The 132,033-nt window shown below is 46.9% G+C and overlaps 26 protein-coding genes across 45 annotated transcripts in view; 15 read left to right on the top strand and 11 right to left on the bottom strand.

The window, feature by feature from the left end:
- LOC108125155 (zinc finger protein 473) overlaps positions 1-1,935 on the bottom strand; it is a 2,728-nt gene extending 793 nt beyond the window's left edge. The window contains exons 1-5 of the mRNA XM_017241247.3: positions 1,538-1,935; positions 787-1,482; positions 429-732; positions 192-369; positions 1-131 (exon numbers count right to left, since the gene is read on the bottom strand). The exon at positions 1-131 is cut by the window's left edge and continues 793 nt beyond it. Coding sequence (XP_017096736.2) covers positions 1-131; positions 192-369; positions 429-732; positions 787-1,482; positions 1,538-1,741 — 1,513 coding nt within the window. The 5' untranslated portion in view covers positions 1,742-1,935. The remainder of the gene's footprint in view (positions 132-191; positions 370-428; positions 733-786; positions 1,483-1,537) is intronic.
- On the top strand, positions 1,932-2,697 carry Xrcc2 (X-ray repair cross complementing 2). Its single transcript, XM_017241249.3, has one exon. The coding sequence runs from the start codon at positions 1,982-1,984 to the stop codon at positions 2,684-2,686; it is 705 nt and encodes a 234-aa protein (XP_017096738.2). The 5' UTR covers positions 1,932-1,981; the 3' UTR covers positions 2,687-2,697.
- A 99-nt stretch (positions 2,698-2,796) lies between these two features.
- Positions 2,797-3,815, top strand: Fkbp12 (peptidyl-prolyl cis-trans isomerase Fkbp12). Its single transcript, XM_017241250.3, has 3 exons — positions 2,797-2,952; positions 3,268-3,338; positions 3,403-3,815. Exons 1-3 carry the CDS (start codon positions 2,916-2,918, stop codon positions 3,619-3,621), a joined length of 327 nt encoding a protein of 108 aa, XP_017096739.1. The 5' UTR covers positions 2,797-2,915; the 3' UTR covers positions 3,622-3,815.
- Positions 3,816-3,856: 41 nt separating this feature from the next.
- mip40 (Myb-interacting protein 40) lies at positions 3,857-4,793 on the bottom strand. Its single transcript, XM_017241248.3, has one exon. It carries the CDS (start codon positions 4,687-4,689, stop codon positions 3,901-3,903), a length of 789 nt encoding a protein of 262 aa, XP_017096737.2. The 5' UTR covers positions 4,690-4,793; the 3' UTR covers positions 3,857-3,900.
- Positions 4,794-5,096: 303 nt separating this feature from the next.
- Positions 5,097-9,052, top strand: RhoGAP54D (Rho GTPase activating protein at 54D). The gene is made up of 7 exons (XM_017241335.3): positions 5,097-5,560; positions 5,620-5,858; positions 5,917-6,717; positions 6,779-6,945; positions 7,021-8,010; positions 8,067-8,383; positions 8,436-9,052. The coding sequence occupies exons 1-7, from the start codon at positions 5,418-5,420 to the stop codon at positions 8,794-8,796; spliced, it is 3,018 nt and encodes a 1,005-aa protein (XP_017096824.2). The 5' UTR covers positions 5,097-5,417; the 3' UTR covers positions 8,797-9,052.
- A 64-nt stretch (positions 9,053-9,116) lies between these two features.
- On the top strand, positions 9,117-9,634 carry LOC108125219 (protein PET100 homolog, mitochondrial). The gene has a single exon (XM_017241336.3). The coding sequence runs from the start codon at positions 9,233-9,235 to the stop codon at positions 9,473-9,475; it is 243 nt and encodes an 80-aa protein (XP_017096825.1). The 5' UTR covers positions 9,117-9,232; the 3' UTR covers positions 9,476-9,634.
- Positions 9,635-11,107: 1,473 nt separating this feature from the next.
- LOC108125226 (facilitated trehalose transporter Tret1-2 homolog) lies at positions 11,108-14,170 on the top strand. Its single transcript, XM_017241345.3, has 2 exons — positions 11,108-11,884; positions 13,379-14,170. The coding sequence occupies exons 1-2, from the start codon at positions 11,183-11,185 to the stop codon at positions 14,078-14,080; spliced, it is 1,404 nt and encodes a 467-aa protein (XP_017096834.2). The 5' UTR covers positions 11,108-11,182; the 3' UTR covers positions 14,081-14,170.
- Positions 14,171-16,886: 2,716 nt separating this feature from the next.
- On the top strand, positions 16,887-17,709 carry LOC108124969 (cuticle protein 16.5). The gene is made up of 3 exons (XM_043210257.2): positions 16,887-16,927; positions 17,004-17,426; positions 17,488-17,709. The coding sequence occupies exons 1-3, from the start codon at positions 16,916-16,918 to the stop codon at positions 17,707-17,709; spliced, it is 657 nt and encodes a 218-aa protein (XP_043066192.2). The 5' UTR covers positions 16,887-16,915.
- A 132-nt stretch (positions 17,710-17,841) lies between these two features.
- On the bottom strand, positions 17,842-20,288 carry NtR (neuronal acetylcholine receptor subunit NtR). Its single transcript, XM_017241343.3, has 8 exons — positions 19,930-20,288; positions 19,729-19,860; positions 19,521-19,673; positions 19,281-19,468; positions 18,690-19,224; positions 18,344-18,484; positions 18,101-18,267; positions 17,842-18,040 (listed from the first exon to the last, which is right to left on the bottom strand). The coding sequence occupies exons 1-8, from the start codon at positions 20,246-20,248 to the stop codon at positions 17,921-17,923; spliced, it is 1,755 nt and encodes a 584-aa protein (XP_017096832.2). The 5' UTR covers positions 20,249-20,288; the 3' UTR covers positions 17,842-17,920.
- A 389-nt stretch (positions 20,289-20,677) lies between these two features.
- On the top strand, positions 20,678-23,613 carry LOC108125102 (Golgi matrix protein 130 kD). The gene is made up of 5 exons (XM_017241142.3): positions 20,678-20,696; positions 20,754-20,852; positions 20,965-21,981; positions 22,036-22,548; positions 22,607-23,613. The coding sequence occupies exons 2-5, from the start codon at positions 20,796-20,798 to the stop codon at positions 23,384-23,386; spliced, it is 2,367 nt and encodes a 788-aa protein (XP_017096631.3). The 5' UTR covers positions 20,678-20,696; positions 20,754-20,795; the 3' UTR covers positions 23,387-23,613.
- A 34-nt stretch (positions 23,614-23,647) lies between these two features.
- mei-S332 (meiotic from via Salaria 332) lies at positions 23,648-25,409 on the bottom strand. The gene is made up of 3 exons (XM_017241146.3): positions 24,898-25,409; positions 24,785-24,841; positions 23,648-24,727 (listed from the first exon to the last, which is right to left on the bottom strand). The coding sequence occupies exons 1-3, from the start codon at positions 25,294-25,296 to the stop codon at positions 23,990-23,992; spliced, it is 1,194 nt and encodes a 397-aa protein (XP_017096635.2). The 5' UTR covers positions 25,297-25,409; the 3' UTR covers positions 23,648-23,989.
- Positions 25,410-25,618: 209 nt separating this feature from the next.
- On the top strand, positions 25,619-39,668 carry Vrp1 (Verprolin 1). 7 transcript variants are annotated; one of them, XM_070278375.1, is made up of 11 exons: positions 25,619-25,803; positions 26,124-26,235; positions 32,778-33,168; positions 33,239-33,492; positions 34,972-35,168; positions 35,405-35,803; positions 35,976-36,133; positions 36,192-36,619; positions 37,150-37,302; positions 37,375-37,684; positions 38,945-39,668. In XM_070278375.1, exons 3-11 carry the CDS (start codon positions 32,778-32,780, stop codon positions 39,268-39,270), a joined length of 2,616 nt encoding a protein of 871 aa, XP_070134476.1. In that variant the 5' UTR covers positions 25,619-25,803; positions 26,124-26,235; the 3' UTR covers positions 39,271-39,668. The 7 variants fall into 7 exon arrangements, with proteins under 7 accessions (XP_070134476.1, XP_070134475.1, XP_070134479.1 ...); XM_070278374.1 differs by having other exon boundaries at positions 25,901-26,235; XM_070278378.1 differs by lacking the exon at positions 25,619-25,803 and having other exon boundaries at positions 25,823-26,235; positions 33,242-33,492.
- Positions 29,454-30,704, bottom strand: LOC108125105 (microfibril-associated glycoprotein 4). Its single transcript, XM_017241147.3, has 4 exons — positions 30,554-30,704; positions 30,422-30,501; positions 29,862-30,372; positions 29,454-29,802 (listed from the first exon to the last, which is right to left on the bottom strand). Exons 1-4 carry the CDS (start codon positions 30,658-30,660, stop codon positions 29,622-29,624), a joined length of 879 nt encoding a protein of 292 aa, XP_017096636.3. The 5' UTR covers positions 30,661-30,704; the 3' UTR covers positions 29,454-29,621.
- LOC108125106 (ficolin-1) lies at positions 30,791-31,942 on the bottom strand. The gene is made up of 4 exons (XM_070278382.1): positions 31,847-31,942; positions 31,732-31,793; positions 31,133-31,681; positions 30,791-31,077 (listed from the first exon to the last, which is right to left on the bottom strand). Exons 1-4 carry the CDS (start codon positions 31,895-31,897, stop codon positions 30,906-30,908), a joined length of 834 nt encoding a protein of 277 aa, XP_070134483.1. The 5' UTR covers positions 31,898-31,942; the 3' UTR covers positions 30,791-30,905.
- Positions 39,669-40,018: 350 nt separating the features above from the next.
- Positions 40,019-42,836, bottom strand: Plekhm1 (Pleckstrin homology and RUN domain containing M1). Its single transcript, XM_017241144.3, has 6 exons — positions 42,629-42,836; positions 42,064-42,563; positions 41,299-42,012; positions 41,083-41,246; positions 40,506-41,028; positions 40,019-40,450 (listed from the first exon to the last, which is right to left on the bottom strand). The coding sequence occupies exons 1-6, from the start codon at positions 42,756-42,758 to the stop codon at positions 40,307-40,309; spliced, it is 2,175 nt and encodes a 724-aa protein (XP_017096633.2). The 5' UTR covers positions 42,759-42,836; the 3' UTR covers positions 40,019-40,306.
- A 3,677-nt stretch (positions 42,837-46,513) lies between these two features.
- On the top strand, positions 46,514-54,405 carry flap (flapper). 4 transcript variants are annotated; one of them, XM_017241279.3, is made up of 5 exons: positions 46,517-47,069; positions 51,008-51,262; positions 51,689-52,919; positions 53,194-53,795; positions 53,853-54,405. In XM_017241279.3, exons 1-5 carry the CDS (start codon positions 46,982-46,984, stop codon positions 54,275-54,277), a joined length of 2,601 nt encoding a protein of 866 aa, XP_017096768.2. In that variant the 5' UTR covers positions 46,517-46,981; the 3' UTR covers positions 54,278-54,405. The 4 variants fall into 4 exon arrangements, with proteins under 4 accessions (XP_017096771.2, XP_017096770.2, XP_017096768.2 ...); XM_017241282.3 differs by lacking the exon at positions 51,689-52,919 and having other exon boundaries at positions 46,514-47,069; positions 53,622-53,795; XM_017241281.3 differs by lacking the exon at positions 51,689-52,919 and having other exon boundaries at positions 46,514-47,069; positions 53,247-53,795.
- Positions 54,406-54,649: 244 nt separating this feature from the next.
- Positions 54,650-62,583, top strand: LOC108125009 (outer dynein arm-docking complex subunit 4). 8 transcript variants are annotated; one of them, XM_070279002.1, is made up of 11 exons: positions 55,189-55,571; positions 55,625-55,706; positions 55,772-55,853; positions 56,356-56,477; positions 56,526-56,607; positions 56,673-56,781; positions 57,164-57,426; positions 57,476-57,557; positions 57,625-57,733; positions 58,754-60,246; positions 61,824-62,580. In XM_070279002.1, exons 10-11 carry the CDS (start codon positions 60,118-60,120, stop codon positions 62,502-62,504), a joined length of 810 nt encoding a protein of 269 aa, XP_070135103.1. In that variant the 5' UTR covers positions 55,189-55,571; positions 55,625-55,706; positions 55,772-55,853; positions 56,356-56,477; positions 56,526-56,607; positions 56,673-56,781; positions 57,164-57,426; positions 57,476-57,557; positions 57,625-57,733; positions 58,754-60,117; the 3' UTR covers positions 62,505-62,580. The 8 variants fall into 8 exon arrangements, 7 of the variants coding, with proteins under 7 accessions (XP_070135107.1, XP_070135105.1, XP_070135106.1 ...); XM_070279003.1 differs by having other exon boundaries at positions 56,302-56,477; XM_070279001.1 differs by having other exon boundaries at positions 56,278-56,477.
- A 551-nt stretch (positions 62,584-63,134) lies between these two features.
- Positions 63,135-67,909, bottom strand: Synj (synaptojanin). Of its 2 annotated transcripts, none has more exons than XM_017241292.2 (4): positions 67,837-67,909; positions 65,678-67,263; positions 63,400-65,612; positions 63,135-63,336 (listed from the first exon to the last, which is right to left on the bottom strand). In XM_017241292.2, exons 2-3 carry the CDS (start codon positions 67,139-67,141, stop codon positions 63,414-63,416), a joined length of 3,663 nt encoding a protein of 1,220 aa, XP_017096781.2. In that variant the 5' UTR covers positions 67,142-67,263; positions 67,837-67,909; the 3' UTR covers positions 63,135-63,336; positions 63,400-63,413. The 2 variants fall into 2 exon arrangements, with proteins under 2 accessions (XP_017096781.2, XP_070135101.1); XM_070279000.1 differs by lacking the exon at positions 67,837-67,909 and adding an exon at positions 67,588-67,772.
- A 1,396-nt stretch (positions 67,910-69,305) lies between these two features.
- Positions 69,306-71,651, bottom strand: GlcT (ceramide glucosyltransferase). The gene has a single exon (XM_017241362.3). It carries the CDS (start codon positions 71,319-71,321, stop codon positions 70,002-70,004), a length of 1,320 nt encoding a protein of 439 aa, XP_017096851.2. The 5' UTR covers positions 71,322-71,651; the 3' UTR covers positions 69,306-70,001.
- A 290-nt stretch (positions 71,652-71,941) lies between these two features.
- LOC108125159 (damage-control phosphatase ARMT1) lies at positions 71,942-73,820 on the top strand. The gene is made up of 4 exons (XM_017241251.3): positions 71,942-72,343; positions 72,395-72,511; positions 72,565-73,291; positions 73,350-73,820. Exons 1-4 carry the CDS (start codon positions 72,049-72,051, stop codon positions 73,657-73,659), a joined length of 1,449 nt encoding a protein of 482 aa, XP_017096740.2. The 5' UTR covers positions 71,942-72,048; the 3' UTR covers positions 73,660-73,820.
- Positions 73,821-73,914: 94 nt separating this feature from the next.
- LOC108125161 (damage-control phosphatase ARMT1) lies at positions 73,915-75,847 on the top strand. The gene is made up of 5 exons (XM_017241254.3): positions 73,915-74,055; positions 74,187-74,292; positions 74,355-74,451; positions 74,517-75,383; positions 75,440-75,847. The coding sequence occupies exons 1-5, from the start codon at positions 73,970-73,972 to the stop codon at positions 75,589-75,591; spliced, it is 1,308 nt and encodes a 435-aa protein (XP_017096743.3). The 5' UTR covers positions 73,915-73,969; the 3' UTR covers positions 75,592-75,847.
- Positions 75,848-75,882: 35 nt separating this feature from the next.
- Positions 75,883-77,531, top strand: LOC108125160 (damage-control phosphatase ARMT1). The gene is made up of 2 exons (XM_017241253.3): positions 75,883-77,355; positions 77,399-77,531. Exon 1 carries the CDS (start codon positions 75,883-75,885, stop codon positions 77,263-77,265), a length of 1,383 nt encoding a protein of 460 aa, XP_017096742.2. The 3' UTR covers positions 77,266-77,355; positions 77,399-77,531.
- Positions 77,532-77,588: 57 nt separating this feature from the next.
- Positions 77,589-84,670, bottom strand: Snp (Snipper). Of its 3 annotated transcripts, none has more exons than XM_017241258.3 (3): positions 83,989-84,670; positions 78,403-78,650; positions 77,589-78,344 (listed from the first exon to the last, which is right to left on the bottom strand). In XM_017241258.3, the coding sequence occupies exons 1-3, from the start codon at positions 84,009-84,011 to the stop codon at positions 77,767-77,769; spliced, it is 849 nt and encodes a 282-aa protein (XP_017096747.1). In that variant the 5' UTR covers positions 84,012-84,670; the 3' UTR covers positions 77,589-77,766. The 3 variants fall into 3 exon arrangements, with proteins under 3 accessions (XP_017096747.1, XP_017096746.2, XP_070135083.1); XM_017241257.3 differs by lacking the exon at positions 83,989-84,670 and adding an exon at positions 79,765-80,096; XM_070278982.1 differs by lacking the exons at positions 77,589-78,344; positions 83,989-84,670 and adding exons at positions 78,902-79,715; positions 79,765-79,902 and having other exon boundaries at positions 78,530-78,650.
- Positions 84,671-84,937: 267 nt separating this feature from the next.
- Positions 84,938-86,632, top strand: LOC108125162 (uncharacterized). The gene is made up of 4 exons (XM_017241255.3): positions 84,938-85,357; positions 85,409-85,491; positions 85,553-85,702; positions 85,753-86,632. Exons 1-4 carry the CDS (start codon positions 85,014-85,016, stop codon positions 86,412-86,414), a joined length of 1,239 nt encoding a protein of 412 aa, XP_017096744.2. The 5' UTR covers positions 84,938-85,013; the 3' UTR covers positions 86,415-86,632.
- A 14,862-nt stretch (positions 86,633-101,494) lies between these two features.
- Positions 101,495-102,872, top strand: PpD5 (Protein phosphatase D5). The gene has a single exon (XM_017241028.3). The coding sequence runs from the start codon at positions 101,591-101,593 to the stop codon at positions 102,653-102,655; it is 1,065 nt and encodes a 354-aa protein (XP_017096517.1). The 5' UTR covers positions 101,495-101,590; the 3' UTR covers positions 102,656-102,872.
- A 6,148-nt stretch (positions 102,873-109,020) lies between these two features.
- LOC108125208 (transmembrane emp24 domain-containing protein 2) lies at positions 109,021-110,188 on the bottom strand. The gene has a single exon (XM_017241322.3). It carries the CDS (start codon positions 110,124-110,126, stop codon positions 109,506-109,508), a length of 621 nt encoding a protein of 206 aa, XP_017096811.2. The 5' UTR covers positions 110,127-110,188; the 3' UTR covers positions 109,021-109,505.
- Between the last annotated feature and the right edge of the window lie 21,845 nt (positions 110,189-132,033).

Here is a 132,033-nt window from a genome sequence, read left to right as displayed (position 1 = left end):
GGTAGTTGATGCCCTTGCTGTGGAGCAGCAGGTGGCGGTCCAGTTGATGCTGGAACTCGAACTCGTCGCGACATTTATGGCAAATGAATAGGCCGCGGTTCTGTCGATGCATGTGGTAATCCAGGAAAACTCTGAAACCAGGAGTGGTATAGAAGGTTGTGGACATGCTAACATAAGACAACGGCACCCACTTGCTCGTGAAGACATCGCCACATTTGTTGCAGTAGAACCAGCTCATTTTCCAGTGCTGCATGTAGTCGTGTTTCATCAGGGCCACCAAGTTGTTGGTCTGATAACAGCAGGCTGGGGAAAAGCAGGAGAAGGCATTCAGACGGACCTGAGCCTTCAGTAGGTCCAGCTGGTAGAGATCTGAAAAGTACAACTTCAAGCTAGAAAAAACACCTAATTGAATGGCTCCAAGTACGCACCGTACTCCTTGTCCGTTGTTATGTGCGTTTCCCCCGGCTCGTAGTCGTCATAGAGGGCGGATACATTTAGAGCACTGTTGCTATTGCTCCTACTGTGGTTCACTATCCAGTCGCCCGTGAAGTTCATGCGCCGCGTGTACATGGCCTCCTCCTGATCGTCATCCTCGTCGCTGTCGTCTTCTTCCATCTTATCCACTGTTTCGTTTACCTCTCGGAAATTGGAACAGGCCCGGGAGCGGGAACGAGTGGACCGCACCTTTCGCTCCGTCGACGTGGGTTGAGAGGCTTCATCCCTTTGAAGGGCCTGCAAGTTTCGTTTTGAAACCAAATGATTATGAATCTATCCTGAGGTACTTACCTCCTTTTTGGCACTACAAATGGTGTGGTGCATTTCGTATTCGTACTTAGTGTCACATTTGGCATCGCACAAGTCACAGGAATACTTGGAACGGTGCTTTGAACGTTCGTGCTGTCGCAGGTTGCTTTTGCTGGAAAAATCCTCATCACAGGATCGGCAGTGATAAGTGCGGACGGGACTCTGCTCCTCGCCATCAATGCTAGCTTCATTGAGTACCCGGCACTTGGGCCATGATGTTCGAGTCTGGTCTCTGCTGCTCCTGCATCTTCGTATGTGCTGAGCAAAATAGTCCCGCCGGAAATAGGCTCGTCCGCAATGCTGGCACTCCAGCCGCGTGCGCCACCTCCATCCCGACTGGGTGCCGGCGTGCCTGCCACCGGACTCTGTTGCCGAGGGGGATTCGGGTGGTTGAGCGGAATAGGCCTCCAGACCATTGTGAGACGACATGGAGCTGCGACAGCTGTGCCTGTTTCGCCGTTCTCCTTCCTCCTGGCAATCGATCAACGTGGTCGAGACCTCGGCATCGGCGATAGGGGGACTAAGCTGAGTGGGAGTCACTGTAGTGGTGGTCACAGTGTTGGAGCGTTGCAACCGCTGCATCCGTTGCATGAGAGACCGCGTGACCTCCGAGTGCATGTTTAGCTTGCAGACACACTCCACGCATATGGCTTTCAGTGTTGAGCGAATAACATCGGCCTGGACACAAATATGGAGTTAGTGAATTGGATAAAGCTTCCACAGAGCCTCTTACCTGCATCTTCCATTCGCGGCTCAGCCGACGATGCATCGCCTGATTGGTTCGCAGGTCCAGCAGTGGCGATGCTTTCTTGGCTCCGCAAATAGTACAATTTAATTCATGGGCTTCCGCCTCACGTCCAGAAACGTCCATCTTTTCGGTTTTGACGCCACGGTAATCTCCCTCGCTGCCGGAATCCGGCAGAGGACCGTCCTGCATTTTGATTGCGCGCAGCCGGCTTTTCTCCCGCCTTGAGCTGTCCTATCTGGACATCCTTTATGGACGATTGGGTCACAAATTAAGAATAACTGCCCAAAAGCCCTCAAATACGTGAATTTCCTCCAAAACTTTTTTGTAAATGTTTACCCATGCTTAGTAGTGTGACCAGAAGTGAGGACCATAAGAAATACCGCGTCCGCTGGTTTGGAGCCCTCCGCCAGGATCAGTTAACTTTGCGCCATGGTTTCTGGACAACTGCACTCCACCGTTTTTGGGCCATGTGGCGTCGAGGAGCAATCCCTGACCGAGATTTCTGGGCCTCCAAACAGCGGGAAGAGCCAAGTCCTGCAACAACTAATGGCTCATTGCTTGGCACCCTATGAATATGGTGGCCGACAGATGTCCATCATTCTCATCAACCTTAGCCACAAGATCACCAAGGAGTCGCTTGGAAAAGCTGTCTTGGCCGAGCTCAGGTCCCACTCCAAGGCGGCAGAGGATGCTGAGGAACCATCTTCAGAATCGAAGTTGATAGAGATTTCGAAGAGGTGTGTGAGCCGGGTAAAGATCCTAGACTGCTTTTCCAACGATGACGTGAGGAGTAGTCTGCGGAAAGTAAAGTACATGGTGGCTTCCGACTCGACTGTGGAACTAATTGCCTTGGATACCCTCAGCGAGTTCTTTTGGCTGGACCACCCCAGCCGGAAGCAGTTTTTGTCCAAGTATGGATTTTACCAGCAATGGCTTGGGACCCTGAGGAATCTCTGTAGGAGGTGCTTGGTTAGTGCAATGTTCACCGTAGACTACAGATTCCTGATCAACCAGCATGGCGAGCGCTTCCCGCCGACTAAAGTCACCGAGGTTAAGATGGAAAACAGAAAAGGTGGTTTCACTTTGAATGGACTTCCCGTTTATTTCAAAAACGGGATTAAAGTGGAGCAATAAAAAATGAGAAAAAGCTACAATACGTTGTATTAAATTTAAATAAACCATATGTATAAGTTAAACGATGTTTATCGTATCAGGTGCTTACTGTAGCTATAGCAGAGGGCCACCACTAGCTGTCAGCGAAAAGTTATCGAAAGGCTTGAAATTCCGACTGGCCACACTTCGCTCTGAAATTCAACGTGCTTGCGACCGCTCGGCATTTTGCTCTAAAAAAAAACCAATCGAAATGGGCGTACAAGTTGTTCCAATTGCTCCCGGTGATGGTAAGTACAGAATAAAGTTAGATATACTTATCAAACAAAGAAACTAGCTGCGAATGCACCTACTTCAATTAAATAAAGTGCGTGACCTATAGCGTCGCTTGCGGTGCATGAGTCGGAAAATTACCCCTATCCCTATAGCCGTCCCGCTCAAATCCCATGTATTCACACACGCATGTATGTGGAGCCCGGCGTGTGTGTATGTGTGCTTGCGGTAGCTTTTTTTCCGTGCACCTAATAAAAAAGTTCATTTGCCTCACCATGCGCTCTCACACTTAAATACTCGATTTTAATGCAAAGTATTCTCTCCCCCCGCAGGCAGCACCTTCCCCAAAAATGGCCAGAAGGTCACTGTCCACTACACCGGCACCTTGGACGACGGAACCAAGGTAGGTTCCCATTTTTAAGTTTTGTATCCTTTACGTTGATAAATAATTTAACATCCTGTTGCAGTTCGATTCGTCGCGCGACCGCAACAAGCCCTTCAAGTTCACCATCGGCAAGGGCGAGGTCATCCGCGGCTGGGACGAGGGTGTTGCCCAGCTGTCGGTTGGCCAGCGTGCTAAGTTAATCTGCTCGCCGGACTACGCCTATGGCAGCCGTGGCCACCCGGGCGTCATCCCGCCCAACTCCACCCTCACCTTCGATGTGGAGCTGCTCAAGGTCGAGTAGGCTGCATCTGTGTTTGCTCATGTGTATACCAACACCAACACGGACAGGCGCAAACAACACCAAATCGGAACCAGAACAATCCAGCAGCATTTGAACCCAAACAACACTCAAAGCTCTAACTAGAAATAATTTATCCTCAATGGAAACGCATCTTCTACGCATACAAATAAAAATCTATTCAAGTCAATGACAAACACCCGTGTTCACCACTTATCCCACGACAGAAACATTTGGGTTATAGTATCTTAAGAAATTTATTTGAATGATTCTAATCAGGGCTCAGGATTGGCAGATTTCATCCATGATCTGGTCTATAACTTCGAAACGCTCCTTTTCGTACTTTTGGGTATGGGTTAGCCAGTGCCCACGCACCTTCTTCCAGCGCGCCACGTTGGAGGCCAACAGATCGGAGCGACTAGCTCCTTCCAGAGACTTTTCCAGTTTTTTCTCCTCCTTGCTAAACTCTAGGCGTGGCGGTATTACGGGCAGGTCCGTGGAGCGAGGCTGGGGCAGCGCTGTCAGCACTTTCAGGTCACCGCTGCGCAACTTGGCAAGAACCTCCTCACCGTTGTCCTCGCGCTTTACCGAAGAATCGGAGGCATCTGTCTGAAATGATGCCACTGATGGGTTCCTTGGCTGGTTAGCCATCCAGGCACGGCAGATGGGATACAAAGGTGTGCCATCCTGGTATTTTGATAGGTCCAAGCTACGCTCAAACAGTCGCATAACGTACGACTCGCCAGGAGCCTTTTGGGAGCCACTGCTACCGCTGCCGACTCCCTTCTTGTAGAGCGATCTGCGCGCCTTGATGCGCCCTCCTCCGGATGTTGGAGACACCGAACCACTAGCGCCGACCTCCACAGTTTTAGCATCTGGCTGTAACTTGACCTGGTACTGGCGCTGCTGCTGCTGTTGGAGCAGTAGCTTCTTTGACGGGCGTCCCCGGATGGGCAAATCAGACTCGGCGTCGTCGTCCAGCGCCGGCTGGCTGGGCTCCGGCTTAGGTTCCTCCCGACGTTGCTCCCGCAGGCGAAGCGACACGTCCTTCTTTTTTGGCGTTGTCTTCATCTTTTTTGAAAGCAGAAAACGAATTCGAAAATTAAAATTACAAATCAAAAGAAGTTTGAGCGTTATTCATCACTTAAACTGACAGTGTGTTTTTCAACACTGAAATTTCGTGATGGAAATAAATTCTGCGTTCCATTGCGCGGCAGTTTTAAATAATTAAATATAATTAAAGATTTTTAAGGATACACTTTTGAAAAATATTTATAATAATTCAATAAATGGTACTGGGATGTCCGTCAAAATCAAAAGGAAGAACTAATACTTCTGTTTCTTAACGATGTGGCACCTCTATTATATGAAAATGCAAAGATAAAATCGGAAAATGTTTTTCCAGCATGAGAACTAGTTTTTCATCATGTATTTTAAAAGAAAATTCGTCCCAATCGCAACAGAGAAATAATAAAACAGAAACTAGTTCGGGCTACCAGATCTTCGGCTAAACGATACTAAAATAGGTAATATCTGATCCTCGACCGCGGTCACACTGCTTTTGGTGGCGTCTCGTTTAATTTTCAACAGTTAAAATAAGTGTAATTAATTTAAAAGTCGCAGAAATGTTCCAGGGCGACTTAGTTCAACGATCGTAGGCTTTTAAATGAACAATTTCATGTTTTAATTATCGAAGCTGTCATTATCCTTGCTGCGTACTTTTTGTTTTTTCTATCGCCTCGATCGGTAGTTGTTTTTGTTGTTTGTGTGTGCCTGTATACAGGAAGTACTCGTTAAGTATGGACCGGGACCCCGATCACGTCAACATCAATGAGTTTCGCGATCGGGAATTGGCGGCACGCATGCGCCGTTGCAACTACGAGAAATACAAGTCACTGGTGCGGATGCACCTGTCCTTTGAACTGGAATTAAATACGGATGAGTAAGGACAAGCTTGTAGGAAGTGAGGGATCCCAATTACAGACCACTCTTCTGTTGCAGATTCGACTTGCCCTGTCATGAGATCGTTTACGAGGAAAAGGGAAAACTCAAGAAGTGGAATCGTCTGTCCAAAAAACACCGATTGGGTCATGGAGGAGCTGCGACGGGGTGCACCGCTGCCTCGGGATCGGGCAGCAAATCCGTAGGCAATAGCCCAACCGAAACACTACAGCAGCAGATTGATCCTGGGTTTCTGATGCACCTACAGGAGCTCAAGGAGTTTCTCATGCTGGAAAAGAGTAAGCATAGAATGATATCATTCAAAAGAACGCTTCTCTTACTCTTGCCCTATTTTAGATCTCACCCAGGAGGGTCTGTTTCGCAAAACTGGAGCTGTGTCCCGGCAGAACGAACTGCGGCTTCACATCCAGCACGACAAGCCCTTGGATCTGGAGCTGGCGGGCTTCTCCGCTCATGACTGCGCTACTGTCTTCAAAAGTTTCCTTTCGGAATTGCCAGAACCGTTACTCACAGATGCCCACTACCCAGCCCACCTGCAGATTGCCCCTCTCTGTCAGGCCCTGAGCGGGCAGGTGGCAGCTCCGGCGGAGCGGCAGCAGCATCTGCTGAGCTCAGTCCAGCTGCTGTTGCTTTTATTGCCCGAAGAGCATCGGGAGCTGTTGCAGCACATCATTGAAATGCTGCACGCCGTGGCGCAGCACGAGAAGAGTAACAAGATGAGCGCCGAGAACCTGGCCACCTTGTTTACGCCACATCTCATATGCCCTCGGCAGCTGCCGCCGGAGGTACTGCACTACCAAGCCAAGAAGATGGCTAGCATTGTTTGCTATATGATTGTGCGGGGTATGGATATCTTCGAGGTTCCGGGGAAACTGGCTACCGACATTCGGGCGTACTTTCTCGAACGCAAACGCAAGAAAACCATGTCGCCGGAACAAACGCTCGACGAGTCCATCTCGGACGTCTCGACGGTCAACACGGTGTACACTTTCGTAGACCGGGCCGCTACTGCAGCAGCCACAAACACCAATAACACGGACACAGAGTTGGCTCAGCTGTATGCTCACATACAGAGCATGCCGGAGTCATCCAAAAAACGACGGCTAATCAAGCAGTTTAATAAGCAAAATGGACAAGGTAAGCTCCAGAACTAAGATAGGGCAAGCATGGATTTGGTAAACATTCCCTTACTTTGCAGGTACGCCCTTGCAGTTGGTGGTGATGAACAGGCTCAAGAACAACGAGGCCACTCGTAGCGCCAAATCTCTAGGTGACTCCATCAAGAAGCACATTTTCCACAAGAGTCTTATGTCCCGTACTCCGAAAAGGGTGCCGCCCAGCTTCCATATGGCCGGAGGTGCTGAGGTTTGTATTGTTGGCTTTTTTTTGGGTTCTGTGTTTGTTGACTAACCGCATGTTTCTCATCACTCTCATCTCAAGACGCCCAACATGTCGCATGTGAAGCAGCCGAAGCTTCGGGTGCTCTTCCAGAGTCCCACTCCACCCACTCCCACCACCACCGTCTCGTCCACCATCACCAGCGTCACCCTCGCCACTAACCCGCTGCATCAGCTTCAGAAGTCCATATCATCCGCCTCGCTGAAAATCGAATCCTCCTTGTCCTCCTCCGACAGCAGCTCAAGCTGCGCTGCCACCGGCAGCATCTCAGCTCCGGTAAGCCGCCAGCAGTCGAAGGAGGTTGGGGGAGAACCTATCATAGCTGGCCAGGATGTGGACGAAATAGACGCTGATTGCTGCGTCACCCCGCTGAAGATTATGTCTGCGGCTGCCAGACTGATCGAGAAGAAGACCGTGGTCTGGGACGAGCACCGCCTATTGTCGGTGGAGGAGTACTCGAATCCGTCCACGCCCGTGCAGCAGTCCTCCCGCTACAAGTCGGAGCCTAATCTTTCGAGCCTACTGCCGCAGGTTCACGTCACGGAGGAGGACGACGACGACGGTGCCTTAACCCCCATTGTGGAAGGGGCCAGCTCCATTCCGGCAAGCAGCCACCACGTAGGAAGATCAATTACGCGCAAGCTGATGAAGGGTGTCAGCATGGGCAATTTACGGTTCCCGTTCAGCACACCAGAGACAACCAAGCGGCTGGTGCGCAGTGTTTCGGCCACCCTTCGAAGAAGGCCCAGCGGAGATGCTGAGACCAAGCACCAAGCTCCCCTACTAGAGGATGTTGATGACAGTGACGTAGAAGAGGAGCATGATAACGACGACGAAGACGACGACACCCTGTCGGAGAACAATGGCAGCTCCAATGAATTGCCACCCATGAGCATGGGCTACCAGCAGATCCTGCAGAGCAGTGTGTACCGCAACATGGATCTCATAACCAGCACACCGGCCCTGCACTTGGGTCGGCGATCCATGTCGCCGATTACCAAGTCAACGCAGCGCATGCCCAAGGCGATGCAGGTACGGAAAATACATCGTTATTACGGATGGAGTTATTCATACTTAGCATCTTTCAGGAATCAATCATGACTCCCCGTTCCCGCAAACCCGTAATGCTGCTCAATGCCTTGGCCGGCAATGGCGACAAGCAGCTCAACTTGAGCCTGTCCGAGCAGGAGGAGCCAGATTCCATCGGCGGCACTCCAACCAAGCAGCTGGAACCGCCGTCGCTGCACAGTGAGGATGCTACCTCCTTAGGTGGCTACGCGGAGATCTTGGGGCAACAGCACAGTTTTGGACTCCTGAACTCCAGATACAGAACGACGAGCCGGAGCAGTAACAGCAACAGCCACGAGGATTCCAAGCCCTCCAATGCCTTATCTAGTGATTTCAAGTGAGTTATAAAACAAGAAGCGTAGTACTCGTGCTAATTGGTTAGTTCCCAGGGAGTATTTGCTCACACGCAGTGTGCTAACAGCCAGTCCGGCGGACTTGTCCTTCGCCAGCCGTTCAGATGACTTTGGCGGGGCGAGCACCACGCAGGACATCGATGATCTTGATGAGTCCGATCTGAGTCCCAGTCTTCTGTACTGTCTGGATGGCAATGAGCCCTCCACCTCCATGGCCTCGCCTTTTGCCAGCTCCAATGGTCGGAAGAGATCTGCTTTCAAATCAGCCATGCCGGCAGACGCCGTAGGCGAAGACAACAAGGAGAACATGGAAAATGGCGTTCAGGAGGAGCACTCACGAACCAAAAAACTTCTAATTACTTCTCCCGAGGAGTATCCGGGAGAGACAGCCCTTTAGCTTTAAATATTGAGAAAACATTGATCTTAAGTGTACCATAATCTAACGTTAAAACCGTTGTACGGTTTTAAAAAATCCCCTTCTCATCAAAATGTTATAGAAAAAGATTGCTTCCGTGAAAAAGAAATATTTTCGGCAGACCCGTTCTCTCGTTTTTACAATGCCGCGTTCGAAGAAAACTAGGTTAAGGTCTAACATTATAAATGCATGTCTCAAATTTTACAAGAAAATAATATATAATTATATATAATGCAAAGTTTGGTTTTTATTTTTAAATAAGCGGTGCGTTGGCTAACACTTGTTCGGAGGCTGTGTTGTCATTTCCAACACTGCTGAACATATGATTATTGTTGATATTATTCGTAAACCCAAATAGTTGCCGGAAACTAACGTTTATTTACATTTTCGAGCGTGTCCAGCGACCTAATTAAAAGCAATGGGTACCTGGGTGCTGGAGGTGGCCAAAATGGGCATGTACATGGCGTTCCCGGTGGCGATGTTCCACATCTTTAACCAGCCGGAGTACTTTGAGGAGTGGGTGACCAAGAAGAAGCGGGAACTGTATCCGCCGGAGAGCAAGAGCCACCACGAGGAGCTGCAGCGCGCCATTAGGGAACATCATGCTCAGCACGACGCCAAGATGCTCCGCGCCATGGAGGAGGCGGAACGCAAGAAATAAAGAAAGCCACTAACATCTGCATCGATCCTTCATTATATAATCATGCAAGCAAAGTCCATAAGCTCTGGGCTATCGACGAGGGAAGGATGAGTAACCGTTTTGTTTAGAATTTGTATTACAACGTAATAAAGAACTGTATTTACCCAAAAAACAAAAAAAAACAACACTCCAACTGAGGATATGATAAGTGTTTACGCGGTGATGGTAAATCATGAGGAAATTACTCGGATCGATCGGCTCCAGTGGATACTCGAAGCGCATTCTGCCCTCTGGAGCCCAGTATTATCGCACCAAATTGCACTTGACTGCATTTTACCCAGAAGGCCCTCTTTCTGGGAGTGGGGTTACGATAAGGTTTTTACCCAATGTTATTCGATTATTTGGCCCACAAGGAGAACTCGGGACTACTTGAAAATGGGTTACTCAGCCAAATATTATCTCACAGCGGCGCTTATCTGGGCCGAGCCTGCTCTTCACTCTCCAAATCCCACTATCAAAAAGAGTCCTCCACCTAGCCGTGAAGAACATCAATGGGCTATTCCCTGATAGCCGATAGGCGCTTGACCGCCAGGTGACCGTCGATATTATGAACATACATAGGTGGTTTGGTAGTTCGCGGGTGTTTTTAATTTGTCACTGCGCTCGAATCCCGAGACGGGACACATCTACATGTGTTTTGGGCGTGATTCCTTCTATGATGCTGATTTTGGTTGTGAGAAAGATTAGATGCCGCGAATTCAAGCGAATTACGCTCATTCAATTATTTTCCGTAGGGTTGTACCATTATCTACCTTTCACACGGCAGCCCCGATCCAATTGTGCTGCCGTAAATAACAAAAATCCCGCAATTGATTATAAAAATTAGTCGAATATGAGTTACTCTTTTTGGTCTTACACATTAAATATTATAAGTATATCAAACTTATGGGAAAAATTGGATATTTCATTTATATCTAAAAGATACATAGATGCAAAGGTGGGGATAAAATCTTAAAAATTATAGGAACTTCCAATAGTTTTCAAAAAACTTAATTTGATTTTACATATTTGTTATGATTAGCGCTTCAAGCTCGTTAATTGCCGATTATTATTTTGGGATGTGTAATAAAAACTCTCAACAGACCCCATTAAATATGTAAAATATCTATAATTTCCTACAACTCAGTCACTCTCATTTGGAGCCTCATAGCTTTGTCAACAATGGCAGTTCTCCCAAACGTTAAATGAGTCTGCAGTATTGACGGATTCATCCCAAAGTGAAGGGGCCCATGGAAGAGCCACTTTCGAGGGGGGTTCCCAAACGGAAGGGCTGTCGGTTAGACCTTTGCTGCAGGGCACAATCGGGGGATCGTTATAGAAGCACTTGATTGCTCTGGTAACGAAATGTGTTGGGGGAAACGGGACAGCATATCGGCGGGCGTTTAATTAGCTGCTTCAGCTTTAAACTGATTTTGGACGCTTTTGTCCCCCGAGCCCCCAGCTCCCTCCAATCTCCTCGCTTATCGTCATCTCTACCTGGGGAGGAAACTATATACACCTGATTTACGACTACGACGTGTAGTGCTTGAGTCCGGCGTAGCCGTTGACGGCGACGGCGGCGTCGACGCATCAGTTATCACATGGAAAGCGATTTTTCCAGCGGAATAAAGGTTCCGGGGAGAATTCAGTTCGATTGCAACGATCTAGGAGAACACACCTTTTTTTAAAATGTCAAAGGGATCGGTACTGCCCCAATATATTGCGGGCCTATCGGCCAGCTTTGGAGCCCTCTGCATGGGCGCCTCCATCGGCTGGTCTTCACCCGTCGAGGATAAGCTGTACTCCGGCGAAGAATACGGCTTTAAGGTGACATCCGGCGAATTCGGATGGGTGTCTTCGCTCCTCACCTTGGGAGCCACCGTGATCTGTATTCCCATCGGTTTCTGCATTGATTGGATCGGCAGAAGGCCCACTATGCTGGTCCTCTTTCCCCCCTACATGGTGGGGTGGCTCCTAATGATTTTCGCCCAGAACGTCATCATGCTGTACTTTGGAAGATTCATTTTGGGCATGTGCGGCGGAGCCTTCTGTGTTACGGCCCCCATGTACTGTACGGAGATCTCAACAACAGCCCTGAGAGGGACCATTGGTTCCTTCTTCCAGCTGCTAATCGTGTCGGGTGTGCTGTTTGGGTACTTGGTGGGAGCTTTCCTTGATTTGACGCCCATCAACATCGTATGCGCCATACTCCCCATCATATTTGTCACCGTCCACTTCTTCATGCCCGAGTCCCCAGTCTACTTGGCACTGAAGGGTAGAAACGACGATGCCGCCAAGTCCCTGCAGTGGCTACGTGGCAAGGGTGCCAACATCGACGACGAGCTGAAGGAGATCATCGAGGAGTCTAAAAGGCAAAACGATCAGGAAAAGGTAAGCATTGCCTATAATGTTGTTTCCGATGTGCTGAATTTTGTTGCATAATAGTAGTATGATAATACCTTTAAAAAGATTTTTATCTTGATAGGGAAAATGTTTGATTACTAAGATTAAATCTAGGCTGAGGTATTAAATCACAGAAACCTATAAGCTATTTTTTCCCATAAATTTAAATACTTTTTTATGTAATCTTCCGACTTGAAGCACCTCTTGCTCGTGAAACGCTACAATTAGTTATTTAGTTTAGAAGTGTCTCCACGTCTTACAAAACTTTTCATAACCAAATACATATTGCTCTTATCAAGATTTTTTGAAAAATTTTCTGAAGGACCTCTTCAAAGTGTTAGATTATAAAGAGGAGTCCAATATGACCTACATCGATTTCTATATCTTTGCCAATAATCATCCGATTCTTAAGCGGAGTACCTCAAACGATTTGAAGATCGATTCTCCATCAATCTGCATCAAAATCTAGAAACAAATTATTTTTTAGATTTTTTGTCAAATTTTCTGAAGGGTCCCCTTCAAAATTTCGAAAAATGCATGCGAGCAGTATATGGCCCCCTGCGATGACTATATCTTTGTCAATAATCATCCGATTCTTGAGCTTAGTACCTCAAACGATTTGAAGATCGATTCTCCATCAATCTGCATCAAAATCTAGAAACAAATTATTTTTTAAATTTTTTGTCAAATTTTCTGAGGGGTCCCCTTCAAAATTTCGAAAAATGCATGGGAGCAGTATATGGCCCCCTGCGATGGCTATATCTTTGTCAATAATCATCCGATTCTTGAGAGGAATACCTCAAACGATTTGTAGATCGATTCTCCATCAATCTGCATCAAAATCTAGAAACAAATTATTTTTTAAATTTTTTGTCAAATTTTCTGAGGGGTCCCCTTCAAAATTTCGAAAAATGCATGGGAGCAGTATATGGCCCCCTGCGATGACTATATCTTTGTCAATAATCATCCGATTCTTGAGCTTAGTACCTCAAACGATTTGTAGATCGATTCTCCATCAATCTGCATCAAAATCTAGAAACAAATTATTTTTTAGATTTTTTGTCAAATTTTCTGAGGGGTCCCCTTCAAAATTTCGAAAAAAGCATGGGAGCAGTATATGGCCCCCTGCGATGTCCATATCTTTGTCAAAGATCATCCGATTCTTGAGCGGAATACCTGAAACGATTTGTAGATCGATTCTCCATCAATCTGCATCAAAATCTAGAAACAAATTATTTTTTTCATTTTTTGTTAAATTTTCTGAGGGGTCCCCTTCAAAATTTCGAAAAATGCATGGGAGCAGTATATGGCCCCCTGCTATGGCTATATTTTTGCCAATAATCATCCGATTCTTAAGCGGAATACCTCAAACGATTTGTGGATCGATTCTTCAATCTGCATCAAAATCTAGACACAAATTATTTTTAAAATTTTTTCCAAATTTTTTGGAGTACAATAATAACTTCATCTGTTTTTTTCCAGGTCAACATTCTGGCTGCTCTGCGTCGCCCTATTGTCCTGAAGGGACTTGGAATCTCCGTTCTGCTGCAGGTCTTCCAGCAGTGTACCGGAATCAACGCCATCCTCTTCTACTCCGCCTCCATTTTCGAGGATGTGGGTGCCAGTCTGCCCGGCAAGTATGCCTCGATCATCATTGGAGTGACTCAAGTGGTCAGCACATTTGTGGCAGTGGTTATTATCGACAAGGCCGGCCGTAGGATTTTGCTCATAATTTCCGGCCTCCTGATGGCCGTTACCACAGCCCTGCTTGGTGTTTACTTCTATATGAGCGGACACAGCCCTGGATCGATGGACAACTTTGGCTGGCTGCCCATTGCCAGCATCTGCATCTTCATCGTCTTCTTCTCTATCGGTTTCGGACCTGTGCCCTGGTTGGTGATGGCCGAGCTCTTCTCGGAGGATGTCAAGAGTGTGGCGGGATCTATTTCCGGCACCAGCAATTGGCTGTCGGCTTTCATAGTTACTCTGCTCTTCCCGATCCTTAAGGAATCTATCGGACCGGGTCCGACCTTCTGGATTTTCACCGCGGTGGCCGTTATAGCATTCTTCTACTCGATCTTCTGCGTACCGGAAACCAAGGGCAAGACGATACTGGAGATTCAACACATCTTGTCCGGCGGCAAAGTGAAGAATGTTGAGAACGACGGGGGAAAGAAGATCTAGAAGTTAAGACTTATATTTCATTAGCAAAATTTATGTATAAGAAGAACCTATATATGATCTTGATTAATAAACACTAATAATTTGAAAAAAGTGTTGAGTCAATTGGGTATGCCAGATTAATTTGACATTATCTATAATTACTTTGGCACTTTTATCTATCAGACACCTATTTTCAAATGTCCCGCCTTTGAAGACAGGGCTAACCAACTGCTTGTGGAAAATGTGACGCTAGGTGTCGCCACTGAGTCAAGCCAGGTTTGAAAACCAAAAGCATTTTCCGGCGTTTAAAGCTATTTAAGTTTAAAAAGAAAACCCGTTTTTGTGCGATGCAAAAAGGAACAAATATTAAAAAAGTTTTGAATGAAAATTGTTTACCCACTCAAAGATAAACGATTAATCAACGCCTCTGACTTATATAAGAGGCAATAATCATAATCTTAACGAGCCTTTAAGAACTGTATGGTATTTTGGACATTCCTACGAGCCACTCCGGCGGTTGGCCATTATCAAGGCAATAACCACTTTACAGCCGACCACTTGGATGTAGTCATCGCCAATAAACAAGCCCCTTGCAACGAAATCCTGTCAAGAGAAAAACAAACCACACGGCAGGCAGGTGAGAAAAACGCGAGCATTTCATGATTGACTGAGTGGGATTGCCAAATGCAAAGTGGCAGCCGGCTACTAGATCCCAGTCACGTCAGACTCTAGCTGCCACATCTGGCTTCCAAGTCCACATCCACGTCCAAGTCCATATCCATATCCATGTCCACTCGAACTGACTCGATTCATTCATTAATGCAGGCTAGCGTTATAAATGCCACGCGGTTTCGGCTGTTTGTCTCTGATTTAATTAAGCAGCGTTTTTCCATTTTGCAACGTTTTGGAGCTCGTGTGGCATTTGCAAGTCAAATGCAGCAAACAGCCGTTAATTAATTGAATCGGAAGGGGCAGCGAGGCAGGGGATATAACGCATACGCAGCGTGCAACATTGCACACTATGCGAGAAGAATTCTACACAAGGGGGCTCGCTGATTGGGCAATCAGCTCATTCTCTGACCACCGGCTAATTAGGCCCGTCATCCAAAATCCGCAGTATTTTGCGCCCATTTTGGAACGTGCTCCGCCCGGTCGCCAAAAGCGGCTAAAGACTTGGCTCGATCAAAACAACGTTTGGCATTCGTTTAAGCCAAAAAAGGGCTCAGGCTAACGAAGAAGGGTCCTTAGTATAGCAGTTCGACCATATTCTGGTTGGACTGATGGCCAGAAAATTGAGCTCCACCTGGTGCCCCACCAGAATGTGGGGCAGTGGCCGGGAAATCTTTTATTTATGAGTCGACACGCCGCTTTTTACTGATCTGCCCGCATCGGAACACTGGACGTGGAACACTTGTTTGGCAGTCGCCGTCCATTGGCAACAATTGCTGCTATTGACTTAATATTTGCTAATAGATTTCGCATAAATCACATTCCGATGGCATGATTTATGCTCGAACTATGGTCAAAATAGTCACTCTGTCTTTCGGGCTGTCTCTGCGGCTTTGTGTGCCGAGTGTTGTCGAGATGTTGCTGCCACAGCTCTGTGGCGTTGTCGAGAGGGAACTTCAGTGTTGAAGTGCTGCACGTTGTTGCGGCCATCTGAGACAATATGAATTTTCACAAATTTGTTTCGTTTAACACCTTTGAGGCACAGATCTGATGTTAAGTGGCTGAGATGACTCTTGCAATTTAGATGCCCAATATACAAATAAATTGTAGTTCTTTCAGTTCTTGTTAAATCAAATCCTATTCGTTTCCCTCACTTGTCATCATTTCAATACCAGCCCACCCCATGGGGTTAATCATGGCTGCCATAAAAATCCCACGGACCGCCAGATGCTCAATCGAATGGCGATTTTCCAGCCGGAAAAGGAGACGGAGAAGGGGCGGCAGTCGTTTATTGAGTCGAAACAGAAATCGAGAGCTGTTTCTGGGGCCTGATTCCCCGCCACCATGAAGTGTCCTCGAGACGAGACGGCGTGGCTGCGATTGCAAGTTGCAACTGCAACTGCGAGAGTGCGTCTGAAATCGCCCATCAAATATGGTCAAATGCGGCACGCAGCGGCATTTGTGGCACGATAAACATAAAAAAAATATGAAGCTCGTCTAGATCGGAGGAATGCCAGGGATTGCATCGCTTGGCGCTCGCCGATTTGGCAAGCGTTCATTATGCAATTTGGGGAGAATTTCCCAGCAACACCAAGAACTATTTAGCCAGAACAATTTGAACGGCATTCTCCGGTGGCTAATTAAGTGGTTTGTGTTGTGTTGGCGGGGCGTGGCATTGCCCGAAATTGGCCAGGTAATCAGCGAAATCAATTAGCGCGGGCTTTCCAATTTGGAGCACTGGGTGATGGTGGAAAATGGAAATACAGAGAAGGCCTTTCCTGCGGCTCCTTAGCCGGCAAGTGGTCTGCCTTCGGCTCTCAAGTCCCAGGTCTAGCTCCAGCCTTAGCTACAGCTTCACCTAGTTGCGTCATCCGATTTGGTGCTCTCCAAGCTCCATGCTCCAAACTTCGAGCTCCGAGTGGCGATTGCAATGAGAATTGCAGTTTCACTTCAACCGAGATACTTCACAAATTGGTGCTGGTTGGCCCGCTTTGTTGACTGTTTGTCCGACGCTCAGATCGAAATCTAGTCAAGCCATCTGTACTCTGTCCACTTGTCCGCCTGTCCGTGAGTCCGCTTGTCCATTGAGTGCGTGGCCTGCCGGTAAGCACTATAAAAGTAACGCAATGCACGCAATCCATTTACAGTTGCAATTCTCCCTCGAAGCCAACCAATTCGTTATTCAGCATGAAACTTCTGGTGAGTACAGAAAGGTGCAAGGATCGCGGGTCAGGATCAAGACTAGCGGCTATCTGATATCCCACTGCTATTGAAGGTCCTTACCACTCTGCTGGCCGTGGCGAACGCCGCTCCTGGTCTCCTCGATTACGGACTGGGCCACACCGCTCCGGCCATCAGCTACGGCCATGCTCCTGCCATCACCTACGCTGCAGCTGCTCCCGTGATCAAGTCCTATGCTGCTCCGGCCATCAGCTATGCTGCAGCTGCTCCAGTGATCAAGTCCTATGCTGCTCCGGCCATCAGCTATGCTGCAGCTGCTCCAGTGATCAAATCCTATGCTGCTCCGGCCATCAGCTATGCCCACGCAGCCCCCGCCATCAGCTATGCCCACGCAGCTCCTGCCATCAGCTACGCCGCTCCCACAGTGGTCAAGTCCTACGCCGCGCCTGTGGCAGTGGCTGCTCCAGTGGTCAAGGCGGTGGCAGCTCCGGCCACCAGTTACTCCCACTTTAGCTCGGTGAGATTACAGAACTCCCAGGATTCGAGTTTCAAATTTATAATCTGATTCTCCTGTGCAGGTCGTTAACCACGCCACGCCCATCATCAAGTCGTACGCCGCCCCAATTGCCACGCCCATCATCAAGTCATACGCTGCCCCGGCTATAAGCTATGCCGCTCCCACAGTGGTCAAGTCCTATGCCGCCCCAGCCATCAGCTACGCTGCTCCCACGCTGTTGAAGTCCTATGCCGCTCCAGCCCTGTCTCTTGGCGGTCACGACGACTACTATGGCTATCACTAAGCCCGAGGAACAGCACCGCTCCGACCTGTAGAAAAGCAGGGGAGTGGGGACAACGGCGAGGATTCGCGACAGCCGTGGCACGTTCTCCTTAGTATTCTTCCCCTCTTCCCAACTCCATCCCGGACTCCCATATTGTTCTCTGAAAACTTCTTATTTATTTAAGAAACCTTTAATACTCTGTCAAGTGCAAAATAAAGAAAAATCTCATTTTTCAAATACTAGTGGCATCCTGGATGGCAAAAGTGATGATAACCACGATCGAGCTCAGGTTGTTCAGGATCTTGGCGAGATGGGGCCAGGGCTTCTCCTGGACATCGCAATAGACGCTTGACTGAAGGGGTTTTGAATGAAAATAATTATAGTTTCTAATAATTCCAAAGAAAATACTCACATCAGCCAAACGCAGTCCCAGGACGAACCGAAGGACGTTTGAGTTCATAACGGTTAGGAGACAGTTGGGGGCCTTTGCCTGGGGAGGGTAGAGCTCCAGCCACATAATGGCAATGTGTAGGATATAGCAGTAGGTGGCGACCATCATGAGAACCTTGAAGTCAGACACTGTCGGAAATGGGAGAAGATTATTAGGAATTCTTAGATTTATTTGTTTAAATGACTTTGTTTTTTATCAACTTACTCAAGGCCGGCACATAGAACGGAGGGGCGTGGCGCGTTATGTACATCAGGGCCCAGGCGGTTATCAGGAGGGAAATGAGGATGAGGGCACTCCTGCGGGTAGATCTCAGCACAAAAGACAGGATCACAAATATCTGGCAGGCTGAAAAGGATCAAGATTGGGGGGAACAATCAAAGCCGCAGTCTGATAGCAACTTTTTCATTGAAAGCTAAAGAATGAATGATAATGGGTGCTGAACGGCAACCGGATAAGACATTTTCATTGAAAATATAATTTGAAGAATTACCAATTAATGAATAGTCTCCATTGGAAAAAGAACTATGAAGTTTAAAATAAAAATTGTTACCTGCCAGCGGAACAAAGAAAACACTCATGTAGAACTGGCTATTTCTCTGCATCGTGAACTCAATGACCACGTCGCCGGCCATCGCCTGGAGTATGTGTTTCGGGGAATACCGGCTCTGCGATCCGTTCACCACCTGCTGGACGCTGATGTCGTTGAAGGTCCAGCCCGACGGCGTGTTCACGTGCTCATTTGGCTCCACTGGACTGCGCTGATCATCGTAGATTAGCGGCAAGCTCTCCATTCCCACCTCGCCGATGACGCCCAGTTGGATGTCGCACGTCACTCGTTCGCGTGGCCAGTTTCGGGCAGTGTCCACGCACCGGTTGGTCAGCCACATTTTGTTTAGATACATAGTTACATTTCCATTTGAATAAACCCGCAACTCGCCTCGGTATTGTAGCAAATTTTGTAAAGAATAGTCGGCGCCGTTAAGGGTATACATCTGGGGAGTCCATATTTTCAGGTCTCTATGCTCAAACGATTCCAAATGGCCGTAATCCGAGGGTTTCCAGCTCAACCTATCATCCTGCCAGTGCTGGATGAATGAAATTTTAGAAATTGTAAATAAAATGAAATTAGATTATGGAGTACCAAAATAAAGTTAAGAGTTGAGTGTAGCCAGGAGTTCTCTGGCTCGTATGCGACCGATAGCGGTCGGAAGTGGAACTTCAAGGAGCTCAGATTTCCCGGCTGACTGGCCTTCTCCCCACGCAGATTGATGTAGTCCAATAGCTTCTGCTCCACCAAGGGCTCGGGCTTATCGGGGGACAACTCATTATCTAAAATGAAATATGAGTGGTTTTTTGTCTTTAAAATGGGTAAGAAACCAACCAAATCCATCAAAGCCGCAATCGTAGAACCAGCGAGCTGTGTTCGAGCCAAATGAGCTGAAGCTAATGTAGTTTATGTTGAGGGCGGAAGAGTCCACAAACTGCAGAAGCGGTTCCTTCTTGAAGCCGGGTATGTAGACAAATAGCTCGGCATCTAGGACAGAAACAAGAAGACATGATTCCCTTTTATACTACTGGGGGAGACTTACTCTGAGTCTGTACGATTTCAATGGGCGTTGGCTCGTAGACCGACAGCAAGTTCCGATCTTGGTTGGTGGCAACGCGCCTCAAGCCCATGGCTGTACGGATAGCGGAAAACGTATTTCCGCCAGCTCCTATCACTACGGGCAAGAAAGCGTATTGGTAATCGCTCCATAAAATGTTTAGATATCAAGCGCAGTATCCCTTACCTATCTCGTATACCCGATCTGTGGGACGAAGCCGATCTGTCACTGAAAGAAGTATGTGAGCGTCCATGGAGGTCAGCACGTAGAACTTTAGGTGGAGCCTCTCCCCACTTCGTGCCTTGTTGTTGTCCAGGGAGTGGACCATGAAGAAATCGCGGTAGGCATATCCACTTTGCCCGATGGAGTAGCTGTCGCATGTGTCCAACTGGGCAAAGGTGATGTTGTAGCGTGACTTTGGAGCATTTGGAGGCTCTGCGAAACTTGGCGATGGTACCAGGCAGAGCCAGCCTAACGCCAGACAAGTGATAAGCCAGGAAGGCATTTTCCGGCGAGCGAGGTCTGATATCTGGTGAGGTTTGGGTTGGACTGAATTCGAGGCGATTAAAGCAGGAAGATGAATCTGAAGAGTAGCTTTATTAATCGCAATATTTAAATCGAACTAGTTTGCTGGTTTCTTTTAATTTAAAATTTAAATTTTAAAGATAAAAGTGAAACTAAAATATGTAAATTGCTGTGGAACATCTTAGTTATTTTACATAAATTGAAATTATAAATCAAAGTTTTTAATTAAGCTATTTAATTTATTTTTTACAATTTTACAGATTATACAATTTCAACAGCTAGACTTATTTTCAAAATTTAAATAGTTTAAATAATTTAACGGTCTCTTTGGAGCGATACCGTCGATAAGAGCTGCCAACCAGATATCGATAAATATTTTTCAAGTTTTGGAAAACGAAGCTTGAAGTCGTTGCACCGGTGTTGGAAAAGTAAAAAAACAATAAAAACTGAAACCCAAATAAAAAACCATATTTCGTATTTCTTAGGACCCCGGAGACTAAGATATCCCTCCGCCTAATCCGAAGGCCATGCCCGATGACACACAGGATGCGAAGGCGCAGAAGTTGGCCGCTGCAAGGAAGAAGGTGCGAAAATGGACTGCCACAAGCACTCCTTCGTTTTGTTTTGCTCTTGTGACGTGGACAGAATTGGCCTAATATTGATTTTGTTTATTGTCTGTTCTATGTGGACACCCAGCTGAAGGAGTACCAGCTGCGCAACAACAACAACAGCCATCCGGCGTCCGAGGAGCCCCTGCCCTCGCACTCGTCCACGGTCAGCATAGCCAGCAACTTGTCGGAACGCTCCGACTGTGAGACTAGTACCAATGGAGCTGCTGGAGCCGGAGCCGGCAATTTGCCGCCACAGGAGCAAACAGCTGTGCCTACAGCCGCCTCGTTTTTCACAAACAACCAGGAACCAGACATACCACTGTCCACACAGAACAGCGGAAGTGCTGACGCGTCCAATTTGCAGGCCTTCCAGGTTATTATTGCCGAGAAGGCGCAGCTGAATACCGAACTGACCAGGGCACGCCTTACATGCCGTGAGCGCGAGCTGGAACTCGAGGAGCTGCGCACCCTAAAGGACCAGACCCAGCAACGGTTGGATCAACTGCAGCTGTATCATCAAGAGCAGCAGTCACAGACCGAGCAGCAACGTCAGCACAGTACCCTGCTCCAGAGCCAATTACAGCAGTCTCAAGCACAAATCGCGGACCAGAATACGCATCTTCATGAACTGGAGGCCCAGCTCAAGCAGGTCAACCTTCGGCAAGAGGACCTGCAGCAACAGCTGGCCAGCAAAACCAACGAGCTTGAGATGGCACAGCTCAAGTTGCGTCAACTCTCTGACGAGTCCAACATAACTTCCGACAATCGTGTAGAATCGTTGGTGCAGACCCAGTACATGTATGAGCAGCAGATACGCGATCTCCAGGCAATGGTGGGCCAACTGGCGCAGGACAAGGAACAGGCTGCCGGTCAGTACCAAAATTATGTGCAGCACCAGAGCGGTGAGATCGCCAAGCTCAACGAGCGAAACGCCGAGCTCTCCGAAGAGCTAAATGCCCTTCGGGAGAGGGAAAGGCAACTGGTGGAGCACGTGAGCAGTCTGGAGAAGGACATTCAAAAAAACCTGAGTATGCAGGCTCAGTTTAAAGAAGCCAACCAAGATGTGCCCAAAAAGGAGGAGAATGGAGTTGAACAGGAAAAGGTAGGCACTAGATATTTGATCTTAAGGCACTGATGACAACTTGATTCATTTTAGATTGCTTTGGAGGAGCAACTGGGCGCCTTGAAGGAACGTCTCAACGACTTGGACTTCGAACGTCACGAGTTTCAACTGAAGATCAAGTCGCAGGACGACCAGCTGAAGTTGAAAGATGCGGCGCTGGCCGAATTGGAGCAGGAACTGGAACGCTTACAGGCGGTACAACCGGACCAGACCAAGCTGCTGGCCACCATGGAGTCGGACAAGGTGGCTGCGTCTCGGGCCCTTACCCAGAACGTTGAGATGAAGCAGCAGCTGGATGAACTTCAACAGCGGTTTGTCCAGCTAACCAATGACAAGGCCGAGCTTGTCATAAAGTTGGATGCCGAAGAGTTTGCCAATCGCGAAATACGTCAGAACTTTACGAGTATGGAGCAAAAGCTGCACGCTAATGAGGAGCGCTTCAAGTTCAAGGATGAGGAGATGATCCGGCTCTCCCACGAAAATGTGGAGCTCCAACGACAGCAGCTGATGATGCAGCAGCAGTTGGACCGCCTGCAACACTACGAGGTGGGTGGATCTTTGCCAGTTTTGATAAAATTTTGGTTCTAAGAAGATCTCATTTCAGGCCAAGGCTTATCATAGCCATGAGGAGAAGCCAAAAGAAGACGGAGGAGGAGAGATTGATGGAAAAGATGCAGCAGAGTTGGAAAGCCACGATCATGACCATGGCGATCACGCTGACCATTCCCATTGTCATTCGCAAGATCATTCCCACAATCATTCACATGATCATGAAACCGAGGAAAACCATAATCATTCACATGACGATGGCCATGACCATAACCACGACCATGCCCACGACCATCCTCACAATTCTGTTCAAAAGCTTAGACCTTCAGGTACTCTGCCCACCGCCGAGGCCGTCGAGAGGTTGCAATCCCGCTTCACAACGTTGATCAGCCAGGTGGCCGACTTGACCGAGGAAAAGCACAGCTTGGAGCACCTGGTGTTGCAGCTGCAGAGCGAAACGGAGACCATAGGCGAGTACATCGCCCTCTACCAGACGCAACGCCGCATGCTCAAGCAGCGGGAGTACGAGAAGGCCGCCCAGATGCGGCTGCTGCAGGCGGAACGCGAGCAGCTGCGCGAGAAGATCGAGGCGCTTAACAAACTCGTTGTGAGCCGAGGTGTGGAGTTACCTCCAGATCCAGGGCAAGTAGAGCCTCAGGAAGCGGCCGTTAACAGCAAAGGACCGGACGCCACGGAAGGACAGGAAAACTCGCAACAAATCATCAACAAGATTCAGGATATCATAAGCGAGATCAAGGAAAATACTGAGCAGCCTGCGCATCATCATACTGGCGACCATTTGAACTGCTGCCTGGGAAAGTTCGAGGTGGTCTAAGTGGCGACCACCGCCGCATCCTTGTCCTCTGCTCGCCAAGTGCAATTACCGTCTGCTTACGTAAAAACCATTCAATTTGCTACTGTATTTAAATGTATATCGAACCGAACTCTGGTTCGACCAGGGTCTTTTGTAAATTTTTTCAAACGATGTATCCGAATATAAAAATATTTGCATCTAAGACGAGTCTAAATTTATCCCAAGTAAAATTTATTATCAAAAAAATATTAGTGTATGTTTTATTAAAAGAAATCGTAATTATTACAAACTTGTTCTTAAAGATACAACATTTGTCCAAATTGGCATCTAAAATGGGATGCATTTAAAATTTATATTTTATTTGATTTCTAATTCTAATTAAAATTTCCAAGAAAATTGTAAAACATTTTCACTTAAAATTAACTAAAAAATTGGTTACATTTTTAGTCAGTCGTTCCGCTGGGTTCGTTGGAAGGTCATTTCCCTCCAGAGGTCCAGAGTGGCGCTTCCTCTTGGCTTTACAGTCATGGTCTAACTATTTTAACAATATCGACTAACATAAAACATTTGACATTACGAATACGATTACAATTTGGATTAAGTCACTAATATTAGATCGATGAATTACTTCTTAGCCTTTTCTTTCTTTTTGGATGTGCTCGAATCGTTTCGCATCTTGTCCCTTAGACTGGGCTCCTTTAGTTCGGCGGGTCGGCATCTGCGACTTGGCCTCTGAACAGGGCTAGTACATGAACTTTCCAGCTTGGATTTACATTTGGATGATTCCTTTCTTGGCTTGGCAGCTACAGAGGTGTTGGGAGTGCTAGTTGTTTTTGCGGCATTAGCCTCGAACTGGCTGCGCCTTGGGCTTTGCATAAGACTAGAATCATCCAACGATATAACGCTCACGTCCGTCGATTCGCTGTCTGGAATGACTAAAGGAACCTTGCCATTTTTTCCTTGATTTTTGGCTCGTGACGTATTTTTCCGAGCTCCAGGTGGATCTGGATGTTGTAACGAGTCTGAACTAACCATTGCAGGCGAGTAGGAGTGCCTGCCGACTGCATGTCTTGCTGGTTGGATGCTCATGTCTAGCGATTCGTCCGCGGTAATGATTATAGAAGGTATTTTCTTGGTTTTGTTATGAGCGATGGGGGCTGTCGTGTTGGTATTAACTTCCTGCAGAACTCTACTCCGAATGGATGGAGCATTTCGGACCGTTACTGGGGTCTTCTCCAATGCCGTATCATCGTTGCAAACTGAGCTTGTATTGTTTACTGGAGTTAGTACCTCATTAATACAGGGCATGTGCCCTTGGAAACTATATTGTTTTTCCGGTGTCCTCTCGATTGCATCTGGCGGCTGTGGAGATGAAAACCATTGCTTATTAAGAATCCAATTGTACGAAATTAGCCTTACCGTTTCTTCATCCGGCTGCTCATCTGGAGGTTCGCTACTCACAGAATCCTCACAATCCTGCGGATAAAGGGAATTTAGCTCTATATTTAGGTACGTTGAGTATTTAACTTTACCATTTCCTCAGCCATTTGGTCTTGCGACGATTCGCGGATTCTAGCGGAGCCGCTCGTACGACGGCTACTTGGAGACACGAACTTGGAGGCCAGCAACTCGCAGGAGCGACGATTAATCCGGCTCATTTCCCTCGAGGTGCGGCGCGTCTCGGTCGGCGGAGAATCCAGTTCCATGCTTTCCGTAATGTCATCTACGTCTACGGAATGGTCACGCATCAAATGCTTTATCAAATTCAGGATCTTGCTGCGATTGACTTTGCGTTCCAGGGCCATTTCCTCCCGCACTTTAAAGTAGTCCTGTTGCAATTGAACTTGATACGACCTGTAGGCGGCCGCCTCCAAGCGCAGCTTCTGGACCTGGTCAGTCAATTCGGCGTTGAGAAGCTTGAGATATTCCATTTTAACAGACGCTATCAATCAGTCCTGTAGATGCTCCTATTTTTGATTTTTTCCAGTGTGACCATTCTGAGTTGAAGCATCAGGACGACGATTTCGATAACACAGGCTATCAGAGATGCTCAATTAGCCATTTTTTGTTTGATACAAAGCTAATGGCTATAAAAACTTGATTTAAGTTAAAAAAAAAAAGTTTGTATTTTGAATCTTTATTTAATTTAGTTAAAATTTATGCAAAATTAATGTACATGTATTAGATTTAAATTTATAACTGTCCCTTATCGATATCGATAGGCCAACGTTCACAATGAATTCTGTCCAGTGGCCCACCTCTAGCCATATAGCCAGCAGCACAATAAATTTTTTGTTTTCTCAAACGATTGCGAGAAAAAGCCTTATAACCGAAGCAGATAAACGATGCTGCGCGGCAAGGGCCCCTAATCGAAACAATTAGCTAATCCGATACGAAAAGCCATCCTACGGCAACGATATCACCGAATTCCATAGCCTGTGAGTGACGTACAGAAGTGAGAGTGCTACCTCAGTGTGCGTGTGTTTGTGTAAAAATGAAAATTAATCAAATTTCTTACTCGTTCTACGACTTTAGGCACATTTGCAATTTAGCCAGACCCTAACACACTTCCACAATCACTTGGTAGCTAGGGACACTTGCTCGTTTGCACAGTACACACCATTGAAACACTCGACACCTGCACCCGTGTGCGTACGCGACTGTCGAAGAATCGGGCGCGCGGATTGGAAATTGCATAAAAATATTCGGATGCCCTGCTATGTTGCATTACCTACATATCCGAATTTCTGTTTGCTAGAAAACATCGACACCTGAACACCAAGAGAACGCCAACCAAAGCACCTGCCACAGACTAATTGCCAGCGCGGAGAATTCAGAGCAGCACTTCAAGCCAGTAAACCCGCTTCAAGGTGAGCTTGTTTGAAAATCCGCATATACCCACAGAGTGCATCTGTTTTGTCTAAATGGGCTAAAGCTCTAGCTTCAGTGTCGGTTCTTTATTGGCGAAAGTTACGTCCAAAGAGACTTGGACTCGGTGGGGAGGGCTTCTTATCTTATCGCGCGGACTGGAGAATTTTTTGTTTAATAATTATGTGTATGTATAATTGCAGTTGCCAGATGGAATTCTTGTCCAGACCATGTTTTGGCTCAGTGCAGGATGGGGGCTAGCCGGCTAGAAAGGGTGCAACAAACTCGGCAGCTTTGATTTCTGTATGTCGGCTTCGTGTTTGTTTGTTTTGTCGCTTTTGTCTTAATCACATTAAGCAAAACGGTCGGCACGCGACGCATGACGAAGGCAGCAGCAATCCACACACAGATGCAGTGCCCACCCTCCCACCACCCACCAACTGACCTACAAAAAGTGCAATGCTCGCCGGCCAAACAGCAACTAAAATTTGCCAGCTAAGGGTTGGTTCAGCGGCGCAATTGCGATTTGTCAGTTGCCTTGCTTACTTAATGTCTGTGGAATGGAAATAATCATGGGCTTTAGTGGCGGAATGTGGAGAGCACTACATCCCACCTTGGTGGCCTTTTGTTTCCTGCAGGAGCTACCACAATGGCCATGCCATCCGTCGTTGGGTTCAATGTCATTGGCGTGGGGTAGGCCAGGTTCTGGGGTGCACCACCAGCCAGGAGTCTGTCTGCCTCTGAGTCTATTGTGCCGTCCCCCCAAGGGTACATACAGAAATATCGAGTGCTGCTGCCTGCAATGACACACGCATCGTGTGAGCAGCCAGCCTCACCAGAGCCAGAGGAGGAGGTGGGGGGGTAACTCGTCGGCCTTGTGTGCGGCCATTTGTCAGTGGAATTGGTTGTCATGCATTTTTCGAGCACTGCATCACACGGTGCTGTGATTGGCACGTAGTGGCCTGCTACTCTTATTGTTCAACCGCCCCCCCTGCCTCTCGGTTATGTTGCACTTCCTTGTGGAAACCTGGAACTGAATCATAAAACGTCAGTGGGTACTCTCGCGAGGGCTAACCGCTTCCTCGAAGCTTGTGAGTCATTCGCAGCCTCGTGTGTTTGACTTTGTTTACATCATGAGGCACTGCGAGAAACAGACCTGCCTCTGGAAGACCCAACACTGGAGGTCTGAAGTAGAAAGTGGCCTCACGCTTTTGTCAGTGGAGGTGTTGTATGCAAAACAGCGAACCCAACACCCAACACCGCTAATGCCATTGATGTGTTTGCGTTAGTTATTTAAGCATTGTGCGACGGCGCTGAAAACCGCATTTTAATAAACCCTCCCGGCAGTGTCGGCAAGTGCAGCAGTGCCTCATATCTGGTGCTGGTACTGGTGTGTAAGCGAATATCAGTCTTACGCCATCGCTATACACTCTGCAGCGAAAATAATAATGAATAAAAAGCTTCAATTACAATGAAGAAAAATGAGGCATGGCCTAGAACTAATGGTTGTGTACTAAATTTTCAATTAAATACTGCCGGCGAGCAGATTAATTTTAGAATCTTATGGTTTCTCCAGAGAGATGTGGCTTCTGAATCAACTTTTCACTTCATAAAGGCTGATCGTGGATCGTGTCTTTTGGATTTTATAACCGAAAGTGATTAGTACTGCGGTCACATATCATTGTCGTTGTGGAGAGCGTGCTTTTTGGAATGTCAATGATGCCTCCAGCCTGCAGTTGAAATTTTAATACTGCCTGGGCTTTGTGTAATTGGAACTTGGCCACTAAATGGCAGAAATAATTTCAAGAAATTGAAAGCGAAAGCTGGGGGCCTAGTTAGTAAGACTTCCCAGCCGAGTTTCCAAACGGGCAGCTGGAAAAACAGGTTATTGTTTTGATCGAGAACCTCTCTAGCCCTCTTTAATGAATCACAAAGGTTAATGACTAAGCCTAAGCCTTATTTTAAAATAGGTACTAGCAGGCCAACAAAACGGCACTTTAATCGAAAGCTAATCGAGGTCTGGAGGCCTGGCAAATTACCATCATTAGGGTACTGTCCTCACCAAGACACCTTACTTGCGCAACATCTTTTCGAAGTAATATCGGCTATAGTGCTTCTCCGGGGCGTGTTCAACACTCAATATTTGCCTTACATAATGGCCCATCCGTGCCCGGAATCGGAATAACTTCCGGGCTTTGATTCAATTTTGGACCACAGACCACAACATACACACACCCATGTTTGTGGGTGCATTTGGGGCAATTAACTTGATGACAGTTTATTGGGGCAATCCGAAGGGAGAGATGGGTGGTGGACACACCTCTGGAACGTTAATTGAAACTAAGGGCCAGAATAAACACAGTTTTTGGAGGAACGGCCGTGGGAATGACTCACTTTCATATCAGGAAGCAGATTGCTAAAAAGCGCCGATTTCACTTAATCGATTTGCTGTCAATGAACCTTTTATTTGGGTGCAGATTGGTGTACCTCTGAGGGAGGGTTTACTCCACATTGGAGGTTCTATCGTTTGTTGGCCAAAATTCCTTTGATTTTTGAGTGTCTGCCCGAAATACTGGCCATGCGATATGATAAGATATGGGGACCTTAAAAAATACCAGCGAAGGCTTATGCTTTAGACTTTCAGCGAACTCGTCAAATGAGTCACCTCTGGGAGCTAATATTTGACGGAGATTGGATAGTTGGACAGGGGGTACTCCTTCCAGAGATAGAAGGGATCTGAGATCGGCACACATCCGTCAGATAGCCGGATCCAGCAGCTGTTCAATTAAGCCGTAATTCGTTCGAATGATTCAAGCAGAGTAACCGACAGTGAGTCATCGGCAGTGGACAAGTAAGGAGCGTTTTCCATCAGACCAGTACCCACTGTGCCACTTTAATGATTCAAGACAGTCGGGGGGTATTTCGCACGTTTCTTCAGCAGATTCTTCTCATCGTCATCATCATCATCATCATTGCCCGGCTGATGACAAGTGCTTCTGCAATTGTGGCTGGTTTCTACACAGAGAGAAATACCGGAGGGGAGAGAGGCCATGACGTCACAGCCCCACAGAGCGACCCCTCCAATAGCTAATTTTATTTTTATCAAAGCGAGTTCCCCCCCCCCAGAGAGGCCTCGCATGCGCAGCCGTTGGAGCTCCTCAGTTGGCATTCAACTCGCGAACCGAGAGCACCTCGCGATTCCACCAAAAAACCAAATCAGTTGAGAACCAAAAGCCACTTTGTTTACGGTCGTGTGTGTGCAAAAAGCAAAGAAATTAAAAATAAAAAATAAAAACAAATCAACGGGAAACGGGCCATTATCAGAATGTAAATAAACCCCAAATTGTTGATAGTGTTTATCACGATTTCCCATCGAAGTGGAATTTGCTTACGGCGGCCCACTGCCTTGGACGGCCTGCCTCTGCAGGCTGTTGGAGCACTTGGGCCGGATCAGCAGCTGTACGGTCTTGTAGCCATAGTCGTAGCCCCGCCAAGTCATCCAAGTGATCCCGCGACCCGATAGCTTCGCCTCGAACCGTCCACCCTCCAAGTACTGGCCATTGAGGTTGCTAGTTGGGGGGTGAGAGGTAGATATCAGCTTGAATCCTCACCAGGACACACTACTCACCTCCTTTGGCACTGATCGTACCACCAGGCACCCACGTACATCCTGGCACAGCCGTGGCCCAAGACGTCGTGGTCAAAGGTCGAGAACGGCTTGCCCTTGTGGTACTTCAGCGAGTCCCCGGCGTCCCCCGAGTACCTGCCCAGTGTGGCCAGCGGGTAGGAGTCGTTGGCACTGCCGATGGCGAAGCTGTCGTAGTGGGCATCCCGGGTGTCCCCGTAGAAGTCTTCCAGGTGGACGAACAGCTCGTATGGCTCGGCGGCCGTTAGGAAGTGGATTTTCTCCAGGCCCAGGAAGAACTCGCCGCTAAGACTGCCGAATCCCCGGCTGTACTCCTCCCAGCTGCGGTAGAAGTTCTCACTGCCGTCCTGCCGCCGCTGGATGACGGTCCACCCGGAGCCGGCTAGCCGGGTGTCGCAGAAAACGGGAAAGGGCTCTAAGCCGGGCACCTCGATGGTGTGGATGCCATTAGTGTTGATGCCGGCGGCCAAGCAGGAGGAGGGATGTGATGATCCTGCCAAGGGGGAGAGTAGTATTTTGTGGGAAAGGCCAATCATACTTACTCTTCTGGTGATCCACTCCCTCCTTTGGTGGAACCAGCTCCCTGAAGCTATGCTTCAACTCCTCCAGACTCACCTTGAAGCTAAAAACACAAGTCAGAGACCATCTTGGATAGCTCTTATCAGGAAACCCACCTTGACAACATTCTTTCGGCCTTCTGGAAGAGCCTCTCCTGCCTATCGGCAAGGCCTCTGGGAGGAGAGCACCCCACCAGTAGAAACCAAACCACACAGAGCCTCATGATCTTGCTGCCCAGAGCGATCCCAACAATCTAGATGCTGGCTACTTCTAGAAATAGTAGTACCCTGGGCTTATCGGGAAACCTGAGGTCAGGTCCACCTTGGGAGATAGTCCGGTAGGAAGCGGAAAGGTTTCAATGCAAGAGTATACTATATTTCCCGACTGATCAAGTGATTGGATGATTCAATGACTACCCGCTTTGCATAACAATTGATCTCAGCGTTCTTGGGGTGCCGCCTTCAAGACTCACGTCTGAGTCACTGGTACTGGTACTGGTACGTTTCGGCACTTGGGCCGTATCATCATTTGGGTGATCTTGTAGCCGTAGTTGTGGCCGCGCCAGGAACGCCAGCACATGCCCCGGGCGAACAGCTTCTCCTCGTACTGCCCCCCCGGCACGTACTGCCCATTAAGGTTGCTGGAAGTCTTTAAAGATTAGGCACTGGACTTTTGTGGGATATCCGAGGGCTTACCTGTCCAGGCAGGCGTTGTACCACCACCCGCCCAGGTAGTAGAAGGCGCAGTTTTTGTTGAACTCCTTGTCGTTGTCCCTGTCGTAGGTGGAGAACTTCATTTTCCGATGGGAGCGCAGGGAGTCGCCCGCCGTTCCGGAATACTTTCCCAGGACGTTCATGGCGTAGTCGTCCTCCGCGCTTCCAATGGCGAACTCGTCGAACTTGGCATGCTTCTTGGTTCCTTGGAAGTCCTCCAGATGGACGTACAGTTCGTGAGGCTCCAGGGCAGTCAGGCCCCGAATCTTCTCCAGGCCCAGGAAGAACTCTCCCTCGAGGCTACCGAACCCTTCTTTGTACTCTTCCCAGTGGCGGAAGAAGCTCAGGCTGCCGTTAAGCCGGCGCTGGATCACCAGCCAGCCAGGACCAGCTAGCTGATTGTCGCAGAAGACGGGGAAGGGGCTTTGTCCTGGCACCTTGACGGTGACCTGGTCACCAGCTTCTCCGGAACTGAGACAAGAAGTGGGGTAGACCTGGGCGGGGGTCAAGGCTTGCGCTTCCTTCTTCAAGCTAGGGAGGGGAGGATCTTTAAAAGAGGACCTCGTAGGACTAGTAGTTACCTTGAAATGAGGAGCTCCGACATCTCGTAAATGCTCTCCAGTTCCTCCACCACATTGAGGGACTTTGAATGAGAATCCTTGAGGGTTTGGGACTTAAAGGACTTCACAGACTCACCTCTACCCCAATAATTAGAAGAAAATAAAATGCCAAGCCGCTGTGCTTCATTTCGTCAGAGAATCGACCGAGATTGAGTGAGATTTGGATTTGGATTAGGAACTTATGCCACCCAAAGGGGTGATGAGCTCCCCAGTCTCCAGCCTCTCATCAGTTATCAGCTTTCGTGATTATGATGGCCTGATAGTCTCCCCGGAGCTCCTCCACCTTAGAACTAATGACCGCACACTCACCTATTGTGAGAGATCTGTCATGTAGACGTGGGATTGCCTGGCTTTCGGAGCAAGTGGGTTGTGGTGTCTCAGTTCCAGTGCCCTCCAAACTGTACGACTTGACTTATTTTGGGTCTCAACTTTTCCATGGAGGTATCATAAATATGGCACACTTAGTGGAATCTTTTTTGAATAAATTACATACCCATCTGTTAGTCTGTATTTAGTTAATGGCTTCTACTATTTGTAGTAACTAATATAGGCTAGTAATCTCTCCAAAGATGCGTTCAACAAAATCAAAGCCGTAGAGAATTTCAGGCTTCGGTGCTTTCTGTTTCTTTGGTCTCTAATTTTTTATCGGGGCGTCAATCGCAACACGGGGCAGATACAAGACATAAATAATAATAATATAGAAATGGTATTAGCGAGACACCCAGCAGTGTGTGCGAGTGTGCGCCGGCAGGGTGTGTGGGTGGTGACAGCGGTCTTGGCTTGCCAAGCCGCGTCTTTATGAACACCGCGAGTGTTAGCCAGTCTCGCGCTGAAGCTTCGCAGAGGCGGACAGGGAATTATAGACAGAAGACTTGGAGACAAAAGACAGAAGAACCGAAGAACTGGGTTTCTAAAATGCGTCTCAAGAGAAGCTCCAAACAAAAAGTAGTCTCTCGTAGAGTCTCCTAGAGTCTATTCTCACACAGAACTCTCTTCTTCCGTTTCAGATGGCCATACCACCGCCACCGGGTCCACCCCCGCCGCCAGGACCACCCCCGCCGCCGGCCATGGGCGGCCTCAAGCTAGGCGGAGGCGGGGGAGGAGGAGCCGATGCCCGATCCGCCCTGCTCAGCTCCATCCAGAAGGGCACCAAGCTGCGCAAAACCAACACAGTGGACAAGAGTGGCCCATCGCTGGCCGGCAAAGTCTGCGGCTCCGATGGAGGAGGTGGAGGCGGAGCTGGACCCAAGCGCACCCTTAACAACAACATCTCCACCAGCAACAACAACAACAGCAGCAGCAACAGCAATGGCCTTGGCAATGGAGCTCCCAAATTGGGAGGCCTGTTTGAAGGCCTCTCGCAAATGCCGAAGCTGAAGCCCGTGAACGGCATTCGCGGTAGGTTAACTATAACTTTTAGCTTCATAAATGGTTGCTCAACGTTCACTTCCGGTTTCCGCCCACACAGCAGCGCCGTCCGTCGCGGCAGCAACGAAATCAACGGCTCCGCAGCGCAGCAACAGCCCCCCCACCGCCGCCGCTGCCTCTGCGGCCAGCAATGGCCCCATGGACTTCAACACGGAGCTCACCAAGCACCTGACACTGAAGCGCCAAAAACAGCAGCAGCAGCAACAACCACAGCCGACGGGCAACAACACACATATCAATGCCACGGAGGCCAATCTGAGGACGAACCGGGGACCTCCACCGCAGCCGCCAAAGGTGAGAGGGAGATGTCGGGTTGGTGATGCCCTCATGCCAAGATTGGGCAGAGGGAAAGGGTTATTTATAGAGTGGAATAGGGAGTATTGGTTATTTTTGTCAGAATAGAAATTATGGGCATGAATATTGTAGCTTTTCTTATTGGAGGAGATGGCAGGGTCTAAGTAAGCCCCATAGGATGTGCCAATTGGATATATTGCCAACTTCTCGAGGTCATAACTAGGGTAGTTCTAGTCCTATCATGGTATGGTATACCTTCCCGATCTTAGGTTGCTTAGAGCTTTAATATTTAATGAAAATCTAGCTATAAAAAATTTTACCTATTTTTCGAAAATTTTAAAAGGGGTACCATCATAAAAAAATTTAAAAAATTGGGAAAAAATTTATTTCAAAGTTTTTAAATATTTTTGATGCAGTTATATGCGGGATAGAGTTGAGATTATTTTGAGGTACGCGACTCCCAAATCCGATAAGAATTGTTCAAGTTATGGTTCCTCAAAAAGGTCGAAGTTGACCTAAATTTCATATATAGGGTTCTGAAAAATTCGTAATGAAAATTTAATCATTTTCTAAACTTGTCGGGGCCATAACTTGCCTAATTTTAGTCAGATCGGATCGGATATGTTATACCTTCCTGTTCTTAGAATTTGCAGAACTTTGATTTATAGTTTAAATCTGGCAATAAAAAATATGACCCATTTTTCGAAAATTTTCCAAGGGGTACCATCGTAAAAAATATCTTAAAAAATCGAAAAAAATGTATTTCAAAGTTAATATATATTTTTGATGCAGTTATACAGATAGTAGAGTTACGAGTATTTTAATATATGACATTCAAATCGAATAAGAATTATTCAAGTTATGGCTCAGCAAGGAGGTCAAAGTTGACATTAATTTCACATTAAGGTTTAAAATAAAAAATCATGTTTTTTTTTTAATTTCTAAAGACCATATCTGGCTTAATATTCGTCCAATCAGACTATGATATACATTCCCGATCTTAGATATCCTAGAGCTTTGATTTTCTATCAAAATCTGGCTATCAAAATTTTGAGCCATTTTTCGAACATTTTCCAAGGGGTAACATCATAAAAAATGGTAAAAAATTTGAAAATATTTTTATTTCTAAAGTTAAGTACAGATCGATAGAGAATTCGGCCATAAATCTTTCAAAGTATGCCTCTTCAAGATCGGATGAAAATAAAGAAAGATACACGCTTTTAAAATAGGATGAGACTAAATATGTAGCTATTCTCCAAGTCTATTGACTATAGTCTATAATTAAATAATGATTTAGTTATTGGAAGAAAAAGCTACTAGTTAACCTTTACTAAGAGTATGACTAACTACTCTCCAGACTCCAGACCCATAAAAGTTGAAGGCACTTGAAGGCGATAAGCATATTTGATGAGCTACTTAACGGACAATATTTACTATTTGAGCTTGGAGACATATATTAATCCATTGTTCCACTTACAGGCCAGCTCCGGGGACTCGATCTTGGACCGCATGAACATCCCCCGCACACCAGCACCGCCGAACTCCGCCTCCGCCTCCAGCTCCATTCACGCCTCCTCGAAGGCGGCGTCGCCCACGCTCTCGGACAGCGGGAGCAACAACAGCAGCGCCAGTGGTCATGGAGGCGGCAGCGTCAAGAGCAAAGCGGCCAATCTGAAGTGAGTATGGTGGCTGGAGCTATCACTAGCTGGGGTTCTGACCTCGGGGTGGGCCTACACCTGGTTCGGTTGGGTTCTCTTCGGTTCTCCATTTGTATATTTTTGTTTAAAAATATCTCTTGATTTTCTTCTTTATTTTTGGATTACTTTCCCCGGATTACATGGTTATCCTCACACACCACCACCACCACCTCAACCAACAACAACACACTTGTACCATACTTGCCCACCCACAGTATCTCGTTAGGCAGTAGTTTTGTAAATAGTTCCAAGACAACCTCAAGTGCCTCCACCACGTCGCTGAGCTCCAGTCGCACATCCTCGACGGGATCGCTGCGCAATCTGGCGCCGAACAAGTCGACTTTGTTCGGCGGTGCCAGCAGTGCCACAACCGGGTCGGTCTCTGGTGAGGGGTATGCGAGCGTTCAGAAACCATCGCCCCCCTCCACGGCCACACCCACACCCCCATCCACACTGCCCTCCGCGCCGCAGCAGCAGCAGCACACCACGAAGCCGGCGATCAGCTTCGGGAAACCGAACTTCGCCCCAAAGCCGCCGGGTCTGCAGCAACTGGCCATGGCCAACGGCCAGCAACGTCCGGCGGTGACCAGGCACCACAGCATGAAGTCCCCCAGGTATACCAGAATCAGTGGCCCAAGGCTGCAAGCTATCGCTAACCAAGCACGCAACTCCGCCGCTCTCATCTGCATTCAACACTCTTACCCCCTAACTTGTTCGCTTCCTAACCAAGCTTTGACTCTCCACCATGGCAGTTCCTCCTTCTAATCCGGTTCGTCTCCCCCACAGATCTCCTCCAGCAGCGGGAGGCGTCAACGGGCCTGTGTTCCCCACCCAGCAGCACTTTGGCACCATGAGGGCGCCCCTGCAGTTCCAGGGCAGCGAGTCCTCCAGCAGCCTCAACACCAGTGCCGGCAGTATGCGATGTACCCCCAATCCTCCCAAATGTAAGGATGTTTTTAAGTCAAATCTTAGCTCGGAAACTGACGTACCTTCTCTGTCCAGCCCGCCCCTCGGTGAAACCGCCGCCACCTCCGACGCCGGCACGCAGCTACTCGAACAGCAATCTGAACAACATAAGCGGCTCCTCGACGCCCTTCAGCGCCGTCAACACGGCCCTGATACAGAGCTCCAGCAGCACCACCCAAGCCCCGTCGCCGCCCATCACACAACCGCCCTCCTCCTCCAGCAGCAGTAGCAGTGTGGCCGCCCTGCGCGACCAGTTCCGCGTGGGAGCTGGCATGTCTAATGGCAGTGCACCCTCGCCGACGCCCACCTTCAGCTCGTCCTCCGCCACGGCCAGTCCCAAGGCCTCGATGATGCGCGAGAATGTCAAGCCGATTATTTTGAACGGAGGTCCTCTGAATCCTCCAGCCCCGCCTCCGCATCGCAGCTGTCCGCCACCGCCGCCGCCGCAGCGACAGTCTAGCAACGTAAGTAGCCCCCCAGGCATAACAATAACACAAGGACAACAGGTTGGCCAAAAGGACAAGGGTGACTTTTGGCAGGACAGCCTCGGGTTTATTTATGGTAGACAAGTGGGAGGAGAGTGGCAGTGGGCCAGAGAATCATTGTTGGGAATATAAGGGATAACCACAAAGGGATAAACTGATTCAATAGTAGAAACTATAAGGTAGGCTGGACCTATCCCAAACATAGTTAGCCCCTCACTTTGCGCATCGCCCACCCCCTTGGGCGCTGCTCTTATCCGAGCCTGGTACTCTCTCTCTGCGCCGGCGCCGCATGGCTTCACCTGCTCATCTGCCAGCAGCATAGCACTCCTGGCAGTGCGCACGGCTGTTACGTTGTCCGAGTTTCGTTCGCCAGTCACCTATTTTCGTGTTGAGTGGCGGGTGGGTGGATTGATTTTCCACAAACAAGACGTGACCAAAACACAGGCCTCCTGGCACACATCCTCCAGTTACCATCGCTCAGCGCGTAATCCTGTGATGAGCTCCTTCAGCAGCAGCAAGACCGATTAAGGCACTGGCTCTGCAAGAAGCTGCTGGCGATAAGGCAGATAATCGAAGCCCAACGAGGAGAAGTCAAGGTTACCAAGATGCTGATGGTGAACAGCAGCAGCAGCAGCAGTGGCAGTGGCAGTGGCAGGCGCAACGTAACTACAGCAGGATATTTTAAGCCCACAAGTCTTGGTCGCAGCTAACCTTCTTCTTTGAATATCTTTCAGGGCGGATCCGGATCGGGAGCAGCACCTGTACCACCGCAGCGACACTCTTCCATCAGGCCGAACGCCCCGTCGACGCCACCCACGCACATGGCCAACTCCTCGCACCAGTTTGGCAGCAGCTCGGGCCTGTCCGGGTCCGGATCATCGGGCTCGGGTCTGGGGGGAGCTGGCGCCAGCGTGGGCCGCCTGGTCATCGATCTGGAGACAAAGTTCGGGAAGCGATTCCACAACGTTACGGAGTTCCCAAAGCCGCCGCCCTTCCTAAACATACAAAAGGTGTATCCTAGTCGCACGTTTAAGGCCACCAACGGTATGTAGTCGTCGAGTGTGTGTTTTGTAAGTGTCTTGGAACTGAACCATGCACTCATCCACTCTCGTGGATGCATCTCGTAGGTGCATATGTAACACACATTGTACACACACACACACACACACACCCATGGAATGCTGTTATATAAGTATTTGTTTAAGAAGCACACGCTCTGGCATTTTAGTTTCAAACTGCGAACAATACAACGACTCTTATCTCCATACACAGTATACATATTATATATATGTATATGTATATGATTTTAAAGTGTATTACTATTATATATTCTTTGATTTGATTTGATTGTTTACGAGAACACAGCACAGTTTAGGAAACCTTTTGATTGTTGTTGTTTATTTTAATGTTAAGAGGCGCCAAGAGAAATAAATCCACGGCCGGGAGAATGTTATATTTTGTATATTTCATAATACTAAAGTTGAATAGCTTTATCCAAAACTCACACATATATTACATTATATACATTATGTTATAATTTGTTAACTTCCAAGAGGGGGCAGCGTCGTGTGGCTCCCTTTGCGATATTAGCACTAAGCACACTTTACACAATATTATTACGCATAGTTTATATTTTATACCCAATCTACAATATATACTCTTGATATATTTATCTGTATTGTATCTGTATTGTAAAGAAGGCCACCCATATCTCGAAGCCCATATAAACATTTCCGATATATTGAATGTAGCGCATGCTTATATTTTAATCACGACCCCCCCTGCTGGCTATCATTTCTGTATTCCTTTCGTATTATATCCGATGAATATTTTATTTTTAGTCCAAACCATTTAATTCAAAGTTATCATTTGATGGAAGAATAAACCAAAATTTGATTGGATAAAAACATACATAAGCATAACACTCATTTTGTTTCATTTTCTTGTGTTATTCATTTAAGATCCTTGTTTTGGGTGAGGAGCTACCTGTTGGTATCCACATTGATATCCATTTGTCTGTTTCCAGATCAGAATCTTAGGTTTCTTTAAAGATTTATTTCCCGATGGGGGGCTGTTGATTTTTATTAATTTTATTTTTTATTCAATACATTATTTTATCTTACTTTCAGCATCCAAAACATACTCCTCCACTTAGTCTCCACCCTTCCCACTTCCCACCTGATTTCAAACATTTGTTGCCGTCGCAGTTCGCTTGTACAACCGACTCATCTAGTTCTTGATCCTTGGATCCAAAATTGTACATATGTATATCTATCTACCCCGCCTTTCGCTTCTTACCCACAGCTGCACCTGCTCCGGCGCCCATCGCCAACAACAATAACAACAACAGCTCGGTGGCCAGCAACAACAACACGCCCACGAATCCGAATCCGGGTGGCGGAGGAACACCAGCTCCGGCTCTGAAGCCGGCCTATGCACCGATGAAGAAGCACCGAGCGCCAGCCCCGCCGCCCCAAGCGGGCGTGGCCGCTGCCACCGTATCTGTCATCCGGCAGTCGAGCTTCCTGTACGGCGGGGCCGCCGCAGCCGGAGGTGCTGGTGGTGCGGCAGGCATCCGGCCGCAGTCGCAGTCGGCGGGGAGCGGGCCCCGGAACTCCACCGTCTACTGAGGGGGGAGCAAGTCTCTGATCTGTACATAAGTGTGATGATTGTGTGCCGCCGGTGTGTCTGTGTATGCGAGTGTGTGTGATAGGTGCCTCTAGAGTGGTTCCAAAGCACCCAAGGAGAGTGCTTAGAATAAACGAACACAATAGCACACTGCAAGAAAATCCCCCTCAAGAAAAAGAGCTTCAAGAAGCACACAAAAATAATTCGTTGGCGTCTTCCCAGTTACAAAAGGAATAGCCTTTGCCACAAAACCTGTATATAGGATTATAGCACCAGGAGTTAGTGAAATTATCAAACAGCATTCTATTATATGTATATCTTTTTGTATGTACTCTGGGAGCAGGGCGCTTCTAAATATTAAATATCTTACTAGACTGAACATGTTAAAGAAACCCAAAAACAGCAACAATTAATTAATGTAATTATATATACAATACGGGATACTTAGTAGCGATACTGTACTGCAGCGATACTTTCCCCTAGTCCCCTAGTACACTCAGAGAAAATGTTAACAATGCAAGAAACAAAGCACAACTTGAAAGCATTTCCGACTCAGATCCAACGTCTCAGATCGAACCACGAGAAGAGTCTGTGTGATAATCTCAAAGTTTTCGAAAAAGACATCCCTCGATCTGTCATCTGGGTTTGTTGAACTCTCCTTATTGGGCAATAACTACATTCATAATTATTATTCTATTATTAATATTAAATTCAATCATTGTTGTTGGACTCGGTGTCATTAGAAAAGTATTAATCAGCAATTGCATATTTTTTATTCCGACTCAGATTCATTGCAGTTATCAATAAATACAAATTATTATGAAATCATTCCAAAACTTGAGCTCTGTGTTTTCCTGGGCCAAGGCCAAGCGGTGTCTTGTGTGTTTTCCATATATATATTTGAGTATATCGTAAATGCTGTCAAGCAATAACATTGTAGCCTTAACCCTAGAGTAAGTGTAAAGTAAAGCCTTTTCTCGGTTACACGTAAATAACAAATCGCACTTTTCAACTTAAAACTAAATATGGCGTCGTCTTCTAGGACGACTCGTGCTTCTCCTTGAGGCACTGGACGGCCTCCTGGAGGCCCTGGTCCTCTTGTTTGCGCCTCCTGTCGCATCTGGGGCACGGCTGCTTCTCGTTCAGGCATTCGGCATGGAACACGGCTCCACAAGTTAGGCACTGAAACGAGGTCATTTAGTAATTGGATCGTTCTTTAGAAAGAAATATAATTTACCCTGTAGGTCGTGCTAATGTGAAATGGATACAGAACTCTGGGGCTCTGGCAGATCTCGCAGATGAAGCCCTTGAGCTGGCACAGCCGGCACTTAAGGACGTGAGCCTCGCCCAGCTTGAAGGCCTTCTGCAGCTGCTGGCATAGCACTCCGCGCTGAATCAGACCCAGATCCGCAATGGAGTACTGGTGGATGTGCTCGTAGAGGTACTCCCTTCCCGAGAACTGATTCTGCAACACTTCTATGCTGCCTGGGGCACAGGTGTACAAGTATGCACGGATGAAGTTGAGTCGAATCCGCAGGGACTGCAGCTCAGCCATGGCGTCGGAGGCAAAGTAGATGCTAGGATTCAGGAGCTGCATATCCAAAAATGGCTGCGACCGGAACTCGGCCAGAAAAGTGGCTGCCCGTTTACTGACGCTGTACTTCCTAAAGTCCCAGTTGTAGATGATGCGTGCTGGGATCAGCTGTGTCTCCACATCCATACAGTTGTTGCAGTAGTAGCTGCCGCTGAAAGCGCACACTCTTGGGGGAAACATGGTTACCAAAATGTATGGAAACTGAGAACTAGAACCTTACTGAAAATTGGAGTATCCTATCCCCAGCGGATGCTGGCAGCTCTTGCAGAGGAATCCTTGGGCGTTCAGTCCTGGTTCACGGGGCAGCTGGCACAACTGGGCCACCATTTGTTGCAACTCCGCCAGATCAAAGTTCGAGGTGATCAGTTCGAACTCAGAGTTGGTCTAAAAATATGGAATGTTATGAAAATTATTAATTTGTTACCATTCTACCCACATCTAGAGACTGAAGGTCGCTCAAATCCTCTGAAACTGGGGGATCGCTATCGCGATGACCGGGCGCTATATTCAGGGTGGAGGCACTGGCACGAAACTTCTCCCAGATTTCTGTCCAACCGGGAGTGCTTTCACGGTTGCTCTCGTGCTTTCTCAGCACAGCATTGTAGCTGCATCTGTCCGTGGGGGAGCGCAAGCTGGTGGCGCTGCTCACGCTGACGGATCGCTGGAAAAACCGAGATCCGGAGACATCTTCCGTTGGTGAGTCGGCGCGCGAGGTGCCCAGATCCCCGGACCATGATGTCTGCATCAAGTTGGTCAGAGAATTGCTGCCCTGGGGCAACAGACTGGGTGGCTCATCGTCCAGCACCAGGTCGCCAATAGAGCTCTCCAAGTGGCGCTTTGATCTTTTACGATTTCTGGTCTTGCTGCTTGAAGGAACCTCATCGGTTTTCTCTGGTTCTCCAACCTCTGCAGCTTCCGCTGGCGGTGGGGACAGCTCTTCGCTTATCACAGCCATCTCGTCGAACTTCAGCATCAACAGGTCAAGATTATCTCGCTGACTTACGTCTGCCATCCCAAAGTGTCCGCCCCTACTGAACGGGCTATTAGAAATGGACTCCGAGAATAGCTGATTCGTTTGCAGGGGCTGTGGTGTGGGGATGACCACAACGTCGGAGCCAAGCGAGCTGGCCACATCCTCACCACTGCTGATCTGAAATTCGGAATGAATAAATGTAACCAATGGAAAGAATTCTGCACATACCGGACACGCTTTGAGGGCGGGAGTCCAAAGATCCGACTGCTGCAGCGATTGGTCAGGCCAGTAGTTCAGCAGGCTAGAGTTGACCGGCAGGTCAAACTGAACATGCGCCTCTAGGCTCTCCATGATCTTGGCCGCCGTCTCTAGGCCCTCTGAGTCTCGAAGAAGGGCGTGCCGCTTGTAGTAGTGCCCCAAAGCGGAGCCATTGCGCCGGATATTTGTGAAATAAGATGAGAACACCGACTCGTTCAGCGATAGGCGGATCCAGGCCCGGCACTGGCCCGTTTCCGAAGTAATCTGGCTGAGACTCTGGATTTGCTCGATCACCTGCTTGTGCATGAAAACTAGGCAGGGCGACCAGAAGCTGGGATCGGGCCTGCGCTCCACGTCGCCTGCCAACACATTGAAGGTTGCCGACAGAAAGGAATCCTTCAGACCGTGGAGGAACAAAGCCTCCAATGTGGTGCAAAGTGAGCTCGTCTGCTCACACAGGCCCAGGACCTCTGGAGGAGACAAGAACCTTACATATGGAAAGAGAAAAGGGGGAACACCCCAATCCAAAACATACCGAGAGACTTTTGCTTCACCTCGAACTCAATCTCCCGGGCATTTTCGTTCAGTGTGTTGATGAGGGCTCCTTTAACTACATTCTCGCGCTTCGACGAGAAGTGGTTCAGGCTGCGAAAGAGGGAGCTCATTTGCTTAAAGTTTACTAGTTATTCTTTGTTATTATTCATTGTTTTTATAAGAAGCTCCAGTGTTGCCAGATGCGTGTTTAGTTTTCCCCTAAATTCAATTGGCCAAAAAATACTGCTTTCCTCCTAAATTTTAAAAAGCATGGACACAAATTATAAAAAATATAACAAGTTCAAAAATTAAATTCCGGAATAAAAACTAAGAGGGAAAGCCCCGTAATCTAAAAAGAATGAGAAGATCAGAAAACAGTGTTGTAAAACAAAGTATAACTCATTTTACATGTACTTTACATGTATTCTTTTTTGTTGGTGTGGCAACCACCATTTTATCCATATCCCAATTTTAAATCTTTTGAATATTTATCATTCTGGGATATCAGAACATAAAAGCCGATTCCCCCAAGGTAACCCTTATCCTAACTCAAAAGCCAACTTCTTCCCAGCTTTCAGAAAAGGCAAAATTCGTAAATAAAAATATCTGGGAGCATTTGGTGCCCAATAAGCTGGAATAACGGTCTAAAAATAAAAACAAACTTAATTAAAGTCGCTTATCTGCCAGCTTATCAAATTAGAAAAATAAAACTGAACAGCCAAGGCTGGTAAAAAGGTCAAAACATATTCTGCGCACTTCTTGAACTTAATCTACTTAGAGCCGTTCTGGTTATTCTTGACTTTCTTCTGTCACCGCAGATCGGATCAGGGAGATTATGTGTGAACGCTCGATTATGGGAAAAACCCCCACGCAAATTGGTAGAGCAAAGACACCGTAGACCAGACAGAATATTAATTTATTTTCGCTGATTCTCGACTATCTTGTTTTTATCATTATTGTGTTGTTATTTTGCCTCCGGGTATTTTGGGGTTTTGTTTCAATGGACCGTCATATATTCTCCGCTCAAGAATGAGTCAGATCGCTGTGAATCTGACGAATGCCAGCGGATTTTATTAATGAAAGACCCATCCCGTATTGGAGAAAAAAAAAACCCGATGCACGTAGCCAGTTGATAAAACACTAAAATCAAAATTTGTGTTAAGGTCACGGTGACCAACAAAAGCGTATTTATGTTTTACATGCATCGGTGTGTGTGTGCCGATGTTGGTGCTTTTTTTTATAGTTGTTGTTGTTAACGCATTTTTCAATATTTTTGCAATAAAAATTGTGGTGTTTTTTTTTTACAGAAGATGCTCCTCCTATGGTGTTGTTGTCCGAACCAACTGGTTCAGCATTCAAAATGCAAACTGGTCGCCGAGTCGCTTCGTTTGAGTTTTTAACGCTTTTAGATGAGTGTTGATGTTTTTTCGAAAAAGACCTTTTCCATGTCGGCTGCATTCGACAAATTGCATTTTATTGAATTTTATTGATACGAAACTGGTTGCGAAATCGTTAACAACGTTAATAATTTGGCAAACAACAGTAATGGCTCATGCTTCGTTTGGACTTTTGTGGGAAAGGAATTCCTGAAAATAAACAAAAAAGTTGTTTGTTTAGGTCTTGAAATTATGTCTTAAAATTAATCAAAACATTCGCTGGGAAGGAAAGGCATGTGATTCACACTTTATTTTCATTTTGATAGACCGTAATACTCGAAAGACCTGGTCTGGTCTGGGATCACATTCAGCAAACTGTAAATCGGATTTCGCGGAGAGGAAACCGTTGGAGTGTTATGTGACATTAATGATTATAAACAATTACTATAATGCGGCGCTTAGGGCGAAGGGTCGCGGTGTTTTGGTGGTGTTGCGGCGCTGGGGTGTCGTTTCCCAACTGATTTTGGGCCCACTCTATTAAAGAAAATAGTAAATAATACTTGGATATACACTATTCAGCCCATAGTTGCCGACTCTGACTCTGCGTTTTTCGCGGCGACTGAGGTGCCAGCGTGTGGCCATTGTTGCCGCGTGAAAGAAACGAGACGAAATGTATAAAAACGTTTGTTTTCGTAATACAATTTTGATGGCTTCTTCGACGCCGGAGCCACCCATTGATGGGCTTTGTTTCAGCCGCAGCCCGATCTCTTTGTGCGCCTCCCTAAGCGATTTGATTTATGAACTGGAGCTGGAGCTGGAGGGAGGCCCCAGCCAAGAGCTACTGTTGGCCATTTGGCGGGATCGCCCATTTGGCAATGCCTTTGTTGTAATTGTAACAATAATAGCAGGCGAAGTGCTTAAGCTCCGGAGAGGGGGAAATCATTGGCATCAGCAGGGGCTTTCCTAAGCCCCCAAAACCCCCTCCTCATGACTACGAACTATGTACGTCCATTATAACGCTAGGAAACTGGCTCTTTGATAGTCAAAAGCCAAATGCCGGCAAAAATGCTCAAATGCGGAACCAATAAGCTGACATAATTTCTTGTGATGGGCGAGAAATAAAAGTTTTGCTCGAATCCAAATGGTAATTACATTCCAGAGACATCTCCGAGTTATGGTCACGGTTGGACGGTCTTTGGACGCGATCGTTAAGGGATTAAATCCAAGAGACTATGCCACGAGATGAGTGAAGAGATGATTTCTCAAGGACGTCGTACTCGATGACATCGAATATTAACCCGAATATTCCTCCGAGCAGTCTCTCAGATCGCTGACCGCTGACAGCGCCATGTGACAAGATGGCAAGTTGACAAGTTGGGGATGATCTAATCACCGGATCGCCGACCGAAATGCCAAAAGTTCATCGATCACTGACATCGGAGCAGCCTCACCGGAGCATCTTCATGGATCTCCCCCAGAAAGTCATAAAGTCTGATCGATCGGTTCTGACTCAGATCCGTCGAACTTTCAATTCAATACAAGGCGACAGGCTGTGTGTTTGTGTCAACACGGGGCGTTCAAAGTCTTCCGAAAATATATTCTTCAAAATATTAATGAGATCTCGAAGCTAGAGAACTTGCCGGATGGGAACAGGATCTGCGAATCTGTGACATATTAGCCGTATAACTTATGCATTGTTAGCATAATACTTGTCGAAAATCAAGCCAAACCTGTCAAAATAAACAAACCGAGCCGAGCACGTTCGTTTTCAATATTGTAGATTTGAATTTCGGTTTTCTGTGTGTTTAATTTATGCAAAAGCTGTGTCTATTCGGGGAGCCTCTTAGGCTGGGGCTATTGTCTTGTAAATTGAAGGGGAAAAGCAGGAATGTTAGCCGACTGTTACCTGAATGTTACGGATAACCCTCTGGGGGCTAAGGAGTCAGCTTTGAAGATTATCTCCTTCCTTAGAGAAGTTTCTAGGAAACTTGACCAACAAAAAGGGTAGGGGCTTTCTTCCACATCCACAGTCTCTATCTTGTCTCTTAATCTTTAATTGATTTGCTATGTTTTTAGCCAGAATCAGATAAGGCTTTTAGAGGGTTAAGAGCTGGATGCGATCAGGGGAAGTTGCTGACCTTGAACGGCATTGGCAATGCGTCAATGCTGTGGGGACAGACCAGTATGCAAAAAATTGTGAATTCCAGGGGCAATTATAGTAATTATTTTACTATTTTTCCGGCGAGGGTGTAGCTATAACTTTCCCAAAACAAAATTAGAACCGGAGAGAGCGTGAAAGTGTCTGAAAAATATTTTCTTACCTTCTAAGTTAAGCATTTCCTTTGGTTGTTTACCTGGGAGGCTGTCTCCGCTGCCGACTTGCTCCGTTGATGGTGTTGCTGCTGCTGCTGGTGTGCTGCCAGCGTGAGCAGCAGCGTCACCGCCAAGCCGCAGCCAAGTCGAGCTCCAAGCTGGGGAGCGTCGCCAAGTTTATTGAAAGCGCAGAACCCGTGAGCATCGGACGTGTTTCGCTCGAGCGCATCTTTCTCTCGGTCCGCCTCCGACTTCGATCTCTGAACCCGCGATCCATCCGCGTCTTCGCGCCCCCTCTCGGACCAGCACCCAGCCCCTCCCCCAGTGGAATATACAATATTTTGATGCCCCTGCCAGCAGTTCGAATCGTGATATCGTGCGGCTTTTCGATTGAGAAAAGGCGGTGAAAATATTACACATTTTAGTTGTATTTGGCAAGAGGCTGTAGCGCTGCTGTCGCGCTGCGATTTTGTCATCGACGCGATCATTGTTATTCTGCTCCTACGCGATAATTATTCCCAACTCGTCGCGGATCTTTGGGCAATGCCCAATTCTATATTTTTGATTGCGTGACAAATTCAAAACAAAAAATAAATAAATACAAAATAAAGGCGCAAAATAATAAGAAGCTGAAATAAACACAAAATATAAGCTCACCCACGAAAATGCAGATCGATTCGCAGCCACGCAGGCGCAGTGGCTTTACCATTATTACGCTGCTGCTAATCATCAAAGCCGTAGCTGGAAGGCCTGGTATAAAAAAAAAAACTAAACACTAAAAAAATTCCAAATCCAAAAAAAAAAAAAAAATTGCAATTACAATGGCGATTGCATTATCGGCATCGCATTCAATTTGCACCAGCATGCGAGTCCGATACTTGATCTGCGATCTGCGATCTGCGATCTCTTTCGCTTTCTTTGTCTTTATCTCTTTCTATTGCGGTCTACCGTCTTAAATGTTATGTGTTATGTGTGCTTATTACGTGTTCAGAGCCCAAAGGGAAGCCTAAAGTTGGTGGTTCGAGCCTTTCACTTAAGAGACTTGAAAAAATTTACAAGTTTTTACAAAAACTAAAAAACACAGTTCTTGAATCAGAACTTAAGGCTTCTTTTTGGTCTTAAATGTAACTAATTTTACGTTCTTCCCCTGCCCCAACTAAGTCCAAACCCAGTCCCCTCCTTACCTCCATCTCTGTCAAAATCTGTTAGAAAATCAGCACCATACTCACCCATTCACTTTGAAAAGCACTCAACGCACCTGATCCTCACTTGCATTTGCATTCTCACTCAGAAAACCCCTTGGCATCTGTGATCTTGACCCACATCCGCAGGGAGTCAAGTGGTATCCCCCCTCGTAATGACACAGTCAGAAAAAGGGGGGTATTGGTAGAATACTGGTATTATCAGTGGGTTTCTGAGGGCTTTCAGATTTTTTAGAGTGTAGTATTGAATTTTCCCAGGGGCTGCCCACAGGCCACTGGCCAGTCCGGAGGGTAAATTAGTGCAATTAGCCTTCGTTGGTCAAGTGGCTCATAACTGCCGCCTTAAGCTGTTGTTGTTTGACAAACAAAACCGAAGCTGGCGGGGATTGGGGCGCAGATCATTAAGTTTTGGGCTGAAAGCGAAATGAAATAGTCGCTGCAAAAACAAACACAAATGCGGTTCCCAAAGGCAAAGCCGTAAGAAAAACGAAACTCGAGAAGAGCCACAGCCGAAGAGGCCTCAAAGAAAAGCAAGAGCCCGTCGCAGTCTCCAGTCCCCAGTCCCCATAACACCAAGTGGGGGTTACGTAAGCGGTCTGGCGGATAACGTGACTGGCAAGGCTTCGACAAAGTCGTCTTCTCGTCTTCTGGGACAATGCGATCAATGGGTGGAGAGCCGGCGGTGGGGAGCGGGAAGCTAAACGACCTCCGGGACGAGCTCTCCTCCTCGCTGGTTCCTCCTCGACGGGGCTTCATGTAGTCTATAAATTAAGCGAGGTTTTTGTCAAGACGATCTGTTAACTAAGTTGTTTACACCAGCGAGAGGCATTGTTTTTGGGTCACGGGGCCACAAAACAAGAAGCTTCAAAAGAAAAAAAAACACACAAAAAATAATAAAGCTGAAGAAAACTGAAGGAAACCGAAGAATTTGTGAATGAAAAGCCCAGAAAACGGTGGGGCAATCTCGACACGGGGCAAAACCCATTGACCAACCACTAAGCTTAATTGGCCAATAACAATTATGGCTCAGGCCTCATTAAAGGCGACCACTTAAACCTATCTCCTTCATAGATACGGCTTGGACCTAATACAGATCCATTAGGCTGCCCTGGCTGCTCGATTTTCGGCAATCAATGAATCCAATCCGTCAAAATGAATGAACCCAACCACCGTACGTGATAATTAACAAATTCGCATGGATCTGAAAAGCAGGGATTGCTTGATTTATGATCCGACTTCGGATCGACGTTATTAAAACACAATGGGATATCAACACGCTGCGGTTATATATAGATGAAGATATGTTCAGCGCTAATTTGATTTCGAAACTGATTTCAAAACGCTGGCAAATTCCTCAAAACAAGCCGCCGCCGACAAAGGGAAGACATCCGTTCTAAATCATAAATATTTATGCATATCTTGGTTTATATAGAAGATTTGATTCTTTGGCATTTGTGAGACATTTATGATCGTATAATCATATTGATTTTGGCGATTTCAAGTGCAATAAACACGCTCCAAGTATAATTTACAAGTTCGATGGCGTTTTTGGCACATTTCGTTAGTCGCAGCGTGGCGTGGGCCGAGAGCCCAATAAGTCGATAACTCAAGGCCCAGAGATTAATAAAAATCCATTAAAATTTTTTGCTGATTCCCGCGAAGGTTGGCCAAGCACAGAAACATGTCGAAAAATTAAGGAGAAGATGGTAAACAAACTGTAAAGTTGGCAAGTGCAAAATGTTTTTCGTCAGAAAAGCCCCATTGTCTTTGTGGTGGGTGCAGATGATGTCGTGAAGCCGTCAATCAATTAAAAATTAAATTAAATAAACATAAACACCGATGGAGATGTACAAGTCGATGGCGATGGCGATGGCGTTGAAGATGGAGATGGCGTTAGAGACAAGCAAAATTAATTGGCCTGAACTTGAGCGGAGTCCAAGGCGGAAGTGGGGGGAATTTCAATTATTTTGGCATTATCCGAAATCACTGGAAGGGGCCCCCAGCCGTGACTGGGTATCTGGCCGGGCCATCTCACTATCCCCGCTGGGCATTCATATTTATGAGTTGCAGGCGAAAGTTCAGGGGCTTCCTGACCGGCCCAGCCCGTCGCGGAATGCAAATTAGGCGGCCGCTTATGGCCATAGAATATGGAGATATGCACATGTGCTCGCCAGCCGGAACTGAAACTCAACTCGACTTGGCTAATTCAAAGCAACGCCCATCGCCATCTCGGCTTAGTCACATTCTAGTTGGCCGGCGATTGGCAGAAGTCGCATTACCAGATAGTCGCCCCTGATTAAAATACCCATCCCGTATAGCCCAGTGAGCAAATTATTCAGTTATTCCGCTGTAAACAGGAATCAAGGCGCAAAAATCACAAATCTGGAATCAGAAGCTGGCTGAGAACCTTACCCGTACTCTGCCATTATTAATTATTCGCACTCGGCACGAGCTTGGCGCAAATAACAAAATCGTTGTCAGTGCGATCATTAGCCATTAATTTGATTGTTGCTATTGTGATTGGGATTGAGATTGCGGTGGCCTGTCACATGGATTCCCCGACTCTCACAGACTCCCAGCGACAGAACAATGAGTGTCGCTGGCTGTGATAAACCCCAGTCACTAATTGCAATATGCGTTTCACGACTGTAAGACAAGCTAAGGTTAGATGCCGGCTGACATTCGGGCTGACATTGATAGAGGTTCGTAGTCCCCAAAAATTCCAGACTCCCTTTGGGGTAAAGTTGTTTGTTTTCAGATGTTAATTGTTGCTTATTGATTGAAAGCCTGGTCAAAGTTAGTACTAGCCTGTAGCCCTTTTGCCCGAATCCGTTGGGCGCCAAAAACAAAAGACTTAGGCAACGAACTTGATGGCCGCACACCTGTCACACCCACACAATCACCACAAACACACGCTCATGCATTGACTAACCGCCCGGGTAGCTTTTTAAATTGAATTTTATCTGGTGGCAGACCTTTGTGTAACTAACAGTAACCCCACTACACACTGGCCGCACTCACAACACAACAATAATGGCAGCAGCAGCAGCAACAGCAGCTGCGGCAGCATCCAACATTCAACATTCAACGACTCCCAACATCCGAGCAATGTATGGCCCATCTCAGTCAATGTCAATCAATCAGCCACTGCTGCCGGGGCAGCCAAATTGCCCAAGAGCCGCCCACGGCTGCCTCATCTGTCACCCAGCTACCAGCATCTACTGCCACACTCCATACACTCGAGGAAAACAGTTGAAACACTTGTGTGGCCTGAGAAAATAGCAAACGAAGCTTAGACTTGATTTGCCGTTGAGCTGCACAGTATTTCGAATCTGATCCATCCGAGTGTCCATCCTGCGCCCCATCTAACTTCTTCTTCATCCTCCACTCTAATCTTCGACTGTCACTTCCGCTTCCACTTGCCTTGCTTTCCGAGTGAATCCAAGAAGCTATAGCCAGAACATTCTGCTACCCTTCTGCTCCAAACAGATGTGCGGGAGTCGCCCTTCGCCCGCAACCTGCAGCCGCCGCTGCTGCAGCAGGACGAGTCCTTCAACGGCGGAGGATCGTCGGGCAGGGCGGTGGACAGCTACGGCAACCCCATCGATGCCCTGCGGCCCATTGACACGCCCGATGGGCGCAAGGTGGTCAGTGCGCAGGGCGTGCAGTTCGAGATACCCACCTACGCCTCGGGCATCACGGAGATCCGGCGCCCGGCCGATGATCTGCTGCCGCCGCACATTGGTGAGTTAGCCAACGACGGCAAAGGTGCCCGCAACGGCACCAACGAGGGACCCCCAAAACAGAGACCAAGGACCGAAACAAGCACAGACACTCCACTGACACCGCACACGAGTAGTTCTCCTAGCCGTAACTCTAGTAGTAGAAACAGCACCCGCACCGCACTAGCAGCACCTCCACCCATTGCACCCACTAACAACAAGCTGGCCAAGCGCGACTCGCTTGGCGGCCAGTTCCCCATTGCTCCACCCAGTAACCACCACGTCTCGCCCCCCTTTTCCCTGATCAAGTTGAATCCCTTCGAGAATGGCGACTCGCCCATTACCCAAATCGGTTCCGGCCCCAAACCCGCGCCCTGTCCTGCTCCCTCTCCCAACGCGAATTGCCCGAAATACTCAACTCCGAATCCGAATACTCCTCTCCAACCAGATGCCATCGCTGTGGGCCTGGAACCCAGCTCCGATCCGAACCCGAATCCGAGTCGGAACTCATACTCTGGCACAACATCAGCATCTGCACAAGCACCAATTCCAGCCACATCACTAACACCGCCCCACCTTGAACCATTACCCGACACAACGACGCATGCGGATGCGGATGCTGTTGTGGAGGTGGAGCAAGCTCACCTGGTGCCACTCGCCCAGCAACAGCGAGAGGAAAGCGTCCAGGACCTGCAGCTGGTCAGTGGCTCGCTGCCGGACTACCTCAAAGAGCTTCAGCGCCAGGATCCCGACATTGATGGTCCCGTCCCGTGGAAGCCAGCCGAAGACGGAGCGCCTCTGAGCGTGATTGCCTGGGACCTGCTGCCGCCGTATCCGGAGAAGGAGCCGGCAATCATTACGCAGGCGGAGCAACAGCCCGCCAAGCATGTGCAGGGCGTCGTCGATCCGGTTAGCCAGAACATTCGGATCAGTCTGAGCAGCGGCAGTGGCTTAAGTGCGGCGGAGCCACAGCCCCAAGGTCATCCGCCAGTGGAGCACGGCACCAATGCCCATGTGGGCAGCACCACGCCCAGCAACCCAGGACGTTTTCCCAACCGCCAACGCGGCACAGCCCACTACAGCACCACCCGAAGCAGCAGCACCACCCTAAGGCCAAGGACCACGACAACTACAACAGAGAGACCCACCACGACGACCACCACACCGCGAACCACCACAACGACTACGACGACCACCACTCCCAGGCCCAGCACGAGGGCCACAACAACGCGGGCCCCAACAACGAAACCCACTAGAGCCACAACGACAACCACCGAGGATCCCTCCAGCTTTTACCGCCTGGAAAAGGCCGAGGAGTATGCCTACACATTGCCGCCCTGGCTGCAGGAGGTGACCGATCCTGATCTGGACGTGGCCGTTACCTTCACGGTGCCCACCGACAACGATCAGTACAACCACACGCTGGCCAACGACCTGGAGCCGCCGTTCGAGCCATTCGTGGATCTGGGCAACATCCAGCTGACGCCTCCGCCCACAGTCGGGCTTCCGACGAGCACGGCGGCGCCGACAACGACACCTTCTCCATCTCCATCGACCACCACGAGCACCACTACCACCACCACCACCACCACAACTACCACAACCACCAGAAAACCAACCACAACAACGACGCAACGTCCCACTACGCTGCGTACCACCACCACAAATGCACCCACAAGGTTCGTATCAAAACTATAAGGCAACAGGGGAGCTCTTGTTTAAACGCTTAAGAGTCGGCAACCTCAGAGGTTCATAGATTTTTTAAAAGTAAAGGTTAGTCATTCGAGACTTTTGTGGAATATTTTAGAGAGTATACCCAGCAGACTTGGCTTCACGATTTGAATAAATCTGAATCCTCTAGAAGGTATTGGCGATTCTGCAAACGTTGAAACAAGATTCCATTTAGATAGTGTGGCTTATAGTTTTGAAACGAACCTTACCTCCCTCGCACAGCACTCAACCATCGCCACCGCCAGCCAAACTGATCACAACCACCCAACATGCAGATTTGCCGCAGCCGGAGAACGCAGTCGGAGCGTCCTCCACTCCGGGCCCTGTGGAAGCGAACCCCTTCGATTCGGCAACGATTCCAGCCTGGCTGCGGGACTTTGACTATCCGGACGTGGGCCCCGGCGTTCCCTTTAACCCAGACAACTTTGGATCCGGATCAGGAGCAAGCAGTACGCGCTCTCCCCCTACTCCTCCTCCCACCACCATCTCCTCCTTCTCCCACTCCTCAGCTTTTCCATCCAAAGTCACGCTTCCGCTTCCAGCAAGCAGCGAGGAGCCGCCGCTAGTGCTGGTGCCGCCCGCCGATCGCCCGGAAGCCAACCCAGAGTCTGGCTCCCCACTTCTGACCAACTCTGTCACGCCTTTTGCAGCCCGTCTGGATCCCCAGGCCTCCATCGGTTCACCCAACACCAATCCCAGTCCGAACTCCATTGGCGGAGAACAGTTCCCGCCCTTCGGCACCGCCGGCGGCAAGGTGGAGTACACGAAGAGCGACGAGGGCAAGGTGATCAGTACTCCAGTGGTCGCCAATAACCAGCGCAAAAGTGAGTCCGACTATCCATTGATCCTGACTCCATACTGATTTATTTCTGCATTCGCAGCCGAGAGTGCCACGCCCCCCAGCAGCAGCAGTAATAGTGGAAAGTATACGGGAGGATTCGGAGCCCCTCCCGGCCTTCTGAGGCCGCAATCAGCTTCGAACGCCGTATCAGGCTCAGCCTCGGGCTCTCAAGCGGACATATACGTGGCCGGAAACCAGCACGAATTTAGCCAAGTGGCGAAGGCCAATAAGGCGCGACCTACTGTTAATCCGGGCCGCTACACGGGAGGATTCGGTGCGCCCTCCGGCGTACTCGCCCCCCAAGCGGAGCCCCGCCCTTTCCAGCACCATTCCGTGCAGCAGCCGCAGCACCAACTCCAGCAGGCGGCGTCTACGGAGCACAGGCAGCGGGAACAGAGTCGCTTCGGTGGCCCTCCGGGCATCCTGGTGCCCTTCGACAACGTCCAACGCACCGGGGGGCAGTAGTCGGAGTAGCAGGAAGGAAAGAGTCCTCCCGATGCAGTCGTAGTTGCCCGCAAGCACTTAAATTATTTGTAGCCCACGTACATGTACCTTTTGCCAAAATACTTATTCAATAAACCGCCTCAGAAGTATGGATATTTTTGCATTTCATATGGGATAGGGAAATAAGTGGGATTATAGGTGACTCTCAACGGAACCAAGGGTGGTCTATGTGGGTTTTTGATCGTAGTATGCCCCCAAAAGGACTTTATATTCGATCTTACCGTGTTTCGCTCAACAAAAACATGTGCAGTTCCTGTGATTGTACGCCCGAGAGGTGGACTAGGAGCTACTCCTCCATCTGCATCGGTGTGGGGCTTTTCTTCGTCTTAGTGGCGCTCCTTGATTGGATTTTCGGGGGGTTCCCGATGCAGTACATCTTTGTGCCTATGCTAGGCATCTCATATATGCTGGCTGGAATTTTTATGAAAATCGGCATGAATGCAGTGAGTCAGATATCTTTGATGGCTTTGATAATCCTTTATTAATCCTTATGAACAGTCTCGAAATACAGGAAAACAAACGGATTTTCGTGATAGGAAAAATGCTGAGCTACTTTCTGCCAATAGCTTTTATTTCCTTGATATTATTTCTAGGTAAGTACTATGATACTATTTTCTGTATCGTTTTTTTAGTACTATTTCTTTTTCCACCCAGTTATTCATATAATATTCATGAGCCACGTGTGTAACTATAAGAAAGAATTTTGATATTGGATAGTGAAAATTCTGTGAGCTAATAGTAATATATTTAAATCTTTGAAGTGTATACCCATAAGTAGATCGCATTTAATAAAATATAATTAAAATGGTTCGTGTTCTAGAATTATTTCAATTCCTCAGAATGGTGACGTTGGTGAGATATTTTAAAGATCGAAGTTCACTTTTCTGTCAGAACTTTACTTCAACATTCAGACTTCATTTAAATTCTGTCATATAATATCAGTCTAAATTATTTAAATTTTCTTAAAATGTGCAACAAAAATCCTCCACCAGAAAAATGGACACTTATTTATTCAGTAATCTGCATTGTCGTGGGTGTTATCCTTTCTTTAGTCTTTTTTTATTTCGGGCTTGAAGAACAAGCAAAGGTCGATAAACTGAAGCCATTCATGGATGTTGTCTACGCAGTCGGCGTTAATCCTTACGCGAAACAATACAAAAAGTCCCAGGCTATAGCCGCGGTCTGCTTCACAGGATGTGCCTGCTCCATCCTATATGTTTTCGCCGGGACATGTATGCTGGTCGGAATGGAGATTGTAAGTCTATTGAAAAAGCTCCAAAAACCTTTCATTTAGTCATTGGTTTACAGAAAAACAAAATAATTTTTATGATTGGAAAAGTGTTGAGCTACTTTCTCCCTTTATTTTCAAGTCCAGCTGTCGTTCTACTTGGTAGGTGGTTTTCTTATACTTGAATACCCACATATATCTAACTAATATTTTTATTTGAAAACCAGTTGTTCACATAATATGTATCCTTCAAATTTGCAAATATGTGAAAAATACGTTTTAATATAAGGGGGCGGATGGAAAATTCAGGTGAGTTAAGCTTTAATCTTTCAAATTTGAAAGGGGTCCTCAAAAAATGCAGAAATAAAAACTTAAAAAATAATTTTTTATAGATTTTGATGCAGTGAATATAAGAAAGAATTTTAGTATTAGATAATAAAAATTCGGTGAGATACTAATATTATTATAATTTGAAGTGGTATACCCATAACTCCATCGAATATAATAAAATATAATAATATAAAATATATAATGTTCGATCGAAGTACCCAGTAACTTTAATTTTCCGTCAGATATTTACTTTAACTTTTTGAATTTACATAAACTCAGTCATATAATTTTTTCAACAAATATTTAAATGCTCTAAAAATGTGCGTTGAAGATCCTCCACCAGAACATTTGACACTTGCATATTCAGTAATCTGCATTGTCGTGGGTTTTATCCTTGCTATAGTCTTTATTTATTATGGGCTTGAAGAACAAAAAAAGGACGATAACATGAAGTCATACTTGAATCCACTCTACAACTTAGGCTTTCATCCCCACGCGAAACAATACAAAAAGTCCACGGTGATAGCGGTCTACTTCGCAGGATGTGCCTGCTCCATCCTATATATTTTCGCTGGGATATTTATGCTGGCCGGAATGCACCTTGTAAGTCTATTAAAAGATTAAAAAACCTTTTAAGTCTTTTGATTTCAGAAAAACAAACTGATTTTTATGATTGGGAAAGTGTTGAGCTACTTTCTTCCTTTATTTTCCAGTCCATCTGTCGTTCTACTTGGTAGGTGCTTTTATTTTATTTGAATACCGACATATATTTGACTAATCTTTTCATTGGAAACCCAGTTTTTCACCTATTATTCATCTGTAAAATTTATAAATATGTCAAAAATACGTTTTAATATTCTGCTTTGGGTATTATTTCGATTATAAAGGCGGCGGATGGAAAATTCAGGTGAGTGAAGCTCTAATCTTTCAAATTTGAAAGGGTCTTTCCAAAAATGCAGAAATAAAAACTTAAAAAATAATTTTTTATAGATTTCGATGCAGTAAATATAAGATAGCATTTTAGAATTAGATAATAACTAATGTTAATATAATTTGAAGTGGTATACCCATCGGTATATGTATGTATAGTGGTATATTCCATCGAATATAATATATTATTAAAATTTTACGTCTTCTTGAATGATTAATGTTCGATCGAAGTACCCAGTAACTTTATTTTTCTGTCAGATATTTACTTTATCTTTTTGAATTTACATAAACTCAGTCATATAATTTTTGTCAAAAATATTTAAATGCTCTAAAAATGTGCAACGAAAATCCTCCACCAGAAAAATGGACACTTGCATATTCAGTAATCTGCATTGCCGTGGGTGTTATCCTTGCTTTAGTCTTTATTTATTTTGGGCTTGAAGAACAAAAAAAGGTCGATTACATGAAGCCATACATGAATCCTCTATACGACTTTGGCTTTAATCCTTACGCGGAACAATACAAAAAGTCCAAGGCGATAGCCGCGGTCTGCTTCGCAGGATGTGCCTGCTCCGTTTTGCATATTTTCGCTGGGACATTTATGCTGTCCGGAATGCAGCTTGTAAGTCTATTGAAAGATTAAAAAAGCCTTTTAAATCATTTGATTTCAGAAAAACGAACCTATTTTTATGATTGGAAAAGTGTTGAGCTACTTTCTCCCTTTATTTTCCAGTCCAGCTGTCGTTCTACTTGGTAGGTGCTTTTCTTGTATTTGAATACCTCCTCATATATCTAACTAATCTTTTCATTTGAAATCCAGTTGTTCACATATTATGCATCCTTCAAATTTGTAAATATGTGAAAAAAACGTTTTAATATTCTGCCATTCGTATAAATTCGATAATAAAGGCGGCGAATGGAAAATTCAGGTGAGGGAAAATTCAGGTCCGTCAAAAAATGCAGAAATAAAATCTAAACAATAATTGTTTATATATTTTAACGCAGATTGATAAAATATCGACAATTACAATTTTTTTAAGGTATTCCGCTCATGAATTTTTACAAAAATATAAACATCACTGAGGCCACATAATGCTCCCCATGAATTTTTTAATATTTCAAAATGGGTTCTTTAGAAAATTTGGCAAAATATCTGAAAAATAATTTGTTTCTAGGTTTTGATGCAGATTTATGGAGAATCGATCCACAAATCGTTTAAGGAATTCCGCTGAAGAATCGGATAAAAATTGGCAAATATACGGCCATCGCTGGGGACCATATACTGCTCCTCATGCATTTTTTTCAAAGGGGTCCTCCAGAAAATTTTGACAAAAAATTTGAAAAATAATTTGTTTCTAGATTTTGATGCAGATTGATGGAGAATTGATCCACAAATCGTTTAAGGTATTCCGCTTAAGAATCGGATTACAATTGACAAAGATATGGCCATCGCTGGGGGCCATATACTGCTCCCATGCATTTTTGGTAATTTTGAAGGGGACCCCTCAGAAAATTTGACAAAAAATCTGAAAAATAATTTGTTTCTAGATTTTGATGCAGATTGATGGAGAATCGATCCACAAATCGTTTAAGGTATTCCGCTTAAGAATCGGATGACAATTGGCAAAGATATGGTCATCGCTGGGGGCCATATACTGCTCCCATGCATTTTTGGTAATTTTGAAGGGGACCCCTCAGAAAATTTGACAAAAAATCTGAAAAATAATTTGTTTCTAGATTTTGATGCAGATTGATGGAGAATCGTTCCACAAATCTCTTAGAGAATTCAGCTCATGAATCTTATGATTATTGGCAAAGATACAGACCTCGCTTAGTGCCCATTTTTCCACCCGTGCTTTCCAAAGAGTTCTCTTATTAAACAAATATTTCCCCACTTGTCTAATCCAATATGCAAATAATTATATTACACATTCTTACGTATTTTTCAGATGTACGTGCAAGTGGCTTAATAAATTGATTAGTTTTGGAGCAATCGCATGCAGATTATGGGTACTCCTTGGGCCAACAGGTGGCTTAAGCTTGGAGCAGAGTCGATTAGGATCCAGAGGTCGTGTCTGGCAAATTGGAGTAGTCGTAAACGCGAAACGGCATTAGGGCCTGACATCCCTCCTCCTCCTCCGATGTTTTGGGGGGCAACTTGAGCAAATGCAAATATCATAATTCTCAACGGCTGTCGCTGGCAGACGGGGCGGAGGAGGGAAGCCGACGGGGAGGAATAGGCCACAAATGGCAGCCCCACCTCCAGCCATGGATGTGGAATATGAAAAGTCGGAGCTGGAGCCAGAGCCAGAGCCGGAGCCGGATCCACGGAGGCCACCGTTACGAGGGCAGGACAAATAAAATTGTTTCGTCACGCCACCGCGAAGGTTGCCAGTTGCTGCTCGAAATGATTCTGGTGCACGCAAGACCAAGAGGAACAAGAGCTCCCCTATAGCCTGCTCCACCTTTACGACCTGCTCAAACATCAAGCTTATTTATTTACTCTAAAAACAATACCGGAAAATTAATAGCAATTTGCTAGGTTCATAAATTTGTCGAAATAAATGTCCTTAACTGGGGAGACCCGCTTCACGAAATGGAAATGTTGCTGGATAGTGCATGGAGGGGTGGATGTTACATGTTAGACGTTAGATGGTGTGGTAGGCGGAGGGCGGTTCTTCGAAATGAGTTTCAGCTGGTGCATATCGATTGCCCGACTATAGACCCCTTGGCTTTGGCCTTTCCTTATCTTCCTGGGCCGGATGCGTGACTCCCGATTCCCACAGGAGTTTAATTTTGATGGCTCCAATTAAGTGCGTGTAAATGCGGTCTGCCCTCCCCTTTCCACGCCTCCTAAAGCAACTACACCTGGAGAAACTTTCTACAAAAGGCATGGAGCATGGAACCCGTCCTTTAAAACCTAGTAGATAGATGAATCATAGTTTCAAGGCATAGGCATTTTCTCCCCGTGTCCATAAGGGTTTGCCGAGTTATTAATGCAACTTTATTGAAGTTTATTGCTGCTTGTCAGCGCATATGCAGGCTGCGGTGGTACAAAGTAAAGAAAACTAAGTGGTGACTGCCTGGACGGGTGCCCCTAGCTTGGGGGGTGGTGCCGGATGGCTCAAAATCGAGTCCAAGTCGGAACAAATGCCAGACGAAGGCAGACAATTCAGTTGGCCAACGGCAAGCACCGCGAACAGACGTCGAACTTTTTATGGCGACCTGGTGGAGAGGCCCGAGCCCCGCCAAGGCACAAATCGGTAGTGATATTCGATAAGTGACAGAATCTATAAGCCGTACAGTATCCAAAATGCCGCGAAAGAAGCCAAAGGTGGACACTCTTGAGGAGATCGAGACCAGCATCAAGCTGCTCTGTGATCAGTCCAACAATCACATGAAAGTCCGGGCGTACGAGAAGGCTTTGTTCGGCTATAATCAGGTGGGTTCCAGAAACCAAAAGTGATTTCAAATCTATAGGTTTGACATAACTCTAAAGTGGATATAACTAAAAATAAACTATAAACTAAAAATAGAATGAAAAAATGTGAAAATATCTGATTATAATAATTAGCTCTGTCGGGGCCCCTTTCTTCTGAAACTTAGTTCTTTATTTTAAAAGATTTTCTATCATTAAATTAAGTCTTAGTTTTAATAATGGATGCAGGATTAAAAAGAATCTGTTGTTGCATAAATCTTTCAAACTACAATGATGCGCCACCTGGAGGGGTCTAGCAGTACTTGAGTTTTGTCCTGGCCATGGTTATCCTATCAAAAGCTCGCAAGCTCTAGCTTAAGCTTATCACAGTTTTGAAGTCGCCAACAGTTTTGAAGGACGACAACAGTTTGGAAGTCAACAGATCCTGTTTATACAGCAACGGTTGCAATAACAAAACTTCTCAGGGACGGTTCTAAAATGTTTGCAGGTTTAAGATGTTTTAAGTTTAAGATTATTATTTGAAATTAATATATATTTTTTATTCTATTAAGTTTTTAAAAGTTTTCTGTTTTCTGTCAGTTTTCTGTTATATTTTAGCACTTGTTTTTTTAACTTTCATTGAGTCCTTAATACTAAATAGCATAAAAGGGGCCTTAATAGTTTAGCATAGATCGTTAGGTTAGATATTTTTACTGATCTCTAAGATTCCAAGTCCAAGCCCAAGGTCATGACCCACATCGAGGCCAACACGCTTGGCGTTCGGCCAAAGCACCTGACACCTGATAGCTGATACCTCGCTCCTGGCACCTCGCACATGGTTGTTTGTATCGATTTCTAAGCCATTCACTTAGCCAGTTTCCTGGCAACAGAAAGGATTGCATTGCCAATTGCGCAAATCAATAGGTCTGAGCTCCGGTCAGTTGGAATTACGTACCAAGGATGTCGAACGTTCTGAACACGATCCTTGCCGTGGACAAGGAGCAGGAGCTGCTGCAGAGCTTCATTCGCACCGGCGCTGCGGCGGAGGAAGAGTCGCTCGAAGAGGGCAATCGCCGGTCCAAGGGTCGTTCCCACAAGACTCCAATCTGGGAGCGGCGAGACTCCACTGAGCGCGGTGGTCGGAACAAGGACGGCAAGAGCGGGGGCGGAGATGACGGAGCCGGAGGAGGTGCTGGAGGCGATGGTGGGGGCGGCAAGCGGGGCAACCGCATAGAGGCCGAGCTGCGGGCCGCCCGGAAGCGGATAGAGGAGCAGATAGCGAAAAAGAAGAAGCCCAAGGAGAACTTTGTGGACTTCTACACTGACAAGGATCGGGCGGCGGCCGTTAGTGCCGGAGCCTTCGACATCAAGCAAAGTCTGCAGATCAAGCAGAAGCAGGACCGGAACGAGGCGCTGCTTATTCCGGACGAGGCTGACATCAGTTCCGTCATCGCTCTGGGTCTCAAGGAGATCAAGAACGCCAATCCGGAGAACGCGATACATTTCTTCTGCAAGGTTCTAAGATCTTAAAGAGTTCCCATTCTATATAACCCCATCTCCTGGATAAAAAAACTAATCTTTGTTCCTTTCTTTTTTTCCAGGCCTTGGAACTGAATGCCACGGACATCAATGCTCTCATCTCACGGAGCAAGTGCTACCTGCTGCTGGGCGAAGCCTCCAAGGCTCTCCAGGATGCGGAAACAGCGCTAGGCGAGGAGAAGAACAACATCCGAGCCATCTACCAGAAGGCCGAGTCGCTCTACTATCTCGGGCAGTTCGAACAGAGTCTCATGTTCTTCCACCGGGGACTCCGTGCCCGTCCGGAGCTGGCCTCCTTCCGTCTGGGCGTCCAAAAGACCCAGGAGGCCATTGAGAACACCATTGGAACGAAGCCTGCCCCGGTGGCGGGGGCAGCCTCTGCTTCGGGCCAGAAGAGCGGCAAGACACGGCGGTCTGAGGAGGATACACCGAAGTCCCAGGCCGCTCCGGCCACCGGAAGCAGCGCCAGGACACGCCAGAAGCCAAGTCGAGCGGATTTGGAGCGTCGCAACGCCCGGAAGCTTCTGGGCGAGCTCTGCGTAGACAAGGAGTACCTAGAGAAGCTGCTGCTCCATCCGGACCTGGTGCGGGCGGACACCCACACCGAGAGCATATCCACCTATGCCCGCGAGGCCGTGGAGTTCCTCAACAAGAGGCAGGAGTTCTGGCGCCAGCAAAGACCCTGCACGGCGTTGCCCAACCACAAGAACCTGCCCCAGGATGCTCTGCCCAAGTGGTTCTAGAGGATTACCCTCTTCCACACACACCATACACACCTGTTGATGTTTTCCGTAAAGCTATTAAACTGTTGCCCCAATAACCAGATCCGACATCCGCTGCCGTTTTTATTTGAGTTGTACGCTAGTTGTTCTTTATTCGATTTGGGTTTGGATTTGGATTATTCCTTAGAGTAACTTTAACATTTTTAAACAGAGCAATTGCATTTTCTCAATTAGATTGATATATGTATGTATGTGGTTGGGAAACACAAGGGAAGGATGCTGAGGAGCCTCGACTCGACCGATTGCAACGACGATGTTCAACAGTGGGGAATAAATACATATAGTTTAATTTATAATTGTACATTAACAATGGATATATATTTATGCATATGCCTGCGGGCCGGGGGATCGGGGATCCGGGATCTGCTGTGTTGCCACTACAACGGTTACTGTGTGTTATTGCATAATTTGACTAGTACGACTATAATTCATTTAAACATTAGTTTATGCAAAGTAGAGATTTAATACTTTATCGCCTCCGTAGTTCCGTCCACGGCATATCCGGAGAAGTGAGTGGGGGTTGAGTACGTGTGGTGCCAGCATACAGGATACAGGCTACAGGATACAGGGTAAGCAGGACACAAAAACCAATTCAGTTTACTTTCCAATTTTGATTACAACTATAAACTCGCAAAACAAACGAAACAGGTAATACCCTATAGTAACATAGATTCCATCTAGAGTGCAGATATTGCCGCGGAGGGACCCTTCCTCCACGAGTGCCCAATATATTCGAGTATATTTAACATTAAATACAGCGATTCGGAATGCAATCGGCGTGCAAGTTAGCGAGCTGCAAAGGAAAGGATTCAGATGTTAGGATTGATGTTCAGGGATGACCTCTAACCTCACTCACCCTCATGTGCGTGCTCAGTTGTTGGCCGGTCTCGTTGGCAGCGGCGGAGCATTGCCGCTTCTATTTGGTATCGGTGGCGGGCCTCGCCGGTTTGGTAGCGGTGGCGGCGGACCCATGGGCGGCGCTCCCCCCATCACGGGCGGCGGTCCAGCTGGAGGCGGATGCCGGGGGGCAGGAACGTCCTCCTGGATCTCCTCGTAGATGTTGCTGGCCGTCTCGTAGGCGGTATCATTGACTGCCGGGGGCACCACCTGCCGTGTGGGCGTCGAAACAGGAGTAGCCTGTTGGCGTGGAGGAGTCGGTGGCCCGGATAGGACAGCTCCTGGCGGAGCCGCAGTAGTGGGCGAAGCCTTGCCCGAAGAAGAGGCGGACGAGCTGGCGGACACCGGCTCTGTGGGAGATTGCGACTTTGAGGAGGGAGTGGGCGTGGGTGCGGGAGTTTCCATTGCCGGCGGACGTGGCGGTGCCGCTTGCTGGGGCTGGAGAGGTGCCTGCATTTGAGGCTGCGGCGGCATCGGTGGCTTCGCCGGCTTGGGCACAATACTAATGACGCCGGCGTGGGGCAAGTGGCGTGGCGAGTTCTTTGGCGACATGGGCATGGGGGGACGAGCTGGTGGACGCGTCGGGGGCTGTTTGGGCCGCTGCGGCACCTCCGGCGTGAGGGCCTGCAATAGTTGAGCATGCTCCGAGGGATTGGCGCACAGCGGAATAGTGTTCGTGGTGCAGAGCTCGATCTCACTGTCCACCAGATGCTGCCAGTCGCTGGACTTGAGCTCCAGTATCAGCTCCAAGCCGCAGACCAGGATGCTTCGCTTGGCCGCCGCGTTGAGGGCTGATTCTCCGTCACGGAATGTTACCCACATGGTGTCCTCCACATAGCGCACCAGGGTGACCTCACCCATCTTGGACAGCTCGGCAATGAGGGCCGACATGACGTTCTCATCGTAGATCGTGGGCCCATCTTCTTCTCCGCCCGATGACTCCATCACGTGGACTACAATTGTAGAGTCCGGTGGTCCCAGATCGCGGATCACCTGCTCAAATACTGCCCGTCGCCGTTGCTGATCGATCTCCATGATCTCCGCATCGATGATTGCGATGACAGGCCTGTGATCGCTTTGCTTCAACTCCGATCGGCCGTAGTGAATCAGTTTCCCGGGATTCCATGCGCTGGCTGCAAAGTCTCCCTCGGCCAGGGCCTTCCGCCGGCGCCACAGCACACGGTCCGTCCAGGCCGGAGCACGCTGCTTCTCCGACGTGTCATAGTCGTCGCTGAACAGATCGTACTTGTATGTGGGATCGAATTCGATCTCGCCCTCGAGGAACTCGCCAAAGACGTTGCCCGCCTCCTGTTCCTTGCGCAGCTGGTCGGACTCCAGAACAGTGGTCAGATCTCCCGCGCGTATGGATTCCTTCAGCTCGTCTTTGTCCATGTCGATCCGGTAGTTGAAGTCTCCACACCAAAAGACCCAGTCGTGGGACTTCAAAGTCCGACCCATCGGGAACGCCAGCTTCCGGGTTATCTCAGCGTAGTCTGCATTCCGCTCCGCCACCTGTGACTGCCCGGCAGCGAAGTGGGCGCACACGAAGCACATGGAAGTTCCGTGCAGGACGAACCGTATGGCACAAGCACCCTTGTTTCCCGTGGCGCCACCGAGGCCAGTCTTCACACAGTCAATGGCCACGTCCCGGATATGGGGGGCATGCTCCGGACGAACATAGATGTAGAGGCAGACGCCCACCAGCTGCTGGTAGGTGAGCAGGACATAGTCATTGTCCCGCGAGATCGTCTTCTGCAGCTCCTCGGCCCACTGCTTTGCATTGTCCGTACTTGCGGCCATGATATTCGAGGCATTCAGGTCGACTATCTCCTCGAAGCCAATCGCATAGATGTCCACGGGGTGGTCGGCGTTCTCCGACGGATTGTTGACATCTACAAGGGCCTTGGAACGGGCCAAGGCATGGCAGTCCAGGAGCCAATCGGCCAGAGAGTCCTTGAACACGATGCTGCGGAAGTGCTTGCCTCCGTTCACGTTATAAGTACCTACGGCCACCCGGGCCATCCTGGGACGCACGTACTCCGTGTAGCGTCGGCACAGCTCTCGCAAGACGGTAGTGGGCGCGTGCAGCATGTTTGAGGGGAGCAGGATGCGTGCCCGGTCGGCCAGTTCGGAGCTGAGTGTGGAGCCCACCAGCAGAACGTCAATCGCTTCCTGTGGGTGATTAAAGCGATTTGAAAAAGGATATCTAGGTTGGATATCTAAACTGCACCACTTACCTGCTTGGAGTTGTCCAGCAGATTATTTTGAATGGTTCTCGCTGCGGATCTGGCTCCGTCCATCAGCTTTGAGCCGCCTTGAATAGCTCCTGTTCCGGCGTAGATCTTGCTCACCTCGTTGCCGTTGTTGATCCACATCTGGCGGAAGATCTCCTCGAAGCGCGAGATGTTCTGCTGTTTGCCGCCCATCTTCATGGCCTCCAGCTGCAGGCCCAGAGTGTCCAGCCCGAGGTAGGTCTGGACGCAATTGGTCCTGTCCAGACAGTCGAGGCAGTTGGTGCGCACCACTCCAAACTGCTCGCGCAATACCTGCCCGTTTGCCGAATGGAAGACACCGTAGTTGGCACCGCAAGCCACAATACGCTCCTTAAGCTTTGCCAGAGCCGAGAAGTTGCCGCCCCGGCACTCTTGGTGGTAGTCGAAGACCACATGCGGCACGTCCTTGTGGGCCGACATGCCGTGGTGGCGTTGGAACTCATTGCTCAGCATGGCCTCGCCCTCCTTGCTTCCAATCAGGGAGCTGCCCAGCAGGTTCACCACCGTCTGGTAACCATACCGCTGTCTCATCATGCTCATGTGGCGATCGAAAGCCGCGGCGGAGGTCTCGAATCCCCGCGACAGCTTCACCTTGTGCGAGCCCACCTGGACGCCTGGCTGTTCCCAAAAGAGCGGCACTGATCCGCGGGTCTGCACATAGCTGGTCACTTCGCCGTCCACATAAATCACCTGCTCCGTCTCCACGAAGTTGGCCACATAGCCCTCGTCGTTGGTACCGCGCACATTGAACCGCGTGCCGGCCCGTTCGCAGCTCAGCCGGGAAATGATGGCGGCCCGAGCCTGTTTGGCGCCGATGTAGACGGTACGCACCTCCACGGAGCCGCACATGGCCTGCAGCAGCCAGGACTGGCAGTCTATCCCGAAACGCATCAAGTGGATGTGCATCATTCGGTTCCAGAAGAAGCGATTGTCCGTCTCCGATGTCTGGTGGCGTCGCTGGGCACATAGCGTTATGTCAAACCGGGGGCTTGCAACGCCGGATGCCGCGCCCGATGCACTGGGGTTGGTGTGGGCGAAATAGAACGTCCCGGAGTTCAGGAGCTTGCGCACCTCGCTGATTTTGTCCTCGTTCGGGGCGGCGTTTTGCAGTGAGACGAACGTGGTCTGGGTGATGCGGAAGATCTCGACCTCGCCGATCTTGCCCATGGACACGCAGCCGGTAACCAGGACCAGGAAGAGCACTGTGCTCTCGCCGGCGTTCAGCTGCAGAGCTCCCAGGCAGCCGTAGGCGTCGCACACCTTGGTGTACTGCTTCCGAATGACGTCCGTCTCCTGCTGAGTGAGCAGCGCCACCGCGTGCGACTCGAACAAGATGCTGTCGCTCTTGTTCCGGTGCTCCAGGAGCACACTGTGCGGCGAGGGAGCTATGGATTTCTCCAGCACTCGGATCACCTTGGACATGGCCATCTTGGGGTCACTGGTTCTTGATTTCACTGGCTTGGAGTCTCTATTTCAGTAATTGGTAGCGGAGGTTCCTCTGATGGCTGCAACTCAAGTGGCTTTGGGGCTGCTCCGCAGGGCTAAGACATCTGTTGTAACAAAAAAAAGGGAGTCATCAATTGGGGGTGTATATTCCAAATGCTGATGGGACTTGGGTCTATCAGCTATCGTAAATTTTAAAACAAGCTTTATTTTATTTTAACAATGAAAGATTAGATTATACAACACTATCAGATAATCCTCCAATAACGATTATTTTGATAGCTATTGGCTTTGGAAAAAAAAACTTCAAAGAAGAGAAATATGAAACCTGGAAACTACACCGTTCTGGCGAAACACTTGTCCGAGAATTATCATTAAATTTTTGAGGGGGCTGCTAAAAATCAATAAACAACTATGAAACATAAACAAACCGACGGGCAAGAATTTTCCCAATATTTCCGCCTCCCACACTCAAGTTCACGTACACCAGTGCTCCCACTGATAAACACTATGCGCACTGTATGGATTTTTCACATGCAGCTGAGCGTGGGAAAACCACTTAAAATCCCGGCCAGAACAATCGGAGCCCAAGGCACAGACTTATTCCAGATATTCCCAAAGTTCTCATTGCCAGAAAGCGTTCCAAAAGTAGTTTTAGTGCACTTTTTATTGCCCAATACCTTTGTTTGAAATTTTATTGCGAATTTTTGCGGAGAGCTTTGCTAGTGGTGTGACCGCAAAAGCTTAGCCATGAAACGCCAGCGTCTATCGGCGCGCAGTGCGAGTTATCGATAGGTTTTTGGTGGTCTATATTTGAATGGCTATTCAAAAGAAATAAAAACCTATCAAGTGCCCTGTGCTGCTCTCAAAGATTAGGCCACTTGAAGATAATATAAGGCTAGTACAATGCCCGGCCATAGCTGAAATGTTTGTCATCTGGAAAAATGGGGGAGAGAAAGTATTATCTGAAAGACCGGAAAGAGATAGGGAGTCTTCGAGATTTCTTCGCGGGCTGCTCCAAGGCCGCTGGATGGGCGCTTCTCACGTGCACCCCATTTAAACTCCTCTATGATTGATTAGATAGCCGCAGGTTAATTGCCGACATTGGGGGAGTACGTTCCATATAATCTGAAAACAGAAAAACCTAAATGGTAAATCACTGACGATCCGCCGTGACTCACCCAGTGCCGTCTTATCAGGAACCCGAGACCCATTATACATTTGCATTACACACTGAGTACACATAAACGTTGATTATGTTTTCTTGTCGGTTTTATTATTCAAAGAATTGTACTTATTTTAGTCAAAAGAGTGTATCATAGTTTTAGAGAGCTCGTCAGAACAAAAACTTGAAGCTCATACGATTCTCAACCCAATTCGATTTAAGTTGGCAAACGAATTTATTTTTTATCTAATCAATTAACTTAAAAATTGAATGGAACGCAGTGATAAGGGTCTTTAGATTTGCATAATTCCCACCTGCCAGAGATAGGGCGATGGGTGTTTTCCAGGTTAGATTCCGGAAAAGTTTACCGCTCCCCACAAAGCACGTCATTTGTTTTAATTGCCACATCCACCCATTTAGGAGGTGCAATATTATCAGCAGTCGGTTTTATAGTGGCTCTCCACCACGTATCCACCCATGTTCGTTAATTCTTAATTACTTAATTCATAAGCCTAAGGCGTCGGCCAGTGGCCTTCATCCGACCGGAGCCCCCTACGGGCCAGTGATATGCCATGTCCTATCTATAGTGGCTTTTATTTATAAATGTTTGTTTTGCTGTCATTTGCAGGGGCTTCGATAAGCCCATCGCCTTGGCGAAAACTCGAGTATTTTCCACCAGACTAACATCTCTCATCTTCTGTCGAGTAATGTCTCCTCAAGTCAAGCTAATGGTCTAACCCTTTGACCCAAACTATTTGAAATAATAACGTCTCAGACCCAAGATCGTTAGAAGCGGCAGAAGCGGGGCGAAGTCTACTGGAATGTGCGATAATTATTACGCTAGTGAGTACGCGCGTGGCGTGACTCAGGCAAACACTTTCCAGTAACTTGGTCAAATCCCCGTTGACTCATCTGGACAATGTGATAACCGATAACCGATCTGTGATACTGTCCAAACAAAGAACCCAAACAAACGATCATCAATTGGAGTCTACAAGTACGTCATTCTTCGATTTGATCTGATTTATTCAATGGCATTCCCCTTCAGAGCTTATAGCTTATGTACAGAGGCTGTGGCAAAAATTAAACACAAATAATTCAACTAAAACTATGCATAAAGTATAATAGTAGGGCTTAGCAATAACAATACAACTACTGGGTGCTTGGCCAAAAATAAATAATTACAATTCAATAAAGCAACAACTGAAGCGAGGGTGAACTTACTCAAACATAGGGCTAACTAGCAGAGAATTCTCGTCGCAAAACGTCTGTACAAGCTGGCTAAAAAAAAATACATGCATATACAATATATGTGATATAATATATACACAAGCGTTGTTAACCAGTTTCCATGAAGCCACCAAACTGTGCCGCCTGGCTGGGTCGCTGCTCTACTCACACACAGCTATCCGTCTCGATCCCTCCCATCCATCGCGATCTCTAAACCGATCTAATCAGTGTCTATAATCTAATCTAGGTCTGTCTCCCTGCCACCACGCCTCTCTCGTCCAGTTGATTCAGTTCCAGGCGGAGTGGAGGATGTGCATCCGCTCTTTGTACAGCAGTCTATGTCTAGGCTTACGTAGTGACTAAGGTTCAGGCTAATAATACTACTCCAGACTCCTGCCGCTGAGTTGGTTTCGCTCACAAGTACAAAATAACAAACTTAACTAGTTGCTGCTACGAGACCAGCAGTCGCTGCTTGGCCCCCGAGCAGATCAGCGTCTCCCCCGTAGTGGCTTCAAGTGATCCCTCGCCCGATCCGCTTGATCCCTCTGATAACGTTGGCGCCGGTGGTGGCGCCTCGGAGGTGGCGGTGCTGCTCAGCTCGTAGGCGATGCCGCCCCAGTGAAGCTTGTAGGTGCGGGTGCGCCAGCGAATCGCCGGATTCCACAGGGCGTGCAGAAACAAATAGGGTCCGGTCAGCTCCCGGAACAGCCATCCCACGACGAATTCGAACTTGTGGAATGGCATCGAGCCATGCTGCACTATGGAGAGCAGGAGCCAGTCGGACAGGAACCAGCAGAGCACGTGAACAAGATAGAACACCACCGGATCCCAGCTGAAGAGCAGCGAGGCAGACCATGCGGCCAGAGCCCCAAGGATCATGCACTCTGAGAGTGGTTCCAGCAGGATGGTGGTGGGCACCATTGCCACGCGCAGCTTGGCCCATCGGATGAGTCGAGCCTGGAAGCTGCCGATGTCGCAGGTGCCACTGTTTTGCAGAGCTGGTTGGTTTGATATGCGCATCTTCCAGCCCAACCGGGTTACTTCGCGGGCAATGAAGAAATCCTCCGCCAGGTAGCAGCCGAAGGCTTTCAGTCCGCCCAGCTGATCGATCACCGATTTTCGCAGAAGACAGGACATGCCCGTGTGGCAGTTAATGCCCAGAACATCCGCCGACAGATAGATTCTGCTCTGCACCGTTCCGAAGAATACCTTCTCGAAGGTGGCCGCAAATCCATCACGGTCGCAGGTGAAGGGCATCTGGTGGACGAGTGCGTGCTTCTCAGACATGTTCTGAACCATGTCGAGCAGCGTGTCATCCTTCATCTTGATGCCGCTATCCGAGATCATCACAAAGTCGTACTTGGCAGCCATGTATCCGGGATGAATGTTGTTGATTTTGGGGTTCACACCCACATCTGACCCACCCACGAAGAGGGCGGCATCCACCAGAGGGTACTTGGCCAGAAGCCGTTCCACCAACTGAATGGCTGGGTCTTCCTTGTCCTCGACGCAGAAGAGCAGCTCGTAGACGGGATAGTCCATGGCGAAGAACGTCTCCAAATTGTGCTGCAGGTTAGGATCCACGCCCATTAGTGGCTTCAGTATCGAGACACCGGGAAGAGGCTGGGCCTCCGTGGGCAGTTTGCAGGACTTTTTGTGCAGCTTGTAGCGGCCATAGCAGATGGCTATCACATGGACCATCCAAGTGCCCAACCAGAAAATCATGAAGAACGCCGCGAAGCCGTACAGAGGCGCAGGTAGGTGAGACATCGTGAATACGCGGGTGTGGGTGCGGCTGCGGGTGGCTTTTGTGTCCAGGTGTCTGTGTGTTCGCGAGTGGGGTTCGGGCTCGAATCCCAGTCCAAATCCAATCCCTGTGCGTGTATGGGTGCGATTCACGCCCGCATTTGCATTTGCATTGGATGAGGTTTAAGCAGAGTATGCGGTTTGCCAGATCGCCTCTTCGAGTAGCACGTAGCACAGCGATCGGTCCGTACGTTCAGTCTGATCCGCGCGACTTACACATTTTGCAGACTTCGCGTCGCGTTTGATTCCTAAATAAAATTGCAATAAAGGCGGCAGTGTTGCATAGCGTTGCAGATACGGAAGTAAAAAGGTGCTAAAAATTACCACGGAACTGATAGTGGCGAAAAGCTTTTTTTTATTTTAGTATAATACTGATACAATTTAATACTGAATATGAAAATCATTAAACTTTAAAGCTGAAACATATTTTAATAGTCTATTATCTAAAGTTTCGATTTAAACGTGTACTTTAAAACATATTTATGCAGCTTATTTTTTTATATACATTTATGTTATATTATTAGTTTCCAATTGTGAAACTTTTTTTTCACTGTAGTTCGGAATGAAGTTAACCAACACTGAGTATCTGCTCCCTTGGAGCTTGGAATCATCCGTCAGAAAAGAATAAACTACAATAGAATGCGGCATTGAACGCACAAAAATAAAACAAAAAAGCAGAAGCGGTGTTAGGATGGAAACGTCGAATCCTTCAAAGGAGGCCCTCGTTGAGGAGGGGCCCAGCGAGGAAGAGGAGGGCCCAGTCAAGTCCGATCCAGGCCACAGCGAAACATTGTCGCGGGTACTGCGGACCCAGTTCGAATCCCGGTACAACATAGTAGACCTGCCGACTCCACTGAACGCCTATATGTCCGGCCGGTACAAGCAAAGTTTCGCGTACCACACACTCCGGAGTCGCCTCCCTGTAATTCTCACCAACGTGGTGGACACCCTTACCCGGGACAAGAGCGAACTGGTGGCCCAATTTGGTGAGAGTTCTTGTAGTTGGGTTGGCCAGCAGCCACTAATTTTATCTTCAGCTCCCCACGACTTTGAACAGGCTGCCCGCGAGGAGCTGAAGATCATCATTGGGCTAATCTCCAGGCTGAAGTACGAGATGCAGACCGACAAGCCGTTCCACAACTTCACGGGCGATGGTAAGTGGCTGATAGTCCTACCTTTTCCGTGGCTCTCAATTTGTACTCCTCAGAACCCGACCGTGAGGCTTGGAACACCTTCATAAGTCATCTGCCAAGTGCCGAGCGAAGCTTCTACCGGGGATCCAGCCTGCATTCTGAGTGCTACCTGCACCGAAAGCTATACTCGTTCGTGGAAAACAGCATATTTCTGAAGTCCTACGACTTCTTCGCCAAAGTTAAGGAGCAGACACTGATCGACTGCATGAACGACATTCTGGACCTGACAAAGCACACACGTCGTTCGGACAACAGTGTGGAGGTGTTCGCCGACCTCTTGAAGATCAACATGTGGAGCAACAGCGTGTCCAGCGATCCGCAAGAAGCAATGAAACAAAATTTCAAGGTTCTGCAGGATGTTGGCGCCACGGATGAAAATATAGTGGTTAATGATGCAGTGGAGATTTGGAATTGTTTCGATAACAAGAAGCAAAAGAAATTAAAGCAAGTCGACGTTATCCTGGATAACACTGGATACGAGCTCTTCAGCGACTTTGTGCTGGCAGAGTATATAATCGAGAAAGATCTCGCTAGCAAGGTTCGCTTCCATGTGAAGGCACATCCCTGGTTCGTGACCGATGTAACCGAGCGCGACTTCAGGTGGACCCTACAGTACTTAAGCCAGCATGCCGACTATATGATCAGCTTGATGGGCAAGAAGTTTCTGCAGTTTCTTGAGGAAGGAAAGTTTGAGCTAGCCCCAATCTCACGTTTCTGGACCTCGCCGCATGCTTTCTACAAGTAAGAACTAAACATTGCTCTTATGGTTTGATTTCTTACTCTACCTATTCTACTTTAGCATGCTCCAAACAGACCCGGATCTGTATGCCTTGCTCCAACAGTCAAAGCTGGTCATTTTCAAGGGCGATCTAAACTACCGAAAACTGCTCCAGGACGTTTGCTGGAACAGCAGCCAAGAGACTAGCACCTGTCTGCGTGGCTTCCTGCCTACCAACATCTGCATGCTGCGGCGGGTCAAAAGCGAGATCATTTGCGGCTTAAAAGAAGGCGTGGATCAGGCGCTGAGTAAAAAGGATCCACATTGGAAGGTTTCGGGCAACTATGGTGTCATTCAGTTCGTCGACGGAACCCGCGAATTCGGCTATTAGTGTTTAGTGTCTCAATGTACCAAAAAGGCTTCGCAGTTTAAATTATTCGATATTATATAGTCGTTGCATATCCTTCAGAACTCTCAGATCTGTAACATTAAATTAATACCTTTGTAATTGTGAAATTTATATCACCAAATATTAAACTTTTTTTCAAATAAGCTCTAGGTTCGGTACCCATCTCATTCGGTGGTATTTTTACGCGCTCCTGCTACGGTCACACAACCCGCCACATTATCAACTTATCAACTTTCCGCAACAGCACCAACGGTTCAATAAACATTTTATTTGAATTATTCTTTCGATTGAGATGGCCGATCCAGATTTTGACACAAAGAACGGGATTGTCGACGGTCCAACGCCCCCGCACACCGATCTCTCGGCCCTGTACAAGCAGTAAGTAGACTGAGGGTCGCTAAATATAGCGCCTAGTATAGATGTTGTGTCTATGGGGGCACCTCCGCATATGTAATAGAATATTTACCCACACACACGTGCCATTTATGATTTTATTCTATTCATAACAGGAGCTTCGCTTATTACACCTTCCGTGTGCGATTGCCTTCGACCTTGGCCACCATTGCCGCCTCCCTGGCCAAGGACAAGGACGAACTGCTGGCCACCTACGGAGTTGTGAGTTGTTTTTGGCCCAACTTGTGCCTCTGACCTTAACCCTTGAATCCTTTTATACGCAGGCAGCGAGTGCGGATATTGAACAAACTACGAAGGCCGTGACGCAGTTGAGGGAGGAAATCCTAGGCAATGCTTCTCTGCTGCCCTTCGAGGGCAAAGGTATATCCAGTATATAAAAGTTTTCCAGTTTCTGTTACTTATAGATCTAATATTATCTTTTTTAGAACCGGACACTGAGCTGTGGAATTCATTCCTTGAAAAACTTCCAGCCGAGAAAAGGACCTACTTTAGTTCATGTTGGCTTTACGCCGAGTGTTATATGTACCGTAAAATCTCGTCTATTTTCCGGGGCACCTCCCATCTGGCCGCCCACGATTACTTCAGTCCGCAAAAGCAAACGGCCACAAAGCTGAGCGTGGACGCTATGCTGGCGGTGGCCAAGGCGACGCGGCATAATGAGCGAAATGCGGACACTTTCCGGCAGCTTATAAAACTGAATTTGTGGGGCAATCGTTGCGATCTATCCATCACCTCCGGCAAACAGGTCAAGCCTACTGGTAACGCCTTCGACCAAGTCACCGACCTCGAAGAGAAGCTGCTGATAGATGGCACCCTGGACGTCTGGAAATCCCTTGACGGCGGTTCTAGTGCTGGCATCGTAGACATTATTTTCGACAATGCCGGCTATGAGCTGTACACGGATCTTATCCTGGCTGAGTACATAATTGACAAGGGTTTGGCGGCGAAGGTGCGTCTTAACCCAAAGGCCATTCCTTGGTTCATTTCGGACGTGATGGAGCACGACTACCATTGGACGCTGCGATTCCTGGCGGAGCACTCCGATCCTGTCTTAAGTGAGCTGGGGAAAAAGTGGCAGCGACTCACGGATGAGGGCAAGTTTGAGCTAGCTCCCCTGGAACACTTCTGGACGAGTCCGTATGAGTTCTATCGCATGCCGGAAGTTAACCCTGGACTCTATGACCGTCTCAAGGAGGCGCAGCTGGTGATCTTCAAGGGTGACCTTAACTACAGAAAACTTTTAGGAGATTTCTCTTGGGACAGCACGGAATCCTTTGAAACATGTCTAAGGGGTGAGTGGAACTACCTATGGAATGTGTATTTCGTTATAAAGTATTTTGTTACCTAGGCTTCCGTCCCTCGAATCTCTGTACTCTGCGGACTGTGAAAGCGGATCTAATCTGCGGCTTGGGCGATGGCGTAGCGGAGCAATTGTTCGCCAAGGACAAGGAGTGGATGCTGACAGGCGAATACGGCATCATACAGTTCGCTAGCAAGTAGAGAACTAAGGTCGGGGACGTTGTTAAATAGTTCAATTGTAACTTAGTCATTAGATTAAATTGTTAACCAAAGAGTGGATAGCTTTTTAGGAGAAAGCGGGGCTTTGGAACTCCTTGTAAATAATACAAACTTCCTTTTTGAAGCTCTGATTCCAGTGGTTCACTCTTTGTGAAGGCCTTTTGCAATGTTATCCAAGCACATTAACACTCACACGCATGTCAGTTGCCCAGAGGGCAAATAAATATTTCAAAAACTATATTTTCGGATTCAAAATTTTACAAAATCTATGTTATGGAATCTGTCAGCACGCTCACAGTCGCCACGGTAGGCGTCAAGGATGCTGTCAAGGAGGAGGCGCGGTTCATCGAGAAGAATCTGATTGTGGTCACCAAGCCGAGTGTGAAGGACGAACTGTCCGCCAGGTTCCTGCCCAGCTTTGCCTATGTGACCTTTAAGCGACGGTCGCCGCAACTAATCAGGGAACTCATCATATCCCTGATGGAGAGGGAGCCGGAAATAGTCAAGGAGTGCGGCGAGTATGCCCACTTTGATCTGAAGCGCACGATCTGGAGTCTGGAGCTACTTCGGGATGACATAATTCATAACAAGCAGTTTCAGCCCATACGCGTCCAGGGCCCGGACACGGAGCAGTGGAATAAGTTTATAAAATCCATGAATCCCGATAGCCGGAGTTGGTTCTCGGCCGTGTGGCTGCATGCCGAGTCCTACATGTACCGGCGTATCTGGTCGATATTCCAGCGCTCTGAGAGTCTTAAGAACTTTGACTACTTCGCGTACCAAAAAATGGAGGCCGCCCGAACCACAGCTGCCCAGATGAGCTCCACCCTGGTGTGGACAATGAGGTATAACCGCAGTCAGGAGAATTTTCAGCGAATGCTGAAACTCTGCGTTTGGGGCAATCGTTGCGATCTGTCCATCTCCAAGAAGGGACCCGACATGAATCTGCCGCAGAAACTGAAGCAGTATGATGGGGACTTGTTGGTCGATCAGTCGGCGGACGTGTGGAACGATCTGATCGAAGCCTACGACCCGGTCTACGTCGATATTGTTTGCGACAATGCCGGGTATGAGCTTTTTACGGATTTCCTTCTGGCGGATTACCTAATCCAATCTTGCCTGGCGGAAAGGGTGCGATTCCACGTGAAAGCTATACCATGGTTTATATCGGACGTCACGGCCAATGACTTCTACTGGATGCTGAAGTTTTTTTGCTCGAATGTGGAGTATCCGGAGCTGCAGGGCTTTGGCCAACGATTGCGGTGCTACCTTCGGAGCCGCAACTTCATACTGTGCGACACCTGCCACTTTTGGACTATCGGCTATGACTGCAGCCGCATGAAGGACCTCTTACCCTGCTTGTATGTCTACATGAGTACCGCCGCCTTGGTCATCTTCAAGGGCGACCTCAACTACCGGAAGCTCTTGGGCGACATCAACTACTGCTCCACCGATGCGTTCTCCGACTGCCTGCGCGGCTTCCTGCCCACCAGTGTCTGTGCTCTGCGCGCCATAAAGTCGGACATCTACTGCGGCCTGCCGGTCTGCACGGTGGAGTGGCTAACGGAGGAGGATCCCGACTGGATGATCACTGGCAACAAGGCAGTTATCCAAATCGCAGTCAAGCACCGGCTGTCGGGCGATCCAATTGCTTGAATTTGGAATGTCCTTTTTGGAGGAAAATTGGAAAAGATTACAGCCATTATGTGTAGCTATTGTCTGTTTATTAATTTTATGTCCTAATTGGTAAGTAGTCGCTTTAAAATAAGTATTGCATTCCGTATAATAGATTACAACTAAGCGTTATCAAGTAAGTATGAATGGTAGAAAAATATGTACGCTCTACGGCCGTATTTATAGCTATTTTAGTATATATATTTAAATGTATGTATGATAGCAGCGATGCTTCGAATTTTCAAGTCTTATCAATTGCCGTTTACAAGAAGAGTACTAAACAGAAACAATAAAAAACGGAGGAGTTTTTAAATTTCAATCATTATCTTTTTAGCTCTCAGGTTTACACACACAATTGTACCAATCATATCTGGCGGTTTTTTCTCTTATTTTTTCATTGATAATTAATTAATAATTAAATAAATCCAGTAACTAAGTGGATATTCTGCGTTGCGTTTTTGGAGGGATTGCTGCTGGACGAGCTCACAACACGCAGTTGGCGTTGAGCTGCTGATATGGCGTCAGATCTTTGGTGATCGAGAAGAGCACTCCGTCGCTCACCATCTTGCACATAAGAGCTCCCAGGTTCTTGGCATCGTCAATGCCCGAGTGGGCCCTGCCCTCGAATGCAAGCCCCACATGCGAGAGGGCATCGGTGAAGTTGCATGGACGGTACTTGTACCAGGAACGATAGATGGCTCTCACGTCGATCCACTGATTAAAGTAGGCGGCCTTGCGCATCCGCTTGCGAGTACACTCCTTGGCCAGGCATATCCCGAAATCCCAGTCGGTCCAGGTGACAAAAGCACAGTTCCCCAGCACGTTCGATTTGTTCATTTTGGGCAGCGTCAGGTTGCGGGCACGCAGCTCCTTGCGCAGCCACTCGTGGAACATCATCAGAGCCGTCTGCAGCGGCACTCCGCCGTCCACTGTCTTTTGCTGAATGCCAGTCAGTTCGGTGCAGTAGGTGCTCAACCGCGGCGACTCAATGGGCATGATGTACTTGTGGAACTCGGCCTCGATCTTTCCCGTCTTCAGATTGACGAGCACGGCTGGGAATTCTGTGGAGGGAATGATATTTAATAAATGATTCTAACAAAACATAATCATCTGATTTACCTATAATCTCCGCTTCACGCCACTGCGGAGGAGCCTGCTTCTCCCAGCATGTGGCCTCAAAGTCAACGGCAATCACATAGGTATACGGTTGCATGGCCAATTGTTTGCTTTTTCGCGATTTCTTTGTCTTCAGGGGTACTGTACTAGCGGCAGCTGTGATTTCTTCTTCGTTCAATGATTCTTCGGGATCGTTGGCTGGGTCTGGTCGGGCTCCGTCCACATAAATGGTGTCGATCAGTCCAAGTTGTCTGCAATGCAATGCAATGAGGAAAGTTTAAGTCGCGACGTGGATAACACAAATTTATGGATAGATTTATCTTCTATTTTTTTATTGTAGAGGAGGTCTTTTTATGTTAATTTTCGTATTGATTTTTTTTTTGTAGAAAATAAGTATATGAGATTCATAGGTTCTTTCCCGTCTGAAGTATTCGAACAAACCGGATTTTGAAGGAAACAAAAGTTGCTACTATTCTCTCTAGAAAATACTGATGATCCTAACCTAATCAGTGCTGTTTGCCGTAGCACACGATCATGGGCTTTTGCTTCCACACCAGGCCATTTGTTTCGCTCAGCGCCCTGGCTATGCCGTCGGCCCGGTAGCCCTCGAGGAAGGTCACAAATGCTTGGCCCTTCATGCGACCCTGCTGCATCACTTTGATCTCCAACTGCGAGGCGGGCGTGTACTTGGAGTACAGCTTCCGCAGCTGCTGTTCGTCCACACTCTTGTCTAGGTTTTTGATGTAGAGCTTATTGCTGGGTTCCCCGATTTGGTAGTTCTTGTAGACGGGCAGCTCTTGCAGTTCGCTGACAGAGAGACGCTTCTCTGTCTCTGTTTGGTTTTGTGGTGGTTTTGGATTAAGGGATTCCGGCAGTTTCAGTTGTATTCGTGGCGCGGAAAATGTGGGTGCCTGGGCTGGAGTCTTTTTCTCGCTGAAAGACGGGTTTGAGTGGCTGATGGCCTGCTGCAGCATTTGACGGGTTCTCTTGAAGGTTTTCAGTCTCAGTTCCTCACTGGTTTCTGGGAGCATCAGGCGCTGTCTTTTGCCCTGCCTGGCCTCCACCCCGTCGTCGCTATCCAGTTCGCTTTCCGGATCACTGGGCAAGTCCTCTGTCTGAGTGGCCACTTCCTTCTCATAACTTTGGGCTATTAAGCCCGGGGAACGCTTTTGGAAGGGGGGCTCTAGATTCATGCGATTCATGAGGTGCAGCACTTGGTTGTAGAATCGTTTGTTCTTGAAAAGATGTTGACTTATCGCCGAAACAATGTCAGCATTGATAGGAGGGTAGCTATAGCTGAGATATGGCGGCGGCGGCTGTGTAAAATCGCACTCATTATTACAGGCATACAACTTCCGAACGTACTTGTCGATTTCCTCCTGCTTCTGGGATTCACTTGCTCCCGGCTTGGTCTGTGTGGACTTGTTGGAAGCGGCACCGCCTCCACGTGGCCCAAAGAAGCTCACGCACAGGGGCTTGTCCAGTTGCGTGCTGAGTCCCAGCAGCTCCTTAAGCGCCTTTTCCGCTTCCTCCGGGTCGCCGTACTCGATGATGGCTCTTTTCCGCCCATAGGGGTTCAGCGTCCGCGGAACTATCAGCCGGCACTCCCTGATTAGCTGCCCCAAATCCTCAAGGGTGCAGGGCATTTGTTTCAGTAGCAGTTTGCAGCTGGGTGCACTCATTTTTATATGAGAACTTGAAATAGAAGTGGAAGTTCGAAATAACACATGCAGTTGCAAAAAAACAGCTGTTGGAATGGGGTTGCCACCTGGGTGAATGCATTTGGCGCAGGTGTTGCCACCCAGTTTGGCTTTACAGAGCATTTACAGAGGGACTTAACAGAAGAGACCGTTACGAGTTAACAGTAACTTTTAAGTTTGAAATGAAAATCAAGTTTTAAGAAAAAGAAATTGGAGACTGACGGGTATTTGAAGCTGCCACCTAGATGAGCAGCTTCAGTGGAAGTTTAATTTCTTAGTAATGGGGATAGATTCTCCAATTCCGATTGAAAGTGGTGTAATTTTCCGCCTCCGAGCTCCGGAGTCAATGCACTTTTGGCGCACGCTCTGGACACTTAATCAAATTGAATTACATATGAACAAGTGGCCGGGGCCCGACATGATCTGCTTTTTTGATAAATGGCACATATACTATATGGGCTATAAAAAGATCCACCCACACACCCACGCCGAAGGCTCAAAGCAGATTGCATAAAATTTGCAATGATTAAATGGACAACAACAAGGGGCCAGAGTGGATTTCACTTTCGCTTGTGGACAGTGCGGTCCACATGCGGAAGTCCCCTGCCACACACAGACAGCGGACAGAAATTGGATGAATGAACTCTGCGCCGGGCCGGCCTCTGGCAATAAAAAACGGAAAAACAACTTTTACTTGCAACGAAACGAGTCCGCCGCCCGCCGGCTTTGCATTCTAAGTGACTTTAATGGGTTAAGCTATTTTTAGAAAATTGCACTGAATTGTGCGGAGTGGGAGGAGTGCCACCAGAAAGGAGGTTACCTCCTGGTAGGAACAGAACTGGAATTTCAAGTCCCTAGATGAGATACTCTAGAATCTGAGTCATTAACTGGTTTTCCAAGTGGAGGCACTGGTCACCCGAAATACCTGCGATGACAAGCCCCTTTTTGCACATTTTTCCCATTAATTGGCCAAACAAAGGCCTAATCGCCGGCACGAAGCCAGTTTTAATTAGCAATCTATAGTGTCTGAGCTCGATTGTGGAGGGTGTAATGATGACTGTCCAGTCATCCACACAAGGAAGTCACAATGGGTTTATAAATAAATTTAAAAAAATTAAAACAATCAACTATTTTGTTGCATTTAAGACATTATTCAGCTGGGCAATTGATTTCCCCTTGGCTTTGCTAATTGCCACATGCAGATGATACTTTTTACGGATGATTATAGTCAAGGTCCTGGATCTGAGACGACCCTATTTCCAGCAATTGCTGGAAATTAGCCCAGTGGAGATTGGGGCCTATTGGGGCGAGAAGAGAACAATGGACTGAATTATATATATTTTTATTGCGCATACGACCCGCGTGCCGCGCTCGAAGCCATTTGAGATTGTATGACGACGACCTTCCCGACTCTATTCGGTAGTGGTACCTGCCCCTACCCCAACTAGCCCTGCTCCCAGCTCCAAATGCAATATTCAGTTGGCGGTACCCTTGGTTTGGTTTTTCGACCAGAACTGCAACTGTATTGCCGCCAGCCAGTATGCTGGTGTTGTGGCCGTGTATCTGTGAGTTTCGTGTGCGCCATGCTCTTGACTTTGGATAAGTTTGGTGAAAACTGCTTTCAGCCGGATTTCCCGCATGGTGCAGCCCAGCCATCAGAAAACCAGACGAGGCGCCGATTGCCTTCCAATGTCGGCGGGGGAATCGAATTGCGCACCACATTCGCATGACCACGATCGGAATCTCTCCGAGAAATACCCTCTAGGATGTACACTATTACTTCCCACCGGAAAGGGTGTGCCGTGTTCGATGTGGGTCTGGTGCCCCCTCCTAAAAGCCATTCTGTTTGATCTTTAATTTGTACTGATTCGACTGTAGTGAAGAATAATCCATAAACTGGCCAATAACAATAAAAATATTGCTGCTGCCTGGAAGTTCTCACAGCCCTTATTTACGTCTATTATTAACTGACTTGTGGGCGGGAACAAGTCTGAGTTATTACCGCCTTGAAATGATAGCGGATCGCTACTATATTTAGGAAATATTTTTACGACTGCACTAGCTGTTGTATCTTCCAGATACAATAATAGAATCTCGGATCGGCTGTTGATTTCCAAACTGGTTTTCAGAGGCAGCTTTGACATGTTCATGGGAATTGCGCAACTTGGCATTTGATGGTTTACTTACGAGTGGATGGCCAAGACCTCCCACTGATCGATTAGGTGCATTTTCGCAGAGTGGGGTTAGGGACTGATAAGGGAGCACCGATTCGATCCGATCCGATCCGAGCCTCAAGTGGACTCTCCTGGGGTGGAGTGACAAAGCAAACTGATTTGGATTTATGGGTTGACGAATCGATGGAGCAAGTCTTGATTGGAAACTTTTATTTCTGGCCGAGAATTGGAATAGCAGTAACAACGATCGCCTTCGCTTATAGAATACTACGCAATTCAATTAATAAAATAGTCATAATTAAATTAAAGAGTCCAACAGCACGAGTCGTATAACAATAAGCCCAGAGGAGCATGTATTCCATATATATGTATATATAGTATATGACAGTAACTCGAGACCATGTCGTCATATAGATTACAAGCTTTATCAATGCAGCAGCCTCCTACCGTTTATATGGCTTAAGTATTTGGCAAACAAAAGATTCCATTGCGCAGGCTATATATACTATATGGTATGGTGGTAGGCTATATGGTGTGCCGAGCAGGTCGGGGCGAGGACATATTGGGGCCAGATGCAATCTGGTGCACTTTTGCAGCTTCCCATGCTGAACTGTCATCTGTCATCCGCACATCTGGGGGTTTCAGGGAGGCTCAGTTTCAATTAGACTCAATTACGGAAGTAGGGTCGCCTCAGAGTAAGGGCTCCGATTGAGTCAGTGGCTATCGGAAATCCATTCCCCGAGGCAAATTCCATTGGAACCGCCCCAAACCAGCTCTAACCCAATTCTCGCACTCATGCTGTAATCTAAATTGCAAAAAAAATATGTATATATAGCATATATAGACAGACCCACGCGGGCAATCGCTCAAGCGGTCAATCAATCAAATGATCGGGAGTGCTAATTCGGCGTCAATCATGTGTGCTTGTTTGCATCTCGAGGGTAAACCACCTTCAAGCATAAATCTCTCTCCGATGAATGAAAAACTAATTACGCCATTTCTGGAAGACTACCACCTCCCGTTTGAAATTCAATTCTTCTCTAGAAGTAGACTATGTAGAAAGAACAACAAATGAAATCGAGAAGATTAACAAATATATACAGATTCTACAGCCCTTGGTGGTGGAGGCTTGTATTGAATCATTGCTAGATTGTTACTCGTATTAACCGATCACTGATTATGCATATATACTAAAAATAGGATAGATATATCTACTCTGAAGTGGAGTCTCAGGGGCGACAAGGTGCCAGAGTGCATTGACCAACAACACTGTCGGCTATCAGCTCATGGGAAGCAAATATTTGTCTACAAGTTATTACACGGCCTTAACTTGGCCAAGTCCAAAAGGCCAGGGACGGACTTCCAGCGAATGAGTAATGGGGTCAGTCCAGGTCAGGCCCAGGACGAAGGGGCTAGGAAAAATCAATTCCACCGAAATCCACCGAATTCCGCGAGAGTGATTTTCGGGAAACCCCCGATCTATGGGGCTGAGCTCCGCCCCTGGCAACTTAATTACAGCCGTTAAGTGTTAAAGCAAATGGAGGCGGAGGAGGTGAGTGGCGGCGACCCAAAGCCGACGCTTTTAACGGCCAATTTTGCGAAGCCGGTCTTTTTCGAATCAGAGTGCTTTGGTCTATACACAGAGAGAAATTATCCTGGGGAAGGGGGGCCTAGAAGGATATGGAGAATAGAAGTGATTCTCCCAGTGTACTCACCTTGCCAGTCTTATCAAGGCCATCGTTGCTGTTCTTCGTCTATATGTGTAATTGACTTCTTGGCAAACCCTATTTATATTATTTATTCTATCAAAAAATTCGTTTATTTCGTCTCTCAGAGTCTTGTAGTGTTTTTTTTTGTTGCTTTTTTTTTTGGCAGTGCAGCAAGTAACGGTAGCTAGGCAGGAGGTGGTCGAGGGGGAGGAAGAGCCAGCGCAATTTCTTTTGTTGTCTGCTCCAAACACACACACACACAAAAACACACACAGGGCAGCACACACACAGATGCACGAAGGAGCACCCGCAGACACAACAACACAATTACAGTTATTCGGTCGGCTGTGCTTTTTCGATATTTTCTGGTCGCCTTTCTATTGTTGTTATTTGCTTAAATCGTTTGTTTACATCTTTCCACACCCACACCACACACAGTAGGCCAGTCTCTTCTCTTGATTCCCTTGTAGAATTTTTTTGGACGCCGTGCGGCAAATTGCATTGATGGCGGTTCTTGCTATCAGGTCGGTCAATAAAACTGCACTTGGTGGCGCGCCCGCGGTTCGCATTTATTATTTAGCTCGCGCGCCGGTAAACGATGCATACAAAAGTCTAGGTGCGCTTTGCGACGGAGAGCGGCACGTCCGAACGCGTAGAGGCTTTAAATCGCTTTGATTACAGGGTATCAATGAAACTTGTTTTTAAAGGCCGTTCGTTTCCCGCCCCTTTCTCACCGCTAGCGATGGCACAAGTTCCCCTCCAAGCACTTAACAGCTGTGACATGCCATCACTAATATTATGCCATCGCTCTGTTTTAAATGTATCGATTTCTCTAGGGATGGAAGACTTTAAGCTTCGCAGACGCTGTAAAACTGTAACGAACTGTTAACAGAATCCTGACCGCGGGTCTTACAACAGTTTTTTAAATTTGAATTGAAGCAAAGCTGGCGTATGTCGACCAGGCTTAACAAATTTTACACTGGTGAAATCCCCCTATTGAATTATATTTTTCAGTTAAGTAAACAGACGATATGTGGGAGCAATTGGAAAAGTACCGCAATCACTTTTTGCAACACGAGATCAAGGATGTGCTAAAGCCCAGCTCCATTAACGACAAACAGAATGAAGAGTGGGCCAAGTTCATGGAAAAGAGGGACTTGTGCAAGTGCCCCCCGGTTAGTTGCATCCCCAGCTCCACCTACCTGGAGGATAGGGCTCAGTTGGCCTACGGTTGGTTCGCTCTTCCGAAGCTGATGAAGGAGCTGGACAGCGATGTGCGTCTCACTCACTGGAGGGCCATTGTGTCCCTGACGGAGTTTCTGCTCAATCCACTGAACGCCGAGAGGGCCATAACCGAAATGGACATTGTCCGAAAGTAAGAGTTTGGCCAGTTACTAACCTAATGACTAATTTTAATGATTTTCAGGCTTAAAAACGCCTTCATGCGCATGAGACTGAAGCACCACAAGGAGGAGTACAACGAATTGGAGATGTATCTTAAGATTTATAGTAAGTTTGAGGCTTTTCCTGGTTTTATTTTGTTAACTATGTCTCGTATATCGTTTTTAAGATATCCTCTCCCGGAACTTTAATGGGGCTGAGGACATAGCCAATCGAAAGTGCCTCAGAGTTGAGTTTTACAAAATTATTCATCACCAGGAGGCCAAAAAGGACGAATTGGCCTCGGAGATATTGAGAAATTTAACGGGACAACCAATGGGTAAGTATAAGCCTAGTTCAAATGATTAAAAACCCAATTTTCCCTCTCAGTTTTGAGTATTGTCTTGGAGGATCCCGAAAACTTTATGGCCTTGGCTGCGATTTTCAAGAAGGATCCCTGTCGGCCGCACTATCCGCACCATTTGTGGCACCATCTCTGCCACCTGCTGGAACTGGCACCGGAGCAGGGCATCGAGTTGGGCTTCTTCGAGCTCATGCACTCCCGCATCCTGAATCGCCTGGCCAACTTTTGGGGTATGTCCACCAAGGCCTTCGCTCTGCTCCTGCGATGTGCCGAGGGCCAACGGCGCTTCGATGCTGTGGATGGGATTAAGCTTCTCTTCGATGTCTTTTGCCAGCCGGACGAGCCTTCCTGGAAGCTGCTGCCCAGCCAGAAGGTGGAGAACTGGGAGTACACAGTCTTGGCTCTGGTCAACGGACTTCACAGCAAGCGGGCCCTTTGGCGGAGTCGGGAGTTCACTCCGCTACCCTGCTATGTGGGCCGCCTAATGATGACGGACAGCAATCCCCGCCAGCAGTTGTACTGCCTGAAAGCACTGCGAGAGTTGGGAGTGATGCCCTGCATCAAGAGGTACATCATCGGCAATTGGCTGGAGGACATCACCCAGTTGTTCTGCCTCGATGCGGAGGCGGAGTGCGCCAGGGACTCCCTCCTGGACTGGCTGCGACGAGACATAGCCGACTCTAGTTAATTCTACCTCCTAGTTAAAATGTTTTATTCAAGGCAGTTGCATTACCCCTCCACTTAACCGCTTAGATAAATCCTAACCGTTTCAAAACTACCCCTCGAGTCCTGTCCCAAAGAGAGGGCTTGGGACACGAAGGTCCTTCGGCGAGAGCAGCAGCTTTTCCGAGCTCCTGTCAGCTGTTTATTTTGTCAAGCTAAATAAAGGAAATTGTAGTAAACAAATCCAAGCCGGTTGAGATTTGGTTGCTTGAAAAATAAATAACACGATCCTGGCTTAATCCTGTCTTGACCCTGATTCCCTCCTTTTCGTCCTTCCCTTTATGCATTTCTGGAGCTGCAGAAGAGCAAGAACTTTTCCAATTTCCGATGCCTGGACATCGGCGACTGTAATCAGCAAGGATGCATCGTTTCCAGGACAACAAAAAAGGCATAACCACAACTGTCTGACCGCAGGAGCCGCAGCTTGTGGTTGCTGTCAGGCCTTGGGGCTTACTCTCTACATATTTTGATATCTACATAAAGGATAAAGGATGCCCATTTTTTCCATATTATTTTTCTGCGGCGACAAACTTGGCAGCCGGCTGCATTCTTATTTTTCCATTTATTTGGATTGTTGATGGTGGAGCGTGGTCCTGCTCCACATTTCCCGTTCAATCGGCAAGTTTTGTGCTCTGTCATCGGCTCCACCGGAGTTCTTCTGGGTAGCAATTTTCCAAAGTCTCTGGTGGCCGCCCGGACTCTTTGGTGAACTTTTTAATTACCGCCGCGAGTTTGCCCGGCTTTCTTTTCAGTCTTTTCTTTCCTATTGTTTTTTCGTCCTTTTGCTTTTTAGCTTTTTAGCATTTTTCAAGTTGTTTATGAAATATTTTATGGAAATTATGCGAAACTTGTTTACCAGACTTCTCATTCAGCAGCCGCCTCGGCAGCCTCGGCCGCCATTTGGCGCCTTCAAACAAAGTTCTTTACTTTTTGCCACTCAAATTAATTGCATAACAAATTGCGTTGATGAAGTGCTAGTATGCCAGAGTATGACTAAATAAAGAATATATGTAAGTTGGTTCTGGAGTACCCATACTCTATCGTCTTTAAAATGCCAAGTACGGCAAGGATTTGGACACCAGATACTGCTTTGTTTCCAAACTGCAGCCAAATATTTGCTCACATGATTAATGAGCTCTAAGCTCTTGTAAACTAAAGTTGCTCCTCTCCCAGACAAACGCCAGGACTCGTGCATCCTTGAGAGGATGCCCATTCCTCATTCGGTTTGATTAACTTTCCCGCGCAACTCGCGGGTGTTCTTTAAGACATTTATCATATATTTATTGCACTCGAAATATTATTTGTTCGATGTAACACGCACTTTACATCGCCTGGCTCGAAGGACATGGGATCCTCCTGCTGCTGGGTAATTTTACATAATTTATGCATTCGCCCTCCCGCTGCACAAAAATAGCAAGGAGGCAGGAGGTCCTCCCATACCCGAGGAGGTCTTCTCCGCTGATATATGTAATTGCATGGCTGGCCAAGCACTTGAGGTGCCGGGTCCTGAATACCCACACACACACACATGTCCTTCCTTCCTGCCGTTCCCTGGCTCTGTTTTCTGTTTTCGGTTTCCCTCCGCCGAGATACCAAAAGGAGCTGGGCCGGATCCATAAATCATTTTTAAAACATTACCTCAACGAATGCGAATAAGTGGAAATATTTTATGTATACAATTTTGCACCTTCTAAAGCAGGGCAAGATTTATAGGAAAGCGGGTGCCCGAGTGGTTAGGAGAGGACCTCCAACTAAGCCCCAGATTGTCGCAGAGGGGTTGATTAAATTCCAGGCGCTGACTTTTTGGGCCAAATCCAATTTATGGCCACTTTCCGCTCCTCCCCTCGAAATCTCTCTCTCAGTCTCCCACTGCCGCATAAACATTGAAAATCAATTAAACTTTTATGCACACAAAAGACAAATATAAAACAGGACTTTTGTCGGCGCAATAAAAATAAAGGAATTTTAGAGCAATTTTAATTGAATGTAGCAGGGTTCTAAAACAAAGCACTCTTGTATCGGCTCTTAAAGCGATCCAAACTTTGGCTGTGCTCGGTTCGGTTTAAAGTTTCGGCATTAACTTCTTATCTCCGGGAACAAAGGACAATGGGGTGCGACAAGTTTCCCCGACCTCACACTTGTTGTAGATGTTGTTGTTGTGATTCGGCAACTCGGCCGAAAAGCCAATAATTTGCCTGCGTCCGGCCAGAGTTGGCCCCGAAGATACAGGGTGGGGGTGGGCTTAAGCCAAAAAGCAGCCACAGGCGAACGGCTTTTGTATAAATCTCTTTAATTTATTAGATTTCATTAGACATTTTGGCGTTGAGTCTGGCCGCGGGTGGTGTCAGAATTCGGTGGCAGCCCCACCAGCCCAACCACCGCCATCGCGGTATCCCCAATTTTTGTATTAGGCAGCTCGAAACACGACTTTCCCTTGTGCCGTCATAAAAAGTAATAATGTGGCCGTAAAAGCGTTAGCCCCCGGCTCCGGCCAAGATGGAGGATGGAGGGCCTTGATAAAAGGGACACCATAATGAAGGTGGAAAAAAGCGTAGCATACTTTTTCGGGCTTCTGTTTCGTGTCCTTATTGATGTTTTAAAATATTTCAACTAATGTGTATAATTTGGGTTGTTTAATAAATGCCATACCACTCTTGAACAAAATTTAAGCATTTCTTTGGCACTTCTCCCACGCACACACACACACATGTATAATTTAGGATCACTCCAAATAAATTACACACTCAACGATGTCATGCCCACCCACACCCACACACTCCCTTTCTCTCTCACACACACACACACACACACACGTGGGAAAGAAAGGCAACAACATTGTAATCAACAAAATTACACTAAAATACAAAGCAAAAAAAAAAAAAAAAGGAGCAGGGAAATAAATTTGACACGAATGCGTCGACGAGGATGACACAAAAGCGGCACCTACCGAAACCCTTACCGCTCCCTGGTCTGCCACCCCCCTTACGCCCGCCACCCAGAAAGCCAAAGTAAAAATGGCACAACGCTCGAAGCCAAACAATGTAAAAGTTGCTGCCGTGACATGACGAGGCGAGCAAGTGGCAAGCTCCTGTGCACTGAGAGAAAAAAGCTTTCCCAAAATAGTGTTCTTATAAAAGATTAAATCATTAAAAGTAATAGTTGCATGTCCTTCACCCACCATCGGGAAACAGTTCTCTAAAAACTACATACCCTTTTCTCTCTCTGCATCCTCTGGCTTGAGTGTGTGTCTGTTTAGGTATTGGCGTGCGTCAGTGTGAGTGCGTGAGTGTGTGTCATGTGCGACACTTTGTAACATATTTTTTCTCATTTGTTTTCACGCGCATCTGTCCGCGTGTGAGTGTTGCCTCTTTTTCGGCGTCACTCGTCAGTGTCCCTCGTCCTGCTCCTCGTCCCTGCTCCCCTCACCACCCACATTCGAGTCTCTTTCTTGTTTGTGTTGGTGCTCTATATTGTTTTTGTCACGCAACCCATACACTCATACCCACTTGCCCCGCAGCCCGCGCGTATCAATCAGTTAAAAATATTTTACGCTGCCAAAGGTCCTCCCGAAAGGAGGAGGTCACCACCCCACAAGCCCTCCCCTTCCACACCCTTTCTGGCAGCGGTGGGGAGCCATTGTTGTTGTAATTTTTATGGCTACATTTATAACATTTATTTTGTATTTTTACGAGCTGAATTGTCTTTTGTTGCTTTATTATTATGTCTCACTTCGGCTTTTTATTCATGCCACTTCGGTTTCATGCCACAAAAAGAGACAAAAAGGAAACCTGGCCAAACTGTAGCCGAAAACCAAATTGCCAGGCCGGGTAATGACATTTTAAGTGTCCCCCGGAGGAGGCGAGGAGTGTACTTTGAATAGGGAAACCATGGGATGGGTTCCATAAAAGTTTTTAAAAACCTTATTTTTTCGAAGGTTCCCCCAGAAAATTTGACAAAAAATTTGAAAAATAATTTGTTTCCAGATTTGGATGCCGATTTATGGAGAATCGATCCACAAATCGTTTAAAGTATTCCGCTCAAGAATCGGATAACAATTGGTAGAGATATGGCCATCGCTGGGGACCATAGGTTGCCTCCCATGCATTTTTCAAAATTTCCAAGGGGGTCCCCCAGAAAATTTGACAAAAAATTTGAAAAATAATTTGTTTCCAGATTTGGATGCCGATTTATGGAGAATCGATCCACAAATCGTTTAAAGTATTCCGCTCAAGAATCGGATAACAATTGGTAGAGATATGGCCATCGCTGGGGACCATAGGTTGCCTCCCATGCATTTTTCAAAATTTCAAAGGGGGTCCTCTAGAAAATTTGACAAAAAATGTGAAAAATAATTTGTTTCTAGATTTTGATGCAGATTTGTGGAGAATCGATCCACAAATCGTTTAAGGTATTCCGCTTAAGAATCGGATAACAATTGGTAGAGACATGGCCAACGCTGGGGACCATAGGTTGCCTCCCATGCATTTTTCAAAATTTCAAAGGGGGTTCTCCAGAAAATTTGACAAAAAATTTGAAGAATAATTTGTTTCTAGATTTTGATGCAGATTTGTGGAGAATCGATCCACAAATCGTTTAGGGTATTCCGCTCAAGAATCGGATAACAATTGGTAGAGATATGGCCAACGCTGGGGACCATAGGTTGCCTCCCATGCATTTTTCAAAATTTAAAAGGGGGTCCTCTAGAAAATTTGACAAAAAATCTGAAAAAAAATTTGTTTCCAGATTTTGATGCAGATTTATGGAGAATCGATCCACAAATCGTTTAAAGTATTCCGCTCAAAAATCGGATAACAATTGGTAGAGATATGGCCATCGCTGGGGATCGTAAGTTGATCCCCATGCATTATTCAAAATATCAAAGGGGGTCGTTCAGAAAATTTGACAAAAAATTTGAAAAATAATTTGTTTCTAGATTTTGATGCAGATTTATGGAGAATCGATCCACAAATCGTTTAAAGTATTCCGCTTAAGAGTCGGATAACTATTGGCAAAGATATGGCCATCGCTGGGGACCATATTTTGCTCCACATGCATTTTTCAAAATTTCAAAGGGGGTCCTCCAGAAAATTTGACAAAAAATTTGAAAAATATTTTCTTTCTAGATTTTGATGAAGATTCGCGGAGAATCGATCCACAAATTGTTTAAGGTATTCCGCTCAAAAATCGGATAACAATTGGTAGAGATATGGCCATCGCTGGGGATCATAAGTTGATCCCCATGCATTTTTCAAAATTTCAAAGGGGGTCGTTCAGAAAATTTGACAAAAAATTTGAAGAATAATTTGTTTCTAGATTTTGATGCAGATTTGTGGAGAATCGATCCACAAATCGTTTAGGGTATTCCGCTCAAGAATCGGATAACAATTGGTAGAGATATGGCCAACGCTGGGGACCATAGGTTGCCTCCCATGCATTTTTCAAAATTTAAAAGGGGCTCCTCTAGAAAATTTGACAAAAAATCTGAAAAAAAATTTGTTTCCAGATTTTGATGCAGATTTATGGAGAATCGATCCACAAATCGTTTAAAGTATTCCGCTCAAAAATCGGATAACAATTGGTAGAGATATGGCCATCGCTGGGGATCATAAGTTGATCCCCATGCATTATTCAAAATATCAAAGGGGGTCGTTCAGAAAATTTGACAAAAAATTTGAAAAATAATTTGTTTCTAGATTTTGATGCAGATTTATGGAGAATCGATCCACAAATCGTTTAAAGTATTCCGCTTAAGAGTCGGATAACTATTGGCAAAGATATGGCCATCGCTGGGGACCATATTTTGCTTCACATGCATTTTTCAAAATTTCAAAGGGAGTCCTCCAGAAAATTTGACAAAAAATTTGAAAAATATTTTCTTTCTAGATTTTGATGAAGATTCGCGGAGAATCGATCCAGAAATCGTTTAAGGTATTCCGCTCAAGAATCGGATAAAAATTGACAAATATATGGCCATTGTTGGAACCATATTGTCCTCCACAAGGTTGAGGTATTCATATCGATAGGAAGTAAGACTGTACTTCGGGGCATTTAATTCAAAGATGGGACATGAAATGAAAAATATAGTTTTAGTCCCTTTTTACTGCATTATTCATGCCCGCTTAGACAATAGTGGTCCAGTTCTTTGAGTTCCTGTCCCAATGACGGGCTCTTCCATTTTCACACTCCGGGGGCACTTTAGAAAATGAACCAAGCCCAGTAAAAATGCCAAACAAAGCAAGTATTTTATAATAACTTTTTAACAATGGAATGCTTTGTTTTCGCTTTGATTAAAATACTTTTTTCCCCACTTAAGTATGGTATATACCATATATACGTATATTGTGCATAGATAAAATGGAAGGAGCGGAGGACGAGCGTAGTTATAAAACAAATTATGCATTATTAAAAACACAAGGGGGGATGGGACTGCCGGGGCTTCCCGGGAATGGGATGTAATGCCATGGCAGCAGCATAGGCATCCACAGTCGGAAGAAATAGAGAAGCTGACAATGAAGCCGCAAAAACTTGGCACAGCACAGCCAGCACAGAAAGCAAGGAAAAGAATATATTCTATATATAAGACAAAAAAGGAACACAAGGACGGAATGTTAAATTTTATAAATAGAGCACGGAGCGATGCTACGGGGGAAGGGCTGGAGGGAAAGATTGAAGTGCCAGCAAATTTATGGAATACGAACATTTCCTATTTTGCTCTTCCATTTTTTGCTTTTTGTTGATTTACTTTTGCTCTGCGCAAATTGAATCAAATGCAATGGGAAAGGAAGCCTGAAAGGAGCAGGCTGCAGGAACGAGGCTGTCAAGGATTTGGTTGCCGGAGTTGAAAGGCAAACGAAGTATTGTTCCAGCGACAATTTGTCGTCTAGTTGGCTGCTGCCAAGGCTAAAGATGGATCTGAACCTGACAGGCGCAAAATATTGTACTATATCTATATGCTATGGGTAAACACAAGGAGCTTTCTTGGGTTGAGTCCAAATCCAAATCCAGAAACTTCATCAAGCCAAGCTAACAAAAAGAGTCAGCTGAAAAAGGTGTGATAATAGCTGTATTTATTAGCTTTATCCACCAAAGTACTGAGAGCCTTAATTTAAATTATCCTTTATTTATAAGCTGCCTACTTTCCATTCAAAATTTCACCAGAATAAAGCCTGGCAATTCCCAAACAAACACGGGCTCTTCCTTTTGAATTTCCACACCGTGTTGTTGGCCAAAACAAAAACCTGTAACCGGTATGTGCGGTATTTAAATGTTAATTCTCGCTTAGTATTGCACACGGCGTATACGTAATATCGTGCCAACTGATTTTTAGTCGAGGTCCTGTCCTGTCCGTCCTGCACACACACACACACACCCTCGCATAAACACACTGCTGACTGACCACATTTTGAAGCGAGTTGATTTTACAGTTCATTCAGCGTGTTGACCGAAATTGGCGTGGTTTTAATGCCCCGCCCCCTCCAGTTTAAATAGCCCCCTGCCCCGGTTGATGTGAAATAAGTTGTAGTTTCTATTTTCCGTATTTTTTTTCCGTTCTTCTTCATTTGGCAATTTCCAACCGGGTCCGGGTCCAGAGCTCGAAACAATGTGCGGACTATTAGCCAAAATGTTAAATGACACGATTTGTGGGAGGGAGTTTAGTTTTGGGGCTTTGTTAGTGGATGATTGGGGTTTTAACTGGTTGTGTGGACCGCTTTCAGTGCTTAGCTGGTGAATAAAGCATGCAGTACAGTTGTGCTCGGAAAACGAGGCAATTAACTTTAAAGGATAACAGCATTGGCACACATTTCCCATTTCCCAGGCCACACGGCTGGCGTCCGACCCAATCAGATCAGAAATCCGGCAGGAATTCCTTTCCAATCCTTCGCCCAGAAATTAAATAGAATTTATCATTGAGCTGCCCCGTCGAAAAATAAGCAGCTGGTGTTGCAGTTGCAGCAGGACCTGCTGCCGGCTGCAGGATATCGCCAGCAGCCATGGCAAATGGATTATTAAATTTTCATGCTTCAGCTTGGCTGATAATCCGGCAAAACAAACGAATATTGAAGTGCAACTGCCAGGAGCAGTCTGAGTGAAATAGAAAATAGAAAGATTCCGGCTCCAGTGAAGGGTCCCCAGCCAATCTTGCACTTTCTGCACATGTCTCGAGGGACAACGGATTTTCTGTTCATAATGATCTCTATCTGTGTGTCACTTTGTGCCTGCACTGGGAGAAAGCTTAAGGTCCTGGCACTGTACAAGTATCTGAAAATGGGTACTTTTCGCACAGTGCTGTTGGGCTTTCGGGGCGACAATCCTTGCAGGATTGCAACTCATTTGAGCCCAGCTCACGGGGCATGTTGCCAAGGTTCTGGTGTAAATTTCAATTTGACTGCCATGGCGAGACTCGCCACATAAATCATACTTAGTGTCCTGGCTGGTGGCGGCGGTCTTGCTGCTGCTGTTGCTGTTGCTGCTACTGCTATTGCTATTTATCCTTTATCCTTGCTCATTTGTTGGCAACTGTTTTTGGGCTTTTGCATTGTGCATGTACAGTGTGCATTACTCGTTTAGTCACGCGCCAAAGTCAAAGTTTTCCCATTTCCCATTTTCCATTTCCCCCTCTTTGAATTATGCAACCAAGTCGAGGTGTTGCTCCGATCCTGGGCACGGTGTAGCGTTTTATCCTCATCTTTGCCGCTAAAGGATGATTGATGATGATGGCAATTGCTGTGTCCCGGCAAAGAGTACACAAAGATAGCTTAATTGCTTTCGAGCAGAACTCGAACCAAATCGCTGCAGGTTATGGACCTGCAATTGTCATATTCTCCGTATCACTGACCCCTGCCCTGACCTTTCCCCCCTTTCTTCCAGAGAGTGTCCTGTAAGCTGGGGTGTTGACCATGACCATTAAGCGCAGCCATATGATGTTGCCAGGGCAATTGGCCATTAGCCAGGAGCCATCCCATCTTTATTTGGTGGCAATTAAAGGAGCAGAGTGCCATAGCTAGGGATAGAAAGGTCATATCCAGCTTATGAGGCGTAAACAGGGCATTACTTGGTTACTTATATGTGGTTTTGCGTTTAATATAAGTCTTGTTTCTAAAGGGAGTTCTTAAAAATGTCTTCTTTAAAAACCACCTGTCTAAGGATTTCTATTCCAGGCATCTTTTCGGTCAAAATACCCAAGAAGAGCCTTAGAAGAGGACACGTGCTAGGACTTTAGTCGGGCGGGACACAGCTATTCCTGGCGCTTAGCTCTCTTATCTCTCACACTCTTTCCTACTCTTCGCCGGGAAATTAAGTGAGTGAGACAATAGAAAAGGAGCTTATATAATGTATGTGTTCGAGGAGTATTTTTCTTCCAGGACTCGGTTTTTTCGCGCCGCTAGCAGGACAGCTGGCTGCTGTTATTAGGGCTACTTAAGCGGTGCCATGTTTGTGGCCCTCCACTTCACACTTTCTCCTCCGGCGGAATAGTGAGTTATACTAGCGTTTTTAGCCAACGTTTAGACGCTTTTAATAGCCTCCGAGGGGCCCGAACACACTAGAGGACGCAGACCACGTGCTTGTTGTCAGAAGGACCTCCTCCTCCGAGAGCGTCTTAATTTCATTGTTTGTCTCTCTTTCTCTCTGGGGAGATTCTATTTTATTATTTCTTTCTTCTCGGTGCTCTGGTTTTTTGTTCTCCACGGCTCGGGCATTTCTTTAATTATCCAATTACGGAATGCAAAAACAACGAGCAGAGAGTCCAAGGAGCTCTCCTTTCGGACTATCCTCTCGGACTTTTATGAGCTTATTTAGTCCAGTTATTTGCGCCACTTGCACCTCAAGTGTTTTCAATTTCTTGGGTGGATATCCTCCGCCTGGCTCTGCCTGTCCTTCTCGCTCATTATCGGCTAACGGTACGCTAAGCTACTTTCGATAACTGTTAAGTCCGGGGCAGGAGCATCGTGGAAATCTTTCAGAGCCCTGGTTTTCAGGCTAATCAAAATCGAATTAGTTTTGTAAAATCATCATCGTGAGGGTCCTGGTGGTTGAGTTGGGGGACTGGTCGGACTGGAGGGCGGGATAACTGGTGTCCTGACAGCTCGTTAAATCCTTACGCCAGAGCCCAGCAGATCCGGCCAGACGAGAATTTAATGCCGTAAATTGACTGCGTGAAATGAGGTTAATGCTCAATAATGCATGCGAGTAAATGCAGAAAGCCGCCTCAACTCTCCTCGCACTGCTTCTGCTTCGTTTTCCGACTCTGACTCCGGTTGCAGGTCCCTCCTCCACCATCCTTCTGCCTGCCACTCCACCATCCTCGTCCTTCGAGTCATGCCGTATCGCAGTGGCCTCTCTGATCCTGTGCTGTTGTTGTTTTCGTTCTTGTTCTCGGGTTATCGATGCATTGACACAAATGTTTTCCCAGCCCATATACACACCAGGACGTACACGGATAAGCCCATACATACAAACACAAGGATGAAATGTAAAAAATCTCTGGCGCTGAGGATTTTTGCACCAATAACTTTTGCTTTATGACGACAAGCACAGTGGGTCAAAAGCAGAGGGTTCATTATAAAATTAGGGTTATACATGCTCTTCAGGTCTAGTTTATCCTTTGAGCTAGTGATCTAAAAAGGATATACTTATAAGGAAGTCCTTTTAGTGTTTTCCTCCCACTGTCACTGCAGCAATCGGAAAGCTGTAAGGTAAGCCAGAGAGAAAATCATTAATAAAGCTGCTTAAAATTGCATTAACACTGCAAATTTATCCTTGCGCGCAGGATGCGTGTGTGTGTCCTTGCCAGACCGTTATAGATTGAACTCGATTCGACCGAGAGAGAGATTTAAAAGTCGGTAAGTTAAACAATTTGTAGGGCCGGAGTGATCGGAGGACGAGAAGAACGCACATACTAGCCCCTGCCCGCAGGCATGCATTAGCCAAGGACATAATGTCCTGCAAATTGTAGACATTTTTCAATTTAATGAGGTGCTTTACTCTAAATTTTTCACATACAACCAAAGAAAGAGACGGGAAAAGGCAGAGAGAAAGAGACCAACACTCGAACAGGCTGAGTTCTAAGTGCATCATTGAAACGCCAGTGTCCTGTCCGCCAGTCCGTCTGCCAAGGCCATTAAAATGGTAAATTGTGGCCTGGAAATTGCATCATTCTTTTGGCCAAGACAGAGACAGAGTGAGAGAGAGAGAGAGTAAGAAAGAGAGAGGGAGATACTTGGCCCGCAGCCTGGTAAAGCAAACGAACTAACTAACGCTGTACATTACTCATACGCCGCGTGCCCAATGACTGCAAGTGGATTGCGGGCAGGACATCATTATCCGCCCGCTTATGGCCCTGCAGTCGAAAAAACATCCTTGTGCATGCTCATCCTGATTTCCAGCCTTAGCCAGAGGCGTCTTATCCACAGGCTCGTCACCGTGAAGTGACTGGCACTCGGTGTCTTTCGTTTCGTTTCTGGCAGCGAGAAGAGGATATCGCACGGCGGAGTCCTGTGCCTTTGCATGTGTCAGTCGACTGCTAAATGTCAGCCACACCGAGCGAGACAGCCCGAAAGTAGGCAATCCTTTTTGTGGGCCATCTGAAGTAGATCCTCGCTTGATTGGAAAAGCATAATGATGTTGATTCAAGCTCTATTCCATGTAAGGTATACCTTATGTAATTTACTATTCCATGTTTCCTATATGTAATTATTTTCTTTGTTTTCTTATTTAAGGAGCACTCACTGTACTCTCCGGCAGCAGGCGTGAAGTGAGCTGAAAAGTGATGCAGAAAACGGGAGGACCAGAGAATGTATGGGCCCGATAGCTACGTCTATGTCTTACTGAATCCCTGTGGAATTTATTTTTCCAGCTATTTTCAGTGATTTACTGTTCACACACGCCACACTACTGCCTCTCCTGCCTCGCTTCGGTCTCGCTTTCTGAGCTCATCTTTCAGCTCACATTCTCCACTCAAAAAACAAACTTGAAGCGTGTCCCACACCACTCGACAAAGTGTTAATGAGCACCCAACAGACACACACACACACCCCACATACACACTACTCACTCACTGCAGACACTTCAATATATTGCGCCCTGGTTGCTTTCATTATACGTGTTATTTTCGCAGCCGTGCCACAGTGCGTATGCGTAATTTTTGTCACTTATGTAGTTTGCAGTTTGGCAACGAAAACCCGCACTACCCCTGTCTCCCCTCCTGTTAAGTGTTTGCTGCAGATTTTAATTTCGGCCACTTGATGTCTGCACCCCGTCTCCAGGGAGCCTCCTGGAAAAAATAAAGCGAGGAATTAAATTAAAATTTTAATTAAAACAGGCTCCTGTCCCCGGAATAAAGCAGCCACGATCTTGTCGCTGCTTGAGAGCCAGCTCAACGCTTCGGGCCATTTAATGAGTGGCCAAGTGTGGCTTTTGGCCATCTCTGGGGCTGTCAGCGAGCCGTCGGTATGTGGCTCGAATGACAACTTGACGGGCTCTCGTTCGGACCTTCAATGAGAGAGGAGGATGGCAAAGGAAAAGTTTACCTTACTTTTAAACTTTCTATTAATGGAACGGTAACAGTACCTTTTTGGCCAGCTTATGGGCCATTTTTGAATAAAATTGTATTGCGGTTTTCGGGCCTCAGCTGGAGAGTCTTTCTGCCTCATTCTGAGCCATCATCTTCATGGCCAGCAGCTAATGACCCTGGAAAATGGCCAAAACAAACGATAACGATAACTGAAGCCAAGGCCCGACCCGAACGGCAGGGGTCCTGGGCTCTAGTTGGTAAGTAACGAGGATTATGACCGGCTTCCAGCCATTTTCAACGTCATAAATAATATTTCAATAAATTTATATTTGCCCCGACTGCCCCCGTTGAGCGCTTAATTGTGTTAAGATGACAACACGGCTGCCCAGCTTTGGCCTGCCCTGGCCTGGTCAGTTCCCAGTCTATATTGTGGCTGCAACTGGGAAATCATGTTGCACGTTTCATTAAGATTAAGTCCCTCTGACAGGGCAGCGTTCTGTTGCACCTTAACAATTCCGGACAGGCAACAGCTGGGGAGTTTATGTGGGGTGGGGGATCGAGGAAAAAGTAATAATTGAATTGATTTCTTTCATTCATTCTTCGCTTTGTTTCCATCTCCTCGGGCCACTCGATGCGCTTAGCAGGATTTCACCTTCGCCCTCGCTCCCGGCTCGTCCTGGCATCGTCCTTTGTTTTCGCTTGCCAATTTTTGCTGGCCAGCGAAATGAAAATGGAAAATTGAATATTTCCGGCGACACAATGGGATGACCGCAACAAAAGCAGAAAAGCAGCATAGTACCAAAGCAGAATAGCTGACCTAACCACACAACCTCTCCCCTTTTCCAAAATCAAGCGTGACCTCTGCTGCTTTTGGTGCGATTTTTGCTTTTTTCATACTTTTTGTGACTTGGAAACTGCACAGCTGAGGTAAAAAAAAGAGCCAAGAAGGTCGTCCGATGCTCCGAGAATATGGCAGCGGGCGGAAACGGAAATAAGACAAGCGCCTTCAGATGCCCGAAAGCTGTTCGGGGTTGCGTCCCCAAGGACTCAATAGAGTGCCGTGCCGAGTGCCTTTCAATGGGTATTGGAAATATGATTTCTCTAAAAAATAAACCCAGTATTAAAATCAGAGTATATAAAACTGTGAAATCCTTTTTTTCATTAAAACTGTAAAGGACATGCATGTAGTTGTCTGTGTAAAATGAATCAAGTATCTATTCCGCGTAGAAAAAAAGTAGAATGAAGAGGATTATCCCACTTTGGCCACAATTTAATTACATTTGCCGCACTAGGGACTCTCCGCAGCTCCTCCCCAAGCTCCAAGCCCCAAAGCCCTGTAATAGAACCGCCAGGGCATTGAATTAAACTGACATTAAAATAGATCCCAAATGGGAGCAGAGAAAAAAATGCAAACAAAGTGGAAAGCAGGCGGTTGACGGGTAGGTGGATGTGGGCAGGCGTACACAGGCTACAAGGGGGGCCACAGGGGGCTGGAGGCTACAGGATGCATTAAATCCACCACAGAAAACAATGCACAAATCCTATTTGAGCGCCGCTTGCAATTAAATACATTCAGGGGCAGATGGGTTTGGGGGCTCGAAAGTTGCCAGTGGTTTTGGTCGCCAGACCGAGTGCTAGAACACACATGAGTCCTGTCCTGTAGTCTCTCCGTAGAGCCACTAAAGCCGGAAGTACACAAATCGCATAAAACCCAAAACCGGGCAGGCGACACAAGACGGAGCCGGGCTTAAAAAAAAAACTAAAAAATAAAAAAAGGAGTGACATAAAAAGTAAACAGCGTCGACACTGATTCAAAAATGTATTCAAAATGAGCGCCGAAAAGTGGGACGGAAAGGATTTCTTTTTTTTCGCAACTGAGGGGAGGGTGGGAAGGATATAAAGCCCTGGATGTCCCTGAATGGGGTCCATAAAACGCTCCAACCTCTCTCTCCCCGTCGCTCTCTTTTAAGCCGCATTACAAGTGCAGGAAGCTCTCGGAATCGGGATTACGAGTGGCCAAAATGCAGCTGGGTCCACCATTTGTGACCAAAACCGAAAGGGGCGAGGGTGGGTGTGGGGTGGGTTGGTGTTGGGGCCGGGGTTCAAGGGTCAACAGCGAGTAAACAAGCGACTTTGCGGCGCTTTTTCCCTGTTATCGAGCGCGTCCATTTGAATGCTTTTTTGTTTTTCGCTGAAATTTATGCCAAGTGTCTGATGCTTGAAATGGTCAAGGGGTCAGGGGGTCAAAAAGGGCTAAGAGCGAGGCGAACTTTCACGGATTCTAGTAAAAGAAATGTGAGAAGCAAATGGAGGATGAAGACTTGAGCCATTCAATTGGGAACTGAAGTGAACTGTTTACTTTTAAGCGGAAAAAGATCAAAGTAGTTGGTTTTAGGACTTGAACCTGCTAGCAGTAGCGGTCCTCAATGAAAAATCAATGATATTATACTATCCACCCATGATTTCTATACCCAGATTCGTCCAGGAATATCCTGGCATATGACACTTCCAGCTTATTCAAATAGAAAAGTCTATTAAAACAGTCTATTAGAACAGTAGGCATACACTCGAAATTAATACACTTCTAAAAACAAAAGTGAAAAAAAATTAATTTTATATAAGGATATAGTATGTCCCGTCGCTCGACTTCCGTTTCGTATGGCAGGGAGTCCACCAGACTCCGGGATGAGAAGGAGGAGAAGCAGCGCATAGCCCACCTGGAGGGGATCATCAACCAGCTGAAGAGCTTGGCTTTGAGTGGTCGCCGGGTGGGGAGCCTCTCGGAGGCCACCCTCATCTTCATATGCAGTTCGGCGAGAGCTCTTTTTCTGGCGCAGCCGATGCTGTTAGAGCTGCGGGCGCCGGTTAAGATATGTGGCGACCTGCACGGCCAGTTCCGGGACCTGTTGAGGATCTTCCAGCAGTGCGGCTTTCCGCCCACGGCCAACTACCTGTTCCTGGGTGACTATGTGGACCGGGGCGAGAATTCGATAGAGACCCTGACTCTGTTGCTGGCTTACAAGCTGCGCTACCCAGAGACCTTCTTCCTGCTGCGCGGCAACCACGAGTCCGCGGACGTCAACCGGGTCTACGGGTTCTTCGATGAGTGCAAGCGCCGCTACACCGTCAGGCTGTGGAGGGCCTTTGTCGACTGTTACGACTGCATGCCGGTGGCGGCCATCGTGGCGGATCGCATCTTCTGCGTGCATGGCGGTCTGAGTCCGGACCTGAAGAACCTGGACGACATCAGGGGCATCCAGCGACCTACCGATGTGCCCAGCGACGGCCTGCTCTGCGACCTGCTCTGGTCGGATCCGGACGAGAACGTCGGGGCTTGGGCGGCGAATGATCGGGGCGTCAGCTTCACCTTCGGACCCATGATCGTGGAGGGCTTCCTGTTGCAGTACAACTTCAACCTGATCGTCCGCGCCCACCAGGTGGTGGAGGATGGCTACGAGTTCTTCGCGGACCGCCAGCTGGTGACCATTTTCTCGGCGCCCAACTACTGCAACATTTTTGACAATAGCGCGGCGGTCCTGGTGGTGGATCCGAACCTGGTCTGCCACTTTGTCATCATCCGGCCGCGTCCCGCGGTGCGCGGTGTCGCCTATGAGACGGACAGCGGTGCTGGGGCCACACCGCCGCCCACATCGTCCACGCCGCCCCCCACGGCCCGGGAGCGGAAGGTGTTCTGAGAGGAAGTGTGTTGTCCTTGATGTCTTGTGCGAGTGTGAAGTATAGAATGTATTTGAATAAAGCTGATAATCTCCTTAGAGACAAGCAGTGCTGTGATCATTGCCTTCAATTGTGGCCTAATCGAAGGACAATTGAAGGTCGCAGGAGTCAAGCAGCCCCTGGGGGAGGAGCTGGGGCTAAAATGTGTAATAAATCTTCATTTAAATTTAATTAAAATTCTCAATGGCTGGCAAGAGAGCGGGAAGCCCCAACGAGGGATAGAATAATGGCACCCAGACGAGTGGCAGGGGTCCAGGAGTGTTGGGGGAGGGACGACTGGGAGTGAGGCAACAAGCGGTGGCAACTTTTGTTTGACTTTGTAAAATGTCTACCTGGCCACACTTTATGCCGGCGAAAATAATTCCAAGCGCAAATATTTAAATGTGGCCCAGGGACGTGGGTGGCCTCGGCCGGGGGACGCCCCCAGGAGGCGGAGGCAGAGCCCGCAGGCCAACTCGCATTGTTTACAAAAACCAGGCATCGTAATTTATACATTCATGTGTGTAAACATAAACAAAGGCTGCCAAGGCAAAGAAACCGGCGGGAGTGGCCCAAAGAAAATAACTTTAATAATCTCTGCAAACACAGAGTTTCCCAGGACCTTGTTTGCCTGTGTTAGTGTGGGTGTGTGTGTGTGCAATTACAGTGCAAAAACAGGCAAAACTGTCTGCATAAATATTTATTATGTGTTCGATTGCAGTGGCCGGAGGCAACAGCCTACCCTGGACTATGATTCCGTGTCCTCCTCACCTGGTGCAGCATGGGGCACATAAATCACAACTGCGGGTGGCTTTGCGGCAGCCTGCGGCCGTCCTGTATTGTAATTAATTTGTAATAATTTTTGTAAATGTTTATCGACCAGTTTTGTGTCAATTCGAATCAATTGTGTAACGATTTTGTTAATATTTTACGAGCGCGTGTAAATTATAGAGCCTATCAGGGGGCGATGGCGTGCGGCGCGACTTTCATATCGAATCCCTTTGATGGAAATTAAATATTGATCAAAGCGAATCTGCCTTTTCACACTTGGGCGGGGAAATCCCGGCCGCCCAGCCGCCCGCAGCCGTATGCTCCTCATAAAATAAAAAACGAAAGCCGAGGCACTTGCCTTTATGGGGCAAATAAAAACTTTACGTTGGCATTTCGGGGCTGGAAAGGCGCAACAAAACAGACAGAGGCTAAAATTAAATAAAAATGTAAGAGCCGGCGAAAGGATATGGGCGAGGGCTCTTAAAGGTGAGGGATGCGCTGGGCTGGGTGTCCTTTTTCCGCAGGACAGATGATGTATAAAAATGTCAACGGCAACAAGAGGCAAACTTGTAAGTGTCAGTGGCACACAAGAGTGGAGCAGGACCGTTGAAAACTTTACCGAAACGGTGTCAAAACATAAAACGAGAATTAAGCAAAGGAAAAAAAGGACACTCCCGGACTTGTGTATTTTTTTAGTGGCCCAACCTCTGTTCCTGACACCTGCGCACATCCTTGAAGATGGCCAGGAAATGAGAAAATAAAGAGAGCAGCGGCGGGACAAGGTAGGACGCCAGAACCAGAACCCGCACCTGAAGCTGATGGCTATAAAAAAGGACCTCTTTTTTCTTTCGCGCCATCTTAAAATTCGACCATTACCGTAATACTTAAAGGTTACCGTGGGCGGTGTGATATGGACGGGTGGGTGGCGTTTTGGGTGGCTGGGCGCTGGACATTCGCAGTGGAGCGCATCGGTCCGTGTCCCAGTTGCCGAGTTTGTTGCGATCCCCAATCTAATTGGCATGCAAAGGTCGTCACCAGCTGTCCACGCAAAGAGGGCGCCCTTGGCGGTCACCACAGGCGAAGGAGGAGGGACTTCTTGGAGGGGAATGGGTAATTTTTATACCCTTGCAGAGGGTATTATAATTTTGTCCAAAAGTGTGCAACGCAGTGAAGGAGACATCTCCGACCCTATAAAGTATATATATTCTTGATCAGGATCACCTCCTGAGTTGATATGAGCATGTCCGTCTGTCCGTCTGTCCGTCTGTCCGTCTGTCTGTCTGTCTGTCCGTTTCTACGCGAACTAGTCTCTCAGTTTTAAAGCTATCGACTTGAAACTTTGCACACACCCTTCTTTCCTTTGCACGCAGTATATAAGTTGGAACGACCGGGATCGGTCGACTATATCCTATAGCTGCCATATAACTGATTGATCGGAAATGGTATAACTTTGGTGTTTTTAAAGTTAGAAAGTTCTAATTTAACATGAGAGCTATTTTTGGCAAAACAATACGACGTGCCAAATTTCATAAGGATCGGCCGACTATATCCTATAGCTGTCATATAACTGAACGATCGGAAATGACCCAACTTTCGTGTTTTTGAAGATAGAATGCTGGAATTCCATACAGATTTTATTTTTGGTCAGTTGATCCAACCTACCAAATTTCATAAGGATCGGCCGACTATATCTTATAGCTGCCATATAACTGAACGATCAGAAATGGTATTTGGTGTTTAAAAATAAAAAAAAAAAATATTTGGTAAAAATAACAACTTTGTTTTTTTTGACGATAGAAGCTTGGGACTTTTTTTTAGATTTTGTAATTTAATTAATTGGTTTTATTATAATGTAATCATAAGGATCGGCCAACTAAATCCGATGTTTGCGATATATATCCGGTTTTAACTGCAAGGGTATATCAACTTCGGCTCCGCCCGAAGTTAGCTTTCCTTTCTTGTTATGAATAAGTTTAAAGCTGATTTTTCTGGAAAATCTTTTGAAGATTTTTATAGGAAATTATAGCTAATTACAATTAAGGAAAAGTATTGTCTTATTTTCTCAGTGCATCTCCCCATTCAAAGTTTACGCAGTTTTTACCGTTACACCGATTCGCGCTTACATAACGGAAAATCAAAACAAGGACCTTTGTTTTTGTTGTTCTCGCCGCAGCAGCCACGTGGAGCAGCAGACCTGCGAACAGCTGACAAAGCGTAAACAAAAGTCAGATGGTCGGGGGGACTGAGAGAGTCTGATGGAGAGAGCGCCACAAATCAGAGCTTTCGCGCTCTCTCCCCAATCGGCCTAACCGATTCGCTCACTCGCTCCCACACCGGATGCGAAAGCAGCTTCACTTTCATTCACTTTCTTCGTGGATATCGTCGGGGGTGGTTCGGCTTCTTTGCCAGTTGGCCGAACTCTGCAATCGTTTCGTTTCGTCCTGGTGCTGGTTATGCTCCTGGTCCTTGTCCTGGTCCTCGATAAATCCGCGCTTAGTTCGCCAGCAGAAGTCACCAGCTACGGTTCGGAGCTAGCTGTGATTTTTTCGCCAAAAACTCGTGAAAAACAGTGATACTTTTGCGGTGCGTGATCCGCAGTTTTGTAATTGCCATTGATGTCCTTCGGTAGGATTAAATATTAAATTCCCTGTGCCGCGCGCTAGCTTGCGTGACTCCATGGCGGCTACGTGATTTTTATGCAGTGCCGCCGCAAATAAAAAAATAAGAGAATATCCAACAAATAAAAAGGGAAACGCGTGCCACATCCGTCAATGGCCGTCAGGCTCATCCATACCCACCATCCCATCCATTCCCATCCTTGAATTTATTTTTGTGTATGTTTTCCCTCGGTTGGCTTTTGTTTTTGTCCTGGCCCGCCCTGGCTGCTTGCTTTCGTTCTTTTTGCGCCATATGCCACAGCCGAATTTGGCCCGATTTTGATTTTTATTGCCGCACACTTTTCGAGCCTCCCAGACCCTCAGCCCTTCCGGGTTTTTGTTGCGAAACGTTTGCATAAATAATTGAATGCGCCTAGAGGTGCAATAAAAACTGTGCCCCCACCACCCCTCCAGCCATTGGAATGTGTCCCGAATCCTTCGGATGTGCGCCTGGCCGGGCCAAGCAGGCATCCATCATCGGAATAACGATTGGATTTATTAATGAAACATAAAACGCAATGGCCCGAGACAGATAAATGCATCTATCAAGCAATTAAGAAAAGTCATATAAAAGTTGAATTGCCATTTTTTTCCAATCCCCAACTCGGCATAAATCACTGAAATTGATGAGAGAGAATAAGTGGATGCATTAACAGAATAAAGTCTGCACAATAAAAGTGCAGATGTGCCATCAAGAGCCAGGACAAACAGGACATTTGATTTGTTAGTCAAACCTGTGAGGCATTTCTCTGAAATCTACCTAAAAAATGGTCCACACTTTAAAGCCAAACAGTTCTTGGCCGGCCAGGTGGCAGGACCAGGGCCCCGTGTCCTTTTTGGCTCGCTGGTTGGTTGACCTCCAGGCACCACTAATTGCTGCAATTTTTCAGGCTCCACAGGCCAAAAGCCAACAACCGACTGCCAGCAAAAAAATATTCCCGCCCTGCATTCCTTTCTGGCATTTTTTTCTGCTTTCCGGCTTTGCCAATTTCCATGGAAATGCAACTGTGAATTTTTGATATTTATCAAAAAGGACACAAGAACGAGCCAGAATAGAATGCGAGGCATGGCGGCGGAGACTCCGAAATTTCTGTGGTCGTCCTCGAAAAGTCCTTGACATGCTGGCCCCATCTAATGAAGAATGATTGCCAGCGTCCCGCCTCCTGGGACGCCACTTCCAGCTCCTCCCTGGCACTGGCCTCTCACATGACTAATGATCGGGGCTGGCCATAAATCGACGAAATATGCCACTAAATTATTGCGAAGAAAAAACAGCTCGTCCTGCGATTCAATTATTGGGCAAATCGCTTTTTAATTAATAACAAATACATGAGCGAATATAATAGCGATTATAATGAAAATATTTGCAGACTTTAAATGCGAACGTGATGTGGATGTATTTTTTTAATTATTCGTTCAGTTTTTTCCGCCGCTAATTCCGTATTATTTCCAGCAGAGAATCGCGAAATGAACAAATAGATAGTGAGGAGCCATATTGTGAGAGATATTGTGAGAAAAGTGCAGTGTGCTGTGAGAAAACAGAGATGTGCCAGGGCACAGGATACCAATATCAAAACCGTAACCGAGACCGAAACCAAAGTCAAGGATCCAGTGCAACTGCCGCCGGTCGTCCCGGGCTGACGATGTGCCGGAACAAAGGACATACCGCCGCCGGATCGGGGGCCACCCATGCTAGCCTGTTGATGGTGACGGTGGTGGGGCTCCTGCTCCTGCAGCTGGTGGCGGAGGGCCTGGCGACGCCGTCTCCGTCCTCCATGCAGGCGCCACAGAAGCGAGGTAAGTCACACAGACAAAAAAAGGACATATGGGAGGACCTGATGAGAGTTTTCCAATATCCTAGTAACAAAATCAGGGAGCAGGAATTTCTTTCTGTATCCGATCTGCGGTTTGCGGGGAAAAAAGGCTCATGTCGGCCGGGAGAGGGGGAGGGAGGGCGCAGGGAAATGGCAAATAAATGTCAAATAACACAACCCCAGCTCCCCGGTCCTCGAGTTCGCATGTGGCCTGTGTGTGTTTGCTGTGTTGTGGGTAAATACTCGTAGGCAGGACAAAGGCGCACCACGTTGCGTATACGTAGCGTTGCCTTGGCAGCTGCTAGGATGCCATTGTTGCCCCATAGTTGAGCTCTATTGCTCGGTTCGGCTCTGGGTCTGAGGCTGGTGGCAGTATTTTATTAACATTACATTGCTTTCAACTCGGCCTGACATAATAGAAAATTGAATTGCCACGATGGCAGTAGAGAGAGAGAGGGCGGAAGGACATTTGAACCCGGCCAAGCCGTCACAGCTCGAAAGGAACCCAAGGCTAACCACACTGCCTTCAGTCCTCGGCGAGTCCTGCAAGTGATGCAATTAAGTGAACAGCTCTGAAGGATGCAAAACATAATTGAAGCCAGTGAGTGCCGGAGAGTGGGGTCCTGGCATGCGATAATGATGAGAGATGATGGGGCGTCGGAATGTTGAGTAGCTGTTGTGGTATGGAAAGTGGAGGCACTGCCTCAGTTCAAAGGGCAGTAGGGCAAAATCAATATTCCATGCCACAAATACTCTTCCAAAGAAATTGTAGAATGCAAAATCGAAATAAAATTGATGGATACTCCATCGCCAGTACTTTATCCTTTGAACTTTATTTACTTGCTGCTCCATTGGCTGCTAGGTTACTCGGACCAGGACCTGCCCCGGCTACCAGGCTACCAGGCTGCCCGGAACTTTTGCTTTCATTCGACGCTGGGGAACAATATTGTTGCGAGTCGGGTGTCCTTTATTCATTCCTTCAGTTCTTGCGCTGCCAGATGCCGCGTCTCGAGAGCTGCCAGAACATGCTTCATTTTATTATGCAACAACCCGGGAGGAAGAACCAGCACCAGCACCAAGACCATCCCAGAGACAAAAAAAATATTAGCAAAACTTGCTACTTTATAAGGCAATACGGACGCCCGATGGCAGATGAAACAAAAACCGTGGCGGGAAAAAAACTTGACGCGACATTGTCGTAAATAAGAGGCAAAAACTTTGCCCTTGTTTTGCCAAGGACCAGGACTTCGGGGAAGGAGGAGGAGGGCTGGCCGTGGCAGAAACTTGTGAATGAATATGATAAGTTTCCGACCCGACGACTGGTACTCTGGAACGGCCATGTGTGAGCGGCATGGCAGGCAGGCATCATAAATTTCCAGTGCTAATCCAATGAGGGGCCGGGCCACACTTTGTGGGGAAGGTGAGGTGAACTTTACGGGCACTTGGGCCGGCTCCCCGGTCCATGAAAGTTTTATGGTTTGTGGAGCGTGAAATATGCAACAAATCGAGGAGAAGGAAAGCCACAGGCCGCAGTCTGGGGACTCTCGAGTGTCAATTGGTTCGATAGGATTAGAAGAGTCTCAGTGGGCTTAGACCACCCGCTTGACCTCGAAGAAGCGCTTCATGTAGATGATCTCCAGGACAGTCATTATCAACAGGAGGGTGGGCCCGAATATAGACCAGGCCAGGATCCGGAACTGGACGCTGTCGCTGATGTCCAGGTGGCCACGGTAGCGGAAGTGCATGTACTCCTGCTCCATCTTCACGGCGCCCAGCTTCGCCGACAGCTCGTTGATCATGGCCTGGGCCTTGGCCTGCTCGATGACGTCGTCCTTGCGCTTGCTGGGGTCCACGTAGTACTCGAGAGCCCGGGCCACATGGAACTTGAACATCACCACCTTGGGGGTCATCGTGGAGAACTGGTTGTCGAAGCAGAGCTCGTACTGGCCCTCCCGCATGGCCGAGAAGGTGAAGCTGCCGGAGGTCTCCTTCTCCGACTTGTGCAGGCTGTCGTAGTTGGGCCCTGTGATCGTGACGGCAATGTCCTTGAAGCCGCCCTCCATCACCTCGAAGGTGATGGTCACCTTGTCGTTGACGCTGGCCTTATCGTAGAAGCAGTCCGTATCATGGGCATCCACGGTAATGATGAAGCCCCCGCCGGGCTTCACCACCAGCAGGAGCAGTATTCCAGTAAGAAGAATAGCGAGCATTTGTTCGACTTGACGTATGGAACGAGCTTGTGTGTGACAGGTCCCTGTCGGATAGACATTATTCTCCCGGGCTGAATAATTGAATGGCTTGCTAATTTAACCAGCTTGGATTCATTATGGAGCTGGAGCACCCACTCTTCATAGTCCTCCCCCTCGCAGGACTTCTGCAAACACCCTTCAAATCAAATTAAGTTGATAAAAGCAAATTGCAAATTGTCAGACCGAGGCAGCCCCCAATGCATATTTGATGTTATCGATTCCTTGGCCCATCAATTGTCAAAATGTCATGCATTTTTAATGCCCTCCCCGGGCGCCCAGTCGGACTCCAGGACTTTCGGTTCGACCTCCTCCCCCAAAATCCCATTCAATTGCAATTTATAACTTTTTGCTGGAAAATGTTCAAATAAATCCTGATGCGAGTGCTGCAAATATTTCAATTGTTCTCTTCTCCAAAAAAAAACTGGAAAAAAAGAAACATGTTGAATTTTGTAATTGCAATTATTTTTGGCCATAATTCCAAACCAGAGTGCTGAAGTGGACAAATTTGTTTTGTAATTTCCCGGAATTACTGGCATCGCAAAAATCACAGCTTTTGATAATGTTATTCCGCTAATTACTAATATTATTAAGAGCTTTTTGCTGAAATAATTCCCTCTTTAAAGGGCATATTGTACTGTGTTCTGGTTTTTACGAGGGGCTTCCCCAGTAAACAAAGCGATTCGGCCACAAAAATTATCGCCTCGGCAAGTAGCCAGCGAATTGATTCCTTTGCGATAAAAATTTACTTTCCCCAACAATTTGTTTATCGCCAGGATCTGGGATTCAGTGTCCTGGCAGCGTCAGGACCTCCATCTCCGCCGGAGTTTATGTCGCACCTTAAACGATTTTACGAGCCGTCGCCTCGATGGAAACTCCTCCAACTCCCCCAACTCCTCCAGCTCCCCATGAACTCCCAACTATTTGCCAAGTGTGCCACCCACTCTCCGGCTATCTCTTTCCCTGGAAACCTTTACAACTATTTGCTTTCTCCCTCTGTTTGCCTTTCTCCGAGCCCGAGCCATTCCGCACTTTTGAATATCTTTTATGATATTCAATTTCAAATTCTAATGCTTTAAGCGATTAAGTACACGCTTTACGCCACTTAACTTCATGTCGCAGACTGTAGCCAGTGTCAGCTGCTCTATGCCGCCCTCTTCCCCTTCCTGAAAGTTATCAGGTTCCGACCCACTCCCACTCCCACTCCCTACGATTCGCGGTATTTGCCGACTTCAGTTACTTTAGGCGCCGCCGCCAACACTTGATGCCTGCTTTCGGCTCTGCCGCCGAGTACACTGAGAGAAAAAGTCAGATTCTAGTTGAAGTCTTCGGGAGCATGCCAGATAGGTCTTCCCGCAGTGTAATCCTTTCACCTTCCTCCTGGAGGCTCTCCATTCTTCGTGTCGACATGACATCGACGCTCTTAAGTGCCAGTTCGAGTTCACCCCTGCCTCGTCCTTTTTATTCTTTCGTCCTTTTTTTTGTTCCGTGCTCAAGGACTTTTTGCTGGATATTTCATGTGCGTGCAGCAGCTTAGCAGCAGATGTGCGTGTGTATGTGTGTGTGCCAGGGAGAGGAGCGAGTCCTGGCTGGAATAGATGAGAGGGACAGATTTCGCTACGGTTGCCATTCGCAATGCTCCGGGCCTGGGCTTAAAGCGGCTTAAATTACGTATACGCCCCGTCGGTCAGCCCAGGATCTGTGGGTAATAGACCTCCTGCTCCTGCTCCCCCGTGCTTTGCATCTCCTGGAAGTAATTTTGTACACCTTTCGGACTAGTTTCGGCATCTACTCAATTATTATTATGCCGCTTGCGGGAAAACTTTCGAAGGACTCACGTCCGCCGGCTTTGATCTATTTTTCTGGCTTTTCTTTTCGCTCTCCTCTCCTCACCTCGTTGTGCGTGTGTCTCGACTTCATCAAATTGCTTTTGTGGCCCGTCCGTTCGTGCGTGTCCTAATTTGTTTGCAACTGTGTGCGTGCGTTGATTGCCACTTTTGTTGCATGCCCCGATGTCCTTTAAAGGTGCAAATCATTTCGTTTCTGTTTCAATTTTTTCAGAGCCCTGCAAAGTATGCTACAATTATCATAAATTAGCAACTGCCACTGAAGGACGAATATAAACGGAGCTTCCTGCTTATTGTAAACATCTCAAATCGAGTTGGCATTCGGCAAACAACTGGAGGCAATCGAAGAAAAAGGATCCTGCCAATCGAATGACAAAAAGGGGGCCACATCCTTCTTATGAGTTGGCATAGCACAGGAATCGTGCTAATCTCCACTTGAAAAACACTCGTCCTGGTAGTAGGAGGGGGATGGAGAGGGCTGGAGAATCCAAGGAAGTGGAAGAGCCATAAGAAATGAGTCGCAGGACCTTCACCAGGGGTGGGGCCAGGCTGTGAATGAGCTGTAAAAAGGCTCAAGTATTGACAATGCCTTTGGTCGGACTCTTTAGGCATCAATGCGATATCTTCCGCTCCTCCGCATCCAGTAATGGGCTGAGGGGCGTGGCAGGAGTGGGCCATGGCAACAAATTGTCGAATCTCTGGCCTCTTTTTTCGCTCTCTGTGGGGTTGTGGGGATTTATTTCAATTGGAAGTGCCGCCATGAGCTGTCAGCATGAATGCCCCCCTGCTCCCTGCCAGAGTTTAGCAATAAGTCAGCTAACGAGCTTCAATGAGGCATGCCAAGTATTTCCGGTGCACACACACTCTCACACACTAGAGGGAGATAGAGAGAGGAGAGCCAAAACGAGATGGAGAGATCAAATAGCTTGGCATTCGAGTTAGTTGTGCACTTTCGTGTCCTGTCTCCGAATTTTTGTCATGTGTTGGCATGAAATTTACATTAGAATTTCCTTCTAAAGGATGCCTTCTCAAATTTGCATTCCCCTGCAACAAAAACAACAAAGTGATAGAGACAGCATGAGCTGTCAGAGACAGAGACAGATATAGAGTCAGAAAGGACATTTTGCATAATTTCCAAAATTAAATTGCTTGCCAAACGTATACGTTTATTGACAATTAAGTATGACATTTGCTTGCAAATTAACTTTGTTATTAAAATAAATTAAAAAAAAGAGAGTATCCTTGGTCCTTTAGAGTGTAGACTTAGTCGAGAGTATACAACTTTGTGCGCTAATTGGCAGTGGGGTTTTTCAGCAAGGCCCCCTCCAATTAGTCCAAGTTTTCGGGGGCGAAGAAGTTTCTGACGCTTGTGGCTTTTCCAGAGAAACCGAAACTCCCCGCCATTCAATCACACACATCCTTGTCCATCCAGCCGTCCGTCCTTGGGTGGCGTTTGACATTTGCAATTTTGCGTCACGCTTGGAGGCCCGGCAAAAAGGTTTCTGTGGCTTTTGTGGCTGTCACTTGGCGACCAAGTCGATGGCAGTTCGGACATTGGACTATCGACTCTTGGCTTTGATTGAACTCAAATGGAGCTTGATGCGGTTAATGGGGGTGTGGGTGGAGGGGAAAGTGCCGGCGGGCTCCTAAATTATGTAAAGTGCGTGGTTGCTCAAGTAATGGAATCAGCCCGAAATTAAATCGTCTCCAATTATAGTCTGCCATAAATATTAAATTTACCCCCAAGAGCTAGGCATTTCGGGCCTGGAAAGTCATCTCATAAATCAAAGGACGACTGCGAATGATAATCACTTGCTGGTGCGGCGCATTCAATTAACAAATGTCGCCTGGCAACAATAACAACAATACCAGGCCAGAATTTAATTAAATGTTCCTTAAACAGGAGGCGGGAGGCGGGGGCCGAATTAAGTTTTATTCCCACCACCCCCTTATGGGTGTCCTGTTTAGCAGACGTGCGTGTGTGTGTGTGTGTAATCCGCACACACTCCCAGTCAGACCGACACTTTTGCGGGAGCCACGAAAAATTTAATTTTCTCACATTACTTGTGCATACTTGGAACTGCCGGAGGCGAAAAACCGAAACCAAAAACCGAACAGAGAGCACCGACAAACCGAAACGAGCACCTACCGCCCGTCCGCCCGTCCGCCCGTCCGCCCGTCCGCCCGCCCGCAGGACCTCAGTGAACACTTTAACGTATGCGTGATATTGAAACAATGTGAAAATTGCGCATACGCACAGTTGTGCCACTTCGCACGCAATGTCCTCCCCACTCCCATTTCCAGTCAGACCCAAAAGCCCAACCCTTAACCCCAGCCTGCAGCAGGACCCGAAAAATACTTTATTTGATAAGCAAGTCATTTGCATATGGCAAGTTGACAACCCCACTCCGGGGAGGGTGGCAGACGGGATGCCAGGATGTCAGGAGGGCGTGAAATTAGAAAGTTTGCTCAAATCAGCGTCGAGTCAAACATGTTGCCAGAATTCAACTGACAGTCCTCTCTGGCAGGTGGAGTTTAGACCTTAAAGTTCTACTATTGGGAAACCATTTTTTAAAATAATTGCAAAAATGGAGAATAAAAACATTGCGCCATTTATCGAGCAGTTAACCCAGCTCAGGGTAGATATTCGTCTAAAAAATGGCTGCCACATATCAATGTTTTATCGATTTCGGTGGATTTTCCGCAAAACTATCCAAAAATCAATTAATCTCTTTTATTTTCTATTCCCGAAAATCCCCACCACCAGCATGGCAAACGCGTATTTTACGAGCACCGAGTAAACTGATTCTCATCATAAAACTGGATTTTAAAACAACAGAAAGGACATTGAAAGGATGTGTGGATAAACCTCCATACACACATTCATATTTTTCCAAACAATTTCTCGAAAGATTCGCTGTCAACACAGAGTCTAAGCCCGGCCAGGACGTACATCATCGGCCATTATATAGTTCCCAGTTATCCAGGCCAAGCAACCGGCTTAGCTGGGTATCCTTCTACTCTCAGCCCAGCACAGCCCCCTCCTGAGGTAGTGGCGACAATATTTTTGCACAATTTCCATTTTATTATTGCACATAACCCAAAATGCCATTTATTTTTACAAGTGCTTGTTGAAGTTTTCTCCATTTCTCTACACTTGCCGGCAGTTACAGCCAGTGGGAGTGGAACAGAGAAAGGGCAAAGGGCACAGGGTAGCAGCAACAACAATTGCGATGCCAAACACAGAAATTTATGGTCATTTGGGGAATTTTACGCTTTTTCAGCTTTGGAGCGCCGCATTAAATGCTTACATGTTGATTTAACATCCTGGAGCATGCACAGTTCCTGGCCCTGGCCCCGGCGCTCTGGATTTCTTCGTCCTGCCTCCTTTTCTCTGTTCTCCTTCTTCTTCTTTTTTACTCTCTTTTCCGGGTTTTTCCGCTTTTCCCCGACAACTTAAAATGCTACTTTGCATGCACTCGTTCCTGGCCCCGAATTCCGACCAGGTCCTGTCCCGCTTCCTTCTGTTTCGTTTCGGCGCGCTCAGTCTTCGTATTCGGCTGCAAATCTTTGTTTATTTGCAGCTAAAATGCAAGGATTTATCGTAATTTTATACACAGCCCGGCCAGGGCAGAGCCCGACTCAACAAATTGTTCAAAATTATGGCCCAGAAGCCATGCCGTAAGGCCGTAAGTCGCTTTCATAAACATATGCTCGCTACGACCAGATTTGTTTAAAGTTTCTCCATAAACTCGACGAACTTATTCGAGGAATGAATATCCTGCTTTAAAGGACTTGTTAATTAAAACTTGACTGGCCCCCTTAAAGCTTTCCACTGTGTGCTCCACAAATCAAAGTTCCCACCTAAATGGTTGCACTCTAGGAGTTACAGGACAAATAAAGGATATGGTGGGTCTGGGGGCTGGCAGATTGAATTGGAAAAGGGCAAAGCTCCTCTGCGGAGATTTGAAGAGGAAATTGCGCTTTACACTCGCACTTTTACTTGGCTGCGTATTTGAATGTTGATTTTTTGAAAGGAATTCCAGTTCTGTTCTGAAAAGAAAATGCCAGCGTGAGCACATGGCTTGGGTGGGTATGTGTGTTGGCCAAAAGCAAAGTGAGCGTGCATCGAGAACCGCATCCTCTTGACTGGATGCCAGAGTGTGTGTGCCAGTTTGTGTGGCAAAGTTTGTTGTGTGTTAGTTGCGCGTGGAGCTGCCATTTTTTGTGGCTAAAAAGCGAACACACCCCGGGAGCGAGACAAATGGGAAACAGTATTGGGTCGGAGGTGGAGATGGGGATAGGAGGGGCGCCCACAAAAGCAGTAGGGCCACCCATATGCATTTCGAGTGCCCCTCGGCGGTCAAAGCAAAGCATCGGGCTTCGCTTTAGCCTTTTGTGCTTTGTTTTAAATATCCACAGAATGCATATGCCTGTGTGTGTGAAATGTCAAAGTAAAAGTTTGCCTGCTCCTTCGGGCGCTAGACTGTAATCTCTGTCCGCTGTTTACCATTTTCCATTTTCGCCACCACAACCTCTACCCCACCGCCGTCATTCGTCCATCCTGCGCCGTCTTTTGCTCGAAGCCATATTGTTGGTCACGCCCAAAAGTCGCTTCCTGCCCCGCCCACACATCCTGCCCATACACACATGCACATGAATACATAAATACGTGCATATATTACTCGAATATTTGTCCCAAAAGTGCGCTGCTTTCGGTTAACAAAAAATTAAAAGCGGGAAAAGCAGGAACTGCGGGGCAATCTCGTATATTTTTGATGAGTCTCGGGGGGGCCAGTAAGTCCATGCGATATGCAAGAAGGTTTTGTTTTTTTTAAGCCACTATTTGTTTTGGCTTTGTTTTTAGTTGTTTGTGGATTTAAAACAAGCCAGCTTCCAAGGTAATGGTTTTTTAAACTCTTTGCTTAAAGTTCTCTACTGGTAATACACCTGCTCGAAACTAATCCACAACTACCAAGATAATTTGCCAAAACAATAAAAAAACTGAAGGCCAGAAACCCAGGCACGCATAAAGCCAACTTCTACCGAATTTTTGACAACACCTGGCAATGGGAAAACTTTACGCAAATTATGACGTTTATTAAAAAGCTTTAAAATGGCTGTCAGGCCAAAGGCACGTTTTGGCCCGACTCTTTTGGGGCTAGTGGAGATGCCAAACTTTAGTGGCACGCACACGTCGGTGAGGAAAGTTTCCCGAAAGAACAACTGTAAGTAATTTGCACAGTAATTGGGCATTAACCCACCGGCCAGATAGGAAATTGGAGCAGAGTCCAGGGTCGCCTTACAGCTACTCTTGGCTTAGAGGCTTAAGGCCAGCAATTATCCCTTTAAAGCACGTTGCTCATACGCCGGGTGTGACAGGCAGAGACACTGGCCCCGTCTGTTGCGGTCACTTTGATGGATCTCCTGCTCCCAGGAGAACTCAATTGCTGGCCGGATTCCATGGCCACCTTTCCCGCCTTTTTCCATTCGCATTCCCATTCCCAATGCCGATGCCTTTATTTGATATTAAATATTAACAAAATGGCCTCAATGTACAGGCTCTGTTTGCGGCAGGGTTGCGCCAAAGGGGGATTGCCGCCCAAAACAATGAATGGGGCATTTCCGCCAAAGAGCTCCTCTTCGTTTTCGCAACACCTACGCCCCTGCCGTCGAGCGTGTGTCTGTAAACTTTGCGCTTTATCCTTAAACACACAAAAAACATTACAAGCTGCATGTGTTTCGCTTATAAATTTATATAGACGTTGCCTGCTGTTTGCTCCGCAAATTTTGCTATCCATTTTTGCCCCTCCAGACCTGCAGACCCCCAGACCTCCAAAGCCCCGCTGTGTATGTTGTTTATTTGCTCAACTGACGCATTGCCGTTGTTGCTTTCTGTTTTGGTTGCCGTGTTGCTGTTGCCGTTGCACCTGGAAATGGTGCACGCGAGGTGGGGCGTCTTCCAACAGACACTTTGCATGTGCTGTGGCCATCGCCAGGAACCTGCCATCCTGTAAATGCTTTTTATTATTTGTGTTTAACTGTTTTGGCTGCCAGTTTAACTTGATTTTGCCGGCGAGGCGGTGATAAACTAAGCACAGGACATGAACCGACTTCTACTGGAACTAGTAAAATAGTATTTTGAACTAGTATTTGGGTATTTTATGGGACTGAAACTCTAGGAATTTAAGAAAATCTTGTTCGAAAACCAATGCCAACTCATCTCTGAACAAAAAAGACTAATTTTTGGACTAGACTGGACTTTTTTCCCCCTGGGAACTTGTCCCATTGTCCTGACAGGAACAAACTATCACGGAAAATAGAATTTTTAGCTAGTATTTTGGTATTTTTGGAACTATAACTTCAGGAATTAAAGACAATCATATTCGAAAACAAATGCCAACTCATCTCTGAACAAAATGGACTAATTTTTATGAACTTGTTGGGCCAACTGCGCTGTTGTTTTCCCAGGACTTCTGCCCACATGCCAGCCCATTGTCCTGCGGAAACTCTGGCATTCGAGTCCTCCTCCCAAATCCCAACCACCTTCATATAGCAGCCATATTAGCAGCTGTCGGCAGCTGTTCAGACCCCGGCTCTGATAATCACATTTCGCGAAAGCTTTTTGTTTTTGCCCAACTCCCCCCTCCAATCCCGGCCAGTTCAGGCCATTCCTGGCTGCGATATCCCCCTCTCTCTCTGGGGCCCGTCTGCCTTCTCTTTCGCCTGCATGGAAATTAAGTTAATGTTTGCTTATGAATAAGCAAATAAGCGTCTGCAGTTGGCTGACTTTGGGATGGGAAAGTGATGGACTCACTGACGTTTACATTTTTGAAATGGCCAACACGTGTTCTCCGGCCCTGCCACTGCTCCCAGGGGGTCCTTGAAGAGGGTCCATCCCCCCCGCCACCCGCCCACTCACACACATTTCAATTTGCTTGCATTTCAATGCAAAACTTTTTCCATTTCGGCCTGCCTTCCTTGCTCTCAGCTCTCGACTCTCGCTCACGTTTCATGCGATTGTGTGCAAAATACTTTCTGCTTCTGCTTCTTCCCTGCCATATCCTGCCAGGGTGTCCATGAGTCTGTCTGTGTATGTGTGTGTGTGTGTTAGTGGGGGGGAATAATTAGCATTCTCCGTGCATTAATATTAATTAGTTAGTTACGCTGCGCCGTCTGTATACGGATCAGCACCGGTTCCGTGGATGGTCAATGTTGGTTGTACAAACAAGGATATACAAGGATGTCTGTTAGTTAATAGGTAGGTGGGGATGTGCCTTAGACCTTTGAACCAACTGCTTAGCAAGTCTGTGGGCTTTAAAGCTGACTCAATTCCAGGCAACTTCCAATTAAAAGCCAAAAACTTTCTCCGAAAGACAACACCTTATGAGGCTTTCGAGATATTCCCCTACTTTATCCGATTTTCTCCATCATTTGAAGCCAATGTGTAAATCCTGGTCTCTAAAGATATCAAGCTGCAGGCGGCAAAAGTGCAGCAGGTCATTAGGCCCCGGAGCTCCCTGCCGGGGAGCCGGGCAGCCGGGGCAGAAACCGACAAAACTTGGCCCGGCCATAAGACAAAACTTGGAGCAACCAAAGCCGCTTAGGCATGTCTACAGCTTCCGGTTTCAAACTCGGCATTCTGGCCTTTTTGCAGCCACTGTCCAGGTCCAGAGCCACGTCCATGGAAGGACATACAATGGCAGAGGAATAGAAATGTGAATGCAGATTTTATGGCTCCACAAATAAAATCACTTGCTGCGACAATTTTGAGTTTTTCCACAAAATAGAGGCAGGGCCAGAGGCAGAGGCATTTAAATAAATAACAAGAAAAAGTATAAATAATAATGGCAAAGTGGCAAGCAAACAGACGGAAGGGACAAGCAGATAAACAGACAAACAAACAAAACGGACAGCCAGGTGCCGGCCCACACTGCGTATGAGTGATAGGGTTTGGGTTTGGGCTTTACGGCTTGGGCTTACGGCTCCGAATCGGGGCTGGGTTTGGTTTTAATTTATGCCATTGTTGGCTGAATTGAATCCGGGCCAATCAAGTGCAATTTATATAGACATTTGCCAATGAAACCGTTTCCCAGTTACAGTTTCCCAGCTTCCCAGTTTGCAGTTGTCAATTTATTATTTACTCGCATATGGAATGGGAAATGAATGATGTGGACGCCGGATGCCGGGATCCGAGGGCAGCTATAGAACAACGCTGCAGCCCAAACAATCTGTCAAGTGCAAGCCATCGAGCTGCCCTCTTCGCTCCAAAACACTTCATAAAAAGTAAATTTTTAACTTGAATTCCTCAGTAAGAATACAGGCTTAATTGCTTTTTGTTCACATGTCAATTTGCCTTGTTATTCAGTTGAAACCGAAAAGGTCCTTATCGAGAGTGGTCCAGGTCCTGGTCCAGCTGCCAACCTTTTTTTTTTCCCCAGGACCTGGCTGCTGTCTCCTGGAGCTCTCGCTCTGTTTTGCCAGTCCTTCTGCCAGTCTGTATGTCTGTCTGGTTTTAATGCATTTCGACATGAAGCTGCCAAACAAATATGCAAATTCTGGCAAACATCTGCAATGCCTTTGAATGTTTTTGAAGCTGATGCTTCTTCTCCTGCTCCTGCTCCTGCTAGTGCTCCTGTCGATGAACATTCAATGGCGTTGGCATGGCATATTGTACCGACAGACAGGCTAATGGCAACTTTGTCCGCTTGGCTCCAGGATCCTCCAAAAGGCAGGACCTGCACTGCGCAAAAGAATGCCAAACACTCTTCCCGGCAGGACCATGGAGGACATAAGAGTTGGCCCCCTTTTTTGGAGTGCAGATGCAAAAGTCAAGCAGTTGGAGCAACAATATCTAATCAAGTCGCCATGTTTGAATGGCTAACGGTGTCCGCCACGCCCCATTCCGTCACTCCATCGCCTCCCCCTCTCATTGCATCCTTTGAGAGGATACTCGCTTTGTTTGCATTGACACTGGGTCGTCACAGGGGCCATTGGCACGTTGCCTTTGCATTTGAATTAACAGTTATTTTTGGCACCCTTCCCACCTGGGCGCCGGCCGACAAAATGGCCGCCCCTGGCCGGGCTAATCTCGGCTCATTGCAGTTTGGCCCGGAATGCCTGGTACTGATTGCGATTGGCCAGGATTTGTGATAAAAGCCAGGCCAGGACAGGTCTCGAAGTTCCTCAAGCCCCCCCTGAGTATCGATCTGGACGGAATAATCCGAACCAGATTCCTTTCTCAACTATTTTTTGCACTCTCGGAATTATATTTCGATTTTGCAAACAATAACCAAAGAAAATTTAAGCCACAAGCCGAAAATAATTCACATATTCGACAAGTCTCGAGATGAGTTCGATGGGAGCTCTAAATCAAATACAAACGAGGGAGAGATGTTCGAGAGACGATTTCAACAAAATTTTAATTAACAAACCAATTAGTTTTGTGTTATTTCGAATAAAAAACAAGGCTAAGAACTCAAACCCGTTGCCAAAGTTATAAAAACAAGTCGGCAAAGGAAAACAAAGGCAAACAAACAGCATTGACCCAAATCAACTCGAAAGTGCGGAGGGGGGCGTACGAAGGGCCCGGGTCCGGCCGGGCATGTAGAAAAGCAAATACCTAACGAAGCCATAGATACAGATGCTCAGATACGTAGATACAGATACAGATACAGATGAAGATGGGGTGGAGGCCGGGGCTCCTGGAAACTCGAGTGGAGTTCAAACTTAACCGCAGGCCACAAGCTCCGGATCCGTTCTCCACATTGCTGCAGTCTATACGGCAATTTAGATAAACTTGTTCTGGTCGTTTTTGCCGGCCATGTCCATGATGTTGTTATTGTTGTTTTCCTGCCATTGACCAGGCCAAAATCAGCAGCAGCAGCAGCAGCACCAGCTGCTCACCGCAAAAAGGCAAAAGTCAAGCTCTGAATGCAAGTCCTTGCGACTTCATAAAACGACAATCTCGACTGAGTCGCACGGGGAAGAGGACGCAGCCGAGAAGGACGACCACAGGACTTTGATTAGACCTTTGACCTGAGCTGCCTCGGGGACAGGGAAATCGAAAGTGAAAAGGTTGCCTCCTTGATTTTGTTGAGTCAGCTCGGCAAATAACGCAACATTTTCGGGTCTCGATTCCCTCTCAGGTTTTAATTAATTTTGAGGACTTTTCTCCAGAGCAAGGACCTTTCTTAAGTACTGCGTCTTCTCTTATATATTTCCAGGTAAATATCCATGCACGTATCCTTGGAAACTCAATGAGCTTGTGAAAAGCGGCAAGACCGCCTCATCATCGGCTAATGAAACTTGCAGCCAAGGACCTGCCTGGCAGCTCCTGGCGTTCGTGTCCTTTCCGCCTTGCCATTAAACCAGCGCAGATTGCACGTGAAATTCGCAAATTATGCAATTAACCCATTTCCAGCGAGATGGCCGCATAAAAGGTAACTGCGAGCCTCCGCCAGCCACCCCTCCTCCGAAGGCAAATGAAGTGTGCACACACGCGAGGGTGTGTGCTTGGCGGGCTATTGTTCGCCTTTTTAACTTTAAATAGCCGCGGGCAGGCAAATCTTTTTCATAAATTCGCACGTCCTTCCTGAAAAAGCTACGAAAAAGTAGCAGGAGGGGCAGGAGTGGCAGGAGGGCCGGGGCCTGAATCTCGGTTAAAATCAAACTGACGCTGCAATTAAGCATAATGTCCTTGCAGGGATAATGTTAAGTGGCGCGTGAAATTACATTAATCATTGAAGGGATTTTTACATGCAACGACCAAGGAGGCGACCGCAAAGGCAAAGGCCCAGGCAGCTGCACCTGAAGGTCCTTTTCGTGGGCTTCCTTTTTGTTTGCGCAGGATGAGCGGTGGACGGAGGACGGTGGGTGGTGGGCTGTCGGTCTGGACACTGCCCTGACCCTCTTTTTACGTGTTTGCTTTTGGCAGCCAGCGAAAGGAATGAGTTGGCAGGAAAAAAAGGTAATTTTTAAGGACCACAGAGGTAGCTGGCGAGAAAAAATCACCAAAATGGATGTGTTTTGGAACGTTACTTACTCTAATGAAATTATAAAGTTTTCCTCGCCACCAAGGCCAGAAAAGGATACCGAAAAACAGCCTAGAGCCTATCTGGAGATTGCAACTTATAGTTTCCATTCTGAAATTCAAACTAAATGCCCGCCTGTGTTTGAATTGTTTAGCAAATGTTTGCAATGTTTCGCATTCGGATTTATATTTCAGCAGTTGGGATTCCATTTGTAAACATTTTGGCAATCGCTCATTCACCAATTCCACAAATTGGCCCTCAAATGCAGGCAGAATGGCTTTCGAGCCCTCCGCATGTTGTACATCTATTCGGGAAACCACTCTCGCAGGATAATCAAATTTTGTCGGCAAGCAACAATTTCATTTCTGCGCCACGTTGCCAACCATCTGGCATCTGGCCTTGCCTCATATTTTTTGGGGCGCCTTTTACAGGCCGCGCAGGGGGCGTGGCCAACCAAACTCGGTTAGAGCCCAAGTCCTTGAACTATGCAAATTCCTGATATGAAACGAGGGATCAAAAAAGCGAGGGAGGCGGCAGGACGGAGGACTGGGGCACACAACGCATGATGCAAACTTTAATTGCCGCGAATTCTGCTGCGGGAATGGATTTTTTGGGGCCTGTTACTTGATAATTGATTGCTCAAAGTAAGCCAAGGGGGCTGGGCTGGGTCCTTGATCAAAGCCAACGATTCTGAATCCTTTTTGCGCGTCAAGCAGAATTTCGATTCGCGGTTCTCGCCTCCAAAGGCAAGGCAAACACATTTCAATTAGCGGCGCCCCCTTTTTCTAATGAAAGTGCAACCCCAAAACAAATGCAGTGGGGTTATAATATTTTTTCAGGTTTCCACTTCCACAGATTTGCTGGCATTTGCAGAATTTAAGCTGCGGCGCAGTTCACGGTTGAAATATATCCCCCGCGGATATGCCACAGTGATTAGGGTCTTGAATAAATATTTATGGGCGATTGTGATGCTATTGATGCATCTGACAATGCAAAATAATAGCAGGAACAACATTTTCACACAAAACAGGACAATCAGGACTAAATCCAATTTAGTTAAAGCAATTAAGCTAGAGTTCTGGACAGTTTAGTCAAAGCCGGCTGAACTTTAGGCCAAATTTAAGAATAATTTATGCAGTTTTTAATAATTTTGCAACTTTTTCTGGCCGAAATGGAAATGCAAATGCTGCCCCCCTCCAGACCGAAGCTGCTGCCATTCAGTGAAGAGGCTTTTAAATGCAGTTTACCCGAGCCCCCCTCCCAGCAATGTCCTTTCTGTGAAGCCTCCAGCATATATGTATAGTACTTTGTGTATATAACATACATGAACTTCATTTGTAGTTGCTGCCGACTTGGGCTTAGAAAGGGACTCATGGCGGCTCCCTGCTGCCTGGCGGTGACGTTGATGATGTCGTTGCTGTTGTTGTTGACAAAGGATAAAGTGCAGCATGTTATAGAAAGGAGCAGGTGGTCCGCACCTATAAAAAAGGCATGGGGAATGAGTTTTTATTATGTGGCACAAGTGCTTCCTATGACACACAACTTCCTGGTCCTGGAAGGTGCAGGGCGCCGAGTCCTGGCAGGCCAAAAGGATGCAGTAAAAGCAGAGTTGAAACAAGGAAGGCTTGTTTGTTTGCTTACAGGGTGCACTGGGCGAAAAGAGGGACGCAAGTTATAAAATTTTTTGTTGAGGAACTTCTCCCTCCTCCTTCGGCAGAGGGGGAAGTCTATTATGAGTGCCCCGTCTTTTGTGAGGCACAAGTTTTGAGTATATATGCCCCTTGGGAAACCACACTAGAAACCAGGAGCTGATGTGAGTTTTTCGGATGATTTCCAGCGAAAGTTGTGGGCCAACTTTAGATTTCTTGCCTGCCAGTTATCAATTGCCGGCACACACGGCGTATACTTAATGCCAGCGACTCGAGTGACTACAAGGAGCTTTTCCACACTCACTTAACCCTTGGGCAGACCGCTCCTTGACTCTCTCTCTCCTAGCCTCCCCTCACAATCAAGAACCGCACGAAATTCGAAACATTCTCAACTGCTACTTACATAATTGCAAACCACGAAGAGCCCACACCCTTTCCTTTCGCACCCCTTTTATCCTGCCTGCGGATCCCAAAACTGTTGCCAAATTCCCGCCGAACTTCATCAAAATTCCAATTAGCGCTTACACTCAATTACAAGGCGAAAGGCAGTTGCCACGCCCACTCCTACTCCCAGTCAAACACAAATACAAATACACAACACAGAGCCAGAACCAGAGCACAGGGCTGAGAACATAGAACACAGGACCGCAAAACACAACGCGAGTACATTAAAAACTTTTCCACGAAAATTGCCAAAGATTTTCGGGTGGAAAGAGTTTTTGGCAAATAGAAATAGGAAATGGAAAGTTTTTCCCCGATGGATGGGGAGTTCTCAAGGATGTAGAAGGATGGAGGACCATCAAATAGGAAAACCCTTTTGTTGCGCCTTGTTAAAGCCATTATGGCAACATTTTAAAGTCAAGCCAAATATAGAAAATGTCATTAGGCAGCCCGGCTGGGTAAATATTGACGGGAAAGGAGCAGAAAGGAAAGCCAGGCCTGCCGCAGGATATTGAAATTCATGTGTAATTATAAACACAAACCGACGCACACAAGGACCTCTTACTGACTTTTCTTACCTACCCGCCTCTCTTCTGACATCCTTCGGCTGGTTATCCTTTTGTTGCTGTTGCGCCTGCCGCACAATGTGAAACAATCCTAGCAGCAAATGTGACTTCTTGTTGGGAGTCCTATGTGGTACATATAGATTCGCCAGCCAATGGGGAAATTAAGCGAGACGAATCCGGCCAGGCGGAGGACAGCCGCCCACAGAAACCCACTCATGTGATTTCATCAACGTAATACGATAAATTTCATAATGAAACGATGCGTAATTGCCTCGGGCTGGCTCCTTGGGTTGCGTACAACTTCTTGGCACTTTAACTGGAAGTTCGGCGCCACTCGCTTAACTTTTGAGGAATATTAATTAAGAATTATTAATTGGCCCGACTTTAGTTGGAAAAAGTGTATTAAAAGTAAACACTAGGAAGTCTTAAACAAATATGGGAGATAGATGGGTACAACTTTCAGACCCTGAGGGCTTTTGACGGCATGGTTACCTTAAACCATTTGTTAAACCATCAATTCTATAACTATTCTCTTTAAATTCTATCAGTAATGGCTATCATATCATAGCCTATACTGATCCAACCCTTAAGCTCAATATCCTAAGCGATTTGGTCATCAATTCCCTATATATATCCTCATAAAAACCTGCAAATAATTTGTGGGAATTATTTCAATTTGAATTACATTCACAAATCGTTTAAATATGGATGAAACACCTTAAGCACATGGAATGCATTTTCATGCACGAACTGCGAAATGTATTCATAATGTTCAAACTTTTCAGGTGCAAAAAAAAGTGTCCTGGCAAGCCCCACCACCTCCGCCCAGCCACCGCCCTAAAATGTATGTTGAATTTTTTATGGGGAGGCGTGAAATTTGTTTTCATTTCATTTACAACAAAAACATTTTGTTTTCCATTATTTTGGGGCAGAGTTTTTGTTGGCCAGCGCTGTGTAATTGTTTTATGTGCCGCTCATCGAGGCAGGATGCTCGTATCCTGGCTGGAGCGGAGGACTGGAGGGCGGTGACAAATTCAAATACAATAAATTTTTATTAATTCCACTCGGTGTGTGTGGGGCGTGTGTGTGTGCAGGCCGGCGAGTTTGTTTGCTCTGTGATTTTGAGCAATTTGTTAAAGCAAATATTGAAATAAATTTTGTATCCATGGCAGGGCATTCGCTCGTTCCGGTGGCTCTTCGAGCGACTGTTTGCCTTTGCGATTATGCAGCCTTTGATTTGATTTATTTGTGTGCACGGATGGCTCTGATTTATGCAGATTTTCGTTGTTCACTTTTTCGGAAAATGCACCGTAATGCAGCATAATGTACTAATCTCGGGAGCGGCTTATAGATCTGATACCCGCGCCCCGGCCGGAGGAGGCTAAAGGTCAAAGGAGTATCTTGCGTGGCAACCGCGGCTGGAAGAAGCGCTTTACAAAAACACTCCCAACTTTTCCATACAGTAATTTCCTGTCAAACTTTGTGCATTGTAATTGAGTGTAAAAGCAAAACTTTGCCTACTCCTCAAGGATACTCGTAGAGAGGGAGGTCCTGGCGGCCCTGGCGTTGTATCTTAACTATGTTGCCAAGCCGAAAGCCGCAATTGAGGAAGCTACTCAAAAAAAAGGATACATAAACAAAAATAAGGGAAAACTTCCATAAACTGTATGCCACACAATGCCGGAGGAGGAGGATTGGCCTGCCACATGCCACACATATGTTGCGGCTTCAATTTATGAAGCTTTTGTTTTCTTGTTTACTTGCAGCGGCGGAATAAGATGAACAAAAAATAAAACCAAATTATGGTTAGAGTTTTAACTTGTTTATTACGCGAAGTTCTCAAAAAAGTAAACCCGTCCCGCCCCGCCCTCGCCAGACAAGTTTTTTAATTTAATTTTCATGGAAATTCATGCATATTGCCTTCGCACGTATCAGAAATCTTTATTGGTCTCGAAAGTTTTCTTTCACAGCCGAAATCCCAAGTCTGTGAGTTAAACTCTTCAGTCAACACATCTGCGGCGAGTCTGAGCCAAATTTGCAATTAAAATGCAGGCTGGGTTGGAAAAAGCCAAAGTTTTCCCAGCGAGGCGGCGGTAGGTGAGCTAAGTGCTTAATTGTCGGTTTGGTTTTCTGCCAACCATGAGTTTGAAATGCTTATAAGGATATTAATTGATTCCAGTTCCAGAATCAGAATTATTTATGTAGCTTTAAGAATTCCGCTTTAAGCTTAGAGTCCTAGGAATCCTAGCCCATTGAGCACATTATCCGCTTGGCAGACAATTCGGTTGGCAGTCCTGCAACCGACATCCACATTGCTCATACGCCCCATTGTTCCGTCCGCAAATTAAACGCCTCGCATTAATCGGTTGCCTCTGCTGGGCGGCTCGGTTGCTCCACAGACCGTTAGCTTTGCGGGAGAGCCGTATAAATATTAATAACCTTTCAAATGGCAATCTCAGGACCCAGGACCGCCTCCCGTCCCCGGAGTGCCTGTCAAACACGTCAAAGATGCCAGGCCAGGCCACAGGCGCCTGAAGGGTTTAGGCCGGAGCGGCTGATACGCGATACAATTGCTACAAATTGCATTTGCTTTGGTCGTCGCTGGTTCAACGGAAGGGGCATGCCAAAACATCGGCCTAAACAACATTACAACATGCATCATCAACATAATCAGCAACAAGAGCGACTACACGGCGGATGACTGCGGAGGACGTGCGAGGGATGGGGGCCTCATAGAGCTAAGCATCGCAACATGTCGTGTCATTCAACCGATATATCGCTTGATCTGGAATGATGATGGGGATGTGAGTGTGTGGGAGGACTGTGTTTGTGGCTGGCGGGAGGAAGGTGGGAGGATAAGAGGTTACCTAGTTCGTGGATAAATTTAGTCATGTGCGTGCCGGTCGCGACTTCATCATCTGCTCCGTTTCTTCTACTCTACTACACTGTGAAAATAAAGGAATAATACTAACCAAATAAACTTAAGAGCTTATCAAGTCTATTTACTTAGAAGTTTATGCCCCTAGAGCCTAGGCTATAATGTTTTAAAACTTTAGAAACTTTTTCTCGCTGTGCAACACTTGTTATCTCCCTCCTCTCCACTGTTTTCTTTGTGTGTGTTTATCTGCGTATTAAATTGCAAGCTCGTGCCTTTCCTTGTATTTGTTCTTGGCCGCCATTGTTGTTGCTCCGCTATCTGTAGGTCTCGCTCCCACTCCCTCGCTAGCTCAGACTCTCCATTTCTCCACGTGGCTGCTGCCTTTGTCATTTTTCTGCCGTTATTTTTATCTGCACGTGAGACTGGCGAGTCCATTTCAGTTTACGTAGCCTCTGTTTTCTGTTTCTCCTCAGCCTTAAATTGTCTGCTATAAGTTTTATTATCCTGACATATATTCCTTAGTATGTATAGTCCAAGAAGGACTCCAAGGAAGAGGATAGATAAGGCAAATAACCGTAAAAATAGTCGGATATGCGCCGGACGATTGATGGGCAGGAATAAAGTTGATTTATAAACGATAGCAACTTGAAAACAGCGTCCATGTCCGTGAGAATTAGGTGCATCTATCTTAATAAATCATGGCTATCGGAGCCAATTAATCGGCTATTTAGGGATAGCTTGGTATTCCACACAAAAATGGCCGCCAGGCCACAAATTCAAATTCCTAGAAACCATAATATTTATATTTAATACTAAAGGTATATTTTTACTAGCCCGCCATTGATCCGTGAAAATTCCATTGAATTTTGACTGTTATTTTCACAAAATGGTTTCTTGTAAATACTTTGAGGCTTTCTGCGAATTCTTGGAAAGCATTTTTTGGAATAAACCTCATCCCCTTCTAGCCGGAGGACAACTCAATCCTAGGGCCCGGCAACATCTCGTGTGTCACAAATAGGAGCAACAACAGGATGTGGCCAAGACATACAGGGACACGTGAAGGAGCAAATGCCACGAACAGAGAGACAAGTGTGTCTCGCCTGTGACTGACTTGATTGTCTTCTGCCATTCGGACTCGAGGCCTAGACTCCTCAGCTCCTCCAGATGCCATTTCACTGGGTTGGGGAGTCGTACGATGTACGATGGGAGTTCATGCCATGCATGACAATTTTCCGGGAGGAAGAAGAGGCGGCTTTTCGGGTAAACATGTACATGAACACACACACGAAAGCACCAACATGCCCCACTCACACGTAAATTTCATGCAATTTGTTATGTTTTATGCGAGGGGCTGCGATGTTACGCCTGGGAATCTCAAAATGACAGACTTCAATTTATACAATTTATTTTATTAAGTCAAACGTTTGTCTCTGGCTTCACTCCGCCGTCCCTTCCACTCGTTCTGCCCTCGGCGGCTGTGTGTGCGTTTTATTAACAAATTGATGAAACAATTTCCGCAGCGTTAAATATACGTAGCCAATTTTTATCTCTCTTTTTTTTCTGCCTTTATCCATCAACTTTTTGGATTTCCGTTCTGAAAAGTCTCCAGCAAGAAAAAAAGCAAGCCCAGAATAGGGTATCCGAGGAGGTTTAGACTAAGTATGAGTTGGAATATATATTCAAATAATATCATTAGAAATACATTTTTATATATTTCTTCAAAGAATGAGAAATTGGGAACTATTTAAGCCCTAATTCCAGTTATTTAATAGTCGAATATTCCCCTAAAAAATAATAAAATATAATTAGAGAGCATGTAGACAATATTCAGGGCCTTTATGGGCACGTTAAATTTTCATTTTTAGTGTACACACATAAAAATCAACGAAATTGGCGATTTTCAATTGCTCCTGGGCCAAGGACCGGCCAAAGACTGGCCAGGATGCCCGGGATGGCCACCTAAGCGGCCATATAAATCTCAATTTATGTCGGCTATTTAGAAATTTTGGGCACGCAGCAGCCATTCCGACTTAGGGCTCTTCGGATAGACGGCCGGCATTCTGGCCATTTCTGTGCTTTAGGCCTCAAAATTATTGAATCTAATTAACTTAAATGAAATGAACGAGGAGGTTGGCAGCACTCGCTTAATTTATGGACGTGTATATAAATTCATTTGAAGCTCTTTAATTGCTGCCAAATGGGAAAACGTTTTCATGCCTGACTAACTCCAGTGTGTGTGTGTGTGGGTGTAGGTGAAGGTTGAAGGTCATCAGATTGATTGGGGGATTAGGGGAACCGACTCTGTGGCAAGATGCGGTTTTCCCCCTTGCTGGTTATTGAAAGTGGTTCTCCATTTCGGGGGGAAAGGGAATTTTGGGACCGGAGCAGGGCTGCCCCAAAGTTGCCTGGAATTGATGGGACAACAAAACTGTACTGATACCTTGTAATTAATCATTGTAAATGGGTCTGGCACGAGCACCAGGGCCGAAAGTGGGTGGTTTTTAATATTTATAATGCGATTTGGGGCAGATTAGGGAATTGTGTATCGCGATGATGTAGGGAAGCGAGTCTGAAAGGGTTCTCACCCTTTGCTGTTTAGATTCTCGGCTGATAGCTTCGGAAAGCGGCTTAGAACTTGTTCCTCGGATGTAAATGCTTCCAGAGGAAAAGTTACTGTTCCTCAAAAATCGATATTTAACATTCCTTAGCCTCTGCTCCTTTCCGCTTCCTGCATTAGCCACCGCTTCTGATGAACTTGTCAAGTGGAAGACTCCGGGTTCCGCCCTCAGGACTTTCCGATTTTTTAACCTTCCTCCTTTTGAACTGTCGCTCAGGTGGCCCTGCTCCTGACATATTCGATACAATGAATAAATTCGGAAAAATTCGCCCCAGGTACCGTTTCTGTGACTTCATGCTGATGAGACTATATCTGGGTCCTGGAAATCAGTGTTGGGAGCTCGGGCTGAACCCTTCAATGCCCACGAAATGGAGTGCCAAGCCCCGGGCCTAGACCATGGACGACTATTTAACTAATGAGGGGGCCTGAAGTCGCTTCCAATCTGAGATTTCCTTCGCAGTTGTCACCCAAAAGGAGTCCTGGAAAACTCATGAAATGCCAAAAAAAAAGGACGAACAAAGCAAACAGGAAAAATCTGCAAGAATCAGCATAAAAAGTGTAAGAGGTCGCCGCACAAATATGGCCCTCGAGGCTGGCCGAATAAAGTCTGTGTGGAAAAAGGAGGGAAACTTTTACGCATCGGAGCGCAAAGTGACCCTGGCAAAGGACATCCAAAAGGAGCGGAAGCAAGGATCTCAGGCTTGGGGAAGCCGATACACAGACTCGCCTGTGGAAGTATTTCAACCAAAAACGAGAAAACTTTTTAATGGATTTCCATGTTGATAAAATTATCACAAAACAGACAGAGAGCTGAAATTGGAATCTATAGTAGATAGAGGA

The sequence above is a fragment of the Drosophila bipectinata genome, chromosome 2R (genome assembly GCF_030179905.1).
Source record: "Drosophila bipectinata strain 14024-0381.07 chromosome 2R, DbipHiC1v2, whole genome shotgun sequence".
NCBI lineage: Eukaryota > Metazoa > Arthropoda > Insecta > Diptera > Drosophilidae > Drosophila > Drosophila bipectinata.
This window is presented reverse-complemented; position numbering and strand designations above follow the sequence as displayed.

Coding starts and splice junctions, on each gene's coding strand:
- flap (XM_017241279.3), top strand. CDS start 46,982: ATGCAGATCGATTCGCAGCCACGCAGGCGCAGTGGCTTTACCATTATT. Junction 47,070..51,007: donor AGCCGTAGCTGGAAGGCCTG/GTATAAAAAAAA, acceptor TGCTCCAAACAG/ATGTGCGGGAGTCGCCCTTC. Junction 53,796..53,852: donor CGCCAATAACCAGCGCAAAA/GTGAGTCCGACT, acceptor CTGCATTCGCAG/CCGAGAGTGCCACGCCCCCC.
- LOC108125219 (XM_017241336.3), top strand. CDS start 9,233: ATGGGTACCTGGGTGCTGGAGGTGGCCAAAATGGGCATGTACATGGCG.
- Synj (XM_017241292.2), bottom strand. CDS start 67,141: ATGGCCATGTCCAAGGTGATCCGAGTGCTGGAGAAATCCATAGCTCCC. Junction 65,613..65,677: donor TGCTGGACAACTCCAAGCAG/GTAAGTGGTGCA, acceptor AATCACCCACAG/GAAGCGATTGACGTTCTGCT.
- mei-S332 (XM_017241146.3), bottom strand. CDS start 25,296: ATGGAATATCTCAAGCTTCTCAACGCCGAATTGACTGACCAGGTCCAG. Junction 24,842..24,897: donor ACCAAATGGCTGAGGAAATG/GTAAAGTTAAAT, acceptor CTTTATCCGCAG/GATTGTGAGGATTCTGTGAG. Junction 24,728..24,784: donor AGCAGCCGGATGAAGAAACG/GTAAGGCTAATT, acceptor TCATCTCCACAG/CCGCCAGATGCAATCGAGAG.
- LOC108124969 (XM_043210257.2), top strand. Junction 17,427..17,487: donor GTTACTCCCACTTTAGCTCG/GTGAGATTACAG, acceptor TCTCCTGTGCAG/GTCGTTAACCACGCCACGCC.
- LOC108125102 (XM_017241142.3), top strand. CDS start 20,796: ATGCCCGATGACACACAGGATGCGAAGGCGCAGAAGTTGGCCGCTGCA. Junction 20,853..20,964: donor TGGCCGCTGCAAGGAAGAAG/GTGCGAAAATGG, acceptor GTGGACACCCAG/CTGAAGGAGTACCAGCTGCG. Junction 21,982..22,035: donor ATGGAGTTGAACAGGAAAAG/GTAGGCACTAGA, acceptor GATTCATTTTAG/ATTGCTTTGGAGGAGCAACT.
- PpD5 (XM_017241028.3), top strand. CDS start 101,591: ATGTCCCGTCGCTCGACTTCCGTTTCGTATGGCAGGGAGTCCACCAGA.
- mip40 (XM_017241248.3), bottom strand. CDS start 4,689: ATGAAGACAACGCCAAAAAAGAAGGACGTGTCGCTTCGCCTGCGGGAG.
- Xrcc2 (XM_017241249.3), top strand. CDS start 1,982: ATGGTTTCTGGACAACTGCACTCCACCGTTTTTGGGCCATGTGGCGTC.
- LOC108125160 (XM_017241253.3), top strand. CDS start 75,883: ATGGAATCTGTCAGCACGCTCACAGTCGCCACGGTAGGCGTCAAGGAT.
- Plekhm1 (XM_017241144.3), bottom strand. CDS start 42,758: ATGAGCTCCCTCTTTCGCAGCCTGAACCACTTCTCGTCGAAGCGCGAG. Junction 41,247..41,298: donor GCGACCTTCAGTCTCTAGAT/GTGGGTAGAATG, acceptor CCATATTTTTAG/ACCAACTCTGAGTTCGAACT. Junction 40,451..40,505: donor ACATTAGCACGACCTACAGG/GTAAATTATATT, acceptor ACCTCGTTTCAG/TGCCTAACTTGTGGAGCCGT.
- Snp (XM_017241257.3), bottom strand. CDS start 80,081: ATGAGTGCACCCAGCTGCAAACTGCTACTGAAACAAATGCCCTGCACC. Junction 78,651..79,764: donor AAGCAGGAGGAAATCGACAA/GTACGTTCGGAA, acceptor ATTGCATTGCAG/ACAACTTGGACTGATCGACA. Junction 78,345..78,402: donor GCGTGAAGCGGAGATTATAG/GTAAATCAGATG, acceptor TTCCCTCCACAG/AATTCCCAGCCGTGCTCGTC.
- LOC108125161 (XM_017241254.3), top strand. CDS start 73,970: ATGGCCGATCCAGATTTTGACACAAAGAACGGGATTGTCGACGGTCCA. Junction 74,056..74,186: donor CTCTCGGCCCTGTACAAGCA/GTAAGTAGACTG, acceptor TATTCATAACAG/GAGCTTCGCTTATTACACCT. Junction 74,293..74,354: donor TGCTGGCCACCTACGGAGTT/GTGAGTTGTTTT, acceptor TTTTATACGCAG/GCAGCGAGTGCGGATATTGA.
- LOC108125159 (XM_017241251.3), top strand. CDS start 72,049: ATGGAAACGTCGAATCCTTCAAAGGAGGCCCTCGTTGAGGAGGGGCCC. Junction 72,344..72,394: donor CGAACTGGTGGCCCAATTTG/GTGAGAGTTCTT, acceptor TTTTATCTTCAG/CTCCCCACGACTTTGAACAG. Junction 72,512..72,564: donor CCACAACTTCACGGGCGATG/GTAAGTGGCTGA, acceptor TGTACTCCTCAG/AACCCGACCGTGAGGCTTGG.
- GlcT (XM_017241362.3), bottom strand. CDS start 71,321: ATGTCTCACCTACCTGCGCCTCTGTACGGCTTCGCGGCGTTCTTCATG.
- Fkbp12 (XM_017241250.3), top strand. CDS start 2,916: ATGGGCGTACAAGTTGTTCCAATTGCTCCCGGTGATG. Junction 2,953..3,267: donor TCCAATTGCTCCCGGTGATG/GTAAGTACAGAA, acceptor CTCCCCCCGCAG/GCAGCACCTTCCCCAAAAAT. Junction 3,339..3,402: donor CCTTGGACGACGGAACCAAG/GTAGGTTCCCAT, acceptor ATCCTGTTGCAG/TTCGATTCGTCGCGCGACCG.
- LOC108125105 (XM_017241147.3), bottom strand. CDS start 30,660: ATGAGGCTCTGTGTGGTTTGGTTTCTACTGGTGGGGTGCTCTCCTCCC. Junction 30,502..30,553: donor GCCGAAAGAATGTTGTCAAG/GTGGGTTTCCTG, acceptor TTGTGTTTTTAG/CTTCAAGGTGAGTCTGGAGG. Junction 29,803..29,861: donor TACGATCAGTGCCAAAGGAG/GTGAGTAGTGTG, acceptor CCCCCCAACTAG/CAACCTCAATGGCCAGTACT.
- LOC108125162 (XM_017241255.3), top strand. CDS start 85,014: ATGTGGGAGCAATTGGAAAAGTACCGCAATCACTTTTTGCAACACGAG. Junction 85,492..85,552: donor GATGTATCTTAAGATTTATA/GTAAGTTTGAGG, acceptor ATCGTTTTTAAG/ATATCCTCTCCCGGAACTTT. Junction 85,703..85,752: donor TTTAACGGGACAACCAATGG/GTAAGTATAAGC, acceptor TTTCCCTCTCAG/TTTTGAGTATTGTCTTGGAG.
- Vrp1 (XM_070278375.1), top strand. CDS start 32,778: ATGGCCATACCACCGCCACCGGGTCCACCCCCGCCGCCAGGACCACCC. Junction 33,169..33,238: donor GCCCGTGAACGGCATTCGCG/GTAGGTTAACTA, acceptor CCGCCCACACAG/CAGCGCCGTCCGTCGCGGCA. Junction 35,804..35,975: donor CACAGCATGAAGTCCCCCAG/GTATACCAGAAT, acceptor TCTCCCCCACAG/ATCTCCTCCAGCAGCGGGAG.
- LOC108125009 (XM_017241295.3), top strand. CDS start 61,183: ATGTCGAACGTTCTGAACACGATCCTTGCCGTGGACAAGGAGCAGGAG. Junction 61,738..61,823: donor CGATACATTTCTTCTGCAAG/GTTCTAAGATCT, acceptor CTTTTTTTCCAG/GCCTTGGAACTGAATGCCAC.
- RhoGAP54D (XM_017241335.3), top strand. CDS start 5,418: ATGGACCGGGACCCCGATCACGTCAACATCAATGAGTTTCGCGATCGG. Junction 5,561..5,619: donor CTGGAATTAAATACGGATGA/GTAAGGACAAGC, acceptor CTTCTGTTGCAG/ATTCGACTTGCCCTGTCATG. Junction 6,718..6,778: donor TAATAAGCAAAATGGACAAG/GTAAGCTCCAGA, acceptor CTTACTTTGCAG/GTACGCCCTTGCAGTTGGTG.
- NtR (XM_017241343.3), bottom strand. CDS start 20,248: ATGCCTTCCTGGCTTATCACTTGTCTGGCGTTAGGCTGGCTCTGCCTG. Junction 19,225..19,280: donor CAACTCTTAACTTTATTTTG/GTACTCCATAAT, acceptor TCATTCATCCAG/CACTGGCAGGATGATAGGTT. Junction 18,268..18,343: donor GTTCTATGTGCCGGCCTTGA/GTAAGTTGATAA, acceptor CATTTCCGACAG/TGTCTGACTTCAAGGTTCTC.
- LOC108125106 (XM_070278382.1), bottom strand. CDS start 31,897: ATGAAGCACAGCGGCTTGGCATTTTATTTTCTTCTAATTATTGGGGTA. Junction 31,682..31,731: donor TCGGAGCTCCTCATTTCAAG/GTAACTACTAGT, acceptor TCCCCTCCCTAG/CTTGAAGAAGGAAGCGCAAG. Junction 31,078..31,132: donor TACAACGCCTGCCTGGACAG/GTAAGCCCTCGG, acceptor AAAGACTTCCAG/CAACCTTAATGGGCAGTACG.
- LOC108125208 (XM_017241322.3), bottom strand. CDS start 110,126: ATGCTCGCTATTCTTCTTACTGGAATACTGCTCCTGCTGGTGGTGAAG.
- LOC108125226 (XM_017241345.3), top strand. CDS start 11,183: ATGTCAAAGGGATCGGTACTGCCCCAATATATTGCGGGCCTATCGGCC. Junction 11,885..13,378: donor GGCAAAACGATCAGGAAAAG/GTAAGCATTGCC, acceptor GTTTTTTTCCAG/GTCAACATTCTGGCTGCTCT.